This window comes from Cannabis sativa, chromosome 1 (assembly GCF_029168945.1).
Source record: "Cannabis sativa cultivar Pink pepper isolate KNU-18-1 chromosome 1, ASM2916894v1, whole genome shotgun sequence".
NCBI lineage: Eukaryota > Viridiplantae > Streptophyta > Magnoliopsida > Rosales > Cannabaceae > Cannabis > Cannabis sativa.
In genome coordinates, this window is record NC_083601.1 from 50939765 (window position 1) to 51062628 (window position 122864).

General features: G+C 35.3%; 6 protein-coding genes across 6 annotated transcripts; 3 read left to right on the forward strand and 3 right to left on the reverse strand.

Annotated features, from left to right (window-relative positions):
• Positions 1–12364: 12364 nt before the first annotated feature.
• On the reverse strand, positions 12365–14200 carry LOC133033587 (uncharacterized). Its single transcript, XM_061108506.1, has 2 exons — positions 12667–14200; positions 12365–12587 (listed from the first exon to the last, which is right to left on the reverse strand). Exon 1 carries the CDS (start codon positions 13867–13869, stop codon positions 13312–13314), a length of 558 nt encoding a protein of 185 aa, XP_060964489.1. The 5' UTR covers positions 13870–14200; the 3' UTR covers positions 12365–12587; positions 12667–13311.
• A 21216-nt stretch (positions 14201–35416) lies between these two features.
• Positions 35417–39236, forward strand: LOC115706643 (NAC domain-containing protein 54). Its single transcript, XM_030634358.2, has 4 exons — positions 35417–35659; positions 35746–36029; positions 36952–37353; positions 38708–39236. Exons 1-4 carry the CDS (start codon positions 35503–35505, stop codon positions 38969–38971), a joined length of 1107 nt encoding a protein of 368 aa, XP_030490218.1. The 5' UTR covers positions 35417–35502; the 3' UTR covers positions 38972–39236.
• Positions 39237–45460: 6224 nt separating this feature from the next.
• On the reverse strand, positions 45461–47526 carry LOC115705076 (myb-related protein 330). The gene is made up of 3 exons (XM_030632314.2): positions 47264–47526; positions 46974–47103; positions 45461–46459 (listed from the first exon to the last, which is right to left on the reverse strand). The coding sequence occupies exons 1-3, from the start codon at positions 47391–47393 to the stop codon at positions 45616–45618; spliced, it is 1104 nt and encodes a 367-aa protein (XP_030488174.1). The 5' UTR covers positions 47394–47526; the 3' UTR covers positions 45461–45615.
• A 36300-nt stretch (positions 47527–83826) lies between these two features.
• LOC115708288 (organic cation/carnitine transporter 3-like) lies at positions 83827–85869 on the forward strand. Its single transcript, XM_030636516.2, has one exon. The coding sequence runs from the start codon at positions 84070–84072 to the stop codon at positions 85645–85647; it is 1578 nt and encodes a 525-aa protein (XP_030492376.2). The 5' UTR covers positions 83827–84069; the 3' UTR covers positions 85648–85869.
• A 19636-nt stretch (positions 85870–105505) lies between these two features.
• On the forward strand, positions 105506–107425 carry LOC133035048 (uncharacterized). Its single transcript, XM_061110699.1, has 4 exons — positions 105506–105678; positions 105837–105899; positions 105971–107045; positions 107191–107425. The coding sequence occupies exons 1-4, from the start codon at positions 105506–105508 to the stop codon at positions 107419–107421; spliced, it is 1542 nt and encodes a 513-aa protein (XP_060966682.1). The 3' UTR covers positions 107422–107425.
• Positions 107426–107645: 220 nt separating this feature from the next.
• LOC133033589 (uncharacterized) lies at positions 107646–111587 on the reverse strand. The gene is made up of 2 exons (XM_061108509.1): positions 108458–111587; positions 107646–108325 (listed from the first exon to the last, which is right to left on the reverse strand). Exons 1-2 carry the CDS (start codon positions 108715–108717, stop codon positions 108136–108138), a joined length of 450 nt encoding a protein of 149 aa, XP_060964492.1. The 5' UTR covers positions 108718–111587; the 3' UTR covers positions 107646–108135.
• Between the last annotated feature and the right edge of the window lie 11277 nt (positions 111588–122864).

The following is a 122864-nucleotide window of genomic DNA, read 5'->3' on the forward strand; positions in this document are numbered from 1 at the left end:
TGTTCATGTCACTATTGCACCAATTCCTACTAATATTGCTACTGCAGGTACTCAAAATCCTACACAACCAGCAACTACTGCATCAACACATCCTATGGTCACACGACTCAAGGCAGGGATTCGAAAGCCTAAGGCTCTATTAGCTCACTGTGAACCAAGATCAGTCAAGGCTGCTCTCCAAATGCCACAATGGAATGGAGCCATGACTCATGAGTTCAAAGCCCTCATCCGAAACAACACATGGATCTTGGTCAGATTACCACCTAACAGAAAACCGATCGGATGCAAGTGGATTCTAAGAATCAAGCACAATGCTGATGGTTCCCTTGATAAATTTAAAGCAAGATTAGTGGCCAAAGGGTTTCATCAACAAGCGGGATTTGATTTTGAGGAGACTTTCAGCCCTGTTGTCAAGCCAATTACCATAAGAGTTGTCCTTACTATTGCTATAACAAAGGGCTGGTCCATTAGACAACTCGATGTGAACAATGCCTTCTTGAATGGAGATCTTCAAGAAGAAATCTACATGCAACAACCACCGGGGTTTGTAAGCCAAGAGCATCTTGATTATGTGTGCAAACTTAACAAAGCAATCTATGGTCTCAAACAAGCTCCTAGAGCTTGGTTTGAGAAATTATCTACAGCTCTTATCTCCATGGGGTTTCATTCTTCTCAAGCTGACAACTCACTATTCATCCAAGCCAACAACATGACATGCATCTACATCTTGATTTATGTAGATGACATTCTCATAATGGGGAACAACAATGAAGCTGTAAACAAGGTCATTACTGGTTTGAGCACAACATTTGCCCTCAAAGACTTGGGTATCCTCAACTACTTCCTAGGAATTTAAGTCACCAAAACTGATCACGGGCTGCTCCTCACTCAAACAAAATACTTACAAGATCTCCTCTCCAAAGCAGATATGCAAAATGTTAATACTCAAAACACCCCGATGAACAGTGGCTTGAAATTATCTAACTACGCCAGTGAACCTATGGAGGATGTAACCCTCTATCGATCCATTGTTGGCGCTTTACAATACGCAACAATTACCAGACCTGAGTTAACCTTCTCAGTCAACAAAGTTTGCCAGTTTATGCATGCTCCTCTTCAACAACATTGGATGGCCGTGAAACGCATCCTTCGATACTTAGCTGGAACTCTCGATTATGGGCTACATTTAAAAGCTGCCACTGATTTCTCCATTGAAGCCTTCTGTGATGCAGATTGGGCAGCGGATCTTGATGATCGAAGATCTACCACAGGCTATTGCATATTCTTGGGAGGCAACCTGGTTGCTTGGAAATCACAAAAACAACCAACCATATCAAGATCATCAACCGAAGCTGAGTTTAGGAGTCTAGCTAGTACTGTAAGTGAGATCTCATGGATTCAATCTCTTCTCACAGACCTCAGAATTCAGCAAACATCCATTCCATCTGTGTGGTGTGACAATCAGAGTACTGTGCTTCTTGCTGCCAACCCGGTTCTACACGTACGAACCAAACACATTGAAATCGATCTCTAATTTGTTCGAGACAAAGTTCTGCAACACCAACTTCAAGTCAAACATGTTCCTGCAGTGGCTCAACTAGCAGACTGTCTAACTAAGCCTGTTTCAAGCTCCAAATTTCCAGATTTTCGAATCAATGTTGTTTCTCAACACACATTGAGTTTGAGGGGGGCTGTTAAGGGTGATAAAGTTAGTTAAGGTGGTTACAACAGTTAGTTACAACTATCTGTGTTTAGTTAGACTAATTCCCTTATTTCTCTACTGCATATAAATAGCTGCTTGTATCTCAGTACTCTGTAATCAATTCAATACAATACACAATTCTGTTTCAACATTTCTCTCTCGTTCTCTCTCTCTATTGATTAGTCTTGACAATTCCTATTCCAATATTTTCATTCCTTCCAACTAAACGCCACCTAAATGTCAACACATTTGAAAGACACTATAAAACAATAACACGATATATTAAAAAACTTATCACAAAAATAAATTAAAAATATATATCAGAATAATTGGACAATCCCAAAATTAACTAAAATAATGACCAAAAATTAACTGAAAAATAACCAAAAATCAATCTGATATTAATTAATTGTAAATTGGTAATACGATTCAAAAAAAAGGCAATTACAAGTACACACAAATACATTACTCCAACTCTTTGCATTAACCAAAAATATACTCAATAATAATAAAGCATAAATTTGGATATAATGGAGTATCGATTGATTGAGTCTGGAAATAGATTGGATAGTAGGACGAGTAATCTAATTCAATTCTTAGTTACGGAAAGAGAAAAAATACTCTGTCATCTCTTATACTACCATTGATCGATAGAGTGGAACAACTGGAAAAATAAGTGAAATTAGAGCCGTATATGATAGGTGGTAACTATCTTGTAACGACCGTTAGGATATGCAGAAGATTTCACATTCCCATGCTCATTTGCGATCATGTTATTAACTCAAAATTATTACTGTTACAGATTTTATATATCAATGGAAGATAAATCAAGATAAATTACAATTTAATTGTAAAAATAATACAAAGACTAAAATAAGAGATTGATTACAAAAATATTACAACACATATACAATACATATATACTATATATATATATATTATATATAAAAAAAGTAGAAGAGATGAAATACAACACACATGTAATATAATGAAGAAGAAGATATGTATATAAATATATATACCCACTCATAACTTTGAGTTTAAATTAGTAAGAATTATAATGACTTAAGTATTATACTTTTGTCCAAAACTTCCAAAAGCTTATTTATCCCATATCTCTAAGCACTAAGGGAACTCTCATGAAAATAACTTTAGAAATTATCAAACCTTTTAGGGTTTCTAACAAAATACTTTGTTGATAAAAATTAGTCACTCAAATGAACACATTAGACTCATTTCTATAGTATTTTAGGTGATCATCACACTTAGGATTCACACACAATACCTTATTTCTCTCATATAAATGAGTATTAATTTATTTTGTAACAATTATATTTTATAACTTTTGAATCCTATTATCAATTTTATGTAATATCTCTTTTATTATGTGATCAACCAAAAGAAGTTACGAAATCAATTAATCTTGTAACTCCATGTTACGTACAAAGTGCAAGTTACAATTTTTAAGTAAAATATATCATATATTACATAATTTATTTATCAAACACTTAAAATATATTATTCACATAATAATATATATTATCACATTTTAATCTACATATTATATTATTAAATAATATAACCAATACTACAAAAACTAAACACATATATAAATACCTTTTCTTTTGTTTAGAAAACTAAAGAAACAAAAAATAAAAAAGAACAACAACCCCACATTAATGAACAAATAAACAACATTATTAGGTTGCCTCAACATAGAAAAAACATAAAAACAACACAAATAAAACCTAAAAAATGTTTACAAATCAACTAAACATAAACCCAATACATCAATTCATTACAAATATGATGTCAAATAGATAACTAACTAAAATAATAGACTGAATTTGGGTTGGTTGGGATGTGGGTATGGCCCATTGGCCAAGCTAACTGATTCAGCCTCCTCAATTAACCATCGAAGAGCCGACTATTATTAGTGAGTACTTTTTTTTTATAAAGAATTAGGATATTTGCTAGAGAATATTGCTAATTTATTGTCCAATTTAATTTATTAAGGCATCTCTAATTCATATTCATTGTATGGCTAATATCACTTGTCCTTGCTCACACTACACCCAAATTTAACCCTCCAACATACCCCTTTCACAATAAGATCAGGACCCCACAAAATACTCCTCCAAATGGAGGAGCAGTAACCACCACTTTGGCCTCCAAGAAAGAATAGTTGATAAAGTAACACTTTTTTAAGACCCAGGCAAGCATTGATTGAGGATGGGACAAGATTTTCTACCTTTGTTTAATAAGGAGAGCTTGATTAAACTTAGAGAGGCCCTGAAATCCCATCCCGCCAGCCATTTTGGGTTTGCACAAATGCTCTCAATTCCCCAATGAATCTTTTTTTTTTGCGGTCAAGGAGTCCCATTAAAATTGAGCCATCATGGAGTGAATATCTTGAATCGTTTCTTTAGGAACTCGAAAAACTCATAATGTAGCAAGGGATGGCTTGAATCACATTCTTAAGAAGCACCTCGCGCTCCACTTGAGAGAAGAGGCTCACCTTCCAACCACGGAGCTTGTTTTGAACTTACTCCGGATCATCTCAAACACTTCCTTTTACCTTTTTCCTTCTCCCAACATATACGACATCTCCAAATATTTAGTGTGACAATCAATCAATTTTGTAGGAAATTAAGCATGCCCAAAATGCCCCTACACCAACACCCCAAAGTACAAAAAACCAAGGTCAAACTTGACCTTTCCCTCTTGTGCGGATCAAGAGTGTCTTTCCCCAAAACACAACTGTTTTGCAGGCTTTAAAAGCCTCTTATTTTCGACTGAAACCCTAGTAGCCAACAAAACCTCTTCTCCTTTGAAAACCCTAGCTAGCAGCCACTCCCTCTCTTCTTCTCTTCTTCTTGCTGAAAACCTTGCAGCTGAACCCTAGCCTCCTTCAACTCTCCAAACAGCAGCTTAGTCCCCCATTTCTCCTTCCTTCTTCCTCTTTGTTGGCTTCCTCTTCAAGCTTTGTAAGAGCTCTTCAAAACCCGAAACCACTGCTGCAATTTTCTTCCTCCTACAACCCTTCTATGGCCGACCTTGCACACACAAATAAGCAACCCGAAACCACAGAAAAAAAAACTAAAGAAAAATTAATCAGCAGAAAAATAAAAATGAAGAACACAAGAATTGATTTCGGAGTTCCCTCTATATCAGAGGTACGTCTCAGTCAAGCGACCCTCGAATAGTTGCTTGAATCTCCACTATCAATGTCAAAATCGAGTTACAAGGTTATGGAGATTCCATGCCACAAACCAGCAGGTAATTCTTATTTTTTTGTTTGGTTACAATGTATGTTTTTAACTCTCTCTATATTTTTCTCTCTTGAAACTGAGGTTATTCCTCCATAAAATGACTGCTGTCATTTTCTGTACTGGGTTGGAAAAATTCACTCTAAAAAATATGGATAGGTTGCTCTCTCTTTTATATTGTTGCTGTTGTGTTGAGCTGAGAAAAAAATAGTTGAGAAACAGTTATAACAAACTGTTATTTGTTTTTCCTTGAGTTGTTGAAAGTTTGTTGGAGTCTTGAATATTGTTATTTATTTTCTTGTATTGTAGAGAGCTAAAAGATTTAAGCCTATGAAACAGAACCGACTACTCCAAGAGTTATAATAGTCTGTTGAAGCTTGTAAAAAATCTTACTTTATTTTTCTTGTAACTTGTTTAAGGTATTTTCTTATGGGACAGTTAATATGGAGATTTATCCAACAAATTTAATACCCAATTAAAGAAGCAAGTCATTGCTCATCTGTTAGAACTTGTCTTACTAGGATCTAGATTTACTAACATGTATGTTGATTATAATTCTATAAACTAACATCTTAAATATGAATTTTTCAAAATAATAAAATAAACACATAAAAAATTAAAAAATCTTTCCATATTGATGATCATTATTGGTCCCCTCTATCCATCTCTACCTAGCTATACCTTTCAAATTTTCACTAGTTAACACAGTAATAAGAATTTATAAATAATATATATAAGATAATATTTTATTAATTGATCATCATTGCTGATCCTGACATATATCTCTAGCTTATATCAATTTGGTGAAACTTTTTTGGTTGAGAACAGTTGGTACCACAAAATGACAGATGTGCCCCCAAGGAGGATATCAGTTGCTAACAGAACCCCCCACATGAAAGTGACAAATCAAACAACGTAGCAAAAGCAAGAATCTCCACAGAACATGATTTTTTTGTCTTTTCTCTGCACAAACTAATATGTACTACAAAACATTTATATATTTATATATATATATATATATATATAGAACACACAGCCGACAATGTGAGAATCTAATGCTTTCATGTCATGTAATTATTCATTATACATAAACCCTCTACTGTATATTGTATAGCTATATAGCTTAGGTCATCAATATTTATATATACTCTACAATATACAGTATTCCACAAGCCCATATATATATAGTATAGATCGATCACCTACTCATTTTATACTATAAATATAATGCTTTTCTTTATTCTATTTCTCCTTAACATCGTGTGAAAGGTTGCATGGCTTTAGGGCTCCGTTTAGCTCACACCTCTTTCTCTCTCTCTCTTTCAATATATATATAAATCTTTTTCTTTATTATTTCTCTCTGTCATGGTCTCATTAATAAAAAGTGAATAAAACCCATGTGATATATTGAGCTCGGAACGTGGCAAAGACACATTTATATGTGTGATTGATCATGATGATGATGATGATCATCAACAAGAGAGAATCACATAAATGTGGGAACTTGTGGGGTAACACCTTGAATCCAAATATATTATTATATATATATGTATATTTTTATATTTTGAGTAACTTTAATATATAAGAGAGATCGAGTTAGCATATGCGATTGGTAAAATGGACACTTGTATATATATTTTTTTTTTATATATATATATATATAAATTTTACTCCTTTTTCTTTTGTGAATCAGTACACATAAAAAAGATTGACGATATACAATTAGTCGTTGATGATTTTTTGGTCGAAAATTGTGAGCTGAATGGCTCCATTTATATAGTTAATAATTAAAGACGAAAAGGTCTTTCGGCAAAGGAACTTAATATGTGTCTTTCTCTTTCTCTTTCTCTTTCTCTCTCAATGCTATTGGTGTCTTACAACTCAAACTCAACTATATTCATACACATGAATTAATAATAATCTCGAGGTGTAAAAAACATTACAAACCTCAACTGTCAATAAAGATTATGTAAAGATAATTCATGAATATATATATATATATGTTTATACTCTCATAACTGTATAAGTTCCATTAAGTTTTCTTTTGTATGAATATTCATTATTTATATAATAATAAAGAAAAGAAAAGTTAAGCTCTCCTTGTTATGTTTTATATGACATGCTAAAATATAGGGAATAATGTATAGATCTGTAATGATATTTTTTTGTTTAGATATGTGCGTAAATATAATAGATAATCTATATATATATATTGTATAATATATGTATGTAGAGATGAGAGAGAGAGAGAGCAGTCAAAGATTTTGTGTGTAGCAATCATTAAAGTGGTAAGTATGTCTTTAGCCATATGAAAATGATATTTTAAGAAAAGGAAGGGTTAAGGGACCACCAAATAGAGATTGGAAAAGAATTGGTAAAAAGGAAAAGTGATAGTTGGGATGGATGAGAATTAATATTGGAGTAAAAATACTAAAGAAGTACCAAAAAAGAAAAGTAGCAAAAGTAGAGTGTGACGGTGTGCCAGGTAGATTATTATTACATTTAATTCTTTCAGATGATGCTGCTGGATCCCTCCCTCTTCTCTTCTATTTAATTCTGATAAAAGACTTCTTTTACCTTTGGCATCTCCCTTCCTTTCTCTCTCTCTCTCTCTCTCTCTCTCTCTCTCTCTCTCTCTCTCTCTCTCTCTCTCTCTCTATATATATATATATATATATATATAAACCAAAATAGAATGGCTCAATTATATGATAATTGATTTGATGAATAATAAAGTATATAGATATCTAGATTTTCACTGAATATGAATAGGGAAATTTCAATTTTTGGCCTTAATTATACAAGCCATATCAAAATTTATACCCTTCCTTAATTTGTACAAATTTAGTCCATTAATTACATGAACTTCACATTTTACCCTTTTTTTAAAAAAAAATAAAATAAAATAGCTAAAATCTGAAATGATCTTTCTCTCTCTTCCCTCTTCCCTCTCTCTCGTGCACCACTCTCTCTCTCTAGAAAAAAACTGAAAAATTAATCAAAAAATTTCCCTCTATCCGTCCCACTCTCTCGTCACTCTCTTTATTCCCTGTTGAATGGTTGTTTTCTCGGTGGGTGTTGGTGGAAAACCGAAGCACAACTCAATATCACTCAAGAATCTTACACCATTATAATGGGTAAGTTGTATTTTAAGCATTTTGTTTGACTTTATGTAGTTTAAAATTGTTATATGTGTGTTTTTTGTTGAAATGCTTGTTTTTGGTCCGAAATTGTTGAGATCTGCGAGATCTGGTTTTCGATCGAATTAAGGTTTTCCAGTGTTATCGATGATATATCGATACTATGTCGATGGTTTGTCGATGATTACAAAAGGAAAGGTCAGTGACGACCATTATCGACGTTATGTCGACATAATGTCGACATGTTGTCGACATCATGCAACCAACATGGTATTTACTATTTGTCGACATTTTGTCGACAGAATGTCGACAACAAGCATTTTTCTTTTTTTTTTTAGAAGTTGTCGATATTTTGTCGACATCATGTCGACAAAATATCGATGCAAATGAAAAAAAACCGTGAATAAAACATAAACATAACATAACATTAACATGAAATAAAGTTCATTAAAAACATAACATAACATAAAAAAACATAAAAAAAAAACAGAAGATAAAGTTCATAAAAAAAAAAAAAACATTAAATAAAACTCACCACAAGCCATAACATAAGAAATTATTTTTTTTTAAATTCTTTGGCTTGTGGGTGAGCCTTGCAATACTTGCATAATGTTCCAGGCTTCACCGGTTTACAGTTAAAGATGCCTAGTTTGCAACGACGGCATCCTTCGGGGAACCCTGGTGGTGGAGCCGGCCATACACCGGTTGCAAAAATGTGCTTCAAGTTGCACTCGAACCTTAACTCGTTCCCACATCGTTCTCTTTCGAAAGCTCTTTGGGCGTCAAAACTTCTGCATTTCGGGAGTAACTATGCCACGACATCGGGCTCTGCCTTGACTCTTCGGGGAGTTAAGATGGGGGAATTTGCGTTCTTTCTTAGGGCCATATTTAGAACTTAAGAATAAGAGAAATTTTTAAGAGTGTATAGAGAAGTAGAAGGCAGAGCACTTATGAATAAGAAAGGGATTTGCTTTTATAGAGCAGTAAACATGTTGGGAATGTATGAAAATTTAATGGTCATTAAATGCGTAATTGTACAGGTAAAACGCATATGAAATGGTGTATTTGTCGACTGAATGTCGATACTATGTCGACATGATGTCGACAACATGCCAATTTAGTGTCACTGCTAACACATTTGTCGATGCCATGTCGACGTCATGTCGACATGTTGTCGATAGGACACGTGTACGACATGCAACGTGTCAGTTGGGACGGGTTGTTGGGAACGTAGGTAAAATTTATTAACATTAAATGTGCAGCGTTGTTAATTGTCGATTGAATGTCGATGGTATGTCGATATTATGTCGATGGCGAGCATGCTTGGTGTGGTTGTCGGCTTGTATGTCGATAGTATGTCGACACAATATCGACAATCGGTGCCCTTATTTCTCATTTGTGATTATCGACATTATGTACTATTGATATCGATGGGATGTCGATTTTTTTTTTTTTGGGTGTTTTTTCCTTTACTCACCTTGTTTTTTGGTTTGCGGTGCGGGAGACAAAGTGTTCCTTGTTGTATCGTACGATGGTGTTTGGTTATGTGAGAATTATAATTGGATCTACAAAGCAAATAGCGACTTGACGTTGATGATTCTAACCGAGACAACCTACAAGAAGCTGCGACAAATTTTATATGAAGAGTTGGAAGTTGATCCGGTAGCGTATGATTTAAAGTTGGAGATTTGTTCCTTGTACATGAAGGGAAAAATGGTTGCGCCAGAGGTTATTAAGAGAGAACGCCAAGCGAGAACGTTTTTTTTTGAGATGAGGGCAACAATGTTAAATACGAGTTTATGCCATTATTCGTGACCAAGGTGAGAAAAGTTGGGGAATTGAGCCCTACGCCGCCTACTAATCCTCTCCCTCGGAGTGTGGTAGGGTCTTGCGTTCCCGAAACAGATGTTGGGATTGGTGTGAATGAGGAGGTTCCGGCCAATTTAGAGGTTCCGACCAATGTAGGGCAAGAACAAGAAGCGACAGGATTTCATCAGTTTGAAGAGTTCGATACACCCTTCTACAATAACGATCCTATTGTAGATTTGAATATGGACGATGAACATGATTTAGCAGTCGATGAACCCGTAGCGGGACCATTGTTGAGGTTAGAGTGTGTACCGAGTAACCAAGGTACACAGCGAGAACGACAACCTCGTAGTGAAAATCGCACTACACCTGGAACTAGCAGTAGTCGACCAGGCAAAACTGAAGAACATGCTCGTCATGCAACGTTCTCAACGTTCTCCTCTTTTGAAGTTTGTACCAAGTTCAAAGCTCCCATGTGGACAAAGGAAGATATAATGGAAAATCATGAGCTAACTACTTGTTTACAAAGTAAGGAAGCAGGGGTGATAGAGCTTGGTAATTTTTATGAAAACAAGGAAGAACTGAGACAAGTAGTGGGTAGGTTTGCACTTAATAACAATTTCGAGTGGATGGTGAAGAAGTCATCCCCTAATGTGTTGTACGTTACATGCAAGGCTCCAGATTGTAAATGGAGATTGAGGGGGAGGAAGAAGATGCATTCTGACAACTTTGAGGTCACTGTATTTCACAATGAACACACATGTAACTTGAATGCGAGACGTTCATATCACCGTCAAGCAGCACCATGGGTAGTTGGCCACCTTATTAAGGGGAAGTACACCCAAGACGGAACTAAGTACAAGGCTAAAGACATACAGAGGGATATGTTTGACAACTACGGTATCAGTATGAGTTATGTGAAGGCGTGGAGGTGCAGGGAGATGGGACTTACGTATGCTAGGGGTACGCCTGAGTTTTCATACATGAAGCTTCCTGGGTACTTGTACATGATGGAACAGAAGAATCCAGGTACCATTACTGACTTGTACTTAGAGGATGAGCGGTTCAAGTACTGTTTTATATCACTCGGTGCATGTAGAAGGGGCTTTTCTTTTTGTCGTCCTGTTTTGAGTATCGATGGCACCTTCTTGAAGACGAAGTACGGCGGTATAATGTTAGTTGCTGTGGCATACGATGCGAACAACCAATTGTTGCCGGTTGCTTATGGTATCGTTGACAGTGAGAATAACGACTCCTGGACGTATTTCTTACAGAAGTTGAGGGTAGCAATTGGCGTGGTTGAGAACTTAGTGTTTGTGTCAGATAGGCATCAAAGCATTGATCATGCTGTTGAACTCGTTTTTCCCGAAGCAGTCCACTGTGCATGCTATCACCACATTGTTATGAACGTGAACGCCAAATTCAAGACTGATGCTTTTCACAACCAAATATATAATGTTGCTTACGCATGGTCGAAGACTGAATGCGATAGAGAGTTCGAGAAGCTTAGAAAGATGAATCCGCCATTGCCGCATATGTGTAGAGTATAGGGTTTGAGAAGTGGGCTCACCCTTATTGTTTGGGCGATAGATACAACATCATGACGAGCAACGCTGCCGAAAGCTTCAATAGTGTCACGAAGAGTTCAGGAAATATCCAATAACTACTTTGGTTGAATTTATCAGGTTCACACTCCAATCGTGGTTCGCTGATCGCCTCGAAAATGCTGACAAATGTGCCACCCCTTTGGCCACGCTCTTTGAAAAAAACTTGGCAAAAATTCATGAAAATGCAAGGTACGGTGCGCGTCCAACGACATGGAGCCAATGTGTATAACGTTGGGAGGGGACCTAACGGTGAAAGAGGTGGTGATGTGAATCTCGTTGAAAGAACATGCACACCGCGCGTGTTCACGTTATTGAAACTCCCTTGCCTTCATGCATGTGCCGCGACATTGAAAACGAACACAAGTGTGTACACGCTTTGCTCACCTTATTATTCAAAAGAAACGTGGAGGAAGATTTACGATGATACCATCAATCTTGCTGGTGACGAGGATGATTGGGTTCTCCCAGAACACATCAAGAATATGAAAGTTGGGGTACCTGTGGAAAAGAAGCCTGTAGGTCGTCCAAGAAAAAGCAACGCTGGAAGAAGACGGGAGAACCGTTTCCCGTCTGGTGATAAAAAAGGTTCTGTACCACGAAACTGCAGCCGCTGTGGCAGTTCAGGCCACAACAGAGCAACATGCAAAGCCCGCATCTGAGGCGTCTTGTACGTATTCGTTGGGAAATTTGATATATTGTAATGATGCATATTTTGTCATAGTTATTTTTGTTGAGGTTGAATATTTTTCAAATATTTTAATTATTTTTAGGTTTAATAGTTATTTTTGTTGAATAATATTGATATTTTATATTTGAAACCACGAATAATTATCAAAATTTGAACGAAAAGAAAATCTATATATACATAACTGTAATGTTAATTACACAAAATATACAATGTCCCAATAATTACACATATAATCAGCCGACATTTTGGTAAAATAAATCGACACACCACCGTTGACGAAACATAGCTATCCGGTCTGGCGTCACATCGGTCAATCCACGCTGCATCATGAGATGCTCCACATACTCAATGCAATAGACGCCACAATCACCACTAAATGCAAAATAAAATGTAAAGTCAGTCTAACGTAAAACATATTTTAATACTACAGTACTTTTTTATCGCTATGTACCTGGTTGCTGACTTCGGAACTAAGTCGTGAGTGGCTCGAGTCGCGTGCATTTTTGGAAGCACCGTGATGTCACAGTTAGCTAACGCCATGATCTGGTTGTTATGTGAAAATTCCCCGGTTGCAAGGATTAGCGAGGGCAGCAGTTCTGCCCAAACCTTCAGGATGGGTTCCAAGGCGGTCCAATGACAGACGCTGGAATCACAGTCGTAGATATTAATTTTCCACAGCTCTATGTCGACTTCAACTGTGACCCAGTGCCTTGCCTCGGGAAGGTTCAGAACGAAGTAAATAAACTCGTTACCCCTCCATCTCTCAAAGACTTGGGACTGTAATTACAGAGAACAACGAAACAATTAACAAACCATAATAATCTTCCCAAACAATTAACATTTAAAATCTTACTAAAACAATACCTTATGGGCCCCTCTGCAGTAGTCCAGGATATAATCCTCCCATTTAAAGTTTTTCCTCGGACCCTTGTGGCTCGTCCATGCACTGCTCATCATGGCGGTCACGAATGTGGAGAGAATGATACCCTTCTGAGGAAATGTCAGTGGATAGTCGGTGCGTCGCCTCCTCAGCATATGCATTGCTGCATCTATATGCTGCATATAAAGGGAAATGTCAGTTAGACAAAAAAATATATTAATTGCACATAAAGTTGTAAAGTGAAGTAATATTATAAAATACTTTACTTACGTCATCTGTAAGCCATTCCTTTGGTGTGAGCATTATCCATTGGAATCCTGGACCGTAATCACCACTTCTCAAATCCCAAAGTCGGTGGTTCGGAATGAGTCCAACACACCACTTTCGGAAAGTGGTTAACAATTTCTCATCCGGTGGCTCTAGGGGATCAAAAGTCAAAGATGGCCTATGTCTCCTCTTCATCTCCGTATAGTCACCGAACCATACAGGAGGCTTTCTCTTCCTCTTCCGACTCTTAACCACTGCAGGTTGTGCCTCTATCGACAGAATCTCACCCTGGGACTCGGTGTCATGTACATGGATAAGAGGTTGTGCCTCGATCAGAGTCGCTGGAGCTCCCTCATAAGGATCGTAATCGTCGGGGAAGACCTCATCCTCTTCTACTGGGGGTGAAGCAGCTGGTGGTGGGGTAGATGGATCTGCTGGGGCCTCCGGTGCTGAAGCTGTCGTTGGCGGACGATTCAACATGGCCAATATGTGTCTGAGCTGCTCCATAATTACGTTCTGACCACCCTTCAGCTCTACATGGCTGGTCTCGTATGCCTTCTTCAGCTCGACATGAGCAGCATATAGACCCTGAGTGTCAGCCTCGATCCTATCCAACCGAGCCACTAAATCAGTGTACTCGGCACCCCGAACGCCTGATGAAGATGGTGCACTGGGCTGAGGTTCTGAACCAGTGGCCTGAAAAAATATATATCAAAAAAATACGGTAAGCATACGATAATTCCACAATGTAACAAATATCACAAAACAAAAACAATAAAAAATAAAGACATAAAAAAAAGTTCCAAAAATTGGTACCTGAGTGTCTGTTTCCTGAGTGTCTGGGACACCGAGTCTCGGTACCTGACTACCTGCCTCAGCCTCTGTGTCATCCACAACATAATCAACCAGGTTCTCCACACCATCGTAAGATATGGTCCTCACAAATGCCTCCTCCTCTGTCCGTGGAAGTAGCCCCTTCACCACTTCAAGATTCTGTTTATGGTTCAAAAAATATCAAAATAAAACCATTTAGCATTTATTACAAGCATTTATGTTAAATAATTATTCTGAACATAAGTAAAAATCATACCCGTCTAGAAAATAATGCACTGACGTCTTTCTTCCCAATATCGCCTTTGCTCGTCCAGCTAAGCATCCTGGGGAACCGAATCCCGTGGTTCGTGCCATACCTCTTCCCAACCTCCAAAATGGCCTCGTACGCCCAATATTGTACTGCAGGTGTGAAGCCATATGCTGTGTATTTGCACTCGTGCTGAACATCCGAACTCAGCTTCTTCTCGTAGTTGGCCTTCTGTTTCAACATGTCTTTCTGAAGCGAGTGCATGAGTCTGGCGAATGAGTGCTTCCCCCAAGGAATCCGGAAGAAGAACTCGAGGTCTTCCACATATCTAAGTATGTGAGGCGTAATCAGCGCGTTTGCCTCGCGGCCTAGAAGCACTGACTCCACAAACAAGCACAAGCCGAGCTTGTACAAGTCTTCCGGGTTACGGCGGTTGTGAACTGAAGTTGGAGTGCTTCTGTCTTCACACTATCAGACCGGTTGAAATATCTGTTGATCAATCGGTCTGACCCCGAGCGTGCGACCTGCGCAGCCTTCTCCTCTTCTGTTGGCCCCGAGGAGAAGTCCAAACCCGTAATGAGTGCAAACTCCAGCACCCCGAATCGGACCTCCTTCCGACCAACATAAAACCTCATCCTCAACTCCTCCTGAGCATCCACTTTCATTTTGTGGAGCATCAGCTGGTGAAATAACACCGAGGAGAAGGTCAAGGGTACGACATTCCAGAAGCTCCCGAAACGGCTTTCCTTCGCCGTGTTATTAAGGTTGAACTCCTCAAACCGAGCTTTGATTTTTGCAAAAATTCCAGTGCCCCTATATGTGACGCGGCCAGTAAAATGCTCGGGTGCTGGAATGATGAGTCTCGGAGCCATCTGAAAAAACAAAAAACAAATCAATATAACTGCCAAAAAAATTAAAAAATGGTCGACATAACATCGACATCATGTCGATATTCTGTCGACATTATCAAACAGTAAGTAAACAAAAAATTTGGTCGACAAACAGTCGATATACTGTCGACATGTTGTCGACATTATCACAAAAACAGTAACAAAATAACTTTGTGGACAACATATCGACAACCTGTCGACATCCTGTCGACATGTTGTCGACATTATGACAAAAACAGTAACAAAATAACTTTGTGGACAGCATATCGACAAACTGTCGACATCCTGTCGACATACAAATATATTTGCAGAAAAAAACAATCGTCGACATAAGGTCGACATCATGTCGACATGCCATCGACATTATCAAACATATATTAACTACATAACAATGGTCGACAAGATATCGACATAAGGTCGATATGCTATCGACATTATAGACCTCCACTTTTATTCCAAAAAAGGTCGACATCCTATCGACATACCAATGATATCCTATCGACATACACTAACAACACAGACTCAAACACTTTCAATCTTGTCGACATTATATCGATAACCTATCGACATGTCATCGACAACTTGTTTGAACAACAAAACACTACTGATTAACATGCAGAAAAACAAGCACAAGTTTGTATACACATCCTAAAACAATCTAATCAGAATAACATACACAAATTCCCATCCAATTCTATGAAAATTCTATTTTTTAATAAGAAAAAAACTTACCTTTGACTGTTCGTGGTTTTGGGGGCTACGACCTCTGTTCTGGTTTTGGTGGCTACGACCTCTGAAAATTGGTTGGGTTCCAATGTCGGTCGTGGGTGTGGGTGGGTTGGGTTCCAATGTCGAGAGCAATAGGCAGAGAAAGAGAAAAAGAGAGAACGAGAACAGTAGATAGAGAGAGGGTTGGGTCAGGGTCGTGGGTGGGTGGCCGGAGTGGGGTCGTGGTCGTGGACTGCGTTGTTGGGTCGTTGGGTCGTTGGGTCGTCGTCGTGGAGTTACGTTCGAAAGTTGTAAACGACAGAGAGAGAACGAGAGAGGGAAAGAGAGGGAATAGCAAACGACAAAGAGAGAAAGAGAGAGTGAAAGAGGGAAAGACGGAAAGAGAGAGAGAGAATAGGAAAATTAAATTTGAGGGGTATTTTGGGTACAAATGAGTAATAGTGGAATTAATTTGTATAAATTAGTGGAGGGTATATATTTTGAAATGGGGTATTTTATTAGGGTCAATTAATGAAATTTCCCTATGAATATGGTATATAATTGAGCTGGGTTACTGGGTATTTGTGTTGCGAGTGGTGAATTTAGTTATTTTTTCAAATTAAACTGTATATACAATTTTTATAATTTCTCACTACACCGCAAATCTCAAAAGCTAAAAAAAATAAATTAATTTTTAAATGTATATATATAACTTTATTAACTAACTTAGAATTTGATATAATTATTTTAGTATCTCATATATGCATATTTAATGCAAATAATTAGCTTTGTTAACCCTGAAATTTTGTAAGATGAAATATCGAAGTTATTCTAAATGGAGAGTAATTTAAAATTAGGAGACATCACTCTTATGAGGGTATTAAAAGGATTATCATGTGTTTGTGATTATTTGAGGTATTTTAAATGGAGGTCGGTGGGCACGAGTAAAGTTAGTAAGACTAACTTACCAGGAAGAACTTGTTAGTGGATTTAGACAATGATACGTTTAGAATTAGATCCAGTCATAAAAGCAAAAGCCTTATATCTCTCTCTTATCTTTCTAACACATCTCGAATCATCCAATTTTGAGTCATATCAAGAAAGTTATGGTCAAAATATTAAGTCCACTAAGGATGCATCAACCCCTTGCGAAGACTCCCTTTGAGAGACCTCCGAAGACCCCCTTTGGGGGACCTGTGAAGATCACCTTTGGGTTACCTGCGAAGACCCCCGTTGGAGTACACGTGAAGACCCTCTTTGAGGGTGACCTGCAAAGACTCAAGGGTTTGATCACCTGAAGACCCTTCATTACCTTCCTTTGTTTCAACAATGCTCAAATGATTCAACTAATATAGATGCAATTTGTTATAGACCCGAGCACTTAGTCCATGTCAAAGGAATAGGTGAGACAAGACATCGAGCTTTGATAAGAGTGTGTGTATAAAGATCACAAAACCTAGACCAAAAAACATGGACCACAAGAAAGAGAAGGACCACAATTTCAGACTACACGTGAAGACAAGGGCTGAGCGAGTAGTTGTGTTGCTATCACCCTGAAACACTTGGTACACCCGACCAACAACACCCTACAACTACTACTCTAATTACTTCCATCAGACCAACATACTATGTGCTGATTTGTCTCTCCAGGGACCACACGTAACCTGATTTTTTACCTATAAATAGAGGCTCACCCCTCATTCAAAGAGGTTGGGAATTCCTGTAGCCATAGCCCTTAAGCTGATAATACAAGATACTCACTTTTCACCATTGTTATTTTCCAAATTTTTCTTAAGTTTCTCTTAGATCTCATCTACCTTCTTACTCTTTGATATACTTGCATTGAGTTTCTGACTATTAACATTATTGACGAGTTCTTACCGTCAACAATTTAGCGTCATATTAGGAACGACAAAGTTTAAAGCTATGTTGATTTCTTACTTTTTCAATAATATTCGAAGATGCCAAGACCTTCCTAATATCTACGAGACATCAAGATCCCCGTAGATAGAAACCAATTGGTCACTGCCAAAGGAGAGCCCCCACCTTCAGCCTCTAGGCATCATCTAGGTGGAAATAGCTAAGGCTTGGAAGACCAAACCATGAGAGATAATTGAGTTTTTGTGACCATTAGAAGAGAAAACCAAATAAATGCTCACAGAAGGATGATGTCATCTGTGACTGACCCTATCGATGAAACTATCCGACCATCTAGACGAGTACGATGCCCATCGCCACCTGCTTCACAAGGCTCGGGCCTCTCAAGTAATGGTCTCGAAAGAGAGAAGTGAATGTACTGTTGGGTTTTATGCCCTAAATAAAACTCATTTCAATATAATCAGATTTACTTATTAATATAGATCAGAAATAACATTTAATGTTGCATGGTTCACATGATTTATTTCATGATTATATGTACATAATGTATAAATTCATCTGAAACCCTTTTCACATACTTGATCCTGTTTATTGTGCCGTCAACACATTGGAAAGTAAACATGACTATGTGAATAAAGTTTCCTAGATTTATCAGACATAGGGTTTTACTGATTTGATAATCTACAACAGAGTTTACTTGCATTTGGAGAAGTGCTATGTTCTTTCCAGAGCATTGGTTAAAGTAAAGCTCAGGTTGGATGCATGGAGTGTGCATCGGAAGGGACCGATATTGACCTTTGACTTAGATTTATTAAACTTACCGTAATATCTATTCAAGTCAATATCGCCTAGTTGATCCTAGATCAAATGTTCTTAATCCTGTTATGATTAGGCTCAATCTTGAAAGGTTATTCGTGTTCTTTGATTTGTTAGTTAAGCCTACTTTTAGGTCAGGGTGATACGTAAATTTTGGGAACACGGTAGTGCAATTGAGTGGGAGCGCTATCATAAACATGGAATCTATAGCTTCTATCTGGCGAATAGTAAGCAAAGAATGATCTCCTTCGAGCTTGACCAAACGAACATAAATGTTGGAGTACTCATTTCACATAAGCTGAAATATCATTTATACGAGGTCAAGTGTTTTAAAGAATAAATACATTGTAGGGTGTAACGGTAATCTAATCCCTTTACAGTGTAGATCATTCATATAGAGGATCATTGATCACATTAGGATTATAACAATGGATAACTAATGATGTGTCTATATGGTGGAACATATAGAGCATTCTATATACTGAGAGTGCAATTCTAAGTTCTATGCGTGGATTCAACGAAGAATTAATAAGTTATTGAATTTTAGTGCTAAATTCTTGATCTACTTATTGGAAGCTCGGTTATATAGACCCATGGTTCCCGCACTAGTTGAGATAATATTGCTTGTAAGACTCATGTAATTGGTTTTGATTAATCAATTATAATTCTCAATTTAGACTATGTCTATTTGTGAAATTTTCACTAAGTAAGGGCGAAATTGTAAAGAAAGAGTTTTAGGGGCATATTTGTTAATTATGATACTTTGTATGGTTCAATTAATAAATATGATAAATGACAATATTATTTAATAATTATTTATAGTTATTAAATAGTTAGAATTGGCATTTAAATGGTTGAATTAGAAAATTGGCGTTTTTGAGAAAATCAGATGCAGAAAAGATAAAACTGCAAAATTGCAAAAAGTGAGGCCCAAATCCACTATGTAGGGCCGACCACTTTTGTAGGGTTTTTCCCTCTGATATTTTCATTATTTTAATGCCAAATAATTCAAACCTAACCCTAGTGGAATGCTATAAATAGATAGTGAAGGCTTCAGGAAAATTACACACTTTTTTCTGACACTTTCTGAATCAGAAAAACCTGAGCCTTCTCTCTCCCTATCTTTGGCCGTACCCACTCTCTCTCTCTCTTCCTCTTGAATTTCGAAATTCTTAGTGTATGATTAGTGCCCACACACAGCAAGTGATACCTCAATCATAGTGAGGAAGATCGTGAAGAAAGACTTTCAGCAAGAAGGAGGTTTCAGCATCAAAGATTCAGAGAAAGAGATCCAGGTTCAGATATTGATAATGCTCTGCTACAGAAAGGAATCAAGGGCTAGATATCTTAACGGAAGGAGTCATATTATTCCGCTGCAACCAATGTAAGGTTTCCTAAACTTTATATGTGTTTATTTCATCGTTTTAGAAAGTTCATATTTAGGGTGTTAATCAACATACTTGTGAGTAGATCTAAGATCCTGGTAAAATAAATTTCTAACAACTGGCATCAGAGCCATGGTAATTGATTTACTTGCAAGAAATTTGGACTTTAAAACGAGTGTTTGTTTGTTTTTGGATGGTATCATGTTGTATTGAGTGTTATTTGATGATTGATTGGTGTTTGTGAATTTTTCGTTAAAAATAATTGAAAATCTGTTTCTGGAATTATTTTTATTGGGTAGTATGGAAAAAATTAAGCAAGTTACTTTTTTACAGAACTCAATTTCGATTTAATTTGAATTAGTTATGATTTTTTGAAGATTCAAAAAAATCAGAGTTGTGCTGAAATTTTCCTGCGTTCGCGAAAACTGTCCGTACAGCTCACAATTTTTTCGTTTTTCTTTGTTTTTTCATGCTTTTTCATGGAATTAACTTCCGATTTTTTGTGTAGTTCTATATTTATACTATTACTATTCCTAATTCAATTCTAATTATCATTATGAATTAATTTAATATTTTTTAAATTTAATTCAAGTAATTAGTGTAATTTGAATTTGAAAATAGTTAGTATCTATCTTATTTGCTTAATAATCTATCTTATTTTTAAATTTGATTATATCTTATCTTATTTTTAAATTTAAGGTCAGATTTTAAGTATTTTAAATTAATTTTTTTTTAAATAATTCGACCTTATTTAAATTTAAAATAAGATAACTATAATCATGTAATTTTAAATAGATGTAAGATATTTTGCTAACTTTTAAATTTTGTTATTTTATTTATTTAAATTACATTTAAAATCTGAAAAAAAAAAATATTTATTTATCTTTTTTAATTTTTTATTTAATTTTTATTTATAAAATAACATTTAAATTTTAAAAGTAGTTAGCAAATTTTTGAAATGATATTTAGGTTGGTTGAAACCTAATTTTTCACAATTGTAGGTTTAATTTTAAACTTAATTTTTTTTTTAAATTTTCGAATTTTTCAATTTTTTTTTAAATTTTTTTGAATTTTTTTTAATTAATTATTTAATTTCGAAATTAATTATTTAATTTAAAATTAAATAAATCCTACATCCAACTATCCAGCTAACCTTGTTGCAGGAGTATGTGTTTTAGCTTGTGTGTAAGTTTTCAAAACCTATTATTACTTGATTGCAAATAGCCATGGTTACTTTTTGCCAGATCTAATGATCTGATGGCTCCCTCGGTCAAGTTAATAATTTGTAACAGGTATATTTACAAACTTCTTTCATCTGTGTATGACCTAGCAACATGATAGGACCCATCCAAAGTGTGCCTGTGTGAGCCTATGTGTTTAATTTTATTATAGATGCATATAGGTTGTTGTTGCTAAAATAAATTATCATAGTTCTTGATAGAATTTATTTAGGCCCATTTAGTTTTTGGGCCTATTCAATTAATAACAGTTGTTCTTATTAAGGTTAAATTCTTCTCTTTTGGGCCTTGTGTGAGAGTTGGGAGCCATAGTAGTGGGTACGACATACTGAACCCAGCACCCCCTCACATGAACCACCCCAATTGTGAAGGCCCATTTGCCTGATTTGAATGACTGTACTAGGTTAATTAAACTAGTTTAACCTAATAAAATTGATTAGCAACATAATTAATTTCATTTATTTTGAAATTAATTTAAGAAAAATATAGTTTAAAGAATTTTTATTCTAAGCTAAACTATATGTATTTTCTGGTATTTAATTAAATATAGAATTATAACCATCTAGATTCTTTCTGGAGCTTAATTTAAATTTTTCATTAAATATTCCTATTTAAGTTGATATTTAGTTATCTACAACTAACCAACTTAAATCTGAATATCTTTTGAATTTCAAATTTCAAAATTAAGTTGAGGAATTTTAGGCATTGGTTATTAAGATTCTTTAGATATTTTTTAAGTTAATATCTTTTCGAATATTAACTTAAAATGGAATATTTTAGATATTTTTTAGGTTAATATCTTTTCGAATATTAACTTAAAATGGAATATTTTTGAATTAAGTGGTTACAACTTAATTTTTGATATTTAATTAAATTTAAATTTGAAAATATTTAAGTTCTAGATTTTTTTCTAATACAACTTAAATTAGATATTTTTTTTTTCAAATTTTGTGGAAAAGATACTTAGTCAAATAAGATATTTTCTAGATAGTTATTTCTAGACTACTTATTATTTCTAATATTAAATAGGAAAATATTATACATTGTGAAATTAATTATTTAAATAATTAATTTTGGCACAATTTATTTTAAGTATATTTTTTCCTAGTATTAAACTAGAGATTAATAATTAAGCCTTCTCTACACTTAATTATTTATTTCTTGAATTTAATACATTTAATTAATTTGAAAATTAAATATCTAAGTTGATTTTCATCATGATACTTAAATATTTTTTTTTCATGACACTTAATTAAATAGAAAATTATTTTAGTTGAAATTTATTTTTTCAACTAAATTTAAATAATTTTTAAAATATATTTTTCTTTATTTTATTAATCAAATTTCAAAATTGCATTTCTTTAATGCTGGAATTTCAAATTTTATTTGAAAAATAGATTAAAGTTGTAAATTATTTATTTTAATTTTGGACCAACTTAAATCAATGATTTTTTCATTTAATGATTAATTAAAATATATGAAGTAAATATATTTTTCTTTATTTTATTAATCAATTTTCGAAATTTCATTTCTTAAATGCTGGAATTTCGAATTTTGTCTTGAAAAATAGATTAAGTTGTAAATTAATTATTTATTTTAATTAATTTTTGGACCAACTTAAATCAATATTTTTTTGTCATTTATTGATTAATAAATTAAAGTATATTATTAGAAATTGAATTAATTAGTCAAAGGAAAATCTAGATAGATGATATTTTTGCTTGAAGTATTTTTCTAGTGTATTTAATTAAATAGAAAATTAATATTTAAGTTGATTTTCATCATCATACTTAAATATTAGAAATTTTTCTTATATATTTAATTAAATAGGAAAATTATATTTTTTGTTGTAAATTAATTTTATTAATTAATTTTGGGCCAACATTAAATTAGAATAATTTTTCCAGGATTAATTTTTTATTTTAACATGCATTTTCGAAAATTGTATCCTTGAATACTTTAATTTTTCGAAATGCAATATATATTTATAGAAAATTAAATTTGAGTTGTAAATTAATTTAAATTAATTTTGTAACAACTTAAATTGAATATTTTTCTAAATATTTATTGGAAATTATTACTAGGATGGAAATAATTCATGTTATTTTCTTATCCATCTAAGTAAAATTTGTAAATATTAAATTAAAATTTATATTTAGAATTTTTTATTCTAAATTGGAAATTTTAATTAATAAATATATATATTTAAAATAAATAGATTAAATAAAGAGAATCAAAGAAAATACAACTCTCTTTAAATAATTAGCTTTATTATTAAGATATTCGATCTCCATTGTGGGTTTTACACCGCGTTTGTTTTAGTGAGTAATTCTCCCTAATGGAGGAACGTTCATTAGCAATTTCGCACCGTTTAACCTCGCATGATAAGTAGTTTGTAAGTGTTTTGTATGGTATGGATCACCCTAATGGTGGCGACCATACTTGACTTGCAAATTATGAAACAATGGTGGAAGCTCATAAGATAGAATTGCCTTGACTCTTGCCTAAACGGGACAACGCTGAATTCCAATCTTGATCGAATAAAAGGTTGCTAGAATGGTTATCATTTTAGATGAGCTGACAACTCTATTCAATGGATGATGCTTTGACTCTCGCCTAAACGGGACACTGTATCAGTTTGTTGAAAAACCTTGGAAATTATTTAGGATTATAAGTTTTAGTATTTTCACTTGTCATTCCTACTTGCTATATGTTTATAATTTCTGATTTGTGTATGAATTTATATTGAACCATGTTATTTTCTGTTATTAAGTTGTAGTTTAATTTCAAATCTTCATTGTTGGTCTAACTTGGCTTGTTTATCTAATGAGATAATTCCCTAGTGGATTTTCACCATTAGACATACATAATAGTGTTAGATCTCGAAAGATAAATATTGTATATGCGACATCTAGCTGTTCATCAATTGATGACACCTTAGACTAGTATTTTTACGATATTAAACAAGAAGATTGTATAAATAAGATTACTTTGACTCTCGCTAATCGAAGCATCGTTGGATTCTTATTTATAAACGAAATTATCCTAATTCCTCTTAGCTTATTCATTTCGAATTAGCTTCAAAACATATCATTGGATGAATGGTCTATAAATCATTTCATGTCATTCTATATTTTCTCTTAAGAAATTAAATGACACATATGATTATAATCCCGAAATTCTATTTCCAATTGATATAAATCCTCAATCTTAGAAATCTCCTACTTGTATGGGCAAATCAGACTTAGAATTAAATTAGTAGTGGTGGTCCAAGATAGAATTACTCATTATATTTGATATAAATTTTAAGTCTTTGACTTTAATTTTAGATTCCAAATAGAAATTTTCTTATATTTCTAATTCCAAATACAATACAGTTACACATTCTCAAGTGTTTAATATCCATCTTTTATTAATGGATTCAAACTGTATGGAATATGAGTTAGGTATTCTGTGACCAGGATCCACTTGCAGTATTCTAAGAATTCTTTGATGTAACTAAACCTAAGTCATCAAAAGACACTACCACATTTTTTTAATCTATGGCATTTGTATCTTGTTCATAGTAGATTTGACAAGATCAATCTCTGCAAAGAGTTAATATGCCTATATCCACTGAAAGGAGTTCATCTCATTCGCAGATGGATGTACATTCAGGGGTGGATATGAGTTTTTCATTGTATTCTTAAAACGATCACTCTAGATTATACCTTATGCAAAGAAATTTGAAATGTTTAAAAATTTCATTAATTTCTACCAATGGTTAAAACCATTAAGGTAAGTGGTTAAAGATCTTGCGAACTGATAGGGGTGGAGAAATAGTTAGTAGATATGCAGTTCAAAGATCATTAATTTGATTTTTGAATTATATCCAAACTTACCTCCCCAGAAATTTCGAGTTGCATGTTGATGATTAGTTACTAGTCGTTGCCTAAATCCTTCTATGGTAATACAATTTCAGAATGATGTAATGGTTGTATACTTAATGTAAATCATTACTAGATTCATGGATGACCTAATCAAAATCTTAAGAAAAGCTAGAACTGTTAACCATGGTTTATTAGCTATTCTAAGTGATTAGGGGTGGACCATCCCATTGTCAATAGATAAGAAAGTGTTTGTTCAAAAAAATACTACTTTTCTAAGATAATGACTAAGTCTGAAAACAAGTAGTAAATAAAGGAGATATTTTTCTTGATTCCGAAAGTGTTCTATCATCTTATATGACATATGATGATCCCACTGTCTCTGTTGTCTTGTCACAAGAAAGAGGTTAATACCATTTTCTTAGACATAATTTACGGTACCTTGTCGTAGTGGGAGAGTTTCTAGGAACTCACCTTCTTATGACTTGGGAGACACTAGTGATTAAAATCCATTGTGAGTTTAAACAAGTAATGGATTGTCAAGATAAGAAACTAAGAAGAAAAGCCAATAGAACTATGGTTTAATCCATTCACATGGAATAACCTAAAGTTTTCTATTACAAGGACATAAAAGGAAATTTTCGTTTATAAGTCTGTTCAATGGACTTAACAAAACTTCCTGTTCCTAGTATTATAGGTTTGAGTTTATCTAAACCTATGGCTTATGGTATACCTGGTAATTACTTACTCTAATGCAAGCAACTTACTTTAGTAAGATGCTTAAGCATTTTCTTTCTAATGGCAATCTATAGAAGCTTCACACCTTCTTAGACATAGATTTTATTTATCTAAGGAAAAGTCTCAACTATTCCAGAAAAGATAAAGCCATGAAAGAATTTCTTATATCAACAGTGAGAGGTCTTAGATATGCTTTTGTATGCCTTAGACCAGACACCTGCTGTTGAGTGGGAGTAATGAGTAGGTATCAGATTAATCGAGGAGAAGAACATTGGAAGACAATAAAGTAAATCTTAAGATTAAGAAGAGGAACTATATGTTATTCTATAAGGGTGTGTTTAAAACTCTTAGACTACACCATATCAGATTTCGAAATTTGCCTTTGTGCTAGTAAATCTTTCTGATAAGATGGTGGTTACTCTGGGGGTGGAATAGTGATTTTGGAGAAGTGTAAAAACCTATCTGAAGTCTCTAGGTCTACCAGAAATGGACTGAATGTTAAAGCTGCAGGAAAGGTACTTATTCAGTCTAAGAAAAGTTCTATACATCTTTGGCACCATTCCAAATTGCCTTAAACTACTAGTGTTAATTTCCTGATTAACCAAAAGTAATTGCCAAAGGTATAGAATCCAGTATCCCAAGAGAGTAGACATATAAAGAGGAATTTCACATTATCAATGAATTTGTGATTAAAGGAAGAGTAATGGTGGAGAAAAGGTTGTGTTTAATTCAACCTTTCAGATCCTATTACGAGGAGTTTACTACTACTACACTTGATTTGTATATCAAGGTGTTGAGATTATTTGAAACGCACGTTTTGTTTTATATTAGTGCAAGTGGGAGTTTGTTGGGTTTTATGTCCTAAATAAAACTCATTTCAATATAACATTTAATGTTGCATGGTTCACATGATTTATTTCATGATTATATGTACATAATGTATAAATTCATCTGAAACCCTTTTCACATACTTGATCCTGTTTATTGTGCCGTCAACACATTGGAAAGTAAACATGACTATGTGAATAAAGTTTTCTAGATTTATCAGACATAGGGTTTTACTGATTTGATAATCTACAACAGAGTTTACTTGCATTTGGAGAAGTGCTATGTTCTTTCCAGAGCATTGGTTAAAGTAAAGCTCAGGTTGGATGCATGGAGTATGCATCAGAAGGGACCAATATTGAACTTTGACTTAGATTTATTAAACTTACCGTAATATCTATTCAAGTCAATATCGCCTAGTTGATCCTAGATCAAATGTTCTTAATCCTGTTATGATTAGGCTCAATCTTGAAAGGCTATTCGTGTTCTTTGATTTGTTAGTTAAGCCTACTTTTAGGTCAGGGTGATACGTACATTTTGGGAACACGGTAGTGCAATTGAGTGGGAGCGCTATCATAAACATGGAATCTATAGCTTCTATCTGGCGAATAGTAAGCAAAGAATGATCTCCTTCGAGCTTGACCAAACGAACATAAATGGTGGAGTACTCATTTCACATAAGCTGAAATATCATTTATACGGGGTCAAGTGTTTTAAGGAATAAATACATTGTAGGGTGTAACGGTAATCTAATCCCTTTACAGTGTAGATCATTCATATAGAGGATCATTGATCACATTAGGATTATAACAATGGATAACTAATGATGTGTCTATATGGTGGAACATATAGAGCATTCTATATACTGAGAGTGCAATTCTAAGTTCTATGCGTGGATTCAACGAAGAATTAATAAGTTACTGAATTTTAGTGCTAAATTCTTGATCTACTTATTGGAAGCTCGGTTATATAGACCCATGGTCCCCGCACTAGTTGAAATAATATTGCTTGTAAGACTCATGTAATTGGTTTTGATTAATCAATTATAATTCTCAATTTAGACTATGTCTATTTGTGAAATTTTCACTAAGTAAGGGCGAAATTGTAAAGAAAGAGTTTTAGGGGCATATTTGTTAATTATGATACTTTGTATGGTTCAATTAATAAATATGATAAATGACAATATTATTTAATAATTATTTATAGTTATTAAATAGTTAGAATTGGCATTTAAATGGTTGAATTAGAAAATTGGCGTTTTTGAGAAAATCAGATGCAGAAAAGATAAAACTGCAAAATTGCAAAAAGTGAGGCCCAAATCCACTATGTAGGGCCGACCACTTTTGTAGGGTTTTTCCCTCTGATATTTTCATTATTTTAATGCCAAATAATTCAAACCTAACCCTAGTGGAATGCTATAAATAGATAGTGAAGGCTTCAGGAAAATTACACACTTTTTTCTGACACTTTCTGAATCAGAAAAACCTGAGCCTTCTCTCTCCCTATCTTTGGCCGAACCCACTCTCTCTCTCTTCCTCTTGAATTTCGAAATTCTTAGTGTATGAGTAGTGCCCACACACAGCAAGTGATACCTCAATCATAGTGAGGAAGATCGTGAAGAAAGACTTTCAGCAAGAAGGAGGTTTCAGCATCAAAGATTCAGAGAAAGAGATCCAGGTTCAGATATTGATAATGCTCTGCTACAGAAAGGAATCAAGGGCTAGATATCTGAACGGAAGGAGTCATATTATTCCGCTGCAACCAATGTAAGGTTTCCTAAACTTTATATGTGTTTATTTTATCATTTTAGAAAGTTCATATTTAGGGTGTTAATCAACATACTTGTGAGTAGATCTAAGATCCTGGTAAAATAAATTTCCAACATGTACTTGGTGAGCTCAAGTTCTTGAATTCTTTGCTATGAAGAGGAGATAAACAATTTCCGTTAGAAGAACCAGAGGTTGAAGGCCACATTGGATGGTATGGAAAACTTATTGAGGGCATACTCGGGGGAAAACTCAAGTATTGCTCTCTAAGTGCGAAAGAAAATAAGAAGAATGGAGAATTCATTGCACGTGTTAATAGAGTGAACTCTATGATCTCAACTAATGATATCCCTTAAGATAGCTGTAGAAAAAACACGTCGCTAGATGGACCTCCTACGGGTTAGTAGAGGCAACTAGAGCTAATTCTCTATTAGAAGGTCTCACCGAGGGGAACACCCCATAAACTTGAGAAGAAACTTTATCCAAAAAGTTTCATGGTAGGTGACACCTCACCTATGGCTTACTTCCAAGAGAGAAGAAAATGTAAGGCCGTATCCCCAAACTATGTTGAGAAGTCAAAGAAAGACAGAACGAGAGAGGTACCTCACACACCTCCCATGAAAACAATGAAGAAATTTAAAGTTTCACCCGCTAACCTCAGAGGTAGAATGAGGGAAAAGATTAAGGAACTAGAAGCAAAGATGCTAGAGATACGTTGAAGAATTACAATTGCCTCAAAAGCAGGCTTGGATGATGATGATGAAATTGATGAAGAATCCCTTTTCTCAAGAGAGATTCAAGTAGAACCACTTCCACCCAATTTTAAAGAGCTACAAATGACAACATATGATGGTACTACTGACCCAAAGTACAATCTCAGTGCTTTTAATGAACTAATGAAGATAAAAAAAGTCTCTAACAAGGCAAGATGCCGATGCTTCACGACCACGTTAAAAGGAGATGCATACAAGTAGTTCAAACAACTAGAACCGGGAACAAGCAATTCTCAGAAGAGTTCCTCCAACAACATCAAGATGCATGAAATTACATCATGCACATCATAATAATTACCAATGTGAAGCAAGGCAAATAAGAAAGTTTGAGAAGCTACATTCGATGCTTCAACACTGAAATTGCAAAAAATTAAGAAGGCATCAAAAGATGAACTCAAGATGGCCATAGCCATAGGAATATGCCCCGAAAGCTAACTATGGAGAAACATGTTTAAAGATGAGTTGAACAGTCTTGATGACTTATACGAAAGAGCGGAGAAGTATATCCATGTGGAAGAAGGTAACGGACACTTAGAAGATGACATGGGTGACAACTCATTGGACCTCTACAAGGTCTGTTAGGCGACATACCCTAGGACTCGCCGATTGATACGCCTAAAAGACACCTTCATCTATGAATCCATGGACATCCATCATCCAAGAAATCCTAAGAAGGGGAACTACCACATTTACCACAACCAATAAGAAAATATTCTCTAGGTTGGCTTCCAGAAGTAATAGCGAGCCTATCTTATGTCTTTTACTCGTTTAGTATGTCTCGTTAAATCAAAGAGGACACTTAAGTTGACCTCTAATAGTAGCGAGTGTACCTAGAAACTTACCTGTGAATATATCTTTATTAATAAAATGTTAGATTTTCATTGCAAAGTAATAAAAATGGTGGAACGATCAAAAGTGTTGAGCAACACAAACACAAATGATAAGTATCTACAAAAAAAAATATCTTCTGTAAAAATTAGATACCCTTACAGTCCAAGAGAGTAACAACGAGGTGGCACCAAAGCAACCTCATGAAAATAAGCCTAGAACAACTTGAGTCAGCTAGCCAAAAAGGGTCTTGAAGAGACGCTTGCAAAGATAGTACTATGCCTAAAAATGAGAAGGATGTTTCTCAATCAAAAATTATAAACTAATAAGAGGATGACTAGCAAATAGGGCCGATACGTCCTTAGCCATACCAACAAATATGAGGATGGCTGGCCCATATATAGGGCCAATACGTCCTTAGCCATACTAAAAAATAAGAGGATGGCTGGCCCATAGGGTCGATGTGTCCTTAGCCGTTAGGTACAAATAAATATTTAAAAGTGTGCATATGAATGTAAAGAATAATAATCCCTCAAGGAAATGGTAACAACACGTCAAAAAGTTGAAAAAAATTCAAGATACAAAACACTCTCTTACACCCAAATATAAAGAGTGGTAATTGAGAAGAGATCGAGACTACTCTAAGAGCCAATACTTATTCGTCTAGCAGTAGAGGTCGAGACTACTCGCATCTCTCAACAGTGTTGAAAAATAGCAAGTCGCATTTTGCGAGACGCTAGTTAAGATATTTATTCTTGCTATAGCTTTTCACGAAAACTTTTGGACTTAATCTTTTAAGATTCTAAAATAAGTTACACTTTGCTTATTTCCCTTAATCTTTCAACACACTCACAGGTATGTAGGTCAATAAGTTGAAGCTCTTAAAGAACTCATTATCTACCTTTTCTAGTGATACAATTTCGATTTGTTACACATGGGAAGACTTCTATCTTTATCATCTCGCTGGATCTTACTGCTAATGCGTAATGCGAGATTGATATTACTCATTATGAATTATCTCTCCGAGACAATTCATATATCACCGAGTTTTTTATAATTTCTGTGTCTAATTTTCCACGTGTTATGTCCATATTTATGGCTCAAAATATGGTCATAACAGGTACAATTAAGTATCGAGTCCTATAATATCCTTTAAAGAATATCACTAACCAATCGTAGGGCGCTACGTACCTCTAGAAGGTGATGGATACTATTAGTGTCCAATAACAATGCTCTAAAATTATAATATGTGGAACCTAATACTTAATCACACCAATATTAATATAATGGGTTAGTAGTCACCACTAATGTATTTTTATTTCTAAATCTTCTCTTGAATCCACTAAATAAACAAAACAATTAATTAATAATTTTTACATGTACTAATTGGATACATCGGGATGACTTGTAAATTATAAAGTACATGATTTTCTTCTTTTAGAATGTAATGATTACATAAGTAATTTATACAACAAAACATTTTTTGCAAGCTCATATTTTTTATAATTGCAATTTGCAATCATTATATTTTATACTATTCATATATAAGAACAATTTTAGCACTATTATATATATACCTTTTCTACAAAAAGAGCAGCTATCCTCCAAATAAAAATAGATAGAAGTTATAAATTGAAGGAGAGAATAATCTTAATTAAGGTTTCATAATTAGGAACAAACATAGAGAACATACAAAGTTAGAACGAGTATATAACTTTGTAGATACTCTATTATATTGTGCGTTTACATACATCTAAATTTAAAACACATAAACAATGTATTATATATATTATAACCTTACAAAAAAACCTTATTTAAAACCGATGAACAATATATTATATTATATTATATTATATTTAGATGTATTACCTTTAATTTCTTCCTTTCTTGTATGTTTTTCTCTTTCCTTATCTCTCTTTATTTGGTTTATTTTTATTTTATTCATTATAATTAATCTAATGAGAAGTGGAGGCTCAACTTTTTTATTTATTTGTTAATATGGTAAATATAATTTTGGACCATGTGTTTTATAAAATTAATTAATTAGAATTTCTGTTTTATTAAATGATAAAATTTACCCTATATTTTTCAAAATAGTAAAATACGACACTGAGCTCAATTTTTAACAATGTTATTTTTAATATAACCTATTACAACAGAAAATATAACCAGTTTTATCATAACATCTCTAGATCAGATTATTATTAAGTTTTATTTTGACAAAAAATCAGTCCATTTGTACAATTTTAGAAAAAATACATAATGGTCTATTTTATCATTTAACAAAATAGAAGATCCAATTAGTAACTTTGACAAAATACATGATCCAAGATATAGATAGTATTTACCGTTGTTAATAAACATTATACGAAAACTTTTATACATGTATTTCTTTCAAAATTTTCTTTATATATTAATTTTTGTTTTAGATTTTAAAAGCTAAAGAAGCCATGGCCACCTCCTAATAATTTTCTAACTCGGTCATTTATATTGGTTCGTCCTTAAATATAAGATTTGTGTCTATCTATAACAGGGAAGTTTACACAAAATTACTTAAAACTAAAAAAAACTATAAAATTATATAAAAATGTATTTTTTTTTTGTCATTTTGGGTATTTATGAAATAATAATCCCAATGTAATAAGAACGCATTTTTTTTTAATGTTTTTGAAATGATGGACAATTTTTTCAAACCAATAGGTTTAATTATTTTATTTTTAAGCTAATTATAATGGATAGATGGTGTGTATGTTAGTTTCCCTAGAATTGGCGGCATGGAATATCTTTTTTTAAAAAACAATGACTTGAATTAATGTTGGTTGAGGAGGAAAATATTCAGTCAATTCAAACTTGAAAAGAAATGAGTACTACATGTTTAAGTTGAGAACATAAAAAAAAAATCACAAAAAGCCAATAACATAATGCTTGTTAATTTGCGGCGCATTTAGATTTCTTAAAATATATATCATGTGATATTTTATTTTTTGATAATAATATGATGTATTATTTTATAAATTTAATTTATCTCTATTTATCAATCTTTTCCAAAGAATGTTCAAGTAATTACAATTGTATAGAATATTTGGAATTTTCCAAAATTTATTAGAGAGTTATAAACTACATTGTACCATCATATAATATGTTATTTTTTTATATATATGCCGACAAGCTATTGCGATACATATTTTTTAATATTGTAATAATGTTATACATATAAGGGTTTAATAGTGAATAAATTATTCAAATTTTCTTGAAAACTAGTAAGCTCCCTACGTACTATATAATAACTATAATAATATACATTGTTATATTTTTATGTAAAAATATATTTTTTACATATTAAAATTCAGAAAAAGTTAATTCTCACTAATAAGTGTAAATACTCTAATTTATAAATAATTATGAATTAATGGATTTAGATTATTCGGCTCCTCACATAGGCTACCAACAAGAGTACTGTTGGCACAAGGTAGTTAATTAATTTCATATTAGGTAGAAAACAATATTATATTAAAAATTAAGCTAAGTTAAGTTAATTTCGTACGTATTTGTTTGTATTATATTATATTATATTAAACTAAATTATATATTATATAATATTAGGTTAAATTTAATTTATATTAAAGTATTTTATATTTATATATTATTTAAAAATATTATATAAAATATAATTTAATATAATATCTACAGTGTATCAAATCAACCGTTAATGTTATAAATTTGTATTAGAAGTCTAATAATATATAGTACTTTAATTGTTTCTAACTCAAATATACAAAGTGATTATTATATTAATATGAATCAAACACACATATATAGACGCGCCAAGTACTATATATCAATTCTGTTTCAAAAAAAAAAAGGTATATATATCAATTAATAAGAGAATATTATTGTTGGTTTTAGACAGTACCTACATGTTAATTAAAGACATAACCTTTATAATTAACTATTCAAATCAGTACATAAGATCCTATACACCTTAATTGTTCATCCCTAAATGGTGTACAAAAGAATGAATAAAAAAAAAAAACTAAAGACAAATTAATATTAAGAAATGGTAAGGCATTACAAATGATAACGTCATGTTTGATTATTATATATCTCAATCTTAATCTAGACAGCCTAGCAGATAGTGTTCATATTAATTTAATATGATACATATGCATAGAGTTAGTTTGTAGTGTGATTAGTACTATACATATATACATTACAATACTATAAAACAAGTGATTAAAATATATGAAAAATTTGTATACACTTAATTTTTTTTTTTATTTTTTTTGGTGACAAAATTTCTTTAAGTTTATTTTGCTTTATAAATTTGACACGTGCCAATTAAATATTATCGTTAAATATTAACTGGATGATGACTACTGTATATACCTGTGTATATGTAATAATAAAACCTCGAAGTCGATACAATAGTAATCGAATACCTTAAATTTTTAAAAAAAAATTAAAGGGATTTTGTCCAAAAAAATAAATAAATTAAGTGTATAAAAATTGAAACATAAGTACTCAAAGTTTTAAGTTTGTAAATGGCATAATCCTAATGTTTATTTTTATTGACATAAGTTTTCAATGTTTATTTTTAGTGACATAAACTCTATTATTTTCTTAAACAGGCCACAAATAAGGTCTAGATTCTTGATCATTAAGTCTAGACAGAAACATGTAGTATAAATTATTTTTAAATGTTCTTTTAATAAATTCAAAACAGAATTTGTATTGACAAAACTGGAGGAAAATTACAGTTTTACAAATATTAAGTACTTATACCGCTAAAAATAAATATTGAGTTTATGCCGTTAACAAACTTAAAATTGTGGGTGCCGCCATTTAACCTATATATATAATTAGAAAGAAAGAGTGATGAGGTGGTGGTGGTGGGTAGGGCTAGCTAGGGCATAGTATTGCGTGTTGTAGGGTATGGCCGGTCTAGTGGCCCACTCAGCTTTTTGTGTGGGGCCACTAATTTTTTGTTAGTTTGTGAACAGACAAAAGCAGAGAAGCTTCTTATCCTCCTCAGTTTTCACACACATAGAATCTCTCAAAAACTCAAACCCACCATCATCTTATTATATTTAAAACAAAATTTCCTTCTATATATATTTTTCTCATTAATACCCTCCTTTTGTTACATTATTACAATCTTTACCACTCTTCATACCCACCTTTACCCCAAACCAAAACAGTCATTTCATTTTGGTCCCCCAACAGTGGCATATATATATATAACCCATTGTCGTACAACCAATTTTAGTTCACATATTCTACAGTTTTGTTTTCTTCTACCACACACTCACTTACTCTCTCTCTCTCTCTCTCTCTCTCAAAACACAACAATGGCTCCAATGAGTCTTCCCCCAGGATTTAGGTTCCACCCAACAGATGAAGAACTCGTAGCTTACTATCTAGATCGAAAAATCACAGGTCAAACAATTGAGCTGGAAATTATCCCAGAAGTTGATCTCTACAAGTGTGAGCCATGGGATTTGCCAGGTAAGGAGATATTATTATTATTAGTAATTAATTAATTCATGTTAAACCCATTAATTAAGGATTTGTATATGTGTACTGAATTTTAGAGAAGTCATATTTGCCGAGCAAGGACATGGAGTGGTACTTTTATAGTCCAAGGGATAGAAAGTACCCAAATGGTTCAAGAACAAATAGAGCCACAAGAGCTGGTTATTGGAAGGCAACCGGAAAGGACAGGGCGGTTCAGTCGCAACGCCGCCCCGTTGGGATGAAGAAAACCTTGGTTTATTACAGAGGAAGAGCTCCTCATGGTATCAGAACTAACTGGGTTATGCATGAGTATCGTCTTCTTGATGATTCTCTTGGTGGCACTGTTTCTTCTACTTTAAAGGTAATAATAATAATAATAATAATAATAATAATAATAATAATAATAATAATAATTACTACTTAATTTAACATATTATAATGTGTTGCACCACCACATTCTTTTCATCAATTAGCTCACTAAATCTGTTACTGTTGCATTAAATAATTTGTTTATTTCATTGTCTTACAACTGAAAAAAATAATGAAGATACCTCAAAGTTAAATGATTAGGGTTTCAATGAGATGCATATTTTTTTTTTTTTTTAAATTAAGAGTTTATATATGACAATGCATAGATTGAAATAATGAGCTGCATATGATATAACTATATCATTTCAATGTAATCATTATTACTACAAAACTCATCATAATTATTTATATATAACTGTTTTTTTATTCTATTTCTACTGTTTAATTGAATAAAGAAAGAAGCTTGTGATTAAATAGAGAATCCTAAATTTGATTGAAATAAAGAAGAAAAAAAAAAAAAAGAAAAGCTAAATAGATCTCCGAATCCACGGTGTCGATTATATGTCAGTCCCAATTCCCAAATCCCTGTTTGTGATCTAATTTTTATATATGTTAATATATATATATATATATATATATCATCAAAAGCAAATATCTTTAGATTTTTGCTACTCCCCTTTAGTATTCTTTTTTTCTTCTTTATCAATAGAAAAGGAATAGCTTATCAACATGATATGATGATGAAAGCGTCTTTGGTTCTTAGGCTTTATTAGCTCATGTACTTCCTATATATATATATAATATTATTAACTTTTGTTTTTTAGACTCTATCAAATTTTTCTTTTCCTTTTGAGAGTTGCTTTAGCCACTAGATCATCGTTATATAATTTCTTGTTTGTTACATGAAAATGAAAAGAAATCAAAATGGATGCTTTTGATTAAACTTTAATTTAATTTTATTTTATTTTTTTCAGGATTCTTATGCACTGTGCCGAGTCTTCAAGAAGACAATTCAAATACCAAAATGTAACAAAGATGAAGAAAATCCAGACAATAATAACATTAATGGGAGAAATAATACAGAGAAGGATAATCAATCAACAGCTCTTGTAATAATAAATGAATCAAATCTTAAGATTCCTCATCAAATTTCAAGAAGAGTAGAGAATAATAATGAAGATGAATATTATCCCAATAATAATAATAATAATAAATTTGTATCAGAAACCTCTTCTTCAGATCTCACTCAAGGCACACCAACTGAAAATGGTGTCATGGACGATTTCCAGGCTCCTTTTGCTTCTGATAATGAAGCAAATAGTTCTGCAGATTTGTACTCTCTTGCTCTAATCAATTCTTCCTCCAATCTTGTTCAGGTATATATATATATATATATATAAATATTATATTATATTATATACAGACGTACGTAGATCAATCTAATAATTTTATTTTGGATATTTTCAGTAAGAGTCAAAACAAATTATAATGATGATTATTTACGAGAATCTTCTTCTAGGGTTATCTTTTTTTTTTTTACTTTAGGGATTAAAAATGAAGACATTATGTCATTATTACCTCCTTTGCTAATTAACAATACTACATATGCATTTTCATCCATATATAAGATTCTGCTTTATGTCACTAACAAATTAAGAGCTTCGTGTTCACACCTCTATAGGGTTCTTTGTATATATATATATATATATTATATAGTAAGGATATAGATCATGATGATATGACCACGTTCAAACACGCGAAAAATCATACAACATGATTGATTGGTCAATAGGAGTTGGAAAATGTGGCCCACAAAACAAGTCCTTTGAGTTGTCTTTTGGATCTTAAAGTGACAAAAAGTTTTTGCCATGAGTAAATATTGAAGTCATGAGTAGTACTAGCTAGTCTCTTTAATTTCCTAAAGCTTCCCCTTCTTATTATATAATACATTATACTACTACTACTGACTCACATCTCTTTCTTCTTCACTCTCTTCTATAACTTCTTTTTGACTGACTACTCACCCCCACCTCTTTCTCCTCCTGTTTTTCCTCACATAAATATGCTCCTCTTTATACACCTCATTTCATCACACTCAAGTCACCATCACTTGATAATCATCACATTCATTATTAAATTATTCTCTCTATTTTTAGTATTACTACTGGGTACTAGTCACTACAAAAAAACTACTATTTTTTGTCACTAAATATAATTTTTAGTCGCAACAAAAAATTATTTGTGACTAAAATACAGTATTTAAACACAAGTTATCACTAATTTAGTTTTAGTCACAACAAGTATTGTGACTAAAAATACATTTAGTTACAATAAATTATAATTCCTGTGACTAATATCTTTAGCCACGAATCTTTTAGTCACAACATAGGAATAATAATTTATAATTAGTCACAACTTTTTTACTTTTGGTCACAACTTTTTTACTTTCACAATTTTTGTTATGACTAAATGTAAGATTTTTTGTAGTGAGTACTGGTGCTTAGCATCTCTAAATATGTTGCCTTAGGATTGACTATCGATACTCCTTAAAAATTATTATATTAAACTATATGAGACCCGATACTTAATTGAACTAACAGAGATATTGACACATAAGAGAGTGCTAAACACCACTGACACTCTTTAGCATTTCTCTTTTCTTTAGAGTTGATTGTTTTGATTATTTCTTGTTTTTAATAATATATTATAATTGTGTTTTTTTTTTAATAGGAAATGGAAATGCCAAGCTATGAAAGCCTTTACCAACTGGCTTATCCACCCTTAGAACTTGATGACTTCCCACAGATCAACTTAGAAGAGATGAAGCTTATGAAGTCTGAAACGACAGATGAATGCATGTCGTATGAAAAGTTGAGGGATTACATGAATGGAACAGTGGAAGAGATTTTCTCTCTATGCTCTTCTTCTTCTTATCATAACAACATTAATGATCAAGACAACTCCATTAATGCTATCTCAATGCAACAAAATTAATAATAAGACAGACAACATTAAAACAGTACTTTACTGACAAAGATATATAACTTCTCCTACAATTATATTTTCATATATATACATCGATTTATTGACACACAATGTTAGAAATTAAGTTGTGTTGGGGGCTAAATTAATAACCATGTGAGAAAAAATGGTTGTGGTTTATTTTTCAAGCCATGCACCATACTATATAGGCCAATATACATATAGTGTTCTTCAACATTCATCGTTGAGTAGAAAAAAGTATACGAACAATTTTTTATTTTGTTTTCTTTTCTTCTTTGTATTGATTTTATACTGGGTATTGTAATTGGTTGGTGAGATGGTTGAATTTTGAAAACAAAAGGAAAAACCTATTCATGTAAAAGGGTTCTTATTTTATTTTAATTTATTATTTTGTGACTTCATCATGTTATAGTGTACTCCTCATTTTTATGTTATTTTATCTAGAATTAATACCATGCATAAATTGATAGAAATGAGTGGAAAGGAAAAGTCTCCTCATCATCACCTAATATAAATATATATATATATACATATATATTGTGGGAAAATTATAAGTAAAATCAAATTAACTAAAATTTTAATCAACAAACAATTAATAAGTTACAAAAACTAATCAAAAATTAAAACAGAGATGAATATAGTATTAAAATTAGGAACAATAAAGCGATAAAACAATAAAATCAACACTAAGATATACACTGGTTCAAGTCATGTAGATTAATATGATCTATGATTTTATTCCAGTTCTAGAACACTACCAAATCTTCTTTATCGATTGAGAAAGAATAGAGTACAATACAGTCGAGATCAATTCTCTGTTAAATTCTCTCAAAGTATTTATCTCTCACATTCTTACCCAATAATCTTTTTCATCTACAGAAGATTCTTCAAACAAAACCCAAACTCAATCTCACTCTTTTCTCTTACCTCTCTCCTTACCTCTCAATATCTCTCTTCGAAATCACCTCTTTGAAACTCGTCTGAACTTTTTCTATCATTCTTCTAGAAAAGCTAAGTGTTGGTGGTATATATAGGTTTAGGATATAGATCCTAAAGTCGATGGTTGCAAGTGCTAAGTTGTTAAGTTAATTGGGACTTAACAAGCTTAACAAACTCCTCTTAGCTAGATCTCCATGTCAGCATAAGTCAAAGTGCTTTTGGATGAAACTGTAAACTTTCGGGACCATGGATCGAATCGCATGCCCAAGGGCTTTCCTAATAGGAAAGGTGCTAGCTGGAGTCGGTGATCCGGGACTCCTTTTCAAGAGGAAACAAGTAGCAATTCAGAACTCCAATCCGAGAGAAGGCTAGCTTTCCCCAAAGACTCCTTCCGAATGGACAAGATAACTCTTCGGGAAAGCTCTTCTGGGAGACAACTAATTTTCTAGGAAGATGAATATCTTTCGGAGACCTTTTCATTTGGAGAAAATATACCACAAATTCCACCTATTTTTTTCAAATTAAAATATTAACGGTGATGAAGAAAGAACGCAGCCATCATAGTTGGTGCTCTAGAAATCTTAGTATACTAACTTCTAAGATGGATTAAGTCCAAGTAATGCTTGAACTTGTTTACTATTAAGACCTTAGTCCCAACATCAGCAAGATTATCTTTTGATCTGAGCTTCTCTAATTCAACCAATTTCCTCTATCTTCTCTCTAATCCAGTAAAGTCTTATGTTTATATGCTTTTTTCATGATAAACTTGATTCTTACAAAGATAGATGAATATCTGAGTACATTTTCACTCCACCTTTTATTTGTTTCAATTCAAACATAATATCCTCAAAGCCATAAGGCTTCATTGAATGCTTCTGTAGTAGCCATAAATTTTGCTTTTGTGGCAAAAAAGGCAACCACGGACTGTAACTAGGCCTTCCAGCATATACAATTCTAGTTTATCATAAAAACATAGGAAGTAGTTGGTTTTCTCGTATCTCTATTCATAGCCTAGTCAGCGTCCACGAGCCCTTTCAGCCCCAGCTCTTCTCTTGCTTTCTAATAGGTTAAACCATATTCCCAAGTGCCCTTGAAGTACCTTAATGACCATTTGAGGGCCTTCTAATATTCAATACTCAGATTGGACATGAACCGACTTAGGATGGTTGGAGCATGAGTTATGTCTAGTCTGGTGCTCACCATCACATACATCAAACATCCTAAAATTACTGCATAGGGTACATCTTTCATTTCTTCTGTCTCTTTCGTACTATTTGGAAACTGTTCTTTTGACAAAACAAACTATCTGCCCAACAATATGAATCTACTTTTTGCATCTTTCATGTTGAACTTCTAAATAACTTTCTTAATGTACTTAGACTGCTTTTAGTTGATTGTCCCTTCCAACATGTTCCTTAAAACTTCAATACCAAGAGCTTGTTTGGCTGTGTTTTCAGTTTTCAGTTTTTAAAATTGTGTTTTTAAAAGTGAGAATAGAAAACAGTTTTTTGTCATTTTAAAAATTTAATGGTGTTTGACACAAATTTTTAAAAACTATTTTTAGATTTTTCTTACGAAAAAAAAATCAATATTTTAGCACCATACCATGACATTAACCCATCCGGGTATAGGTTGGGGTATGGTTTCGGGTCTAGGATTCGAGTATGCGAGCAAAATATAAAATATAATATGTTAGACAAAAAAATTGTTTTTGAAAATTGAAAATAACATTTTGATGTTTTCTGTTTTCTAATTTTTTAAAACTCAATTTTTAAAAAACAGTTTTTAAATTTTTTTTCCAAACGACTCCTAATAGTTTTTAAAAACTGTTTTCAGTTTTAAAAAACAGAAAACATTTTTTAAATTGTAAAGCCAAAACAGCCTCCAAGTATCTTTTGAACTGATCCAAGCTCCTTCATCTCAAATTCTCTCTTAAGCTTTGTTTTAATACTTTTGATCACGATTTTTTCTTTGCTCATGATGAGGATATCGTCCACATAGAGCAATAAAAATAACTAATTTCATCAAGTAAAAGGTGAACTTAAATGTTTTTTTTTAAATAACTAATTTCTTGATTGTTGTTAAAAAAATTTGATCAAGTATGTGGGAGTAATTAATCATGTATTCGCACCTTAGCTTGTGTATTATTTATCAAGATTCAGTATAGGATCTTGTTCATAATATCTGTTTTATATGCAAGCCGTTATTAATTTATAAGCTCGCATTTAGCTCGATGTTGTTTTCAAGATTTTTGATAATCTTGTTTTTACAACAAGTGTTATTTTTATTCTTGCCTATAGCGAGATTTCAACATTTGATTTTCTATTGTTTTGGACCAACTTTAATCGAATATCGTATATTTTGCATTTTTTTTTTTATAATTTCACTTTATCTTAAATTTGGTGGATATACTTATGTCTCCCAAGTAATTTTAAAATATGCGTTATGATTACTTGACATAAATAAAATGACTAAAATTTTATTCATAAAAATTTACATTTTCTCATAATAAATCAGCATCTATAGATGTACAATTATTTGTAATATGGTCTTAGAATACCAACACAGCTTCGCATGATGACCTTGGTATTCTCCATGTACTTGATTCACTATTAATTAGAAATTACTAAAGTAATGTATTGATTTAGCATTTACTATACTTCCGCCATTCTTAAACCTGCTAAAAGTGCTTCATATTTAGCCTCGTTGTTTGAAGCTACAAAATGAAATTTTATGACATAATGAAACTTGAAACCTTCTGGTGAGACAAGGACTATGCCTGCCTTTGAGCCATTGATCATTTGACAAGTCGTCGATAAACAACTTCCAGATTCTTTGGTTTGGGATTACCTCTATGTCTTTGTTATCATCTATTCCTTCAACTAAAAATTTGACAATGCCTGCCCTTTGATGGCTACTCAGGGTAATAAGTTGTGTCAAATTGCCCCAATTTTATTAACCATTTTATTAATTGACCTGAGGCATTTGGTTTAGACAAAACCCGCCTTAGTGGATGATTGGTCAATACATGGATAAGGTGTGCTTAAAAGTAGGGTCTCATCTTTCTCGAGGCGTGAATTAGACATAGTGCTTGTTTTTCAAGTGGATGATATCTTGATTCTTCCCCTATTAAATGCTCACTAACGTAGTAAACTAACAATTTGTCTTTTCCTTTTTCTTGCACTAATGTTGCGTTTATTGCATTTTCTGAAAGAGAAAAATATAAATACATGATCTCACAAGTTATTGGTTTTCAAAGCACTGGCGGGGTTAACAAGTGTTCTTTAATTTCTTGAAATGCTTTCTTGCATTTCTCTGTCCATTCAAACTGCTTGTTTCCTCGCAATACATTAAAGAATGTGTTGGAAATTATTTTACCAGGATCTTAGATCTACTCACAAGTATGTTGTTTAACACCCTAAATATGAACTTTCTAAAACGATAAGTTAAACACATATAAAGTTAAGAAAACCTTACATTGATGCAGCGAAATTAATGTCTCCTTCCACTCAGATCTCTAACCCTTGTATCCTTTCTGTCGCAGAGTATAATCAAGATCTGAGCCCGAATGTCCTTTTTCTTTGAGTTTGATCCTTCACAGTCTTCCAATCTATGATTGAGTTACTGCTTGCTGTGTGTGGGCACTCACTCTTTCACTAGGGTCGAAATTTTATGAAGAAAAGAAGAGAAGAGGGTTTCGGCCTATAGAAGAAAATAGGGAAGGCTCAGTTTTTCTGAAGAGAGAAATTTCTGTCAGATAACTAATGAATGTGTTGTTTTGACTGAGCCATCACTTTCTATTTATAGGCAACTACTAGGTTTAGGTTAGGAATTATTTGGCATTAAAATAATGAAAATATCAATTTGAATTTCCACAAATAGTGGCCGGCCATGGTGTGATAATGGGCCCCACTTGATTTTGCAGTTTTAACAAATTTTATTTTTATTTTCTCAAAAATACCAATTTTCCAATTCTAACCATTTAAATGCCAAAACTAATTATTTAATAACTAAAATAGATTATTAAATAATATTGTCATTTAATTTAATTATTAACTAGATATATAAAGTCCATTAATAAATAGATAAACCTAGAATCTCTTTTCCTTGCAATTTCACCCCTGCTTAGTGAAAATTCATAAATTAGACATAGTCTAACTTTAGAATTATAATTGACTAATCACGAATCAATTAATGAGTCTTACAAGCAGAATGTTCTCAACTAGAATGGGGACCATGGATCTATATGCTGAGCTTCCAATAAGTGAACCAAATTTACCAAGTAAATTCCTACTTATTAATTCTTCGTTGAATCCACTCTTAGAACATAGAATTGCACTCTCAGACTTATATAGAGCATATTATATGTTCCACGATATCAATATGCTATCTCATTTAACCATTGTTATAATCTTATTGTGATTTAAAAGATCCTCTATATAGATGATCTACATCGAGATGAGATAATTTTACCGTTCTCACCCCTCAATGTATTTTGCCCCTTAAAACACTTAGCTACCTGTAAATGGTGTTTAGTGATCTAATAATTAGTCAGTTAAACAAGAGCTCATCCATTTACTTCTATTTGCTAAGCTCGAAGGGAATCATCACTTGACTTCTATACACCAGTAGAAGCTATAGATTCTATATTTATGTTCAGCACTCCCACTCAATCATAATATCATGTTCCCAAAATATACGTATCACCCTGACCCAAAAGTAGGCTTAACTAATAAATCAAAGAACATGAATAATACTCCTGAGTTGAGCCTAAGCATATCAGGATTTAGATTCTTTTAATCTTAAGATCAACTACTGATATTGACTTGGAAAGATATATATATAACGGTAAGTTTGTAATATCTTAACTTAGTTGCAATATCGGTCCAGTCCAATGTATACTCCATACATTCGAAACTAGTATACTTTACTAATATCCTGGAAAGAACATAACACTTACTCCAAGTGTAAGTACACATCATCGCTGATTATCACATTAGTGTAAATCCAAAAACACTGATGAAACAGGGACCTATTCTTTTGATTCATATGATCACAATCACATTCCCCTGTGTTGACGATACTGTAATTGTGAATAAGCATATGATCTGGATTTAACTGATTTTGTGTGTGTGAATGTATTAAACATATTAAACCATTAGCATGTAAAATTCATGCAAACATAAATCACTTCAAATTTCTTGTATTGGTAACTTAATCAGATTGTAAAGAGTTTTATTTAGGGCATAAAACCCAACAGAATGGAAGGTATTTGTCTGTTGATTTTGAAATGAACTTATTTAATGCAGCCATTTTCTCGCTCAATGATTATACCTCTTTTGGTTTCTTTGGAGAAGGTATATCGAGCAAATCCTTTATTTTTTTTCAGCATTGGCTTCAATTTCTCTTGAATTCACTATGAAACCAAAAAACTTTCCAAAAGAAACCCCAAAAAAGCATTTATTTGGGTTGCGTTTCATGCTGTGTTTCCTTAGGATTGAGAAACACTCTGCAAGGTCAACCACATGATCATAGCTTTTAACTGATTTGACTAGTATGTCATCTACATACACCTCATTGACACTCAAAACTATAAATCAATATTATGAAAAGAATCAAAATATTTCAATCAATATGAATACAACAACACATATTACATATCACAATTAAGAACACGATTGATCAAAGTCTATCTATTAATAATTCCATGCAAGATCATATTCCATGGAGCTAAGATCATGACACATTACCCCAGAGAGATTAAAATTAGACTCCATAAACCCAAGATCAAAGTTGGAGTCATCATCATAGTTTCTATCTTTATCGCCCATTTCCATCTCCCAAACCTTATCATGATCTTGCCCTTGATTCTGATAATTCGGTGGTTGTGTTTGTTGAAGAATATCATTTTCTGGGAGCATTTTCGACGCTTGAATGAGATCAAAACTCGAACCACATAACCCGATATCATCCAATAATCCCGGTCTTGAGAGACATTGAATATTTAAAGATGAAGATGAAGAAATAGTAGGTGTTGTAATACTATTATCATATTGGGAGGGATTTTGGGGCATGTTAAAACTCAAATAATTAGGAGTAGTAGTTGTTGAAGTAGTATTAGAAGTAAAAATATCATTATTATTATTTGGGTTTTGATGACACTGATCATAATTGAAGGTAGTGAATATGGGAGTAGTATTATTATTACTAGGTAGGGTTAGCATATTATTACAATTATTTTGTGTTGTGATCTCATTATTATGATCATGAAGTGATGAGTTATTACTCACAGTGAAAATATGAGTTTGTTTTGGTATTGGTTTGGTGACATTATTATTATTTTGTGAGATGACTACAAATGATGAACTAAAATTTTTATTATTCTGCGATTTGTTCTGATGATGCGATGATGATGTCATCAAATTGTGGGTTTGTGGGTCTAAACCTTGAGACATAAGTTTTTTCTTAATGCATGAGTTCCAAAAATTCTTCACCTCATTGTCTGTCCTTCCAGGAAGATGCTTTGCTATTTGAGCCCATCTATTAACATAAATAATGTCATTTACATTTACAAAAAATTTTAAAACATAAATGCCTAATTATATTTTTACTCCCAGAATTTTGACATATATCAAATCATGTCTCATAAACTATTTTAATTGTTAAAAATCTCCCTTAAATTATTGAGATTATTGTAAGGACTTTTGTCCAATTTAGTAAGAAAAGTCTAACATGAATGAAAGTTGGACATGATTTGACACATGTCAAAATTCGAAAGACATGATTTGATAGATATTAAAGTCTGGGGAGCATGATTTAGTATATAAACAATTACCAAATTAATAAAATTGAATAAAATTGGACAAAAGTGCTTAAATCCAATAATGTGAATAGTTCAAGAAAAATTTTTAATGATAAAAAAAATTCAGAGAGCATAATTTAGTACATATCAAAATGTAAGGGTCAAAAATTCTAATTAGCCAACATAAATTATTGTTATTAAAAAGTGTTGAAAGTGATAGAACATGTTTTTTAATTATAAGGAAAAATGTACCTGTTTCCTAAAATTCTGTGAACATCTATAATGATTTGTTCTTCTTCTTGTGTGAAGGAACCTTTCCTCAGGTCAGGTCTCAAATAGTTTATCCATCTTAATCTACAACTTTTCCCACACCTTTGTAATCCTGTGCCCATTAGTACTCATTACTTCTATTCATGTATATTTAAAGCTTAACACAATATATATTCAGAGATATATATATAGATGTACTAATCATGATTACTTAAGTATATAATGATTTTTACATAATAGTGAAAGAGTGAGAGAGAGAGAGAGATTATAACCTGCAAGTTTTGGAACAGAGCTCCAATTGCCATGGCCATGAGTGGTGATATGTGTAAGGAGCTTCTCATCTTCTTCAGGTGACCAAAGGCCTCTCTTCACTTTCAGTTTGTTGCAGCAACGATGACCCATAATAATAATAATAATATTTACAAATCTTAATAGCTAATAAGTATACTTGATCATTTTGCACAAGGAAAATTTATTCTAGACTAACCTTCCACAACTCACTCTCAATAATTGTTATAATATTCAATAATAGTAATCATATTTATATATAGTACACTCCTTTTATACCTATATTTTATAATTTTTTGGGTAGGACCTACTTTGAAATGGGTATATAGGGATGAGAAAGTTCTTGTCAATAAATGTTTCTATGTTGAAGCATTATTATAGGGTAGGGCACACGAAATATTCTGTGGGAGCCATTACATATATATAGGACAATTGTTGTGTTTCTCTAGACAATTACTATAGGACTATGCTAAGGATTACAAAGAGGTGTGTTATATAAGATTATGTATTATATATAAAAAAAAAGTTATTTATTATTGGCAAGACACCAATAACTAATAACAATACTCTCTTACAATTTATGGTACAATGTACGAGTGATATATATTATGTTAAAATGCCTAACCCTAACTATGTATACAAATATATATTTTTTTTTATTAATGAATTTCCATTCAATATTCTACTAAAATATACAAAAAAAGAGCAGAGGAGAACATGAATATTATAAACGTTTAATAACTAAAATTATTAGATTTCTCAATGTATGACCAATAATAATACAAATAATAATTCTTAGATTTATCTTAAGTAAGGTTTAAGAAACTATAACGTATCCAAATCTCATTTGTCTCTCATTTAGCTAGCTTAATTTTTTCAGTTGAAATTAAATGCTTTGATTGGAGAATTTGACAAAAATAAAAAAGTGTATACAAATCAATATATTATTTTATTCCTATCTTCTTCTTGTAAAACACTACACTGTGTTTTTCTTTTGTGCCTAATACTGAAGATTATATATATTGGTTCTACTTAATTATCTACTGTCTTGTATGTTTAATATTTGATTTCACACTTGTTTTGATCATTTTGTATCTATAAATTTATTATTTATTTTTTATAATGAGACTTGTAAGATATAGAAAAATTTTACTACGTTTTTTTAAAAGAGTGTACTGATAGACACCGGCCTATCTATTTTGGCATTCAAAATTCTTTTTAACTTAATTTATTTTCATAATCGTGTACGTTATAATTATTTAATATATATAAAAAAATTTTAAAAAAATTTAACACGCTGAAAAAATATTTAAAATGTCTTCGGTAGAACTCCCATTTTTTGTAATACGTACATGTTTAAATTTGGATGAATATCATATATTGATGCTAAATTCTAAGTACATCATTTTTGTCTGGTTAGAATAAATTTGAAAATATATATATATATATATTTTAATTATCATTTACAACATCTACCTTATATTTTTGGGCACATGTCGCATCAAAAAGTTATTGAAGACGTGTGGTAAATCTGGACCTACTGAATAATTTGAGAGAATTAGACAAACTTTATATTATATTATATATATTATATATATATATAAATATATCTTCATGGGGAAAAAAGTTTTAAGGGAAGGTGGCCATTAATTTAACGTGTGGAATTATTACTAGTATATATTTAAATAAGCATAAGTACTGTTTATCAATCAAAGAAACAAATTAATAATTATCATGATATTCTCATGTTCTCATCATGTGTTGGTAGTACAATTTAATTTGGAAAAGTATATATAAAAAGTTTTTCATTGAAAGCCAAAACCCAAAAACACACGAAAATTACAAAAATATAAATCTAAATGCTAGTATAGATATTATAGCAAGCCACGCTTGGAGCACTCACAATTGGGTAATGTATGATAATTAAAAAAAAAAAAAAAATGTCAAAAAAAGCTAAATCCAATAAATGAGGAGAAAATTACCACTTTACTTAACTTGTTTTAATTTTTATACTTTCATTTCATATTTTTTTAGATATACCCACTTATATGGATGGTGTCCCTATTAGACCCCTTAAGTTATGTAAATTATATGCTAGACTTAAGTAAAAAATAAGAGTATATTAGGCAATTTACTTAAAAAAAAATAGATATATTTTAATAAAAAAAATATGAAGATATTTTTGATTAATAGATATAAAAGAATACATATTTTTCATTTGTTATTTTGTTACAAGGCACAGAAGATATCTTAATAAATTCTCATACAAATAAGTTTTATGTTTTAAGACTTGCAATGTTGTTTTATTTTTTGGGAATGTTATATGTGATTGTAAAACTCTAGAGGATTTAATTGATGTTTTTGTTCTTTGACACTGTGAATAGTGTTGTTCATTTTTAGCTAGAGCATCTTATTTTATTGTTGGTCGTGTTATCAGAAATAATGATATTTCTCTTCATTTTCACAATGTAATCTTAAAGGATTGCATTTAATAAATTGATGATTTATTTTTTTAAAAAAATATTAGAATATTGATGCTTCACCACATATTCCTCAATGATAGATGACTTGCATTAATTAAACAAAAAGCCGGTCGAATATATAGTACAATTTTAACAAACATTTTTCTTTAGTAAACCTAATAACTTATCATAATTAAACTTAACTTAATTTCAATGCCTGAATTAATAATGCAACGACTTATTGTTTCATTTAATTTAATATAATTGCATATATATTTGTTTTCCAAACTTTTAGGAAAGCCTAAACATGTAAATATATATATGTGTGGGTGTGTGTATGTATGTATATGTCTAAATGTCTAGGAAGAAACTAATTAATAACTGCATAAGTTTTATATTTTGTATTGTATTAAGGTTTTAGGGTTGTTTTACGGTTATTTGTTTAGTTATTCTATGGTTGTTTTAATTGTTTGTTTTTCTATTTTAAGGTTGTTTTATAATAAGATAATAATTTTATAAAATTTGTATAACAGTAAAATTATAAACTTTTGATTTTTGTTTAGAATCTAATATTTTGTAAAAACTCCAAAGATTTTTATTTTATAACACTAAACAAAGACCTTCAATTCATTGGATAATATATATGAACATGTGTACTTTTAGTAATGAGCTGTATTTTAAAAATAACTTAAGGTACACTCATTTATAGTATAAAATATAAATAACTTATTGTACTTATCTTTGAGGGTCAATGACCACAGTGTCTCTAATTGAGTGCTTTGTCGATTCTGTTTTTACCAAATATTTATCAAACATATTATACCTTCAAAGTTTTTTTTTTTTTGATAAAAGGCCGATTCATTAAACCAAAGCAAAACCAGAAAAACAAACACACCAGGGCAGCCGAAACCCCACAACCAGGCTTAGTTCATGGCCAATAATGACCTCAAAACAGAATGGGAAAAGCAATTACTGAAATTATGGGACGCAGCCCATTTCGCAAGCAAATGAGCATTGGAATTCAGCGAACGGGGTATCCAAACCACCTTAGTATTCACTGCCACCTCAAGACAATTGAAAAGATGAAGAAACCACGCTGTGCTCTTCCAGCAAGGGACTTTACGGGCAGCCGCCGCCTCCACTGCAACCTTGCAGTCCGAGAAAATGCAGGCATTCATCCAACCATGCTCTTGACACCTCGAGATTGCATGGCAGATAGCCATCGTTTCCGCTTCCAAAGGAGACTTCACCCAAGTCTTCACAGAAAAGGCCTCAATAACCTCTCCTTGTTTATCCAAAGACAGCACCGCAAGAAAGGCCATGTTGTCCTTGACAGCAGCATCAACGAAAGCATTAAACTCCCCCAACAGATCAACTGCCGACGGAATAGGGGGGGTTTCCCCAACATGGTTCAGCCCCAAGTTCCCATCAATCTGAGTTTCCTGCACTAAAGTCATAGTAGTATGCAACATAGAGTCAACAGAGGGACGGAAGCCATCATGAAAGGCTTTATTACGGGCATTCCAAAGGGTATAAGCCAAGGCAACCGCAAATGAAGAAAGATCATGGAGATCCATCGGGGATAACATCGACGGAGAGTGGGGATTCAAAAGCCAATGGAGAATCTCACGAGAAGAGGAGAAAGTAAGTGAATCACTTCGAATGCCCCACCTACTCTTAAACCAACACCCCCGCGCCAACGGGCAATGAAAGAATAAATGCTCAAGAGAGTCCTCGGCAAGCGAACAAAGAACACATTCAAAACTTCTCCCATAAATCACCTTAAGTCTCTTACCACAAGGAAGAATATCCTTACCCACCTTCCATAAAAACAATTTCACTCTTTCTAAGAAGGAAGAGTTCCACACTTGTTTGAAAAGTACATCCACATTGCCACTTCTATTCTTGGTCAAGGAAGCATGGGCGGCCTTCACAGAAAAGAGGCCATTAGGAGAGTCTTTCCAAATTAGCAGATCATCCGAGTTGCCAGGGAGAGTAACAAAGGTTCTCAATGACTCTAAGAATTCCGGCCGAAACCACTGCGATAAAAGATTAGTATCCAAGTACCCATTACTCAAAATGAATTTGTCCAGCGAAAGCGTAACCGGCCAACGAACATTTGGATTGAAGGCAGCCAAGTATGAATCCCAATCCAACCACGGCGTCCACGGGGTAGTCCACAAGTCAACACAATGTCCGTTACCCACCAACCAACAACTTTCTTGGCGGATGAACTCTCTGGAGGCAAAAATTCCCCGAGCTCCCCAAGAGGCATTAGAAGGAAGAGTTGCATTCCAAAAGTTACTGCCCCACTTGCAATATTTAGCCTTGAGCACCTGGCACCAAGGCGCATCCCCTCCTTTCGCAAGAGCCCACCCCAACTTGGTGATCAAAGCTAAGTTCATCTCAGAAAACTTCTTTATACCCAAACCCCCACAAGCCTTGGGACGACAAAGCCCATCCCAATGGGTCAAGGCCAAGAACCTATCCTTCTTAGAATTACCCACCCACCAGAATTTCCGAGCCAATTTATCCAAAGTCCCACAGATCGAATTAGGCAAAAGGAAGGACGACATGGTATATATGGGGATATTAGTAATCACAGAGTTCAGGAGAGTGGTACGGCCCGCCTGAGAAAGAAGCTTGCATCTCCATCCCTCAAGACGATTCTTAACTTTATCCACTACAAAGTTGAAGTCCCGAGTCTTACTTTTAGTAAAGAAAAGAGGATTACCCAAGAATACCTCAGAAGCCTCCATCCGCCTCACCCCCAAAGCATCCACAATAGAGGACCTAAGGGAGTCATTCGCATTACTAGAGAAAACCACAGCCGATTTAGAGTAATTTATCATCTGACCCGACCACATACAATAACGTTGCAAGCACGTTTTAAGCACATCGATTTCTTCCAAAGAGGCCTTGCAAAAAAGAAAAGTGTCATCCGCAAACATAAGATGGGATATAGAAGGGCTTTGCGGACACACCTTAAAGCCTGTAAGCCTTCCATTAAACTCAGCCTGAAGGAGAAGCCTCGAAAGAACTTCACTACCCAGTATAAAGAGAAAGGGGGAAAGAGGATCCCCTTGGCGCAGACCCCTAGAAGGAGGCAAACGTTTCAGAGGACCCCCATTGAGCAAAATGGAAAAACTGACCGAACTGATGCATTTAGAAACCAAGGACCGAAACTTAGAGTCAAATCCGAAGGCCTCTAACACTTTATCCAAAAACCCCCATTCCATCCGGTCATACGCCTTAGACATATCCAGTTTCAGCCCAACAAAGGCCGATCTCCCCTTTTTCTTCTTAAAAGAATCCAACACTTCATGAGCCAAGATTCCATTTTCTGCAATCCATCTACCCGGAACAAAGGCCGCTTGAAAGGGCGAAATAAGAGTCGGGAGCAGCTTCTTAAGCCTATTTGCCAAAAGTTTCGAAATAACCTTATAAGCAAAATTGCAAAGCGAAATAGGGCGGAAATCATCAAATTTGGCCGCATTCGGTCTTTTCGGAATAAGCACCAAGAAGGTATGATTAAGAGATCTATCAAAATCCCCGGTCCTAAAGAAATCCTGAACCGTACCCACCACTTCCGCTTTGACCGTATTCCAATGATGCCGATAGAAACAGCCTGGCATACCATCGGGACCCGGAGATTTAAGCGGGCCCATAGACCAAACCACAAGGCGAATCTCCTCCTCCGACGGAAGTCTAGTCAACTCCTCATTCATATCATCAGAAACCCCGGGGTTAATGAGATCACTTATCTCATGAGTGAGAGGAACTCCGGACGATCGAAAGACCTCACTGAACTTCTGGATAAAATACTCTCCAATAGGTCCCCTTCCCGAAGTCCAATTAACACCATCTTCAGAAATCGCCCCAATGTAATTCCGTTTTCTTCTAATCACCGTAGAGGCATGGAAAAATCTAGTGTTCCTATCTCCACTCTTCAACCAAGTTTCCCTGGATTTCTGGCGCCATATTTCACATTGACGTTTAGATATCTCCTCAATTTCTAACAAAATATCAGCCTCCAACTCAGTATTAGGCATAGAAGGAGGGCGGGATTGGACTTCCAGGAGCAGCTTCTCGAGAGCGTCAAGTTTCGATTTGCACATACCAAAGAATTCCTTGTTCCATTTTGCTAAAGCCCGTTTCGTTCGATGGAGTTTTGAGATCAATTGAAAACTGAAGCAACCCCGGACCACCGCTGTCCACGCCTCTTTCACCACATCATAGCAAGACGGATCCCTAATCCACGCCTCCAGATACCGAAAGGGTCTATGAGTTGAATCATTCTCCAAATAAAGATCCAATAGCATCGGCGCATGATCCGAGTCTCTAATAGTAAGGACTTTTACCCCTGCTTTAGGAAAGGATAAGATCCACTTCGGGTCTCCAATAACCCTGTCAAGCCGTTCTTTAATAAGAGCCGAGAACTTTCTATTATTAGTCCAAGTGTAAAAATTCCCCACACTTCCAAGATCCACTCCCCCAGTCATTAGCAGGAAATTAGAGAGGTCCTCAAAGTCACCGTGAGACCTAGAGGTCCCACCAAATTTCTCACCCTGATTAAGAATGGAATTTAAATCCCCGATGAGAGTCCATGGTTTATCCAGACCCGCCATCTCAAGAGCTAAGTTCTCCCAGAACATTTTCCGGTCACTCCTAACCGGAGGAGCATAAACGAAGTAGCAAATCCAATCCACACATCCCAATGTATTATTGAACCGCACCACGATTTTAGATTGATCCGAATGAAGCATCCCTACATCGATCCCAGCTTTCCAACATAAGCAGAGACCACCCGCCGAACCCACGGGATCAACAATAAAAGCACTAAAGAACCCCAATCTCCTCCAAATACTTTCCATTTTAGAATTCTTGACCTTCGTTTCCATGAGAAACAGAACATCCGGGTCCTCCCTTCTAACCAAACCCCGAAGGGCCTCCACTGCCTGAGCTTGCCCCAAGCCCCGGCAGTTCCAAGCCAGAGTTTTCATGGAGCCCTGGGGGGCATGATACGGCCCGCCTCCTCGGCCACAGAAAAATCCGCATTTTCCAGAACAGAATTCATAGTAACTCTACCCCTAGCCACATTAGCATCAGAAATAAGGGACATAGAACCAGAGATAGTTATGTAATGTTCACCTGTTGGGAGGCCCGACTCAGGATCAGGTCGAGACTCAGACTTTGCCACTTCCTCGTCTTCGAACAACCCATCATCTTGTTCAAGGGCCAGCAAGCTTTCGGGTTTATTGCTTTTTCCACCCCGGGTTCTTGTACCGCGAATCTCCTGAAAAAGATGATCATCACCTCCTCTACCCAAGTCATCTTTCCCTTGGCCTTCTCTATCTTCGGTATCGGCGCCGGCTTTCCTTTTCTTTCCATTGTCCTCCATTAGACCAAGATTTCTCTCGCCCAACTTAACAGCTGCTCGCTCGTCCCCCAAAAGGAGGCCCGAATTTGAACTACCCTCAGCAAACACATCCTTTGGTCCCCGGTCAATCTCAAGCCCCGGTTTCGTCTTAAGGTTGTCTCCCTCGAATTCATTGTGTCCATCCGAGATTTTCTTTCTCTTTGTACCAACAGCACTCTTATCCAGATCATTAAAATTCCCAAAGATCGGTTTCTTTGGAATCCCACGGGGCCCAAGCATTCTTGAATGAGAGTTTTTATGGGCCATCCTTGATCTCCCTTTGGAAAGCAGGGATGAAACCTTTCCCCTTGCTCTGTTAAGGGGAGTAATCAGCCCAATAAGAGGTTCATCAGAAGGAGAGGTGGGACTTTGAGGGGTGGTTTTCTCGTGAGAGGGAACATTGAAAGAGTTATCACTCTTTTGAATAATACGGTTTGTCACTCCCGCCGAACCGCCATCATGACCTCCACGAGCTAAGAGTGGATCATCTTCCTGTTCCATACTAGTTCGCTCTTTGAAATCCTCTGCATCAAGCACTGCAAAACCATTTTCCAGCCTTGAACCAAACCGGAGCCAAGGGCCGAATAACGGAACGCTTCTACCATCATCCAAAGACATCATTCTCTTCCCCGCCGAGCAAGAACTCTCCAAATGTCCAATACAGCCACATTTAAAACAGAAAAGAGGAAGTCGTTCATACTTGAAATAGCTCCACACCTTTTTACCATCTTCATCATCCAAACCCACCCCTGCCAGGAGCGGTTTAGCAATGTCCAGGCTCACCCGAAACCTCATAAAGTTGCTTCGAAGCACCCCTCTCACTCTCATTTTGTTGGTGGACAAGCACTTACCCACCCTATTAGCAATTTTTTCAACATTCTCATCTGTAAAATACCGATAGGGGACTCCCAGAGCTCTCACCCAAATATTAACATGGTTAAGATCAGCAGATTTCCATTTTCCATCATCCGGCATCAGTGTAACAAGCAGAAAACCTCCACAGGGGGCCCAAGGACCATTCCCCACCACCTTCAGAGCATCAGATTCCCTAGAGAATCGAAAGATAAAGATTTTGGGACTTATCTCTTGAAGACGCCACCCGGGGCTGATATTCCACATCTCGGAGAGGATAGAACGAAGCTTGCCATTACCGATCTTCCTCTTGATAAAAAACTTACCCACCAAAGTTTTCTTGATAGTGTCTTGTGCTACCGCATCGTCTGGGGTCAAGTCCACAGAGAAATCATCCATAGTGACATTTTCGACTAAACTCATCACCTCCTCCATCGTATTCAGATTCATCTCCGGCGTCGACATTGCAGAAACAACCCAAACCTTTAGAGAGTCACACAAGCAAGAAACAGAGGGCAACGAAGAGCAGGCCACCCAGTAATAAGAAAAACCCAAATCCCAGTCGATAAGAGGACCTCTGTTTCTGTGGAAAAAGGAAGAAATAGAGTGGATTGGTATCACAACCCTAGCAGAATCATAAAGGTAATACCTTTCCGGACTATGGACGCCGTGGTCCCGCCGTACACAGGACAAAGATTGCCCCTCCGTACCCATTTCAGGGACGTGCGAAGCCACCTCTCGCGTCAGAATTCCAACATTCCTTCAAGATGTACGGAGAGAAAAATTTAAAATTGCTGTTAGTAAATTTAGTTATACCTTCAAAGTTAAAGTTAAATCATATTTTTACACTTTATTGATTCACTTTTTTCTGGAAAGATTAATTCATGCATACCATTATAAGTAACTTATATGACTTGAAGAAGCAAAATTCCTTTTTCATGATTATTATTACCCTTAATGGAGTAATTAAATTGTGAGTTTTTTTCGGTTAAACTCTCTCAACTACTATTTCACCATTATATTTAACATTCTAAAGTTAAATTTTGGTGGTAATAATTAAAATCCTCCAAACTACAAAATCATTAACATTTTGAAGGTGTCATCTGTTATAGTGCGAATTTTTTACCTAGAAACTCGAGACCAAACTCCCATAAGAGTGATGTGTGGACTCACATTATTTGAGGATTGTTGAGCTGTCAAGAAGGGACTCCTCAAAAATAAATCTCGCCCGAACTAAACTTGTGAGATGATGTGACTGTGACAGAGTATAGTCGCATTATTACGCCTTGCGTAATATAAAATAAAGCATGTTAGAATTTAGGATAAGATGAATGAGGTTTCATCTCAAAACCAATTGACAATGGGAGGAGTAGCTCATTCATCTTATATATGACAATTTATTTTCACACATTAGCAATGTGAGACAAACTCTAATACGCCCTCCTCACGTTTGGGCCTAGAATTTGTGGGTATAATAAACGACCTTTAAGAGACCACATGACTGAACGTGACATTTGAAAGAATCTCACAAGACCAAATATTGAGAAATTTGTGGGTGTACACACTGGGAAATTTATGGATTTTGAAACAGGTCAAAGATCCCAATACTAGAAATTGGCACACATTGGCCGAAAGGTCCCAAATAGAGGTTAAAGGGGAGACAGCGGAAGTATCTTTTTAGATCGGCAGCATTTTGGCTCACAACGGATCACAAACGACTTTTAACGGATCACAAGTGGCTCTGATACCATGTTAGAATTTGGGATAAGATGAATGATGTTCCATCTCAAAACTAATTGGCAATGGGAGGAGTATCCCATTCATCTTATATATGACATTTTATTTCCACACATTAGAAATGTGGGACAAACTCTAATAAAGAAGGACCAAGAAGGGATTATACAAGTCACGCATATACCGAGATATATTTAATGACTAGGTAGCCTTCTCCTGTGACTTAGTAAAGATCATTTCTTTACATAACGAATTAGTCCAAATGACCGAGCATACTCGAGGACTCGATATGAAAGTCGCATACGTTGTTGTACTTAGTGAAATAGATTTAAACTGTTTTTTATTTATTCTTTTACGTTTATTATAATTTAATGTAAAACGGTTCTATAACCGATTGAGTTCTGTGTAACTAAAATGACATTTGCTTTGTATATAAATGAGTGATCCAACGTGAATAAGACAAGACAGAAATCTTTTGCAACAGTGAACTAAGCAGACCATGATCTAACTGAACCACTATACATCTTTGTGTTCAATGTTTTTACTGTTTTACTATTGTCTGGGCAGTCTCGTTCGAATACTCACCGTTGTAGGTTGAGTACTCGCTGTTGTTCGTTAAATACTAATTATTTATTTTCTATTTGCGGTGTTGTCTAAATTTCTCCGACATCACATTGCAGCAAGAAGTTATTGTGAAGAACTTTTGTGGATGAAACAAATGATTATGAATTATGGGTTTGATCTTGATACTTTAACTATCTTTTGTGATAATACAAGTTCTATCAATATTTCAAAGAATTTAATGCAACACTCACGTACTAAATATATTGACATTCATCATTATTTTATAAAAGAGTTAGCTGAAAATAGAGTTCTTGTCCTAGAGCATATTGAAACACAAAAAAAAAAAAAATATTAATATTTTTTTTTTACAAAAACTCTTAATTCGATCGACTTTGGCAATGGTAAAAAAATTATATTTCTAAATCACAAAAAAATCACATGAAAGAATATTTTATTGGTTTAATTTTTATGTCCAAATAATTATTGATATGGTTGGAAAAAGTATTTAATTAGAAAAGAAAAAAAAAAAGAGAGAGAGAAGAATATACATTATAATAATAGTTTGTTTTTATGTAAAGAAAAAAATTGATAAAAAAAAGGAGAAATAAACAAATTAAAGAGAAAAATTATAGAATTTTGACCTTACCAACAAAAATGGTATAATTAGGGTTCGTTAGGTATGCTGTATTACACCGTATTGTATTGTATTATATTAAATTATATTTTATACAATATTTTTATGTAAAATTATACGAGGTATTAATTTTTATAAACACTTAAATATATAATATTTTAATATAAACTAAAGATAGCGTTATATAAAAATATAATATATAATTCAATTTAATATAATACAATACGACATAATATGATGTTGAAAACTAAATTTTACTGAACATTAAACCACACCCATCCCATTCGATATTGATGATATTTAAAGGCTATTGCTGTAAATACTTTGACAATTTAATCAATGTAATTTTCTCTTATAAACTTCAACTAAAAGCCAAGCCCAATTTTAATTATTTTATTGATATTCTTGTTATGACGTTTCTTACTTGTAGTGTATAATTAGTCAAGTTTTCAATGTTATTTTAATATTCAATAAGTTATTTATTTTAGTCTATGTGATTTCCAACAAACAATAGCATGCATTTGAAAATTTGTTATTATCCATTATTAATGTTAATTTTCCATTTTTATATTAGTCCAAAGATTACCAATGATTAGCAAAGCCTTCAAGCTAACCAAATTAAGAGAAGATAGATAAAATAAATATATTGTAATGTTAATTTTATTTATTAAGCAAATTGTTTATACACATGGATTCTACACAATTTTCTATTGTGACAACTAATTCAATTCCTTACTCAATGGAATGTAGTAGTTACTTGGATAAATTTTTTCTTAAAATTGTGTAACAATTAATATGTATAATAGTTTGGTAGCTTCCTACTGAAGTAAAAACGATAACAATTAACAAAGAGTAATCTATAATATATATATATATATATATTTATATATATTATCTAAATAATGCTATGAATATTATACTACCTTATATATAAGAAGAAAATGGGGCCGTTTCTTCATTATGCTTCTTTGACTCATCTTTTGAACTTAAGAAAAACAGTCAATGAAGTGGCATGGTGAATAATCGCGCATGCAAAGTTTACACTTTGATTTGAACAAGTCAATGTACATTTAATTTTCATAAAAGAACAAAAATAAATAAGGGATTTTTACACTATATGTCAAATTTGGTACTTTTTTTACATTTTTATTTATGTTTGATTTTTTAAACTTTTTTATAAAATCTGTTTTTCAATTTTACTTTTCACAAAGTTCTTTAATTACAAAAATACTTTTATTGCTTATGTTTAGTCTCTTTTACATGTTAACTCCTTTTCTCTTTTTTTTTTTTTTTTCCATAATCTTTTTTTTTCTCTTCATTTTTCCCTCTCTTTAAATTAAAAAAATAATTTAATATTAATTAAATAAGAGATTTTTACTCAATTCAACCAAAAATCACATATTATTACTTTCTTATTAGTGAGCCACATTTTGAATAATTTTAACATTGATTGTTTTTTTTATACATTTTTAAAAGTTTAAAATTTTAAAAATTATTACTTACCTATTAATATTGATATAATGTACCTTTACTATTTTTTTCAATTTTTACTTGTTAGACATGATTGTGTCTCTCTCTCTCTCTCTCTCTCTCTCCAGTCAAATACTCATTTTTTTGTTCTATTCTTTTATATTCATCACATTTCTCTTTCTTTTTTTATTTATTTTTTAATAGAACTTCTCAAGTACACATGTTCTCTCATTCCACTCTGATTTTTCATTTGTAAAACTATTTTTTTTAGTTCATAAATTCACAATTTACTATGGCCTTTGTTTTTTTTTTTAAAAAAAAAAAAGAGTAACAAGACTATGGCTATTGCTAGAGCTTTTTCAGCCTTTCTTCTAATTCTAGATCCTAAAAATGTTACTAAATGTTAAATAATCTTGAAAACTCAAAATACAAACTAAAATGGGTAAGAACGCTATTGCAATGGAGGATCATCGTGTTTCTCAACCTATTCCGGAAGCATCAACTTCAAAGAAAATGCCATTGCCATATAAGGTTGAAAATGGAAAAGCAAAAGAAAAAAAAAAGTGAAAACAATGCAAATGCTAGTGTAAGTAATGTCATGCATAAATACCCTATTTTTATGTTTTATTTATAATATTACGGCCTAAAGTTTTTATTTACAAAAATATGCTTTTAAAATTACAAAAATACTCTTTTCTCAACAAAAAGTAAGAAAATAACTAAAAAATAACGTGAAATTAACATCATGACAACTATGAAACAATCATAAAGAAATTACAAAACAACCAAAAATACCCCAAATAAATAACCTTGTGGCAGCTACAATACAACTTTAAATAAACTATAAAACAATAATAAAAATAATTTATTAGTTTTATTGAAGTACGTATTTTTGTAAATAAAAAAATTAAAAAATACAAAAAAAACATTCGTGTTAATGTATTTTTATAAAATATCAAATCAAATTGCACTAAAAGTGTATATGTTTAGCTTTTCTTAAGTACATATATTATTGAGTTGATATACAAATAATTTGTAATTACTTTTACGTTTGTTTTATTTTTTTGAGATTATTTGAGATTATTTGTATGTTTTTTAAGTTGTCGCAATGTATGGATGTTTAATCTATTTTTATGTTAAAGTGCAGTTGTTATCGAGTTGTTTATTCATTTTTTTAAAGTTGTTTAACAACAATAAAAAAAAGTTTATGTTTAATTTTTTATGGGTACATATATTTTTGAGTTGATATACAAATATTATGTAGTTACTTTTAAATTTATTTTATAGATAACTAGTTTTTTATTTCTTCTTAGAGTTGATGCAATTACTAGAGTTGTCATATAGTTGTTTATTTGTTATTATTTAATTGTTCAATTAATTAATAGAAAGTTAATATATATGTATATATTTAGTTTTTCATCGTACATATTAAGATTGTTGTTGTTTTTTTTTGGTATTTCCAAATGTCAAAAAACCAATGTATTGATGTATATTTTTATTTTGTTGCTAAAAAAGAACAATCTAAAAGTCTGTTTTTTTATTATTTTTATTCAAAATAATAATAAAAAAATAAATTATACTATTTAAAAGTATGTTTTAAATAATATTTGTTCAAGCATTTTTTTGACAACGTAATACAAATCACATCTAGCTCATTTCTAATCATTAGTTGTTTTATAGTTGTTTCATCTTTTAATTTATTTTGTTGTTGTTGTTTCACCAAGTCATCCATTGAAGAGTTTTTAAGGGAAAAAAGCGAGATAATAATGTCGAGGTTGCAACTCAAAAGACGTATAGTTTTGTTGTCTTTGTTTGTTTCAAAGACTTATTTTGTTATGTTTATATATCTTTTTTGATGTATTTAGTAAGAAAAATTGTTCAACCTTAAATAGTTTATGTCTCTCACTTTTTCTATTTATAATTAGTTGTTTTTCAGTTTTAATTTAGTTATTATATGGTTCTTATTATAGGGTTCTTAAAAAAACTATATCACTGGGTTAAGCCTTACATTTATTAGTTTATTTGAGTTTTATAGTTGAAGCTGTTTTAGTTTCATATTTATTAAATTTTACAATTACGTTATTTTTTAGTTGTTATATTGTTGTTTTTATGTTGTTCAATACATGATATACTTACAATTATGTTTAACTATTAATCGTATTTTAATGGTTCATTATAATTTTATTAATTTTGTCATCTTAATATTTACAGGTGCGTGATAAGACCTTTGATGGTGTTAAAAGTTGAACCTTCTAAAGAAAATATTGCAAGGTTTATAACTTATTTTTTTGATTTGTCTTGTTTGAATCGTTCTCTGCTTGTAGTTCATTCATTTGAAGAAAAAAATCATAGTAGAACAACGATATAAAAACATAAAGACAATAGTTGCTAATATGTTTTTTAACTGTTAACAGCTATAACAATGATATAAAAATAATTGATGAGCAAATAATTGTATATTCTTCAATATTTAGCTTCTTCGAGTGTCAGTATCAACAAAAGTAACATCTTTTGAAACTGATCCCCTCCTTGGAGCAGATAAAAGTTGTTTAGTTGTTGTTGTTGTGTTGTTGTCAAGTTGCTTCACAGTTGAGTGTTGTGAGTTATTTTCACTTCCAGCCACTGTCATATTGTTGCACACTATTGGTTGGGTGTCTACTATAAGAGTTGTTATTCTGTTGTTACTGTGTAGTTGAATGTGTTCACAAACAATGAATATCGTGTGAAATCAGTTTTCTTTATTAATAACTTTATGTAAAATAACAAACTTTTGTCATCCTTAAATTAGAGTCTAGAGTAGTCGTGATGTTGCTCTCAGTAATATTAATGTGTAAATTAGCAAAATATATATTAATGTGTGTGTAAATATGTATATTTATATATGGTGAGAAATATATAAATAACATAGTAATTCCATATACAACATCAATAAAAATTAAATAAATATCTTACAGTAAAACAAAAGAATATTGGCAAATTGAAGAAAAAAAAATTAATTTAATAACTTAATCAACATAGTACTTATTGTCATCTCAATGACAATTGTTTTGTATCAAAATTTGCAGAGGTTCCATACATGAAACTAGCGTATTAATTTTTTAATATTGTTAAACGACTATTTTAATACACGAGAACAACATATAAACAACTGTTCCATAACAGTGATCAATATATGACCTTAAATGTATCACTATTTTTTCAAATGTGAATTATTTGCACCAATTTATTTAGATCAACTAATTTTTGGTATGAATTTGCTTTGATCTGCTTCAAAAACACTAAATAACAACCTATTATGAAGAAAAATATTTAAAGTATTGGTACCTTATATATTTTTTTTTTTTTCAGATTCTTCCAAGTTTTTCTTGGGTAAGGTCTGAATCTCCTTCTGGGTTGTTATCAAATTCTCTGCATAATAGAATTCGAATTATTATTTTGGTTTGTTATTGTGTGATTTCAAATTAATAGAGGTTGTAATCTTCTTCTTTTTTTTTTTTTTTTTTTTTTGGTTTACCTTTTGATTTTAAATTTTCCAGGATTATTTTGTTTTGTTGTTGAGATCTTCATTACGCCCTTTTCATTTGTACGATTTTTTTGGACTTGAAATCGTGCCTTAGTTGAGAACGAAAATGGAGGAAATATAGAAGCTTTGGTATAGCTGGAAATAGAGGAGAAGGAGAGATGAAGATGGGTGCTGTTTTGTTTCAGTCCGTATATTTGAAAAATAAAGTTTATAATTTCCTTTTTTGTTTATTTTTTCTTAATAAGATAAAAATGTAAATTTTGGACCTAGAAAGTCTATTAAAGAAAAAATCCCAATAAATAATCATTAATAATTTTTACCTCCTAAACTTTAACATATACTAAATCATGCCCTGAATTTTTTTGAGTGTTAAAAAAACCTTCTGAACTATGAGATTCTTATATTTAAATTTTTTTGTCTAATTACATTCAATTTTACTATTTCAGTAATTATTTATGTAATAAACCATGCTCCTCAAATTTTAATATCTACCAAATCATACTCCTCAAACTTTGACACGTACTAAATTATTCCTGAACTTTTATCCATTTTAAATTTTTTTTACTAAAATTGGATAAAAGTCCTTAAATTCAACCATCTCAATATCTCAATATTTTAACGACCTTAAAAAATTCAAAGAGTATGATTTGGTACATATCAAAATTCGAGGTAAAATTTTTAATTAATCTTAATAATATAATAAAATTAAAGGACATTTACCACAAACCATCTTAACATTTATATTTATTACACATATTACTTTATAAAAAAAAAAAAAGTAATATAGTATATATAATTTTTACATCACCCATTAAAAATGGTCTAATGATATTATTAAATCCTAGCTAGATCTGAGTGTCCAAGTGTTTAGGGAAGGAGGTTGGATTGGATGAGTGAGAGGGCCAACAATGGCAAACATATACGATTACGAGACTTTACAACTAAATTTTTTGAGGATTGACTCTTTTTTTTTTTTTTTTATGGTGTGTTAGAGGTTGATTATTTGTTGGCCTGTGATCGAATTTCATTAAAGGCCATTAAATAATTCAAATAAAAATACTATATTTGTAATCATAATTCTAAATATTATACTATAACGAGTTGTCTAACTTTTAAAGTTTTTCTTAAAGTGAGTTTTATATATATTTTTTTAAACAAAAATAATCATAGATTAATCAAATTATATATGATGATATTTTGAATCAAATCACATATATTTTATATTCATAAATATTAAATAAAAATATATAAAAGAAATTACGGTCCACCTAGAAGAGTTTTCTAATTTATTTTTTTTATGATCGCGAACGTTGTAATATTTTAGGACCACCTATAAATTTTTAGAAAATTTTCAATAGTTTATAGAGTAAATACTATTTTGGACCCTGTATTTTGTTAAATGACAAAATGAACCCTGTATTTTCCAAAATAGTAAAAATAGGACCCTAAGCTTAATTTTTGACAACTTTTTTTTTAACATAATCAACTTGAAAACAATTCCTAATACGAACAGATACAGAAAATATAAACAATTTTGTGATAATACTTTTAGATCAGATTATAATTAAATTTTATTTTGATAAAAAAATCAATTCAGGGTCCTATTTGTACCATTTTAGAAAATACAGGGCCAATTTTGTCATTTAACAAAATAGAGGGTCCAATTGATAACTTTTACAAAACACAGGGTCCAAAATATTATTTACCCTAGTTTATAATAGTGAAATAAAAGTTGAAGCAATTACTTACCACTCATATAAGAAAAACTAATTGTTTATTATGATTTTCAGAAACTAAATTAATAAAAAAATTAAGTTAACTAATTCCTGTTTCTCAACGAGTGACACATGGCATAAAAAAAAAAGAAGAGCTAATATTTAGTCTCCCTATTTAAAATTCCCGATTACAATACTATCATGAAGAAGCTTTACAAAACCGGAAACAAGTCAACACTAAGAGATGAGTGGAAGTCTACGTACCTCGCCTCATCCTAGCTTTTTGGACACAGAAGACACTTTCTCACTCAAGGACCTGGAGGGATCCAAACCTAGAATTTGCCCATCAGATACCCGGATGGATACTCGAATGACAAATCACGGGCACTGATCGCCCAAAAGTGTCACGGATATCTACCTCGGATGCAACCCGGAGCTCCCAACGACGACTATAATTTTTTTAACATAGGATCAAATCTTGTCCACTATGTCTAGACATGGTAGTGCGCGTACCTCATCCATCTTTTTTCTAGACGATTATTCCATACCTCTACTTTTAATGGTTGAAGCTTTTGGTAACACGTATCCACTAGGGTTGTACATCGGTCTGTTTGGGCAGTTTATCCTATATATTTTCTAACCCAATCTAAAGTTCGGGTTGTTAAAATTTAAGTGCAACCCGCCCAATTTAAAAAAAAATTGTAAACCGACCAACGGTTTGGGCAGTTTGGTCGGGTTAACCCACCCAAACCGGCCAAACTTTTTTTTTTGGTTTCAAAGTCAATAAAAATTAAAAAATATCAAATTCCACCATAGTACAACACAATATATATGACTTTGAAAGTATATAATTTTATATTATTATATATTTAATCATGTATGTTATATATAATAAAAACTAAAAAGTAAAAAAAAAAAAAAAACCAAAGTCGGGTTGGTCGGGTTATTCGGTTTAATTGGGCGGGTTGGACCTATTTTCAACCCGCCCAATTAACAGATTGGGTGGGTTGTAATTTTTTTGGGTTATTTCGGTTTGTAATTTTTGTCGGTTTTTTCGGTTCGATTTGGGCGGTTTACAAATTTTTTTGTACAACCCTAATATCCACTACTACAGTGGTCCCCAATTGTCCAGCTACTACGCGCACGAGCACAATTATTTTTAAGAGACTCAATAGTCATCTCTTCCTGCATATAATTTACCCCATTAGTGGGCTTTTTATAAAAAACTCTAAACGGGTCATGAGCATGTCCATACCCACCACGCAGCCTATATATACCTTTCTATTTCCATAAGAAGGGAGATGACTAGCAAAATAGCCAAAACTCTGCCAATATTTCTCTAAGTTTTCTTCTTCTTAAAAGAAACTAAGAGTACAAAGTTAGTGTTGGGTTTTATGCCCTAAATAAAACTCATTTCAATATAATCAGATTTACTTATTAATATAGATCAGAAATAACATTTAATGTTGCCTGGTTCACATGATTTATTTCATGATTATATGTATATAATGTATGAATTCATCTGAAATTCTTTTCACATACTTGATCTTGTTTATTGTGATGTCAACACATTGGAAAGTAAACATGACTATGTGAATAAAGATTCCTAGATTTATCAGACATAGGATTTTCTGATATGATAATCTACAACAGAGTTTACTTGCATTTGGAGAAATGCTATGTTCTTTCCAGAGCATTGGTTAAAGTAAAGCTCAGGTTGGATGCATGGAGTATGCATCGGAAGGGACCGATATTGAACTTTGACTTAGATTTATTAAACTTACCGTAATATCTATTCAAGTCAATATCGCCTAGTTGATCCTAGATCAAATGATCTTAATCCTGTTATGATTAGGCTCAATCTCAAGAGGCTATTCGTGTTCTTTGATTTGTTAGTTAAGCCTACTTTTAGGTCAGGGTGATACGTATATTTTGGGAACACGGTAGTGCAATTGAGTGGGAGTGCTAACATGAACATAGAATCTATAGCTTCTATCTGGCCAATAGTAAGTAAAGGATGATCTCCTTCGAGCTTGACCAAACGAAAATAAATGGTGGAGATCTCATTTCACATAAGCTGAAATATCATTTATACGGGGTTAAGTGTTTTAAGGATTAAATACATTGTAGGGTGTAACGGTAATCTAATCCCTTTACAGTGTAGATCATTCATATAGAGGATCATTGATCAAATTAGGATTATAACAATGAATAACTAATGATGTGTCTATATGGTGGAACATATAGAGCATTCCATATACTGAGAGTGCAATTCTAAGTTCTATGCGTGGATTCAACAAAGAATTAATAAGTTAGTGAATTTTAGTAATAAATTCTTGATCTGCTTATTGGAAGCTCGGTTATATAGACCCATGGTCCCCGCACTAGTTGAGATAATATTGCTTGTAAGACTCATGTAATTGGTTTTGATTAATCAATTATAATTCTCAATTTAGACTATGTCTATTTGTGAATTTTTCACTACGTAAGGGCGAAATTGTAAAGAAAGAGTTTTAGGGGCATATTTGTTAATTATGATACTTTGTATGGTTCAATTAATAAATATGATAAATGACAATATTATTTAATAATTATTTATAGTTATTAAATAGTTAGAATTGGCATTTAAATGGTTGAATTAGAAAATTGGCGTTTTTGAGAAAATCAGATGCAGAATAGATAAAACTGCAAAATTGCAAAAAGTGAGGCCCAAATCCACTTGGCATGGCCGGCCACTTTTGTACGGAATTTAAACTGATATTTTCATTATTTTAATGCCAAATAATTCAAACCTAACCTTAGTGGAATGCTATAAATAGATAGTGAAGGCTTCAGGAAATTTACACTAAATTTCTAGACTTTTCTTCTGACTTTTCATTCAGAAAAAAACTGAGCCTCTCTCTCTCCCTATCTTTGGCCGACCACTCCCTCTTCTCTTCTTCCTTGAATTTCGAAATTCTTAGTGCTAGAGTAGTGCCCACACACAGCAAGTGATACCTCAATCATAGTGAGGAAGATCGTGAAGAAAGACTTTCAGCAAGAAGGAGTTTCAGTACTAAAGAATCAGAGAAAGAGATCCAGGTTCAGATATTGATAATGCTCTGCTACAGAAAGAAATCAAGGGCTAGATATCTGAACGGAAGGAGTCATATTATTCCGCTGCACCCAATGTAAGGTTTCCTAAACTTTATATGTGTTTATTTCATCGTTTTAGAAAGTTCATATTTAGGGTGTTAATCAACATACTTGTGAGTAGATCTAAGATCCTGGTAAATAATTTCCAACAGTTAGGGTTTCATACAAAATACTGTAAACTCACCAAATACGCCCATAGAGGTTAATAGACTGACTTGTGGAGTAAGGTTAATTAATACTTGAACCACATAAAAATCTCTATCTTATTTTTTTTTTTTTGCATTTTATTATTTCTTTAGCTCCTAAATATTTAGTTTCCGAAAACCTTGATAAACATTTTAGTTCTTTCATTAAGAGTTAAAGAAAGACCTAAACCCATAGTGTTACTGTAATGATGATGTTTTGTAAAGACCGCTTAGTTTAATTTGGAAATTAGCAGTTAATCACGTTTAATTATGAAATTATTTATAGCTGTTTAAATAATTTATTATACTGTTATTATTGAATTCAGAGATGCATTTTTATGTCATGTAGTAGTTTACATAATTTTGCATTCCGGTGCCCGGTATTTTGGAACTCGGTGTTTGGCTCAGTAAAAATTACAACTTAGTATGTTAGTAGTTTGGGACGGTTTATTAGACATTGGGAATGTCGGGAATGGCCGGGAATTTAGAATTTCCCAAAAATACCCCTTTAGTGTTATTTATGTTATTTTAGTGTGGAGGGGCAAAATGGTCTTTTTGTCCCAATGATATTTTGTCTTTTTGTGACTTATTAATTGAAAAATAAATGTTATTTGATTTTAAATATTGGCTGAAATAAAGAGTAAGATGTTGCATGTAATTCATTTTCATTTCAAAATTCTAAGTTTAGAAAATAGAAATTTCAAAACCCTCTCAAGCTCTCTCTTTTCCTCTCTCTCTCGGCTGGTTGCATGGAATTCTAGGGCTGGTTTTCATTGATTTTCAAGCTAGCTTCAACCTAAATTTGTGAACTCTTGTTGTGGTATGTTCTCTCTAGCTTTTCTCCTTTTGTTTTCTTGAAAAAAATGGTGAAAATATGAGTTATGCATGGATTATTTGGGTGTTGTTGCTGCTGTGTTTTGTTGTTAAATTCTGTAATTTAAGCATGTTTAATTGAAGTTAAATGAGCTGTTTGTGAAGCATGATAGTTAGGTTAAGTAAAGCTAAAGTTTTCTTATGCAAAAGTTTGGTTTTCAACATGAAAATTGTATGTTCTGTTGCTGTGATGTTGTTGATGTTTGTAGTTGTTTCCAGAGGCTATATTATGCTTGTTTAAGTAGGTTTGGACTGGTTTGATTGCATGTTAGCTAGGTTTACTCAAGTTTGAGTTTAGAACTCAAAGCTTGAGCTTTAATGGTGATTTTTGATTATGTGCAATCTGGGTGGTTTTGAAGCTTTAGAAATGTTCTAGGGGATATATAGAACAGGTCTGGAAGGTTTCATGTGAATTGGAGTTGATTTGAGCAAGATATGAATTTTTGATGTTGCTGCCTGTGAGGAACCGAAATTCCGGTTGTGCATCCGGAATTCCGGATGGGGTTCTGAAATTTCCCAGAACCGGAATTCCGGTTGGGCAATCGGTCTACCGGTTGGGGAAAATTCAGGAACCCTAGTTTTCCTCGTTTTTATGTTTTTGGGGGTATTGCCATGTTTTTTATCGATAGGGAAACTTTTAGTTCCTAGTTTAAGTCCCCACGAAGTGATTTAGCGTGTCGCTTATAGTGTTGTGATTTTTATGGTTTAGGAGCCTGTAATCCGCCGCACAGATAAGTTCCAGTCAGGTTGACCGGCACACCTGAATTCGGAATCCAGGTAAGATTAGTGTAACAGTATGCATATGTAGATTACATGTTTAGTGTGCGTGTAGGAAGCATGTTAGATTACATTAGTTATGTATGTTGGCTTCGAACCATCCAACCCTGTCACGTCGGTACAGGCTGGGGTATGACCAGCAGCCGGAGTATGACCGGTTCGACCGATCAGGCTGACACTTAGGTTGGTGGTTCCGTACTATTGACGTATCCCGTCGGTACAGGCTGGAGTATGACCAGCAGCCGGAGTATGACTGGTTCGACCGATCAGGTGGATACTATAACACGTTGGTACAGGCTGGAGTATGACCAGCAGCCGGAGTATGACCGGTTCGACCGATCAGGCTGTTACTTGTCAATAGTACCGTCTCTATGAACGTTCAGAACTCAGTACCGTGTTGGACACGGCAGTTAGGGGGACTCAGTATCGTGTTGGACACGGCAGTTAGGGTTATGATCAGGGGTATGGGCGTCTGATCATGACCGGGTTTTATGTATGAATATTATTATGCTTTTCTTACTAAGTCTGTCGACTCACAGTTCTACGTTTATGTGTAGGTAAAGGCAAGGCTAAAGCTGATGGACCGTGAACGAGCTTATGAAGATTGTACATGTCGGGGCGGTTAGGCCTGGAGCGTACAATCCTCGGGACAGCAAGGCTAATTTTTGTAACTAGTCGCTAGGCGACAATTATTTTGTATGAACAGTAAACTTTTGTAAATGATTTTGTAATCAGGATCCCGAGTCTTTTGTATAAATATTTTATAAGTTTAATTAAAAAGGAAAAATTTTAATTAATCACGTTTTCCATAAACCTCGTTGATTAGCAACGAGCTGCACAGCATGTTTAAATATCACGTAATACGCCTATGTTAGTTAGGGTGTTACAATTTGGTATCAGAGCCGCCATGTTGTCTTCCGAAGATCGTCACGACATGTACAATCATCATCAGCAGTTAGCTCGTTTCACGGTTCAGTAAGCCTTTATTGCTTTAGTAGTTTATTTATTCATTTATGAAAAAGAAAAGCCTGATAGGAAGCATGTTAGTAGCCTGATAGTAGAATAGGCGCATGTTTCGTTTTTTTTTAATTTCCAAATTAAGCGGCATTAGTAAGCTCTCCTTAAATACGACCTGATATGCCAACTCTTGGTTTCGCAGGCGGTTCTAACTAGATGGAGGCCAGGCGGACTACCAGGAGTCAGGGCAACTCAGTGGGGTCGAATTAAGGACAGGGAGCTCAGTTTCCCCTACCAGTTAGGGGCCGAGGTAGAGGTCCCTGAGGCAGGGCTCGTGGTCGGGGTGATGAGAACTCGCCACAGGCTGCCCAGGCTCCCCCAGCCGATCAGGGAGCCCAGAATTGGGAGGTGCGGTTTGCTGAGATGCAAGCCCGGATAGAAGAGCAAGACCTCGAGATTCAGAGGTTGAGACAGCAGGGTGCCCCTGCAGTTCCGGTGCCAGTAGTTCCAGTGGCACCTGCCCCTGCTGCCTAGGCCGAGATAGTGGTGGCGGCCAATAGATTGGAACCTTTGTATGAACGGTTCCGGAAGCAAGCACCTCCGGTCTTTCTGGGAGGTCCAGACGTAATGAAGGTCGAACAGTGGCTGACGGTGATTACCAAGATCCTGAACTTCATGGGTGTCACCGGTAATGATAGAGTGGTGTGTGCCACTTTCCAGTTCCAGGAGGACGCTCTGGTCTGGTGGGACATGGTGTCTCAGATTCATGACGTCACCACCATGACTTGGGAAAGGTTTCAGGAACTCTTCAACGCCAAGTATTACAATGAGGCGGTCAGAAGCGCCAAGAGGAAAGAGTTCGCTCACCTGACCCAGCGTGAGAATATGAGCGTAATCGAGTATACTACTCAGTTCGATCGGTTGGCGAGGTTAGCCTCGGGAATTGTGCCAACCGACTTCAGCAAGAAAAAGAAGTATCTGGATGGGTTGAATGCAAGGATCAAACATGATTTGATGATCACCACGGACGACAACACCACCTATGCTCAGATGGTGGAGAAGGCACTGTGAGCTGAGGGCGCAGTTGGGTGTATGTCGGAGTCAGCTAGTACTCCGGCGAGTGGCGGGGCTCCTACCCCTCCTGCATCAGGCTTTAGTAGGGGGAGTAGTGGTTCGGCCATTGATCAGAGGAAGAGAGCACCCACTGCATCCAGTGGCTCGAGTCAGAACAAGAGGTTCTGGGGGAACCAGAATAGAGGCAGTCGTTCCAGTGGTACTGAGACCCGATTCTCCTATCCCGAGTGCCCTAGCTGCAAAAGGCACCATCGGGGTGAGTGCAAAGGTCAGGGATGCTTTCACTGTGGCATGCCCGGACACTTCAAGAGGGACTGTCCCCAACTCCGATCAGAGGCACCGAGAGCTCCGGCGATACCCACTCCAGCCAGGGTGTTTGCCATCACTCAGGCTGATGCAGATGCCAGCCCATCAGTTGTGACAGGTCAGCTTTCTGTTAATAACTCGCTTTACTCAGTGCTGTTTGATTCTGGGGCTACACATTCTTATGTGGCAGCCAGAGTCTTTAGTAAATTGGATAGACCGTATGATAGTTATGAATCAGGGTTTGGAACCCTATTACCTGGCGGAGAATTGGTTATCTCCAACAGATGGATTAGGTCTATGCCGATCAGGATAGATGGTAGAGAGTTAAGTGCTGACTTGATAGAGATGAGTTTAGTAGAGTTTGATATTATTTTAGGAATGGATTTCCTATCTAAATATTCGGCGAGCATTGATTGCAAAAGGAAGATGGTGATCTTCCAACCGGAAAGTGAAGAACCATTCGTGTTTGTTGGTTCAGTTCAGGGATCTCGCATCCCGGTGATTTCGGCCATGTCAGCTAGAGATTTATTGCATGGCGGTTGTTTAGGGTTTCTGGCCGTGGTGGTGGACACCACTCGGCCAGATACCATTCGGCCAGAGGACATCAAGGTGGTTCGGGAATTTTTGGATGTTTTTCCCGAAGAACTTCCAAGATTACCACCTCAGCGGGAGATTGACTTCGTGATAGATTTGGCACCAGGGGTGGAACTGGTTTCCAAAGCCCCATATAGAATGGCTCCAGCTGAACTTAAGGAATTAAAGATTCAGCTCCAAGAGTTGCTTGACATAGGGTTTATTCGGCCCAGTGTGTCACACTAGGGAGCCCCGGTTTTATTCGTCAAGAAGAAAGATGGATCTATGAGGATGTGCATCGATTACAGAGAATTGAACAAGCTGACGGTGAAGAATAAATATCCATTACCTAGGATCGATGATTTGTCCGATCAGCTTCAGGGGAAGACGGTCTTTTTTAAGATTTATCTCCGTTCGGGTTATCATCAGTTGAGAATCCGAGAGGAGGACATTCCGAAGACGGCTTTCTGCACTAGGTATGGACATTACGAATTCCTGGTTATGTCATTCGGACTAACCAATGCTCCTGCAGCATTTATGGACTTGATGAATAGAATATTCAAGGATTTCCTCGATATCTGCGTGATTGTGTTTATCGACGACATCCTCGTGTACTCTCAATCAGAAGAGGAGCATGAATTACATCTTCAGATGGTACTGCAACGGCTTCGGGAACACAAGCTTTATGCTAAGTTCAAGAAATGTGAATTTTGGTTATCTTAGGTGTCCTTCCTAGGGCACATTGTGAGCAAAGATGGGATCAAGGTAGATCCCGGGAAGATCGAATCCGTCAGGGATTGGCCGAGACCGAAGACAGTGACAGAGATCAGAAGCTTCTTGGGTTTAGCTGGGTACTACCGTAGGTTCGTGGAAGGGTTCTCTAAAATTTCAATGCCCCTAACCGAGCTTACAAAGAAGAATCAGTGATTTATTTGGTCAGACAAGTGTGAAGCTAGTTTTCAGGAGCTGAAGCAGAGGTTGATTACTGCTCCAGTGCTAGCTTTGCCTTCAGACAGCGAGAAGTTTGTAGTCTATTGTGACGCATCCAAACAGGGTTTGGGGTGTGTGTTGATGCAAGCCGATCGGGTCATCGCTTATGCCTCTCGTCAGTTAAAGGATTCTGAACAGCGATACCCAACTCATGATCTAGAGTTGGCCGCAGTGGTTTTTGCATTGAAGATTTGGCGGCATTACCTTTATGGAGAAAAGTGTGAAATCTATACCGACCATAAAAGTCTCAAGTATTTCTTTACTCAGAAGGATTTGAATATGAGACAAAGGCGTTGGTTGGAATTAGTGAAAGATTACGACTGTGAGATCCTCTATCACCCTGGAAAGGCCAATGTAGTGGCCGATGCCCTGAGCAGAAAGGGTCCCGGGCAAGTGGCTAGTATGGTTCAGATCTCACCTCAGCTAGCGGATGATATGGTTAGATCCAGCATTGAGTTTGTGGTAGGTCATCTTCACAACTTAACGCTGCAATCTGATCTATTGGAAAGAATAAAAGTCGCTCAGATGATGGATCCAGAATTAGTGAAGGTCAGAGATGAGGTGTTGGCTGGTCAAGCCAAGGACTTTTCAGTGTCAGACAGTGGGATGCTTCTGTATAAAGCTAGGGTTTGTGTTCCGAATAGTATGGAACTCAGGAATAAGATCTTTGAGGAGGCTCATTCTACCCCGTATTCTCTGCATCCCGGCACCACTAAGATGTACCAAGATCTGAAACCGTACTTCTGGTGGAGCGGTATGAAGAAGAATTTGGTAGAATTCGTATCGAGATGCCTCACTTGTCAGCAGATTAAGGCTGAACATCAGAGACCAGCAGGGTTGTTGCAGCCTCTAACCCTACCAGAATGGAAGTGGGAAGATATCTCGATGGATTTTGTGGTCGGGTTACCTAGGACACCGGGTTTATTTGATTCCATCTGGGTAGTGGTAGATCTATTTATGAAATCTGCTCATTTTCTGCCGGTTAGAACAACATTTACAGTGGATCAGTTGGCAGAGTTGTATGTCAGAGAGATCGTAAGACTTCACGGGGTACCGAAGTCTATAGTTTCGGACAGGGATCCGAAGTTCACCTCCAAATTTTGGCAGAGTTTGCAGCGAGCAATGGGTACAAAGCTGAAATTTAGTACAGCATTCCATCCTCAGACAGATGGTCAGTCCGAAAGGACAATTCAGATATTGGAAGACATGTTGCGAGCCTGTGTTATGGATTTTGAAGGCTCATGGAATAAGTATCTACCTTTGATAGAATTTTCTTACAACAACAGTTATCAGAGTACGATAGGGATGGCTCCCTACGAACTGTTATACGGTAGGAAGTGTAGATCTCCCATTCACTGGGATGAGACAGGGGAGAGAAAATACCTAGGTCCAGAGTCAGTGCAGTGGACCAATGAGGCATTAGAGAAGATAAAAGCTAGAATGCTTGCCTCACAGAGTAGACAGAAGAGTTATACAGATCCGAAACGCAGAGATGTTGAGTTCCAAGTAGGGGACCATGTGTTTTTACGGGTATCTCCGATGAAGGGGATCAAACGTTTCGGGAAAAGAGGCAAGTTATGCCCTAGATTTACAGGACCTTTCGAGATTCTCGAGAAGATAGGTCAAGTGGCATACCGGTTAGCATTGCCTCCAGCTTTATCAGCAGTTCACAACGTATTCCATGTCTCGATGTTGAGAAAATACGTTTCAGATCCCTCTCATATGCTCAGTTATGAGAGCCTTGAACTGCAGCCAGACATAACTTATGAAGAGCAGCCAGTGCAGATCCTGGATAGAAAGGATAAAGTCCTTCGGAATAAGACCATAGCATTGGTCAAAGTTCTCTGGAGAAACAGCAAAGTAGAGGAAGCCACCTGGGAGCTAGAGTTAGATATGAGAGCTCAATATCCAGAGTTATTTAGGTTAGATTTAGGGGACGAAATCCTTTTAAGGGGGGAATAGTTGTAAAGACCGCTTAGTTTAATTTGGAAATTAGCAGTTAATCACGTTTAATTATGAAATTATTTATAGCTGTTTAAATAATTTATTATACTGTTATTATTGAATTCAGAGATGCATTTTTATGTCATGTAGTAGTTTTCATAATTTTGCATTCCGGTGCCCGGTATTTTGGAACTCGGTGTTTGGCTCAGTAAAAATCACAACTTAGTATGTTAGTAGTTTGGGACGGTTTATTAGACATTGGGAATGTCGGGAATGGCCGGGAATTTAGAATTTCCCAAAAATACCCCTTTAGTGTTATTTATGTTATTTTAGTGTGGAGGGGCAAAATGGTCTTTTTGCCCCAATGATATTTTGTCTTTTTGTGACTTATTAATTGAAAAATAAATGTTATTTGATTTTAAATATTGGCTGAAATAAAGAGTAAGATGTTGCATGTAATTCATTTTCATTTCAAAATTCTAAGTTTAGAAAATAGAAATTTCAAAACCCTCTCAAGCTCTCTCTTTTCCTCTCTCTCTCGGCTGGTTGCATGGAATTCTAGGGCTGGTTTTCATTGATTTTGAAGCTAGCTTCAACCTAAATTTTTGAACTCTTGTTGTGGTATGTTCTCTCTAGCTTTTCTCCTTTTGTTTTCTTGAAAAAAATGGTGAAAATATGAGTTATGCATGGATTATTTGGGTGTTGTTGCTGCTGTGTTTTGTTGTTAAATTCTGTAATTTAAGCATGTTTAATTGAAGTTAAATGAGCTGTTTGTGAAGCATGATAGTTAGGTTAAGTAAAGCTAAAGTTTTCTTATGCAAAAGTTTGGTTTTCAACATGAAAATTGTATGTTCTGTTGCTGTGATGTTGTTGATGTTTGTAGTTGTTTCCAGAGGCTATATTATGCTTGTTTAAGTAGGTTTGGACTGGTTTGATTGCATGTTAGCTAGGTTTACTCAAGTTTGAGTTTAGAACTCAAAGCTTGAGCTTTAATGGTGATTTTTGATTATGTGCAATCTGGGTGGTTTTGAAGCTTTAGAAATGTTCTAGGGGATATATAGAACAGGTCTGGAAGGTTTCATGTGAATTGGAGTTGATTTGAGCAAGATATGAATTTTTGATGTTGCTGCCTGCGAGGAACCGGAATTCCGGTTGTGCATCCGGAATTCCGGATGGGGTTCTGAAATTTCCCAGAACCGGAATTCCGGTTGGGCAACCGGTCTACCGGTTGGGGAAAATTCAGGAACCCTAGTTTTCCTCGATTTTATGTTTTTGGGGGTATTGCCATGCTTTTTATCGATAGGGAAACTTTTAGTTCCTAGTTTAAGTCCCCGGGAAGTGATTTAGCGTGTCACTTATAGTGTTGTGATTTTTATGGTTTAGGAGCCTGTAATCCGCCGCGCAGATAAGTTCCAGTCAGGTTGACCGGCACACCTGAATTCGGAATCCAGGTAAGATTAGTATAACAGTATGCATATGTAGATTACATGTTTAGCGTGCATGTAGGAAGCCTGTTAGATTACATTAGTTATGTATGTTGGCTTCGAACCATCCAACCCTGTCACGTCGGTACAGGCTGGAGTATGACCAGCAGCCGGAGTATGACCGGTTCGACCGATCAGGCTAACACTTAGGTTGGTGGTTCCGTACTATTGACGTATCACGTCGGTACAGGCTGGAGTATGACCAGCAGCCGGAGTATGACCGGTTCGACCGATCAGGCTGATACTGTAACACGTCGGTACAGGCTGGAGTATGACCAGCAGCCGGAGTATGACCGGTTCGACCGATCAGGCTGTTACTTGTCAATAGTACCGTCCCTATGAACGTTCAGAACTCAGTACCGTGTTGGACACGGCAGTTAGGGGGACTCAGTATCGTGTTGGACACGGCAGTTAGGGTTATGATCAGGGGTATGGGCGTCTGATCATGACCGGGTTTATGTATGAATATTATTATGCTTTTCTTACTGAGTCTGTCGACTCACAGTTCTACGTTTATGTGTAGGTAAAGGCAAGGCTAAAGCTGATGGACCGTGAACGAGCTTATGAAGATTGTACATGTCGGGGCGATTAGGCCTGGAGCGTACGATCCTTGGGACAGCAAGGCTAATTTTTATAACTAGTCGCTAGGCGACAATTATTTTGTATGAACAGTAAACTTTTGTAAATGATTTTGTAATCGGGATCCCGAGTCTTTTGTATAAATATTTTATAAGTTTAATTAAAAAGGAAAAATTTTAATTAATCACGTTTTCCATAAACCTCGTTGATTAGCAACGAGCTGCACAGCATGTTTAAAAATCACGTAATACGCCTATGTTAGTTAGGGTGTTACATGTTTACTCAAAAAATAGTAAACACAATAAGACTCATCAAGATGGTGGCCTCGACGCTGTCATGGAAGAAGTGAACCCTCTCTCTCCAAGCCTTGCCTAGCCGAGCGATGCGTGGAAAGGGTAAACATCCAACAGGGTCGATCCGAAGGTATATGGGGCCTAAGGCAAAATTAAATTTTGGGGCCTATATATAATTAAATTATTATTAAAATGATAGTTTTAATGTTTTAGTGTAATAGTAAAATTTTTAAAAACTCTTAAAAGCTCAAGTTCAATCCTTTATAGCTACATATTTAATATTTTTTTTTAAAAAAATAGAAAAGTAGAGATTAGGGATTGATCTCTTGACCTCTTGGCTTAAACTAAGACCCTTTACCACTACACCAAACAATATTTGTTATATTTTCTTCTTATTTAATATTTATCTATATATTAATTAATAATTTTTTTATAATTTCGGGGCCCTGAGTGGTCGGGCGCCCGAGGATCACGCCTAGCTCGCCTACCCTCAAGGTCAGCCCTGACATCCAACCTAGGTGACCGAGAGGTTAACCTTGATAAACAACATGATCTTGTTGATGAAGACCGATATGTTAAAGACACGGAGGAGGACGATGATGGAGAATACATCAAAGATGGGTACTACAAAGATAGCTACCACTATATGAGCAGGACCCCAAAGTGATTTAAGTGTTTAAGGAATTATTCGAGACTCGTCAAAAACTAGCCCATCAAAATAAGATTTCTTAGAAGATGGAAAGAATGATGACTCACCTTCGAAGTAAGTTTTGAGACCTAAACGAGGGAGATTCGGAGGAAGAACCCTCAATAGAATGTGACGAAGGAAACAACACGGAAAACTCTACTAATGCTAGAACCTCTTATCCTGCTCAAGACAAGGGGAAGGCATAAGTAGGTGACCCTCAGAACCTTACTGCTCCCGTACCTCCTCGCAAAAGCACAAATCTGGCCGCCAAGCTTTCTCAGGCGCAGAAGGCCACTGACGCCGTTGCACCAAAAAGGACTGGTACAAAAGTACCAAAGCCCAAGGGATAGAAAAGTTGCCTCAGTATATTTATTGGAGTGTATTTATAATTTTATGGGCTATATATAATTTTTTTAAAAAAATACTAGTTTTTTTATTTTTATATTTCAAAGTAGTTTTTTTTTTTACAATTTTACGAAAATCCACATAGAAATATACATAGCAACCAACGGAGTAATTTACATTAGAACAAAAATCTACATAGAAATTACCTGAACAATCCAAACTGTAAATTTAAAAAAAAAAATTAAAAAAATGGTATATGTCATAATTTCCTAAAAAATTAGGTCTTCTATTTTGCAAAATAAGGATTGAGATCAACTTGGCATGCATGTGTACACTAATAAATTGTAAGAGTAAGATTCCCTTATTAGTTTTATGGTTTCTTCTTTGATCCGTTCTCTTTAATTAATATTATCATTATTAAGAATGTTTGGGCCCTCTTCCAAAACTGGATGAGCCGACTTTAAATCCGTGTCCATAAAAAAGTATATACCAATTTAATTTCCAGCGATATATAGTAGCAGCATTACATTATCTTAATAATATATACATAAGCATTGCTATGGGTATTAAGGTGCCTACTAGTATTATAATTTTATAATTTTTATTAATTACAATAAAATAAGTGAACTTGATAGCATTATTATAAATCAAGATCTCTTATTAAAAAGTAGTATCCTTAAATTAATTAAAATTTGACACATCAATTAATTTTTTATTTATTATAAAAAAAATTAAAGTTCTAATAAAGTCAATAACAGTAGATTAGTTAATGTGTTAAATTCAATAAGTTTAACACAGTATAAGACACTAATTTTTAAGAGGGGATCTTGATTCGCATTATTTTTAAGAGGAGCTCGTACATGTTTGACAATACTCTACTAAATGTGATTTTTAGTCACAATAAAACGATTGAGACTAAAATATATAATTATTAGTTATAATTTGTTATTAATTTAGGTGGCGTTTGGTTGGAGGTAATGATATGGAATGGAAAGGAAAGAAAACAATTTTCATTCCATTCCTTTGTTTGGTTACATATTAAAGTGTTGGAATGTCATTCTAATGGAATGGGCTTTCACTATTTTGATGGAATGACAATTCCATTTTAAAATGGAAGGAAAGACCATTCCAATGCATAATGAGAAAAATTTAATAATTTTTTTATCAATTTTTGTTATACATTTTAAATTTTATTCCATTCCTATTCCAATTCCAATTCCCATTCTCATTCTTATGTTTTCATTCCTCCCAACCAAACGCCACCTTAGTTTTAATTACAAAAAGTATTTTAACTAAAAACACATTTAGTTACAACAAATTGTAATTTTTGTGATTAATACCTTTAGTCACGGACTTTTTAGTCACAACATAAGAATGATATTTTATAAGGCTAATTAGCAATTTTTCCCTCCAAACTTTAACATATACCAAATCATTCTACCTGAACTTTTTTAGCCGTTAAAAATTCTCCTTGAACTATTGAGATTGTTATTTAAGGACTTTTGTCTAATTTCATTCAATTTTACTGTTTCAATAATTATTTATGTAAATCATGCTCTCCATACTTTGATATCTACCAATTCATGTCCCTCAAACTTTGATATGTACTAAATTATGCTCCCTAAACTTTTATCTATATGTTAGAATTTTTTTACTAAAATTAGACAAAAGTAATAATCTTAATAGTTCAGGATGAATTTTTAAGGGATATGATTTACATTATAATTCGGGGGAAAAATTGCTAATTAGTCATTTTATAATTAGTCACAACTTTTTTTACTTTTAATTACAAATTTTATTATGATTAAAAATAAAAAATGTTACAGTGCCGTAAAATATAATACCTATAGTTTCTCTCAATTGGAGGAGGTTTTCATGAGTAGGACTCCTACCATAACAAAATCGGCCGATCCAAGAAATACTTTGGGTATGATATAATATATATAGGACTATTCCTGTGGACTGAGGGGCTATTATATTTTTACATAATATATGCTTATGCTATAAAAGAATTGTTAAAAACTGATAAGATTTTGTGGTATTAAATACAATTAAACCTAATAAATAACAATTGGTCCATGTGGTCTGCCTGCCCATACCTATCACAATTGATTATTTCTTCCACTTCTCTCTCTCTCTCTCTCTCTCTCTCTCTATATATATATATATATATAGATACTAGCAAAAACTACGTGCTCGCACGTATACTAAATTTTATGCTAGTTTTTTTCTATGTTATTTGAAAGTGATACAATAAAAAATTAAAGAAAAAATATTATTAGTTATTAGGTGAGATTATTTGAATAAAGAACAATAAATAATCACGTAAAAATCAAAAATAATTATTTGAATAAAGAATTCAGTATACACATTTATATATATGAATCTCATTAATCAAAAAGAATTATTAAATATATGAACAATAATTTGTCACGCTATATGTTTCCCAATAAAGAAATCCACCTCCTCATAGTCAAAAATAAACAATATATGGAATACAGATCTTTGTAATGAAGTACTTAAAAGAAACAAAACTTCAGTTAGCATAATCGGAAAAGGTTTAAGTGAACTAAATAACGACTAAGAAGATCTAAATTACAAAATGAAAATAACATGTCTATATGAGTATGATTCTATTGCTATATGAGCATAATTGATCTAAGAGAAAATAGATAAACTTATAAACATATAAATATACTTAATATTAATTTTGACAAAGAAACAATTCAATTATAAACAATTTTAAATATCAGCTTGACAATTTCAACACACTAATTACTCATTAAATAACCATAATGTATACATCATGATAATTTTATTTTATTTGATATCAAATGATAGAGATTATTGAGGTTTTCAGCCATGGAAAATACACTATGATCAAAAAGTAATGCTCATTAATTGTATATTTCAAAGAAACCCTAATTTCCATGAATGTCCCTAATAATATATAAACAATAAAGTTGTAAATTAAAAAAAAAAAGTAGCAAAATTTCATTTAATATAAGAAATAGAACAAATTGAAGATTTATACAATACTGGAATTTGAACTCTTAGAAGCCATTAGCAAAGGGGCGAAACTCGTTAAATCTCCTAGTTGAACACTACCTAAAAAAAAAATTAAATGATGTGGAGGTTTTTTTATGTGTTTCTGTTTCGATATGTTCTTTTAAAACACCATAAATTGTAAAACAAGCCTAACAGTTGCTTAATGTTTCCTTAGCTTTAACGTGGCACCCACTTCTTAGATTGACTTTTTTATCTTGTATATTTATGTATCTTTGAGATTTAACGGAAAAGGCTCTATTGCCTTGAGATTTAAACCACGCTTGATTTTCTTATTATTTACAGGGCCGGCATGCTTTGGTCTATGATATAAATACAACAAATGAGACTTGGGAGTGGGTTGACCTTAAGGAGGTAACAATTGTGTTTTAAAATCTTGGTTCCTGAAGAATGTTTCAAGATACAAGTATGATGGGTTTTTTATATTATAGACGATTTGTTCCAAAACATAATAGAACTAACCAATTTAGGTTAATGATCTGGCTTCTGATACGTCCATATTAAAGATGATTGGGGGTGTGCGGTTCTGTAAATGCTATGAAATAATTTTGTAGTTAGTCTGTGAATATTGCAATGAAAGTGTTGGTTTGACCTGACAATTTTGTGGTTACAACTTACAAGAATTCTTGACAAGGTTGTTGAATAGTAAACCAATATAAAACTTGTTTTACTCTGTTGAATAATATGAAAGATAATTCATTTTTTCACCATGTTTAAAAATAAATACAAATTTGATGAGCATATTACTTTTTTTTATTTTTTTAATTGAGAGTCTCAGAGTATCAAATCCCGAGTTGTTTTCTTTTTAAATGGGTTGTGATTCTCGAATATTTAGCATCAAATATCAGTTCAAATATTAATGGAATTTGTTTTATTATTATTTTACTATATATAAATAATATTTTATTATTTTATTAAATAAAAATTAAAAGTCACTCAAATATCAGTTCAAATATTAATGGGATTTGTTTTATTATTATTTTATTATATATAAATAATATTTTATTATTTTATTAAATAAAAATTAAAAGTCACCCATAAATTTCTCAAAAACCAAGAATTTTAGTTATATAGGCACACTTTATATAGAATAGATATAACAGAAGTGTATACAGTACATACAATCCTATCTTTCAATATCCACCTGCATGGCCAATTCAACTCATACTCCTTTCCTCTCTCAACCCAACTCGGACGAGTCTTCCCAATCTCCTCACCCTGAAGGTACTGAAGGGAAATATCTTCCATCATTGGATTCAACCATTGAAAACTGCATCGGAAAATTTTGCTGGGCTCAATTTCTCCAAGCCATCGTTGTCTCTTTTGCATGGTTCTTTGATGCTCAACAAACATTCATCTCAGTCTTCGCAGACGCTCAGCCAATGTGGCATTGTAATACCAACATTTCATCATCATGCAATAATCCAATCTCTGATCTTTGCCACCTTCCCACGAATTCATGGGCTTGGGATTTGCCTGAGCACACCTCCACCATATCCGAATGGGGCTTACAGTGTGCAGGATCCATAATTACCGGCATGCCCGCCTCGGCCTTCTTCGTGGGGTGCCTTGTCGGCGGCCTTGTGCTTGCCACTCTTGCAGATTCTTCCCTTGGTAGGAAGAAGATGCTTTCCCTTACTTGTGTTGCTATGGCTATGTCCACACTCCTTACTGCTTTAGCCACCAACGTCTGGACATACTCTGCGTTGCGACTAATCAGTGGCTTCGGCCGTGCTACTATAGGCACGTCCGCGCTTGTTCTGTCAACCGAGTTGGTTGGCAAGAAATGGCGAGCTCAAGTAGGTGTCATAGGTTTCTTGTGCTTCACGTTAGGGTTTCTATCTTTACCCGCTCTTGCTTATTTAAACATTGGTTCAACATGGAGAAATCTGTACCTATGGACATCTATTCCTACAATCTTCTACTCTTTACTTGTTCACTACTTTGTTCTTGAATCTCCAAGATGGTTGTTCATCAAAGGCCGAAAAGAAGAAGCCGTCGGAACCCTAAAAACAATGGCTAAAGCAAACCATGAAAGCTTCACCATGAGCTTTTCATACTTGCTTATTGAAGAAGAAACATGGAATGTTGATCTTTACTCAGCAATCAAAATTTTGATAGAGAAAAAATGGGCCCTTCGGCGACTCTCAGCCGTTATGGCGATCGGATTCGGGGTCGGGTTGGTTTATTACGGCATGCCTTTAGCTCTTGGAAACTTAGCTTTCAATCTCTACTTAAGTGTAACTTTCAACGCCTTGTCTGAGCTTCCAGCTTCACTTATAGCTTTTCTATTCGTATCAAAGCTTAACCGCCGAACTTCAATTTTGTTCTACACAATCCTTAGTGGGATTTGTAGTATAATGTCAGTAGTAAAAGGAGTAAAGAGCTATACGACAATACAAATTGGGTTAGAATTGGTGTCGTTTTTCAGTGCATGCTCGGCATTCAATATTTTGCTAATTTTCACACTAGAGTTGTTCCCTACTTGTGTCCGTAACTCGGCGGTTTCGATGGTTAGACAGGCACTAGTGCTGGGCGGAGTGTTCAGTCCGGTGTTGGCGGCGGCCGGTAGAGGAGATGGGTTTGTGTCGTATGGAGTGTTTGGTGTGGTGATAATTTGTTTTGGATTATTTGTCGTTTGTCTTCCGGAGACTAAAGGAGGTGTACTTTGTGATACAATGGATGAAGAAGAGTACAAAGAAAGACATCAAAACTACTTGTGCTAATAATGACGTATAAGATTCTCATCATCACTTGAAAATATATCATGACAGCAATAATTAATGTTCCAGCTTTACATATATAACATTATTATATATACAGCTTGTATATATTCCTGTAATATATATGAATATATTATGGCATGTGTACGTTTAAATTTATTATAACTATGTAATAATATTAATATTATATGTATATATATATGTATCATGAAAAAGCTAATAAATCCAAACTTGCCACTGCATGTATATGTATTATATGAGAAATTAATAATATTAATTGTAACTATATTATATGTAAATAATCGCAGAGTAATAACTAAATATCACATTTTCTCCAATTTAATACTGACAGCAGTATATTTATATATTTATATTCACGGGTTATTACGCAAACCAATAACTTATCCACGCCAGTACTGCTATATTATGCCATGCCGTAGTTAAGGATTTTTAATATTATTTATTAAATGAAGATCAAGATGTGTATATTTAATATATGAGTAATAATATATTATTTTTATAGTGGTTGACACTTTGAAGTACTACTTCTTAGTATTTTTCTATTAGTAGTTATTTTTAATATAAATATATATATATAATTATTTATTATATCTGATTAAATAAACAATTTTATGATTACTCCATTAATATGAAATTAAATTTATAGAAATTATGAGTTTATATTTACTTTGTTTAATTATATTGTCCATCCATATAATAGATATAAGTAATTAGTCATTTGTATTGGTGATCATAATTTTTTTTTTTTTCATTTTACTCTTCTAATTATTTATTTATCTTTTAGTATTATTAATTCATTAATGACACTACAACAAAGTTGAGCTTTAGGGAAACTTCTAATAATACTAAAAATTGCGCCTAATAACCTTGTCGCCCCTAATAATTCCCACCTAAAAGTGTTATTAGGGGTGACAATTTTTGTCAAATTTGTTGCCCTTAAAAGTAATAGTTAGATTTTAACTTATACATTTAAGGATGACAAAAGTTGCCCCTAAAGTAATTGTCAAATAAAAATTTTGACTTTTAAGGCGACAATATCACCTCTAAAAGTCGCCCCTAATTTAATTAATATTTGTTAACGATAAAAACTCGTCAACTAATCTAGTAGCTGAAAAATGCAAAGTAACCCAGAGTTAAATGACGATAAAGATAAAAATGAAGATGAAATGATGTCTGAAAATTATTTTCTCCCTATTGCATTCAAGGTCTGAGTTACACCAAGTAATTTTCCAACCCCCTCTCATATATCTGAGATGGGGGTATTTGTAGGCTCTAATGGCTTGGTGTAAAAAGTGATCCCATGGGGACAAAACTTCGCTTTCCTGATGCATGTTGCAGGTGCTGGAGGTAGTTTGGTACCTCATACCCTTGTCTGGTGTCAAGTTGTCCCCAATTGCAGGAGAGTGATCCTCGGTTGTAGGCATGTGGTCCCCGATTGTAGGGGAGTGGTCCCTGATTGCAGGTTGCATGAGAGTAGTTGTAGCATGTGGTCCCCGATTACAGGTTACAAGAGAGTGGTTACAGTGTATCCTTGGTTGGGTCCTCAAAACTCATAGGTCCGTACGTTGTCGCCGCTACCCGTATTTCCTTGCTCTCAGAGTTCTTAGAAGACTTAGTTGTACGCTTTCTCCTTGCATGCGTTATAGATGTGTGTTCACCTCTCTCCTTATATTTATAATCCCCAAAATACATTTACACAACACACACAACGGCTCGCATGCGAGACCCCCAATGGGCTCGCGTGCGACACCCCCCATGGGCTTTCTTGCGAGCCCCCAACACTCAACACACACACACAGATCACCCCCTTATACACACACGGCTCGCATGTGAACCCCCACAAACATACACACACTTCACGCTAGCCCCCACACACTACATGTTACCCCCCTACACACACAGCTTGCATGCGAGCCCTCCATGGGCTTAGACTACACACGGATGCTCCAAGCTCCGTTTGCCTTGGAGCCTCCACGTGGGCTCACACGCATGTCTCCCACTCATGCACACATGCATCTTTGTAGGATTCACGTGATTAGTTTTGTGATTGTACGAACGTATCCGATATCCAAAAATACTCTTCTTTGAGAAACATGCATCGGGTCAGTAGGTTGACTGAGTGCACTCTCGCTTGTCTCTCTGCCCTTAGGTGAATAATCCTAATGATTAGAAGCGAATTTTTACGATTAATACTTGCCTCGATTCTACTAGAATTCTTTTAAGTATTTTGGTAGACTGAAAGAATTAGGGAGTTTGTCCTATTGCAAGGTAATTATTATCTCCATCGTGTTTATCAAGGATGAGCCTACTAGATATAGAGGGCTCCCCTTGTTTGAGTTCTCACTTCACATCAACACCTTAGCGTTGTGGCAAGCTTCTTTCTCTTTGTCCAAGTGGTCTTGAGTTTGATTCCTCTCAGGTCACTTCTTATACTTTTTATTTCTATTATTTTGGCATATATATCTTCCTTCATTTTTGTGTTGAAGTTATAATGTGATTGGATATCTTTTACCCTTGACATTGGGGTGATGCTCAACTGTTTTCACTTTGTTCTTAGCAAACGTCTCCCCTAATGTTAAATGTCAAAATATTACATATTTTATAGTGTAAAAATACAAAATAAAATTAATTCTTTATAATATATTCAAGAAATTAATGTAATATATTATTATGTTAAAAATATTTTATTTAGATTTAATTTTATCTTTGTTTATAATTAATAATTAGTATTTATGGCATATTAAAAAAAGAAATAAAAAGTTAAGAAAATACATTGTTTTTATTGAAAGAATTATAAATTAATTAGATTTTAAATAAATATTTTCATTAAAATTATTGTGATATATTTTATGTTGAAAACATTTTGTATGGATTTAATTTTGTTTGTGTTTGATTGAAAAAATAGCAATTGTGAAATGAAATAAAGAAATAGGAGAACTATGGCCTAAAGCCATAAAATTGGCATTTTTGAAGCACAAAACTAAGGTCCAGCCAAATAGGCCTAACCGGCCCTTTTTTGCTCTTCAGGGGACCGCCCGCCACGTGTTGGGCTGTCATTCGTGCGGCAGAAAGAAAACAAGGAGCAACAGCTACTTTTGTCACCCAGCCCGATAGACCCACGCGCGCGTGAGGAGCATGACGCCGTGTGGTCTGGGCGGGTCATGCACGCACCAGGCACGCGACTCCCCTTCTCAGTCGCGTGGTCCCAACAGCCAAAGAGACTTTTATCTCACTTCTTCCCAGCCCACCACGTGTCCTCATGCAACTGATTATAATGTGACATGTGGCACTCTAAATATAACTATTAGTATTCACATTTTTACTCACATACAATTTGTAATAAGTTTAATTGCGCATTAGTCATTTTACCTTCCTATAAATAGAAGGTTAGCTTTTTAGAATTCAATACAGTTTTAGACAGAAAAATTCAGAGAAAACGCTCGAAGCGGTCAGTGTTAGTTTATCGCTTTTCTTAGTTAATTTTTTTTTAGTTTCTAAGTTCCCTTATTATTAAGGCAGACGATAAAACCTAGTGTAATTGATCTGGCACATGGAGTCGAACCTATTTCAAAAGCTCCATATAGGATGGCTCCAGCAGAACTCAAGGAGCTTAAGTTGCAACTTCAGGGGATGCTTGACATTGGGTTTATCCCACCCAGTGTATCGCCCTGGGGAGCTCCGGTTCTCTTCGTGAAAAAAAAAAAAGATGGTTCCCTCAGAATGTGTATTGATTATCAAGAACTAAATAAGCTGACGATTAAGAACAAGTACCCGTTGCCTAGAATCGACGATCTGTTCGATCAGCTTCAGGGAAAGACAGTGTTTTCGAAAATTGATTTACGGTCTGGTTATCATCAACTCAGAATTCGAGAGGAGGACATACCGAAGACTGCTTTTAGAACCAGATATGGGCACTATGAGTTTCTGGTAATGTCATTCGGATTGACTAATGCTCCTGCGGCCTTTATGGATCTCATGAATAGGGTATTCAAGGATTTCTTCGATAACTGTGTTATAGTGTTTATCGATGACATTCTTGTATACTCTCAGTCAGAAGAGGAGCACGAGCATCATCTTCGAATGGTATTGCAGCGACTTAGGGATCACAAGTTGTATGCAAAGTTTAAAAAGTGTGAATTCTGGTTGTCTGAGGTGTCCTTTCTGGGTCATATTGTTGGGAAGAATGGAATTATGGTTGATCCAAACAAGGTGGAATCGGTGAAGAATTGGTCGAGGCCCAAGTCTGTGACGGAAGTTCGAAGTTTTCTCGGTTTAGCAGGGTATTATCGGCATTTCGTCGAAGGATTTTCTAAAATTTCTATACCCCTAACCAAATTGACCAAGAAAAATCAGAAGTTTGTGTGGTCAGATAAGTGTGAAGCAAGTTTTCAGGAGTTGAAGCAACGTTTGATAACAGCTCCGGTGTTAGCTTTTCCATCAGATCAAGAGAAATTCGTGGTGTACTGTGATGCATCCAGACAGGGTCTGGGATGTGTTCTGATGCAAGCTGACAGAGTCATAGCCTATGCCTCTCGCCAACTGAAAGATTATGAGCAGCGTTATCCAACTCATGATTTAGAGCTTGCTGCTGTGGTTTTTGCTCTAAAGATCTGGCGACATTATCTTTACGGTGAGAAGTGCGAGATTTATACTGATCATAAGAGTCTCAAATACTTTTTCACCCAGAAGGATTTGAATATGAGACAGAGAAGGTGGTTGGAATTGGTTAAGGACTACGATTGTGAAATTCTATATCACCCCGGGAAGGCCAATGTTGTGGCCGATGCTTTAAGTAGAAAAGGTCTCGGGCAAGTTTGTACCACGGTTATGATAGCCCCTCAACTAGCCTCTGAAATGGTTGGTGCAGGGATTGAGTTCGTGGTTGGGAAATTGCATAATTTGACACTCCAATCTGATCTGTTGGAGATAATCAGAAAGGCACAACTAGAAGATCCTAAGCTAGTTAAGGTTCGAGACGAAGTAATGGCTGGTCGGCCTAGAGGCTTTTCAGTCTCAAACAGTGGAATGTTGTTATACAAAGCTCGAGTTTGTATTCCTAATGTTGATGAGCTTAGAAAGAGATACTAGATGAAGCTCATACCACACCTTATTCATTGCATCCGGGAACCACCAAAATGTATCAGGATTTAAAACCCTACTTCTGGTGGTATGGGATGAAAAGAGATGTGGTAGATTACGTGTCCAAGTGTTTAACCTGTCAGCAAATCAAGGCTGAACATCAGAGGCCAGCAAGGTTACTGCAACCTTTAGTCCTTCCAGAATGGAAGTGGGAGGACATTGCAATGGATTTTGTAACTGGCTTGCCTAGAACTACGGGAATGTATGATTCAGTATGGGTCATAGTGGATAGATTCACAAAATCAGCTCACTTTCTACCAGTGAAAGTTACATATTCAGTGGATCAGTATGCTGAATTGTATGTAAAAGAGATAGTTCGTCTCCATGGAGCCCCTAAATCTATTGTATCAGATAGGGATCCAAAGTTTACATCGAAATTTTGGGTGAGTCTTCAGAAGGCTATGGGTACCAAGTTAAAGTTTAGCACAGCCTTTCACCCTCAGACTGATGGTCAGTCAGAAAGAACTATTCAAATATTGGAAGACTTACTGCGAGCCTGTGTCATGGACTTTGAAGGTTCATGGAGTAACTACTTGCCTTTAATTGAATTCTCCTACAACAATAGCTACCAGAGTACAATAGGGATGGCTCCCTATGAGATGTTATATGGTAGAAAATGTCGTTCTCCTATTCATTGGGACGAGACGGGAGAAAGGAAGTACTTGGATCCAGAGTTAGTGCAGAGGACCAATGAAGCTATCGATAAGATCAAGACTCGGATGCTTGCTGCTCAAAGTAGGCAGAAAAGTTATGCTGATCCGAAGCACAGAGATGTTACATTTCAGGCAGGGGAACATGTTTTCCTGCGGGTTTCACCAATGAAAGGTATTAGGCGCTTGGGGAAGAAGGGTAAGTTAAGCCCTAGATTCATTGGGCCATTTCAGATACTTGAGAAGGTCGGGCAGGTAGCGTATCGGCTAGCCTTACCACCAGCGTTATCGGCTGTTCATGACGTATTTCATATCTCTATGTTGAGGAAATACATGTCAGACCCGACTCATATCTTGAGTTATGAAGCCCTTGAACTGCAACCAGACTTATCCTATGAGGAGAAACACCTGTTCAGATTTTGGATAGAAAGGAAAAAGTTCTTCGGAACAAGACTATTGCATTGGTTAAAGTGCTCTGGAGGAACAGTAAGGTGGAAGAAGCCACCTGGGAATTGGAGTCGGATATGAGGACTTAACATCCAGAGCTATTCAGGTTAGATTTCGAGGACGAAATCCTATTAACAAGGGGATAATTGTAATGACTGCTCTAGTAATTTAGATTAGTAAGGGCAATTAGCACTAATTTTTATTATTTTATTATTATTAGTGAATTTATTTAATTGTGGACCCCAATATTTAAAAATAAATATTAGAGTTATAATTTCTCAATTCTGGAGATTTTATTAGACTCTAGGGGTATTATTTAGCTTATATGTGAAATATGCAATTTTTATAATTTTTGCTCGGCGACAACAGAAAATGCGATGGATGGCTAGTTTGATCACATGGGTAAGTTTAGAACCTTATTTCTTAGTGGAATATATTTTAGAGGAAATAAATTATCGGGGTTGAGCGGGGTTATGGAAATTGACCATTTTACCCCTAGCTTTAGAAATACCTAAGTTTTATGTGTAAGGGCATTTTAGTCATTTGGTTTAATGGTGGGATAGGTGGCTGCCATGAGTAGGTGACACCTAGCAAGCTGATTTTTCAGCAAGGGAAATTGATTTTCCCTACCTTTTACCTCATTTAGCGAAATTAAGAAAAAGACCAAAATTGAGGAACAACTCTTGCCATTTTCTCTCTCTCTTCGAAGCAGCCAAAACCAGGGGGTTTTGTTGTGGATTTTTGGTGTTTGCAGCAAGGGATTCAACAAGAAATCAAACCAAGGTAAGCTCTAGCAACTCCTAGCCTAGTTCTTGAATTTAAAGTTTAGGTTGAATATGTGAAATTGGGTTTTAGGGGCTGTTAGGTTTAGAAATGGTTAGGGTTCAGTTTTTATGCTCAATATTGATTGATTAAAGGTTCTGGTTGTTGGTTTTGATGCTTGGTGTTAGTTCTAAGCAAGCTTGAGTTTTGAAACTCAAGCTTTGAGCTTTAATGGCAACTTGAATTATAATGGTTTGTTCTGTGAAATACTGGTTGGAAATTATTGTTTATGCCCTAATTAAATACTCTGGAAGGTTTCATTGCATTTGGTGGAGGATTGAGCATTGAATGAAAGGTTTTGGGAAACCTGGTGCAAACCGGCTAGCCAGTTTTGGCAGGATTTCCCGGGCCTTTCATTTTCTCAATTTTTGCCTTTTTAATGCCTCGGTTGGGTGTTTCCCCATTTCCAGAGTTAGAATAACCCATTAAGAGCATAGCAGAACCTAGGGTTTTGGTTTTGGGTTTCCCGGGATTAGGGTTTTAATCATGTAACTTACCTGGTTTCAAAATGTGATTAGGGCATCCATCTAGCACAAGATTTCCGTTCAGGTCGGCCAGCACACTTGAATTCAAAAAACAGGTAAGAACTAAATATAATATGTGATGTGATTATCTTAATGTATGTATATGTGTTTGTATATGCATGCTTAAATTATTATTTGCACTACGAACACTTGTATGGATATATATGATATAGAGTGCATTGGTATCGTGAGTGTTGTTGTTGTTGTGAGTACGATACAGTATTACCAACACGGGTACGGGAAAGTGCTGATGTGTGTGGTATATCACTCAGTGGTACTCAGGGTACGGAGTAAACCCTACCAACACTCGTACGGTGAGGTACGTTGTGTATGTGGTATAGTGGCTGTACCCTAGTATTGAACGTTCATACTCATCTGTTAAGCTCTGTAAATAGGTGTATGGGCGCCTATTTACAGGTCGAAAATTATATGATATGTTATATGCATTTCTTACTGAGTCTGTCGACCCACAGTTCTGCTTCCATGTGTAGGTAAAGGAAAGGCGAAGGCTGAACAGGAATGAACCTGAGCTCGGGTGGGATCGTACATGTCAAAGCAGCGTGACCTGGAGTGTTCGGTCTCGGGACATCTGTGAATTGTATTTTGATAGTCGTTGTGCGACCTGTACTAAATGTGTATTTTGGAATGTTAATTTTTCAAAGTTTGAAAACGGGATCCCGGCATTTGTAAATATGTTATTATATTATAAAGTTTAATATTCAATATGAAAGTTTTAATTTGACACGTTTTTCAAGAAAATTCTTTTGATTAGCAAAAATTGCACCATAATTGAAAAAGCACTGCAGCGTGCCTTAGCATTAGGGCGTTACAAAACCAATGTTTGGGCAAATTCAAATGGCTCCAAATAGCTTTGCAATAGCTATCACAATTCTCCTTCAAGAGGCTATGTTAAAGAAAGGAAGCCATGAATTTACATGTTTTACCCACCCGCATTATGTCATCACTAGAGAATTTCTGTCTTAGCCTACATAATTTTCTCCAGTATCAGCTAGAGTCTGGTTTTTGAGTGTAAGACCAGAATGGAGCATCTTTGAGATAAATAAGGTTTATCCATTTAACCCAAAGAATATCTTTTTTCTCTATAATGACCCAAATATACTTGGAAAGCATAGCATGATTCCACTTGGTGCCCTCTTTGAAACTGAGGCCTCCATAGGCTTTGGGAAGGCAAACTTCCCAAGAGGTAATATGGATCTTGCTCCTCTCATCTTTAGTTCCCCACAGGAAACCCCTACATAATCTTTCCACCTCTTTCGTAATACTTTGAGGAAGAACAAAAATGCTAATCCAGTAATTACTGGCCAAGCATAACTGTGTGAATGAGTCGGGGTCTACCCGCATGAGAAAGGTGTCTACTAGGCCAAGTATGTAAGCTTTGCTTGATTTTTGAGATGACTATCCCACAGTCTTTAAATTTTCATTTTGTTGGTCTCAAAGGAACGCCAAGGTATTTGAGAGGAAAAGTTCCTTCAACAAGAGACATATCTGGAACAATCACTTCTTTCTCTCTGTTATCCACCCACAAAAATAGATGTGACTTTTGGGAGTTTGTGAGGAGCCATGTAGTATTACTAAACTCATCCAAAGCAGATTTAATAACAAGAAGAGATTGTCTAGTTCCTTTGCTCAAAATTATTAAGTCATCAGCAAAGCATAAATTAACAATCTTTAAGCCTTTACACAAAGGGTGGTACTTGAATTTGGAATCTTGAGTAGTATATTGTAAACAATGAGTCAAGTATTCCATGATTAAAACAAATGATAAAAGAGATCTAGGGTCTCCCTGTTGAAGGCATTTAGCATATTGTAATACGACTATTGGTAGAATGCAGGAAACGATATACAATATAATAAATATTCCAAAATAATTAATAGTCTAACTTACATAAGAAAAACATAACTGAACTTATATAAAAGATACTATTAAATTTGGAAGAAAAATTAGAATATGAATAACAATTTAATAAATGAGATATGTAGATGAAACATAAAAGAATCAATATTAATAATTAAAATAAGAAGTACAAAAGTTACAATCTAACCTCACTAATATTATTACTCTAGCTCAATTATTTTTATCACTAAAATAAGTAAACTAAAATAATAACAAGAGAGAATTAAGAAAATGACAAAGTATAATTTTTCTACTTTAAAATCTGATGATTTTCTTTGTTGCCTAAGCTCTCTTTTATAATATAACTTACTTTGATCTTATTTTTGTAATATTTGTGAAAAGAGCAATGGAGATAGTGGTATAAGAGCACCTCTAATGGTAGTATTGTGAAGAATGCTTGATGAGGTGAAAAACTTAGGCGGAAGAATGTTATGCCATTGGAGATAAAAGAATGCTATATTCTTAAAATTTATATTGATGTCACACCATGATATTGATACTATATTTTTCTTAAAATAAAAAATTAAAAGTGTAATATATATAATAGTTTAATAAAAAAAATTATATATATTATAATGTATGAGATTCTAATATATTTTTAAAAATAAAAGTATTAAAAATAATATAAAATAAAATAAAATAAAATATTATACTTTTAAATAATGTAAAAATATATAACATTTTTAGAGAATACTTCTATTAGAGATGGTCTAAAAAGGTGTGAAGAAATGGTGGGAGAAGTAGTGTCTGAATTAGCTACTTGAAGTGGGACATCATGGAACACATGGCAATCAACTGGGGAATGAGAGAAATATCTGCGTCAGAACCTATTGGAATGAGACCACATGGACAGCTGTCAACTCTTCATTCTTGGCTTCCTGCGAGCGTTAGTTGTTGGAGTCAGACATGGTCGTTTAACTAGCAGTAATGCTAATTTGGAGTAACTTGGGCTCTTATTATTGAAATGATATGAGGTCCATTTAAATGCAAATGGTTAATAGACAATTTTGCTTTTCGAATTTCGACGTGTATCAAATTATGTTTTTAAATTTTCCTGGTCGTTAAAAATTTTCTCTGAACTATTGATATTGTTGGATTTAACGATTTTTGTCTAATTTTAGTAAGAAAAATCTAACATAGATAAAAGTTCAGGAAATATAATTTGACACGTGTCAAAGTACGAGGGGCGTAATTTAGTAGATATTAAAGTTTGAGGAGCAGGATTTAATGCATAAACAATCACTAAATTAGTAAAATTGAATGAAATTGGATAAAAGTCGTTAATTTCGATAATCTTAATAATTGAGAATGAATTTTTAACGATCAGAAAACTTCAGATGGTATAATTTAGTTTAGTATATGTCAAAGTATAAAGGGTAAAAATCCTAATTAGCCTATACAAAATGGCCCATGCATGGAAAACCTGACCAGAACGAAGAGTTATATATGTAATGAGTGAATAAATGGCATTATACAATTTACTCAAATTTTAAAGTAACACAAAAATTAAATATTTTCAATTAAATTAATTTTATAAATAAAATTATAAAAATATTTAACTTAAATTAACTTTATGTACATAATTAACACCTTAAATTGTACAAATTTAAACATTTTTTTAATGAAAAATACATCTTTATTAACTATCAAAATTTGCTACCAAAGAAGGTAACAAGTCGAATGGAACAGACTCCATATCGAAAGTACAACCAGGAAAAAATATAGAATTTCTAGCACAGTTATGAGCTACCATATTTATTGATCGTTTAACAAATATATAAAACATAAACAGTTTTCAATTCCAACAAAAGTTTTTTACACTCATGAATGACTTGATCAAATAGCGATATCATGTCAACCGAGCTTCTTATCGCTTGAATTACCGTTAGACAGTTGGCTTCGAGAGTAATATGTTGCCAATTATGAGTTTTAATCCAACTCAAGGCTTCCCGTATGCTAATAGATTCAGCTAATTCTGGTGAAACCATACCAGAAAAAAAGAGTGTCTTTCCTTCGTTAATCAGTGAGCACTCAATCCATAAACTAAAAGGGGACCAATACATGTAAAAAAAAAAGATATTTCCAATTTTAAGTTTATGTTTACATGTAATTTTAAATAAACAATAAAAGATGGGGAGACTATATGAGACTCTCTGCCCCTAGCTCCGTCATTCATTCTCCTCTACTAAACCAACACATCAACTCATCAATATCACTACTCTACTTTCTTACTTTACCACAAAAAATATTGAACATCTAATCCGACATATCCACCTATTTTAAACTAAACTAAACTAAATCAAACAAGCCAACTGTGGAATTAGGTACTAGGGGGCCTAAAAAAACCAAGCAAATATAAGATGGTCTTTATGACTCCGAGTAACGTCTAATGGTCTGTATGACTCAATTCTTGATGATTAATCTGGTATTGATTTGTGGATTCATGGCTACTGTAATGGCTACTAGTTCTGTTGATGAGATTGTGCAATTGACTGATAAGTTGGGTATGGATCAAGAGGAGGAATGGGAAGTGAATGAAGATCAGGTTTCTGAGTTTGGTGACAAATCCTTGGTAGGGAGAATAGTATCCAAACAAAGCTTCAATGTAGGATTGTTTAGGACGATTTTTACTCGAATGTGGAAAGCAATTGGCGAGTGGAAAGTGAAGCTCATGGAAGAGGATAAGAGTTGCAACTATTTTGGATTATCCTTTCACAGTCGAGGAGATGCGAAGAAGGTTCTTGAGAAGCAACCTTGGCTTTTCAATGGCGGGTTTTTGGTTCTTGAGGCATGGCCAAATAGTGGGCAGTGGAGAGATGCTCGATTGGATAGAGTCTCGTTATGGGTGAAGAATAGAGGTTTTCCTCTTAAAGCTTTGACATTGAACAATGTTAAGAGACTTGGGAATTTTGCGGGGGTGGTTCAGGACGTAATTTGGAATAACCCGCAACAAATTTTTCTCAATGGGTATGTTAGAGTAAGGATTGATTTCCCGATTATGGGTGAGATTTTTGTTGGGAGATTCATTCCTGTGGATGGTGGAAAGAGATGGGTGCAAATTAAGTTTGATAAATTGCCTTTACTTTGTTTCAATTGTGGTGTTTGGGGACATGATCAAGCCACTTGTACCAAGGCACAAGCACTGGAGTTGAATCTGAATGTTGACCAAGTTCCAAAATTTGGGGTATGGTTGAAAGAAGAGGACCCTATTCCGAACTGTTTTGTGGCTCATGATCAGCGTAGAGCACAGCAACAGGAGGACCGATCCACGGCTGGTGGCGATGTAATGTCTGAGACAGTGAGTAGTCGACCGGAGGTGGTTAGGGGGGCTGGGAGAGACACGACTACAGCCTTGGAGTTCAGGACGGGGCAGTTGCAGAATAAGGCGGGTGATGGTATAGATCGTGGGAGGGAAGTTATGGGTAAGGTTAATAATCAAAAATTAAAGGGAAAAGTGTACATGGAGACTGAAGTGGGCTATTCTCATAAAGAGATGGGCTTTAATCAAAGCCCACAAGTTTTTGTAGTTGGCCAAAGTTCAACTAGGCTGGAACAAATTGGACCCACTGCTACTTTGAACCATTCACGGGTGGAAGTCAATGGAAGTGCCCTTGAGAACCAATCACCAACATCGTCTGCTGGGAATGATAGAGGAGTGTGATATCGTGAGGGGAATGATCGCATGGTGGACTTTGATGTTCAGGATGACAGGGAATGAAGGAAAAGGCGATGTGGACGAAATGGAATTACCATGGATGGAGGGGAAGCTCCGGCTGAAGGAGAGACGATGGTGGAGATGGTGGAGGCTGGTCGATTTATTCTGGGTTGTGGGAAGACAATTTCTGGGGATGGGCACCACGGCAAAGAAGCTAGGAAGAGAGTCTCCATTAAGAATAAAGCTCGGAATAAGGCTAAAAAGGGTGGATTGCAAGTGGATTGCAGTTTCCCCGAGAAGAAGAAAATACAGACAGGTACGGGTGAACTATCTGAAGTTGGTGTTCTTGTAGGGAATGAAGGAAGCAGAGGCTGTGAGTCTACTTTGGAGGTAGGTATTTCTAATTCTTTGGATTTACCTTCTTCTTTTACTGAAATTGAAGCGGCGAGCCTTAATAATCAAGGCCGCCGAGCGCAATGAAACTTTTAAGTTGGAATGTCCAGGGATTTGGGAATCCCTGGACATTAAGAGCATTGCAATCCCATGTGCGTGATATTAACCCGAGTATAATTTTCTTAGCTGAAAGTAAGTTAACTCGGGCTCAAGCTGAACGGGTGTGTAGTGTTCTTCAATATGAGAATTTGTGGATTGTGGATAGAATTGGGCTGAGTGGGGGGTTGTTGTTAATGTGGAAAGTTGATATTCAGGTGCAAGTTTTGTCTAGTTCTCCCAGACACATACTTGCTACCGTTGCAGGGAGCGGATTTCCGCCATGGTCTTTTACTGGTTTCTATGGTAATCTTGAAGCTTGTCAACGTCGTTTTTCGTGGCAACTTTTGCGGGATTTGCGGAAGGAAGTGCAAGGGCCGTGGTTATGTATCGAGGATTTCAATGAAATTGTCAGTTTATCTGAGAAAGTGGGTGGTCGTGATCGCCTTCCAGGGTTTATGGATGGGTTTAAAGAGGTGCTCGATGACTGTCGATTTATTGATTTCAGCTCTACGAAACATGAGTTGACATGGTGCAATGAACATAGTCATTCAAGGATTATGGAACGGTTGGATAGAGGTCTATGTACTGAGGAGTGGTTGGCCCAATTTGAAGGGGCTGATATAGCGTTGCTTGATTGGTGGGAATCGGATCACCGTGCGTTGGTTGTGGATATGCCGGTTAGAGAGGATGGAGTTAAATGTGGGAAGTCTAAATGTAAGAGTCGATTTCATTTTGAAGAGGCATGGTGCCAAGAGGAGGAATGTGCTGAGATTGTGGATCGGGTGTGGCAAGAGGATCATGGTAGTGGCCGATTAGGGTCATTTAGATGTAGGGTAAATAAGTGTGGGAAAGCTCTTCAGAATTGGAATCGAAAAAAGAAGCATAAGTTGAACAGTGAAGTTGAGAAGCTTAAAAAAGCAATCCATGAGTTAACAATGATGCAACAACTGGGGGTGTGGGAGAGTATAAAAGAGATGGAAGCTAAGTTGAATGGGTTGCTTGAAAAGGATGAACAATATTGGAGGCAAAGGATTCGAGCTTTATGGTTGCAATGGGGGGATCGCAATACAAAATATTTTTATCATAAAGCTTCGGCCCGTCGAAAGAAGAATGAGATTAAAGGACTTCGTGATCATATGGGTGTTTGGCAAGATGATAAGGTGGTAGTGTGCAAGATTGTGGAAGACTATTATGCGAATTTGTTTATGAGTTCTAATATTAATGCGGCTGTCTTAGATGAGGTGCTTAGTGTAGTTCAACCGAAGGTATCTTCAGCCATGAACGACAATTTGTTGGCTGAATTTAGAGAGGAGGAGGTCGTCCGAGCAGTGAAAGAGATGAATCCTACTAAAGCACTTGGTGCCGATGGACTTCCTGCACTTTTTTACCAAAAGTTTTGGTCCAAACTGAAACTAGATGTTGTTGTTGTGTGTTTAAATGTGTTGAATAAGGGGGCTGATTTGTAGTGTCTTAATGATACAATGGTGGCATTGATACCTAAAGTTGATAAACCTCAAAGAATTGAAGAGTTTCGGCCTATTAGTCTTTGTAATGTGATTTATAAAATTGTGTCGAAATGTTTGGCAAATAGGTTGCGGCTTTCTCTTGGAAGTGTGGTTTCTGATTCACAAAGTGCTTTCTTGAAGGGTCGTCTTATCCATGACAATGCCATTGTGGGGTATGAAAGTTTGCATGTGATGCGGAAGAATAGATTTCGGAATGGGTCAAAAGTTGCTTTGAAATTGGATATGGCGAAGGCGTATGATCGGGTGGAATGGAGGTTTTTGGAAGCTATGATGGTGAAGTTGGGGTATAATCGGCTATGGATTGAGAAGATCATGAATTGCCTTACTTCTGTCCAGTTCTCTTTTATCATCAATGGTGAAATTTAAGGCCGAGTACTTCCACAACGGGGGTTGCGACAAGGTGATCCACTTTCACCATTTTTGTTTTTGCTTTGTGCTGAAGCTTTTTCATGTCTTATTCAACATGCTGAACATCAAGGTAGATTACATGGGATTGTGTTTGGAAGACAGAGAGTAACAGTGTCGCATCTTTTCTTTGCGGACGACAGTCTCGTGTTTCTTGATGCGACCGAAGATGAATGTAGGTGCTTCAAAGAGTTGTTGGAAAAATATTCTATTGCATCTGGTCAACTTGTCAACTTTCACAAATCTGAGATGTGTTTTGGTCGCTCTATTTCTGCTTCGGTTCGGACTCAATTGGCTACTTTTATGGGGGTGAAAGTGGTAGATAACTATGGGAAGTATTTGGGGCTGCCATCTTTTGTTAGGCGAACAAAGAAGCAACATTTTGAGTTCATCAAGAATAAGGTGTGGAATAAATTGAAGGGGTGGAAAGGGTCATTCTTTTCGGCTGCTGGGAAAGAGGTGTTAATTAAGGCGATTGTTCAAGCTATACCTATGTATACCATGAGTTGTTTTCGCTTACCAAAGAAGACAATTAATAGTATTCATAGTATGGCAGCCCGATTTTGGTGGGGCTCATCGGAAAAAGAGGCAAAGATTCATTGGTGTAAGTGGTCCGTTCTGTGTAAACATAAGGAGCAAGGTGGTCTTGGGTTTCGGGATTTGGGTCTATTTAATCAAGCTCTTCTTGCTAAGCAAATATGGAGATGTATTCGGTACCCGAATTCTTTGTGTAGCAAAGTCTTGAAGGCTAGTTATTACACGAATGTAGGGGTGTTGGAGGCTAAATGTGGGAACCATGCGTCCTTTGTTTGGCGAAGTTTGGTGTGGGGAAAAAAGATTATTCAAGCTGGGTATCGATGGCGAATTGGAAATGGTAATTCGGTGCGGGTCCTTGAGGATCCGTGGCTGCCTAGACCGGTTACTTTTAAAGTTTATGATAAGTTTTCGTTGCCGGATCAACTACATATTGTCATTGATTTGAAGAAAGGGAATGGGGAATGGGATGAGGAGTTTGTTAGAGTTGTCTTCAATCCAACGGATGGGGAGTTAATTCTTCAAATGGCCACTTCGGAATGTGATATTGAAGATAAGATTTTTTGGCATTATAGTAAAGATGGAGAGTACTCAGTTCGGAGTGGCTATCGTATGGCGGCGGCTTTACAAGTCAGAGATATTCAGTCCAATACAGCGGCTATTGAGCGATGGTGGAGACAACTTTGGAAGTTCAAAATTCCGCCAAAGATGAAACATTTTGTATGGAAGATGGCCCATTCTTGGATACCAACCAATTCGGCTCTTGCTCATCGGAAAATTCAGGTTGAGCCTTATTGCACTCGGTGTTCTAGTGGTGCATATGAAAATGTTTTTCATGCATTATGAGGATGTAGAGTGAATTGTGATGTGTGGAAACTGACTGGGTTCTCTGGTAAAATTAAGAGACAAGGTAAGGAGGATGTTCTTGCTTTTTTTATGAGATTGTCAAGTAGTTTGTCGAAGGAGGATTTTGAGTTCTTTCTAGTTCTGTCCTGGAATCTTTGGTACATCAGAAACTCGGTTAACCATGGGGGACTCAAACCCACGGCTGCTGCTATGGTCGAATGGTGCAGCAAGTTTCTTACTGAATTTCGAGGTGCTACTGCTTCGCAGAAGGCTGGATCAGCAAGGGCGGCTGCTTGTTGGGTTGCACCAGCTCCGGGATCGTTTAAAATTAATGTTGATGCGGGGGTGAAAGTGGGGAAAGGATTAGCAAGTGCTAGTTCGGTTGTGCGTGACCATAATGGGTGTGTAAGTGGGGCGACTGTTCGGATAGTGAGACAAGAATTATCTCCACTGCATGCCGAGCTTATTGCGATAGCAGATGGGCTCAAGGTTGGGTTGCAGCAGAAGCTGCCCTCTTTTATGGTGGAAACCGATTGTTTGCAGGCCGTGAATCTGGTGTTGAAAGATGAAGGGGGTTGTCGAGATGTTGATGGACTTATTGCTCATATTAGAGATCTATTGCAAGATGTAAGGGTTCATGGGATATCTTTTGTTTATAGGGAAGCAAATCAAGTTGCTCATGTATTAGCCAATGAAGCTTTGATTAACAAAGCTAGTGCCATGTGGGTTGGGGTTGTCCCCCCTTGTGCGAGACGAGCGGTTCAGCTTGACTCGCCTAATCCTGTGTAATGTTTGTTTGTATGAATGAATTCCGTTTCAAAAAAAAAAAAAAAAAAAAAAAAAAAAAAAAAAAAAAAACTAACCATCATATCATATGTACCTTATCATTGCTATGCTGGTAGATGTGCGATTCTTGTTCCATTTAAAGAGTTTTTACACTATATATTAAAAATTTTAAATTTTTTTTTTATTGTAAGACAGTATTTTTTTTCAAAAATACTGTGTAAATTTTATATTGTACAGTGTTAAGTTTCATAGTTATTCTACGGTTATATTTTAATTATTCCACTATTGTTTTAATTGTTCTCTTTTATTATATTACGATTGTTTTATAAAAGACAGTATTTTTGTTAAAAAATTCCGTGTGATAGTAAAATTATAAATTTTTATTTAAAATTTAATATTTTTATAAAAACCCCTTTAAATAACCCAACTTAATCAAATATGTATGGGCCTACATCCCTTTTTCTTTCGAGGAAATTACACTCTATACCTTTTTTATATTGTTCTCTTTTATTTTTACTCACTTTTTTAAAGTTTATCATTTTTACCTCTTTTTTCAAACATTGTACCAAATTTACCCCTATCACTTCAATATACTCTTCATGTGACTCTCTTATGTAAGGGTATTTTGGGTACAATACATATAAAAAGAGGTATGTTTCAATTAAATATAAAATTAGAGGTAAATTTAATCAATTAATTAATAAAAGTGGTATTTTTAAACTTACCTTGCACATTGTTGTTAATGGAGGCTACCTTGTGGAATTGCGTAATAATTATATGGGAAATTTACATATATACTATTTTTGGACAAAAACTTTACAAAAATACTGGGACACGGCAAAAACAACTTTTTTACTGCCCCAACCCATTTTCTTTACTTTTGTACTGCCCAAGCCCAACAACTTAACATTTATACTGTGAACAGTAAAAAATACGGGAAAACGACCTGCTTCGTGTGTGGGGAGTCGCCGGAGTCGGAGATCACCAAGAAAAAACCATTAAATCCGGCGAAGAGTTTTTGGTAAATGGAAGCATAATCGAAGAACAAGAACTGCAGAACATTGTCCCCCCAAAAAACAGAGGTAAACACAACAAAACACAAAAATAATCTAATTCTTAAGAAACTAAAAAAAAAAAAAAAAAAAACAACCACAGATTTAGATCTGAAGTTTAAAAAAAAAAAACGAAAACACAAATGTGATATTCTTTAATTTATGATGCAAAAAGATAAATGAGGGTTGTTCTATTGTTAATTTGACGTTTGTAACAAAAAATGATTCGAAAAAAATAGTTGATAAATTACTACAATTATTCATACAAAAAATTAGGGTTGTTCTAATGTTGTTTTGCGGTTAGTAATACAAAAAAATTCCTACATATATGTATCAGACAAATAGAATAATAAAAACTAATAAAAAATATAATGGGTAGTTTTATTTGGTTGTTTTTGTGTTGTTTTATTGTTGTTGTATTATTTTTTGTTGATGTTTTTTTTTTTTGTTTTGCTATTGTTTTACTGTTGTTGTACTATTGTTTTAACATGAAATAAGACACTGGAATGACAGGTAATGGAACGTTTACCAGTACTCATCAAGAGCAATAAACAATGGAATGAAGATCACAATTATGTGAACTATGTGGCTAGTGGAGAATTCATACCAACAAAATGCAACTACGAGGAGCTACTGCAAATACTGCTTACTTCATTGGGGTGCGAAAACACCAGCACAACACTACAAATACAGTACCAAGCTAAAGAAGGAATACCACCGATCAAAATATGCAACGATCGAAGCCTCTACTTTTACTTGGAATTGAAAATCAAGGAAACAGATTTCACCACATATCCACTATGCGTCAACCAGCAAAACAACAACACAACACCTGCTGCAACACCAAATTTGATATCGACAACAACACCGTATGAATATAATGTGGCAATGATCGAAAACAACACAACAACGCTTGAAAACAACATAACAACAACAGAATCATACACAACGGGACAGTAAACAGAAGAAGGGGAACAGTCAGAAACAATAGAAGATGAGAACGACAAATTCGACATAATTGACTATGCAAATCTGGTTGCTGAAGAAATGGTAGAAAAACTTGAAAACACCAGTAAAAAACTGGATCCAGAAATCGACATCAACAATGCAAAGTTAACATCAGACAAGCATCACCCCGAAGTGGAAAAAGGACAGGCATACAAAGACAAAGAAACTCTAAAGAATGTCCTCAGCTACTACGCAATCAAAAACAACTTTCAGTACAAAGTGTGAAAGTCCTGCTCTCAAGAGTACAGTCTGAAATGTGTTTACGAAAGCTGCAATTGGTCACTACGAGCATCGAGAAATGGCCCAACAAACACATTCATAATCAGGAGGTTTGTTTTTAATAGTTTTTTAATGTTGTTTTTGTTGTCAGCCTGAACAAATGCCCTTTTTCCACACTTTGTACTGAAATACACCTGTTTGATCTCTGTAACAGGTTTGTTTTAATAGTTTTTTAATGTTGTTTTTGTTTTAAAAGTTTTTTAATGTTGTTTTTTGTTTTAATAGGTTCTCAAATATCCACACATGCCCCATAAATATTAGGCATGAAGACCAAAGGCAAGCAACATCGAAACTGATAGGGGAATGCATAAAACCGAAGTTCTTGAACATAAAGACAAAGGCAACACCAATGGACATAAAAAGGGAGTTGAAATACAGATATGGCATCAAAATGAACTATATGAAAGCTTGGAGAAGTAAGGAACATGCAGTAAACGAATTGAGAGGTAATGCTAGTGACTCGTACAGCCTAATACCGAGTTTCTTACACATGGTGGAAAAAACAAACCCGGGATCATTTGTCGATCTGAAAACAACAGAAGACAACAGCTTGCTCTTTGTTTTCATGGCGTCAGATGCATCCATAAAAGGGTGGGGAGCATGCAGACCGATAGTTGTTGTGGACGGAACGTTCCTCAAAGCAGCTTATGGGGGAACTTTGTTGTGCGCATGCACACAAGATGCAGCAGGTCATATTTTTCCACTAGCGTTTTGTGTTGCAAATTCTGAGAATGACCAATCTTGGAAATGGTTCTTCAAAAAATTTAAAGAAGCGTATGGGGTCCGGGAACACCAATGCCTAATTTCAGACAGGAATGGAAGCCTCATCAAAGCAGCAAGAGAAATCTATCCAGAAATTACACACAGTTACTACGGTTACCACATTTTGAGCAACCTTAAAACAAGCTTCAAACAACATGCTGCCAAATACAATCTGCCATTCTTTGGAGCAGTCAAAGCCTACACAGAAAAGCAATTCGAGTTCCACATGGCTGAATTGGATGGATTGGACAAACGCATAAGACCTTACCTAAAAAAAGTCGGTTATGAAAAGTGGTCAAGAAGTCATAGCCAAAACAAGAGGTATTCTACAATGACCTCAAACATATCAGAATCACTGAACGCTGCAAATTTGGCAGCAAGGGAGCTACCAATTACAACGCTGCTAGAATGCTTGAGAGTATTGGTGCAACAATGGACGCATACTAATAGGACAAAAGCACACAACACCTTCACTAAGCTATCACCAACTGGAGCAGACATACTGTTGAAAAATTACACATACTCATTGAATCTGGAGGTAACATATTAATTATGCTTCTTTTTTTTTGTAAAAAAAAAAAAAACAGTAAGTAAAATGTGTTGTTGTAGTGTTGTTTTAATAGTTTTGTATTGTTGTTGTAAGAATATCAGTTATGTTTTTTTTGTAATAAAATTTAAAACAGGTTAAAGCAACAACAGATTACTTGTTTGAGGTAACAAGAATGAAAGAATCGTGGGAAGTAGACCTAGAAAAAAGAACATGCACGTGCAACAGGTTCCAAATAGATGAAATGTCATGCGGGCACGCTGTGGCCGTGATGAGGGAGATGAACATGGACCCGTACAACTACTGTTCAGATTACTACACAAAAAAAATTGGCTGGCAACTTATTCAGGGACAGTTTACCCAATAGGACACCAAAGTGAGTGGGAGGTACCGGAAGAAGTGAAGAATATTATAGTCTTGCCTCCGCATGAAAGAGTAAAATCAGGAAGACCAAAAACATTAAGAAGGAAGGCTGGATGGGAAAAGGATCAACACAACAAGTGCAGCAAATGTGGTGAACTGGGGCATAACAAAAGAACATGCAGCAGAAGACGTAGAAGGGAATAAAAACAACAACAGAACAACAGTGAAAAAACAAAAGAAAACTACACATACGTTTAGAGAATGAGATATTGAGGAATTTAAAATTCTGAAATACAAAGGGAATACAGTTTTTATTTGAAAACATTGATTACATTGAGATTTGATGATACTTTAGATTGGATATTAAAAGATGTTGGATACGAAATTGAATATATATATGAAGTTTATTATTGAAACAGTTTGTGTTTTTAATACTGAAATGAATATTTGTATTCAAAAAAACAGAGAAACTATAAGAAAAAAAAAACATAAAAAGAAGGGATGTGAAATGAAAATACTAACAAATTTAACATACCAACTTGTTTGTACATAAGAAGAAGAAAAAAAAACATACAAAAATAAAGATTACATATTGTCCACACAAAACGTAAGAAAACATAACAAAACACCAATGTTTGTTTACGAAAACAACATAAAAAAACATAAAAACAACATTAAAAAACTATAAGAACAATGACAGTCTGATTGAAAAAACAAATCACTTCTTGGGAAGGCTGGGAGGGGCCTCGGATTCACTTTCAATGTTCTCAAGTTGCTTCTTCATGCCATATTGATAAAATAACACAGCCAAACGATCGCGGTGAATTTCCACATCAAAACCAGAGGATGGGATGGGTTTGCCATCAATGAAATACTCAGCAAATGATGCTACAAAAACACCACAATCACTGGAAAAAAAACAAAAAGAAAACACAAACACAGACACTATGAGAACACTAATAAAAATCAAAGTCACATAACAAAAACATAACAATACAAACAAGCAGTGAAAAACATTGAACACTATACATAAAACTTACGCTGTGACCTGCTCGGGTAAACCATCAACAGCAACAATAGGGAACGGTTCCATCGTGCTAAACTTAGCTTCGTTGCGAAGGCCTTTGAAGTCTAACATAGAGAAGTAATATGGTAAAATAACAGAAAAAGGCTTGCAAGCCTCTTTTGCAGCTGTCATATACCTTCCAGAACGCAATGAATTGTACAGATATATCCGCCTGTCAACTATGTTTAGACGACCACAAATCCAATGATCCTGTAATTTTACATTGATAGGCATAACAACATGATCAACCAAATGCCAAGGAGTGGCACATAATATCTTATCACCTTGGATGTACTGGGCCACATTGTGAGAAAGAGACAACACCGATATATCGTTGTTTTTCTCAACAAACTTCTCATACAAACTGGTTATGCTAGAACAAGAAAAGGCAATCAGTTGTGGTGACTTTGATTTTCGGCTCGGCTGAGTACATTATTTTCTTACGAAGATAATAGAAAATAATATCAATGTGTTGTACAAGAAAAAAAAATTAGTAAAAAATCATTCAAACTTATAAAAAAAACTAACAGAACAACACTTAAAAACATAAAAAAAATTTAAAAAAAAAACAACAAAAATATATAAATAATAATAATAAAAAAAAAACTTACAGAATTGGTAAGGAAACAATTAGGGTAGGCAAGGTTGTGAAACCACATCTTGTTGCTAATGTCCTCAACACCAAAACGAAAAGGCGGAAATATTGTGTCCTTACCCTTACAATACACATTAGTTGTTGTGCTAAAAAAAACAAATAAAAAAATATCAAAACACAAATAAAAAATTAAAAACTAAATGGAAAACGATAAGAGATATATAACTGAAAACACCTACAAAAATACTTACTTAGATTTATGCTTTCTAAGACCTGTATCAACCCACGTGACAAACTCAGCTTCCAATTGCGGATCGACAGGTTCACCAATCTTGTTGTCCAACGGGCACAAACCACGCACATATTTAACGACCTTATAAACAGAATCATCAGGAGAAACTGAGGATGAACCTGATTTAGATGCACCAGAAGCAAGCTCAATGAATGGAGATTTCAAAACAGCTCCTTTCTTCCGATCCCTCTTTTGAGGACGTAAAATAGGAGTCTCTTGAAAAACAACCATTTCAAGATCAGTCTTCTCAGAAGTCTCAACAGAAGCAGGGACATGAGTTGAGGAACTAATCTAAAAAGAAAAAGGAAAAAAAGAAGACTTTTTTTTATTTCAAAAAGTACAATCAAAACACTATTAAAACAACAATAGAATACCATATAAACACAAATTACAAAGGAAAAAAAAAAAGAGAAATACAAACCAAATTCTCCACAGCTTTAACAACAGATGCAATTGTTTCATCAACATCAATGTTCTCCTCCCCACCTTGAGACTGTTCAGGCTGACAACAAAAACAACATTAAAAAACTATTAAAACAAACACAAAACACAAAATCCACACAAAGGGCACAAAAAAAATGATGGCCAAACAAGAAATACACATGTTTGATCTCTGCAACAGGTTCCACAGGGTCCGAATTCTTGGCATCATCCACCTTGCCGGTATCATCATCCCTCGAAACAACCTCGGGGACAACAACACCCTCATCATTACGAACATCCCCCGTGTGAGCCTCATCCTGACCAGCACCAATACCAGCTCCACCAAGATCATCATCATCATCATAAGTTACATTGTCATGATGTTCATCTCCTTTGTCATCGTCAATTTTATCATCCTCATCTTCCTCTGAAGTGGAATCTTCATCATCCTCATTTTCTGAAGAACGAAGAGTATCTTCAGACTGAGATCCATTGTGAGTAAGACCACCTTGGGATGACTGAGAACAAAAAAAACTTAAAAAATTAATTTACTGTGTAAAACAACATAAAAAAATAACAGAAAAAAGTAAAGACAATTAAAAAAACACCTCAATAAGAATGTCCAGCTTCTTGTTCATCTCAGCAACAGATTTCATAAGTATCCCTTGCTGGCTGACAACAACAGATAGACTCTTTTTAAATTCCTCAAACTCAACTCGAGAGACATTCTCATGAGCAGATGATGAAGAAGCACCCATCAAGCCAGGTTGACCAACAGACTTGGAACCACCTTTAATTTTGAATTTGACAGCATCGGGAGTAGTCTCACCAGAGAAAAAATCAGTAAGGCTCAAACTCAATCTCTCAACAGAAGTTGGAGTGATGTTTCTTAATTTTAACTGAAACAACAAAAACCAAAAAAAAAATATGCACATGAAACTGAAATTAAAAAATAACAACAACAATCAAAACATAAAGTATAACTAATGTACACAAAAACCACATTAAAACAACAGTGGAAATAGTGTAAAAAACAACAGAATTACCTCTTTCAAAGACCGATCGAAAATGAGGGTGTTCATGACATCCATTTTCACCTGACCCTCCTTGTCCTTGGGTAGTTTAGGCCAATTCAAAATCCTTGGAATGCCAACATTTGAGTACAACGACAGTTTCCCAATAACGTACGGGCAACACTCGAAAAACCAGAATTGAATAGCCAAAGGAAAACCCAATAACCTGTAATACCCACCATCCTCGTCACTACGAACTACCCTCTTATAACCAGAATCTATCTTACCCTTCAAAGAATGCATAGTGATATCAAAACAATGCTTGCCCCAACCAAATTCATTATATCGACCACTATCGACAACATCTACTTCCTCAGACAAAACAGCTTTACCCGGGGGACCACCCAACAAATAACACTGAATGATCTACACTGTAAAGGGATTAAATTACCGTTACACCCTACAATGTATTTATTCCTTAAAACACTTGACCCCGTATAAATGATATTTTAGCTTATGTGAAATGAGTACTCCACCATTTATGTTCGTTTGGTCAAGCTCGAAGGAGATCATCCTTTGCTTACTATTCGCCAGATAGAAGCTATAGATTCCATGTTTATGATAGCGCTCCCACTCAATTGCACTACCGTGTTCCCAAAATGTATGTATCACCCTAACCTAAAAGTAGGCTTAACTAACAAATCAAAGAACACGAATAGCCTTTCAAGATTGACCCTAATCATATCAGGATTAAGATCATTTGATCTAGGATCAACTAGGCGATATTGACTTGAATAGATATTACGGTAAGTTTAATAAATCTAAGTCAAAGTTCAATATCGGTCCCTTTCTGTAACACCCTAACTATCTTAGGCGTATTACGTGATTTTTAAACGCACTGTGCAGCTCGTTGCTAATCAACGAGGTTTATGGAAAAAGCGTGATTAATTAAAATTTTGCTTTTTGATTAAACTTGTAAAACATATTACAAAAGACTCGGGATCCCGATTATAAAAATATTTACAAAAGTTTCACTGTTTAACTATTACATCAAAATAAAAGTCGTCTAACGACAGTTACAAAAATCTCAGCCTTGCTGTCCCGAGGATCGTACGCTCCAGGCCTAACCGCCCCGACATGTACAATCTCATAAGCTCGCTCACGGTCCATCAGCTATAGCCTTGCCTTTACCTACACATGAACATAAACTGTGAGTCGACAGACTCAGTAAGAAAAGCATAATAATATCATACATAAAACCGATCGCCGTGTCCAACACGATACCGAGTCCCGCTACGCCATGTCCAACATGGTGCGAGCCACTACCGCCATGTCCAACATGGTGCGAGTTTTGAACGTTCATAGGGACGGTACTATTGACAAGTATCCTCCTGATCGGTCGAACCGGTCATACTCCCATTGCCGGTCATACTCCAGCCTGTACCGACGGGATAGGTCAATAGCACTGAACCACCAACCAAATGTCGGCTGATCGGTCGAGCCGGTCATACTCATTTCTTGGTCATACTCCGGCTGTCTGCAGACGTGACAGGGTTGGATGGTTCGAAGCCTAAATACATAACTAATGTAATCTAGCAGGCTTCCTACATGCACGCTAAACATGTAATCTACATATGCATACTGTTATACTAATCTTACCTGGATTCCGATTTCAGGTGTGCCGGTCAACCTGACTGGAACTGAAGCTGAGCGGCGGATTACTGGCTCCTAAACCATAAAAATCACAACGCTATAAGTGACACGCTAAATAACTTCCCGTGGACTAAAACTAAGAACTAAAAGTTTCCCTATCGATAAAAAGCATGGCAATACCCCTAAAAACCTAAAAACGAGGAAAACTAGGGTTCGGAAAAATTCCCCAACCGGCAGACCGGTTGCCCAACCGGAATTCCGGTTCTGGGAATTACTGAACCCTCATCCGGAATTCCGGATGCACAACCGGAATTCCGGTTCCTCGCAGGCAGCCAACTAAAATTCTCATAACTCGACCAATTCAACCCCAATTGGTCCCAAACTTTCCAGACCTGTTCTAAACTATCCCTAGAACAAATCCAAGGCATCAAAACCACCCAGAAAACACATATACAAAAATCACCATTAAAGACCAAGCTTTGAGTTCCAAAACTCAAACTTGGTTAAATCCACTAACATGCATCCAAACCTAGTTAATTCTACTTAACTAAGCATGAATAAGCTTCTGAAAACATACAAGAACAACAGCAACAACATAGTAACAGATTACACACTATTTCATCAAAATCACACATTTTGCATAGAAAATTTTCAAGCTTTGCACAACCTATCTAGCATGCTTTCCAACCTAACTAAACATAATTAATCCAGTATTTGAACATAAAAATAACAACAATCACAAGCAGCAGCAACAACATTCAAATTAACATGCATTTACTCATATTTTCATCAAAAACTCAAGAATTTTAAGGAAGGAAGAAGATGAGCTAACCTAGCTTGCAAAGGATCTTAAGAATGGATGAAAGTTGCTTGGAAATCAAAGAGAAAATCAGTTCATGCACCCCAAATGCTTCAGCCGAAAATAGAGAGGAAAAGAGAGTGTTTCTTTGAAATTTTCTTTCTTTTCAACACTTAGTCAAATTTTGTAAAAAAAATGGAGAATAAAACAAAGTCATTTATCTCATTTATTTCAGCCACAAAACAATTAAAATAAACATTAAATTTCCAAATAAAAGTCACTAAAAGACAAAAAGTCATTGGGGCAAAAAGACCATTTTGCCCCTCCATCATAAAATCACATAAATCATACTAAAGGGGTATTTTTGGGAAATTCTAAATTCCCGGCCATTCCCGACATTCCCAATGTCTAAAACCCGTCCCCAAAATACTAACATACTAAGTTGTGATTTCTACTGAGCCAAAGGCCGAGTTCCAAAATACCGGACACCGGAAATGCGAAATATAAAAGCTACTGATGACATAATCATGCATTTCTGAATTCCGTAAATAACAGTAATAAATTATTTAAATAGCTATAAATAACTTCATAATTTAAACATAAACAACTGATAATTTCCAAATTAACTAAGCGGGCTTTACAACTATTCCCCCCTTAAAAGGATTTCGTCCCCGAAATCTAACCTGAATAACTCTGGATATTGAGCTCTCATATCTGACTCTAGCTCCCAGGTGGCTTCCTCCACCTTGCTGTTTCTCCAGAGAACCTTGACCAACGCTATGGTCTTATTCCGAAGGACTTTATCCTTTCTATCCAGGATCTGCACTGGTTGTTCCTCATATGACATGTCTGGCTGAAGCTGAAGACTCTCATAACTGAGTATATGAGAGGGGTCTGAAACGTATTTTCTCAACATTGAGACATGGAATACGTTGTGCACTGCTGATAAGGCTGGAGGCAATGCTAACCGATATGCCACTTGACCTATCTTCTCGAGAATCTCGAAAGGTCCTGTAAACCTAGGGCATAACTTGCCTCTCTTCCCGAAACGTTTAATCCCCTTCATCGGAGATACCCGTAAAAACACATGTTCCCCTACTTGGAACTCAACATCCCTGCGTTTCGGATCTGCGTAACTCTTTTGTCTGCTCTGTGAGGCAAGCATTCTAGCTTTTATCTTCTCTATCGCCTCATTGGTCCGCTGTACTGACTCAGGACCTAAATACTTCCTCTCCCCTGTCTCATCCCAGTGGATAGGGGATCTGCACTTCCTACCGTACAACAGTTCATAGGGAGCCATCCCTATCGTACTCTGATAACTGTTGTTGTAAGAGAATTCTATCAACGGTAGATACTTACTCCATGAGCCTTCAAAGTCCATAACACAGGCTCTCAACATATCCTCCAATATCTGAATTGTCCTTTCGGACTGACCATCTGTCTGAGGATGGAATGCTGTACTGAATTTTAGCTTTGTACCCATTGCCCGTTGCAAACTTTGCCAAAATTTGGAGGTGAATTTCGGATCCCTGTCCGAAACTATAGACTTCGGTACCCCGTGAAGTCTCACTATCTCCCTGACATATAACTCTGCCAACTGATCCACTGTAAATGTTGTTCGGCGAGAAAATGAGCAGATTTCGTAAATCGGTCCACCACTACCCAGATGGAATCATACATACCCGTGGTCCTAGGTAACCCGACCACAAAATCCATCGTAATATCCTCCCATTTCCATTCTGGTAGGGTTAGAGGCTGCAACAACCCTGCTGGTCTCTGATGTTCAGCCTTGATCTGCTGACAAGTGAGGCATCTCGATACGAATTCTACCAAATTCTTCTTCATACCGCTCCACCAGAAGTACGGTTTCAAATCTTGGTACATCTTGGTGGTGCCGGGATGCAGAGAATACGGGGTAGAATGAGCCTCCTCAAAGATCTCATTTCTCAGTTCCACACTGTTCGGAACACAAACCCTGGCTTTATACAAAAGCATCCCACTATCTGACACTGAAAAGTCTTTGGCTTGACCAGCCAATACCTCATCTCGGATCTTCACTAACTCCGGATCTGTCATCTGAGCAACCTTTATTCTTTCCAACAGATCAGATTGCAGCGTTAAGTTGTGAAGCTGACCTACCACAAACTCAATGCTGGATCTAACCATATCCTCTGCTAGCTGAGGTGAGATCTGAACCATGCTAGCTACTTGCCCGGGACCCTTTCTGCTCAGGGCATCGGCCACTACATTGGCTTTTCCGGGATGATAGAGGATCTCGCAATCGTAATCCTTCACTAATTCCAACCAACGCCTTTGTCTCATGTTCAAATCTTTCTGAGTAAAGAAATACTTGAGACTTTTATGGTCGGTATAGATCTCGCACTTCTCCCCATAAAGGTAATGCCGCCAAATCTTCAGTGCAAAAACCACTGCGGCCAATTCTAAATCATGAGTCGGGTATCGCTGTTCATAATCCTTTAACTGACGGGAGGCATAAGCGATAACCCGATCGGCTTGCATCAATACGCACCCCAAACCCTGTTTGGATGCGTCACAGTAGACTACGAACTTCTCCTTGTCCGAAGGCAAAGCTAACACCGGAGCAGTAATCAATCTCTGTTTCAGCTCCTGAAAGCTAGCTTCACATTTATCTGACCAGATAAATCGCTGATTCTTCTTTGTAAGCTCGGTTAGGGGCATTGAAATTTTGGAGAACCCCTCCACGAACCTACGGTAGTACCCAGCTAATCCCAAGAAGCTTCTGATCTCTGTCACTGTCTTCGGTCTCGGCCAATCCCTGACGGATTCAATCTTCCCGGGATCCACCTTGATCCCATCTTTACTCACAATGTGCCCTAGGAAGGACACCTGAGATAACCAGAACTCACATTTCTTGAACTTGGCGTAAAGCTTATGTTCTCGAAGTCGTTGCAGTATCATCTGAAGATGTAACTCGTGCTCCTCTTCTGATTGAGAGTACACGAGGATGTCGTCGATAAACACAATCACACAGATATCGAGGAAATCCTTGAATACTCTATTCATCAGGTCCCTGAATGCTGCAGGAGCATTGGTTAGTCCGAATGACATAACCAGAAACTCGTAATGTCCATACCTAGTGCGGAAAGCCGTCTTCGGAATGTCCTCCTCTCGGATTCTCAACTGATGATAACCCGAACGGAGATCAATCTTAGAAAAGACCGTCTTCCCCTGAAGCTGATCGAACAAGTCATCGATCCTAGGTAATGGATATTTATTCTTCACCGTCAGCTTGTTCAACTCTCTGTAGTCGATGCACATCCTCATAGATCCATCCTTCTTCTTGACGAACAAAACCGGGGCTCCCCAGGGTGACACACTGGGCCGAATGAACCCTATGTCAAGCAACCCTTGAAGCTGAATCTTTAATTCCTTAAGTTCAGCTGGAGCCATCCTATACGGGGCTTTGGAAACCGGATCCACCCCTGGTGCCAAGTCAATCACGAAATCAATCTCCCGCTGAGGTGGTAACCCTGGAAGTTCTTCGGGAAAAACGTCCAAAAATTCCCGAACCACTCTGATGTCCTCTGGCCGAATGGTGTCTGGCCGAGTGGTGTCCACCACCACGGCCAGAAACCCTAAGCACCCACCGTGCAATAATTCTCTCGCTGACATAGCCGAGATCACCGGGATCCGAGATCCCTGAACCGAACCCACAAATACAAACGGTTCTTCACTTTCCGGTTGGAAGACCACCATCTTCCTCTTACAGTCAATGCTCGCCGAATATTTAGATAGGAAATCCATTCCTAAAATAATATCAAATTCGACTAAGCTCATCTCTATCAGATCAGCGCTTAACTCTCTACCATCTATCCTGATCGGCATAGACCTAATCCACCTATTGGAGATAACCAATTCTCCGCCAGGTAACAGGGTTCCAAACCCTGATTCAAATCTATCAAAGGGTCTACCCAATTTACTAAAGACTCTGGCCGCCACATAAGAATGTGTAGCTCCAGAATCAAACAGCACTGAATATAACGAGTTGTTAATAAAAAGCTGACCTGTAACAACTGATGGGCTGGCATCTGCATCAGCCTGCGTGATAGCGAACACCCTGGCTGGAGTGGGTATCGCTGGAGCTCTCGGTGCCTCTGGTCGGGCCCCGGGGACATTCCCTCTTGAAGTGTCCGGGCATGCCACAATGAAAGCATCCCTGACCTTTGCATTCGCCCCGATGGTGCCTCTTGCAGCTAGGGCACTCGGGATAGGAGAATCGGGTCTCAGTACCACCAGGACGACTCCCTCTGTTCTGGTTCCCCCGGAACCTCTTGTTCTGACTCGAGCCGCCGGAAGCAGTGGGTGCCCTCTTCCTCTGATCAATGGCCGAACCACTACTCCCCCTGCTATAGCCTGATGCAGGAGGGGTAGGAGCTCCGCCACTAACCGGAGTACTGGCTGATTCTGACATGCACCCCACTGCGCCCTCAGCTCGCAGTGCCTTCTCCACCATCTGAGCATAGGTGGTGCTGTCGTCTGTGGTGATCATCAGGTCATGCCTGATCTTGGGATTCAACCCGTCCAGATATTTCTCCTTCTTGCTGAAGTCGGTCGGCACAATTCCCGAGGCTAACCTCGCCAACCGGTCAAACTGAGTAGTATACTCAGTGACGCTCATGTTCTCCCGCTGGGTCAGGTGAACGAACTCTTTCCTCTTGGCGCTTCTGACCGCCTCATTGTAGTATTTCGCATTAAAGAGTTCCTGAAACCTTTCCCAGGTCATGGTGGTGACATCGTGAATCTGAGACACCATGTCCCACCATACCAGGGCGTCCTCCTGGAACTGAAACGTGGCGCACACCACTCTGTCGTTACCGGTGACACCCATGAAATTCAGGATTCTGGTAATCACCGTCGGCCCACGCTCGGCTTTCATCACGTCCGACCTCCCGGGAATACCGGAGGTGCTTGCTTCCGAGCCGCTCATACAATGGTTCCAATCTATGGGCCGCCACCACTATCTCGGCACAGGCGGCGAGGGCGAGGTGCCACTTTGGAACTACGGAGCACGAGGCTGCAGGAGCACCCTGCTGTCTCAACCTCTGAATCTCGAGGTCTTGTTCTTCGATCCGGGCTTGCATCTCCGCAAACCGCAACTCCCAATTCGGGGCTCCCTGATCGGCTGGGGGAGCCTGGGCAGCCTGTGGCGGGTTCTCATCACCCCGGCCACGAGCCCTGCCTCGGGGACCTCTGCCTCGGCCCCTAGCAGGTGGGGGAAACTGAGCTCCCTGTCCCTGATTCGACCCTACGGAGTTGCCCTGACTCCTGGTAGTCCGCCTGGCGTCCATCTAGTTAGAACCGCCTGCGAAACCAAGAGTTGGCATATCAGGTCGTATTCAAGGCGAGCTTACTAATGCCGCTTAATTTGGAAATTAGAAATGAAACATGCGCCTATTCTACTATCAGGCTACTAACATGCTTCCTAACAGGCTTTTCTTTTTCATAACTGAATAAAATAAACTACTAAAGCAATAAAGGCTTACTGAACCGTGAACCGAGCTAACTGCTGATGATGATTGTACATGTCGTGACGATCTTCGGAAGACAACCTGGCGACTCTGATACCAAATTGTAACACCCTAACTATCTTAGGCGTATTACGTGATTTTTAAACGCACTGTGCAGCTCGTTGCTAATCAACGAGGTTTATGGAAAAAGCGTGATTAATTAAAATTTTGCTTTTTGATTAAACTTGTAAAACATATTACAAAAGACTCGGGATCCCGATTATAAAAATATTTACAAAAGTTTCACTGTTTAACTATTACATCAAAATAAAAGTCGTCTAACGACAGTTACAAAAATCTCAGCCTTGCTGTCCCGAGGATCGTACGCTCCAGTGCCTAACCGCCCCGACATGTACAATCTCATAAGCTCGCTCACGGTCCATCAGCTATAGCCTTGCCTTTACCTACACATGAACATAAACTGTGAGTCGACAGACTCAGTAAGAAAAGCATAATAATATCATACATAAAACTGACTGCCGTGTCCAACACGATACTGAGTCCCGCTACTGCCATGTCCAACATGGTACTGAGCCACTACTACCATGTCCAACATGGTACTGAGTTTTGAACGTTCATAGGGACGGTACTATTGACAAGTATCCTCCTGATCGGTCGAACCGGTCATACTCCGGCCGCTTGGTCATACTCCGGCACTGTCTTAGACGGGATAGGTCAATAGCACCGAACCACCAACCAAATGTCGACTGATCGGTCGAGCCGGTCATACTCCATTCTTGGTCATACTCCAGCTGTCACCGACGTGACAGGGTTGGATGGTTCGAAGCCTAAATACATAACTAATGTAATCTAGCAGGCTTCCTACATGCACGCTAAACATGTAATCTACCTATGCATATTGTTATACTAATCTTACCTGGATTAGATTTCGGGTGTGCCGTCAACGGAACTGAAGCTGAGCGGCGGATTACTGGCTCCTAAACCATAAAAATCACAACGCTATAAGTGACACGCTAAATCACTTCCCGGGGACTAAAACTAAGAACTAAAAGTTTCCCTATCGATAAAAAGCATGGCAATACCCCTAAAAACCTAAAAACAAGGAAAACTAGGGTTCGGAAAAATTCCCCAACCGGCAGACCGGTTGCCCAACCGGAATTCCGGTTCTGGGAATTACTGAACCCTCATCCGGAATTCCGGATGCACAACCGAATTCCGGTTCCTCGCAGGCAGCCAACTAAAATTCTCATAACTCGACCAATTCAACCCCAATCGGTCCCAAACTTTCCAGACCTGTTCTAAACTATCCCTAGAACAAATCCAAGGCATCAAAACCACCCAGAAAACACATATACAAAAATCACCATTAAAGACCAAGCTTTGAGTTCCAAAACTCAAACTTGGTTAAATCCACTAACATGCATCCAAACCTAGTTAATTCTACTTAACTAAGCATGAATAAGCTTCTGAAAACATACAAGAACAACAGCAACAACATAGTAACAGATTACACACTATTTCATCAAAATCACACATTTTGCATAGAAAATTTTCAAGCTTTGCACAACCTATCTAGCATGCTTTCCAACCTAACTAAACATAATTAATCCAGTATTTGAACATAAAAATAACAACAATCACAAGCAGCAGCAACAACATTCAAATTAACATGCATTTACTCATATTTTCATCAAAAACTCAAGAATTTTAAGGAAGGAAGAAGATGAGCTAACCTAGCTTGCAAAGGATCTTAAGAATGGATGAAAGTTGCTTGGAAATCAAAGAGAAAATCAGTTCATGCACCCCAAATGCTTCAGCCGAAAATAGAGAGGAAAAGAGAGTGTTTCTTTGAAATTTTCTTTCTTTTCAACACTTAGTCAAATTTTGTAAAAAAAAATGGAGAATAAAACAAAGTCATTTATCTCATTTATTTCAGCCACAAAACAATTAAAATAAACATTTAATTTCCAAATAAAAGTCACTAAAAGACAAAAAGTCATTGGGGCAAAAAGACCATTTTGCCCCTCCATCATAAAATCACATAAATCATACTAAAAGGGTATTTTTGGGAAATTCTAAATTCCCGGCCATTCCCGACATTCCCAATGTCTAAAACCCGTCCCCAAAATACTAACATACTAAGTTGTGATTTCTACTGAGCCAAACGCCGAGTTCCAAAATACCGGACACCGGAAATGCGAAATATAAAAGCTACTGATGACATAATCATGCATTTCTGAATTCCGTAAATAACAGTAATAAATTATTTAAATAGCTATAAATAACTTCATAATTTAAACATAAACAACTGATAATTTCCAAATTAACTAAGCGGGCTTTACACTTTCGATGCATACTCCATGCATCCAACCTGAGCTTTACTTTAACCAATGCTCTGGAAAGAACATAGCATTTCTCCAAATGCAAGTAAACTCTGTTGTAGATAATCATATCAGTAAAACCCTATGTCTGATAAATCTAGGAAACTTTATTCACATAGTCATGTTTACTTTCCAATGTGTTGACGGCACAATAAACAGGATCAAGTATGTGAAAAGGGTTTCAGATGAATTTATACATTATGTACATATAATCATGAAATAAATCATGTGAACCATGCAACATTAAATGTTATTTTTGATCTATATTAATAAGTAAATTTGATTATATTGAAATGAGTTTTATTTAGGGCATAAAACCCAACAGTTAGAATTCTCTTAATGTCTCCAATTACAGAGTAATACCCAGATGTTACTACTCTAGAATGATAGAATTGAGATCGGGTGTACTTGCATTCCCAATCCTAAAAAACAGAACAATAAAAAACACTGATAAAACACCATAAAACACTACGAAATAACAATAAAAAAAACAATAAAAAAAACATAGAACAGAATGCATAACATGACAAACCTCAACAATCCTATTAACAGGAATTTCCTCAGCCACACCTGATGATGGCAACACCTTTACAGGGGATTTACCCTTGCCCTACAATAAAACGAAACAACACCAACAAAACAACAAATAAAAATTAAAAAAAACACATAAATAAATCAAACAAGATATATAAAACAATTACAAATACAGAGACAAAAACAATCATATACCCAGTTATATGAACTTCAAAAATCGAATTTAACAAAAAAAAAAAAAAACTCAAAAACAACAAAAGATAAATAGTAAAATACCTTCACAGAGACAGACGACTTAAGAAATTCAGATTCTAACTCAAAATCTGAGTCTGAGTTTTCAACCACAGTTCGAGGTCTTTTTCCTCGAGTGTTCTTCGAAGGTCCACCATAAGTTTTTCTTTTAGCAGAAGGGGAAGTGGGGCTAGGAGGGTTGTCTTTAATATTTTTTTTACCCATTTTTGATTTGGGTCTTTTTGTGGGTTTTGTAGCTTTAGTCGGAGATGGAGATGAACGAGTAACGGCCATTATAAGGAATTATGAAGGTATTTATAGACAAAAATAATAAAAATGGGGGGGAAAATGAGAGGAAAGTTTAAGAAAGTGGGATGAGATTTGAAATTTTTTCAAATGCAAAAACCACCCACTACTCGAAACTGTAAAAGAAAACTGAAAATGGGGGAAGAAGATGAACAGTTGAGGGGAGAGAGAGTTATAAGTAAAAAAATTATATTCGAAAAAAATAAAAAAAATGAAAAAGTACATAACCTTTTGATAAGAATAGAAAACCGTCAAATCAAAAAATTAAAAATGAATTCTTTTTTTAAAAAAAAAAACGTGGCAAAACCCTATCGTGACAAGTGTAAAGCAAAAAAACTATTGTATATTAAACTTTCCAAAGGTAGTATACTGCCAAAAAAAAATAAAATTCAAAAACAGTATAAAAGTAAACTTGAGCGTGTAACAGTATAAACGAAAAAAAAAAGGGAAAAAACAGTAATGGGTGTAAATTTCCCAATTATATTGAATCAGATGCTAATTAATTAAAGTTGTGTTGTTGGTATGATATATGGTTCTCTTGATATTCTTTTTCTCTAATGCTCACGTGTATCGTGTCTCTAATGGATTACCACATTTTGTTGGTAAAGTAGTAGCTTTAAGATTTTATTAAAATGTTAATGAAA

Coding starts and splice junctions, on each gene's coding strand:
- LOC133035048 (XM_061110699.1), top strand. CDS start 105,506: ATGGTAGAAAAACTTGAAAACACCAGTAAAAAACTGGATCCAGAAATC. Junction 105,679..105,836: donor GCAATCAAAAACAACTTTCA/GTACAAAGTGTG, acceptor TTTTGTTGTCAG/CCTGAACAAATGCCCTTTTT. Junction 107,046..107,190: donor CATACTCATTGAATCTGGAG/GTAACATATTAA, acceptor AATTTAAAACAG/GTTAAAGCAACAACAGATTA.
- LOC133033589 (XM_061108509.1), bottom strand. CDS start 108,717: ATGCCTATCAATGTAAAATTACAGGATCATTGGATTTGTGGTCGTCTA. Junction 108,326..108,457: donor TTACCCGAGCAGGTCACAGC/GTAAGTTTTATG, acceptor TTTTTTTTCCAG/TGATTGTGGTGTTTTTGTAG.
- LOC115706643 (XM_030634358.2), top strand. CDS start 35,503: ATGGCTCCAATGAGTCTTCCCCCAGGATTTAGGTTCCACCCAACAGAT. Junction 35,660..35,745: donor TGAGCCATGGGATTTGCCAG/GTAAGGAGATAT, acceptor ACTGAATTTTAG/AGAAGTCATATTTGCCGAGC. Junction 37,354..38,707: donor CTTCCTCCAATCTTGTTCAG/GTATATATATAT, acceptor TTTTTTTAATAG/GAAATGGAAATGCCAAGCTA.
- LOC115708288 (XM_030636516.2), top strand. CDS start 84,070: ATGGCCAATTCAACTCATACTCCTTTCCTCTCTCAACCCAACTCGGAC.
- LOC115705076 (XM_030632314.2), bottom strand. CDS start 47,393: ATGGGTCATCGTTGCTGCAACAAACTGAAAGTGAAGAGAGGCCTTTGG. Junction 47,104..47,263: donor CTCTGTTCCAAAACTTGCAG/GTTATAATCTCT, acceptor TAATGGGCACAG/GATTACAAAGGTGTGGGAAA. Junction 46,460..46,973: donor CACAGAATTTTAGGAAACAG/GTACATTTTTCC, acceptor TTATGTTAATAG/ATGGGCTCAAATAGCAAAGC.
- LOC133033587 (XM_061108506.1), bottom strand. CDS start 13,869: ATGGAGCAGCTCAGACACATATTGGCCATGTTGAATCGTCCGCCAACG.